This window comes from Phycomyces blakesleeanus, assembly GCF_001638985.1.
Source record: "Phycomyces blakesleeanus NRRL 1555(-) unplaced genomic scaffold PHYBLscaffold_16, whole genome shotgun sequence".
NCBI classification, from domain to species: domain Eukaryota; kingdom Fungi; phylum Mucoromycota; class Mucoromycetes; order Mucorales; family Phycomycetaceae; genus Phycomyces; species Phycomyces blakesleeanus.
In genome coordinates this window covers 754864-869660 of record NW_017265149.1, presented here as the reverse complement: position 1 = coordinate 869660, position 114797 = coordinate 754864, and the positions used below count along the sequence as shown (strand labels likewise).

Sequence of the window (114797 nt, the reverse complement as noted above, 5' to 3'; positions counted from 1 at the left end):
CACGCCATCAACCTTTGGAAGAAAATTCTCGGTGACAATGGCGATGTGCATATGTTAGAAAATTAAAAAAAAAAGGTAAAGATGGAGGTGAGGATATGACGTCCAATAGACGACCAAAAAAGAAGATAGAAAAAAGAAGGAGAAAAAGAAGAAGAGATAGAAGATGAGTATATGTTTATGTGTATGTGTACACCATTAAACCATCACTTCTGTGACCGGAAACAAAACACCCCAGCCAGGAAAGATTGAGTCTTTTTTTTTATTTTTTTATTTGATTTGATTTTTATTTTATTTTTCTTTCTCTTAAATATTTACATCCTTATTTCTAATAAGATTTGTGTATTTTTATTTTTATTTGTAAATAATAAGCTTATGTCCAATAAGAATCTAGTTCTAACAAGAAATTTGACTTTCTTATTTTTGTTAAGCATAATGTTTTGTGTATAAACAGTGATTTTGATTAGAAGGAATCAGTCTAGGTTCTTAAAGCTTATTTAGAATTATTTCTACATTTGATAGCCCTTTCTTTTATATATAGACTTCCTTATTGAATGAATAACATAATATAACTTGCTGCCGAGCATTTGACTTTTTATTATTATTCCCGATATTCACGAACATTTAAAATAAGGTAGAGCATTTTGGGGTAGAGGAAGCTTGTGACTTGCTAGATGAAGCGACATGCTCCTTGTACTCTGTCCTATTGGCAACCCCATCATTCAGTGCACAACAGTGGCACTAAATCGTTCTCTTATTGGATAACAAATCTATATATCCCTAAAGACCATTACGATATCAATATAGTGTGCTCAACACAGGGTCAGCATGATATAAAGTCCAGCCACCTATTTTGTCTTTGCCATGCTCCATGTATTTTAATATATAAAAATAATATCTGAGGCATAAGTCCATTTTTTCTTTCTTTTTTGAAAAATATAATAAGAGGCAATGCTTTACATGGTTACTAATTCTTATGATCACTCCTAGCAATATCCAATAATTTATTTTTTGAATATATATATCAAAAATCAATAAAACTATATAGGAGGACAGAGAGCTTAGCTTATCTGCAAAATATTATGCAAGACGAGTCTTATTTTTAACTTTCAAAAATATTCCGACTTGGATAAACTATAATTAGTATATATGTCTACAAATCATTGTAAGCCGCCTCTGCAAATTCTTATTTTTTATACACAAATATCTATTGAATTCAAAATATATCAATTTTAAGCAATATATTTTGAGTAATTGCATCTGAACAAAACAAAGCAAAAGGCCGATATACAAATAAACTATAGCAATGAAGCAGCTGCAATAACCAGCATGTATCAAAATTCCACTCCACTCCACCAAATTTAATATGAAAATGCGCTTCTTTTATGACATCCATTGCTTGCTACTCGATATACCCCATGTCTATCAGCTTATCTTTAAAGACTACAATATAAAAACTGCTTGTACATTTTAGCAAATTACTTTTATACAGAATAATGGAGAATGTATGTTGTAACTGTTAACAATTGTTCACTCTTCTTATTGGAGTTCAAACCATCTTTTGCACCGTAAATATAATTGCACACATGTGTATACAATAATAGATGGAGTACCCCAAGTATTCACTGATATTCAAAGTACAAAAAGGCTTATAGGTAAAGATGCTTGTTTCAAAAATACTTTCAAATTGAACTTTTTTGTACACACTGTAAATACAATGAGGACATTTACTTGTATATTCAATTCACTACGCCTTTTCTGTCTCTCTTTCAAACACACATTTCTTTAATCATTTTATCATTTTATTTTTTCCCATATCTCTCTTTCTTTCTCTCAATCCAATGCATGTCATTCACAATGCTCATCCAGATTAGCCCACTTAAATTATACATTTCACGCCATTGGCATTCTCAAGAACTATTCTGAGTTTTCTTAATGGACTTTATAGATAAAAATGACCTATATAATCAAACACGGTAATCAACACAATGATAAGAATACCCATATTATATTATATTAATCTTCAGACTTATTTAACTAGATTAATTTTTCTTATTAATGAGACTTCCTAATTACAACATTAACCTCTTCAATCAAGTAAAAAAAAAGTTTGAACGCGTATTTTTTTATTAGTCAACAACAGTTTAAAAATTATTTTATTTATTTATTAAAGATATACATAAAGAAGCTATTTTATTTTATATGATTTCACTTAATGTTTTTTTACTAATGTAAAAAAATAAAAAGCATGACACCAAGTTCTTTGTCCCCGCATTACGCGGCTCAATCTCCCTCAGGACGTAAACCTGACTTGGTAGCGAAGGAGGTGTGGGAATGGTGTTAATCCGTGGCGTAAGACAACAACCGGGTTCATCCCAACTACCCTATCTCATCACTGAGAAGGGCCTGCGAACGTACCAGAGAAACCTACCACAAAGTAGCAGGGTCCAGCGTGTTCGACTACCAAGCAACACCGTCAGTTCCAGAGAGCTTCGAACAAGGATTTCATGAAGAGTCGGCAGTAAACTCCACTTCCTCCCCGTCCTCCACTCAATAAACTTTCATGATGCTAACTCGGCGGCAGCTTTTTTTAAACATTGCTCGTCGCCATTGTTTCAGAAATTATACAATTAAATTCACAATTCAGAACAATGTTGATCTGCGCCTCTAAGAATTAACTAAGAAGCTAGAGACGACGCACTTCCGCTTTTTCCTGCACAGAATGGAAAAAGAATGTCTCCCAATCACCCATAGGTAGCGCGTCAAACTCAACTACAGGCAATCAGGGGGTACCCGTCTCCAGAGTATAAAAAAAGCTAAAGAGAAGAAAACCGTGTCGGTTGAATGGGCTTTATTTTGATATACCCGCAGTCTGCGACTAAAGTTTGGGTCTGCGCTTTTTTTTGCCAGGGGTGTTCTTTGTCTCCCACGTCAGAGCAGTGACATAGCTGTATACTCTTTTTAGTAGGATTGTATAACTGTTCTATGACAGTAGTAGCAGCTTATAGATTTAATCAAATAAATGTTGCAAAGTGAAGTAAATTAGAGCAAAGAAGCAAAGAAGTAAAAAGAGTAACGAAGGGTTTAGTTTTAATCGGTATAGAAATAACTCTTAAAGTGGAGTACAAGTTTCTATAACGGCGATTCGTAGGTTACTCTAAGCTGGTCTGTGCACTTTTTATTCGAGTGTACAAAGAGATTTGCTTTTCTTTTGCTTGTACAAGTAGACATAAATGAGACCCGCAAGTCACTAGGAGATAAACTTATAATATCTCAAAGTGCTATAAGGGTATTAGGTAGAAAAGCAAAAAACAAGATAAAAAGTATAAATGTATATTATCTGAATTATCACAATATGGTAGGTGGCGGAATTTTGAGTTCGAGATTGAGTTTTATTGAAATGAGGTTATATCAATAGTTGAATGTGTGGTATACACACCACAATTGAGTAAAGAACAGACTCCACAACTAAACATTGGTTCCTTCTTGCTAATGAACCTGGTAAGCTAACAATCTCCGGAACTGTTACACACCTGGCACATGTACACTACACACTCATACAGTGTAAACCAACCATTACACAACAGGAATTTTAATGATAACGGACATAATCAATATTATTTTGTCTCTTTAATAAATAGCACTCTCACAGTATCCACTTTTCCATATATTCAGATATTAACCATAAAAAATCTCGAATACTTCATTGTAAACTCTTCTGATAGCTTTGGCCCCTTTATCGTTACATTTGATTATGAATTGTGATGAATTGAGCTGAATTACACCCCTTCATTGACTCTTTGGCAAGGTTGGTTTATGATCTGGAATATGTGAGCCAAAGCCTAAACAGACAAGATATCTGATAATTGTCTCTCTACAGATGAATATTTTTATTTACTTTAAAGAGGCTCTTCGCCTAGAGTATGCGGCAAATCGGGTACTTTCGAACCACTTGCACAAATTATATTTCTGTCTTCTCACTAATCTTTCTAGGTCCTACAAGCCGCTTTCTTGGGTCTGAAGATTTTATTTTAACTATTCTCTTAATGATGTACTTGACATTAGACAGGCTCATGCCAACAGCCGATGAAATCTGAATTACTTTGACATCTGCTTAATGCATGTACACAATGCATTCGTCTTAGTAGGAATCCTATTTCTCAAAAGGAACATGTGTGTTTTCTGATGATGTGTCTTGCATGTTGGATTAGATTATTAAAATGAGCAAGAAAACAATGCTCATGCTTTTATTTTTTGCGGGTGTCAAAACGCTTTAGATTGTGAGTCTTTAATCTTTTGACAGAGTAATTCAAAACTAGAGTTGACTTTAATAGATAGATTTCCAAAACGCGTATAATAATATTATATACTATTTCACTTCATTTGTTTAAATAAAGTATATGTAACTTTGATTTTATTAAGGTCTTTTATATATTGATAAAAAAAATTAAAAAAAAAAAAACAATTAAAGTCGGTGAACACTCAAGCCTAGAGCTTTGCTGAGCTGGTTCAAGGTGGTACCTTGGCTTTACTTTATCTAAATATTCAAAAAAAAGTTAAGATTAGTATATTGTCAATGAATGTTTTTATTTATTTATTACATACCTGCTATAAATAAAAATATTGCTTATCTTGAGGTATGGTCAGCTCAAGATTCTCTCGCAAAAACGAGAGAGACCCGGTTGGAGATTATTATCACCTTAATAAGCCGCTAGGCAGATAGAGCCACTGGCTAGCACACAAAAGTGTAAGGTGTGTTCGCCACTACGTCCCACCAAGCGTTTAAGTCAGAAAACCCTCAGAGTTTCCCACGTTTTGTATAAGAGAAAAAAAGCAGCATCCGCCATCGACATTACAATCAGATTATGCAACAGGACCTCTTCCCAACCGAGGTTGAGAAATTAAGGCCGCTTACAAATGCCACGTCATGCGCAGAAGACTTGAGATGACTACAATCTAACATCGAACACGCATGGCAGAAAACCCTCAGATCCCTACGAAATACGCGAGGCATAGACTGACAAGCTCTATACCGCATCGATAATTAAGCATAATTACCGGGACCACAGCTTATTATTGACTTGCATCTTTGTACAAGATAGAATGATAATATCTGATTTTACTGTATCAATTAAAATGGAGAAGATACAAACCGCGAGTAAAGAAGAAAATTAAAAAATCCCATTCACTCCCCCGTTTTAAAAGAAAATTTTTTTTTCTTCAAAGCCATCTGGGCGTAAAAGTAAAAGTCACGGCGCATAAAATAAACATCGGGTTCTGAACAAAAAATGCGCCCATATTCTTTTATCAGCATGTGATATATATAAGCCTCTCAAATACCAGTGAAGAAGTACTATTTTGCAAAACGATTCTTATAAGTAATACGTTATATAATTGAGTCAAACATAATAGCAATTACAGTTATTGTATATTGATTGGTTTACTTGTAATAATGCATTTGAAAGTACATTTTAACTTTTTATTTCTTTTTTATTTTATTTTCATAAATATTCGAGTCGTAGAGATGTTTTAAATGGAGTTGTTAAATAAACCAATTATTTGGATTCCACATTGAAATTCCAAGTTACATGATTTAATAAGTATATATACGTTTTTTGAAAGTATATTTCTAGCAAGAAGTTGTATGCTACGTAAATATTAGTCTTCACATATAAACAGCTTAATATCTCTCACTCAGAAATAAACAAATCCTTTGAGAGGGTTATATATATCACATGCTGATAAAAGAATATGGGCGCATTTTTTGTTCAGAACCTGATGTTTATTTTATGCGCCGTGACTTTTACTTTTACGCCCAGATGGCTTTGAAGAAAAAAAAATTTTCTTTTAAAACGGGGGAGTGAATGGGATTTTTTAATTTTCTTCTTTACTCGCGGTTTGTATCTTCTCCATTTTAATTGATACAGTAAAATCAGATATTATCATTCTATCTTGTACAAAGATGCAAGTCAATAATAAGCTGTGGTCCCGGTAATTATGCTTAATTATCGATGCGGTATAGAGCTTGTCAGTCTATGCCTCGCGTATTTCGTAGGGATCTGAGGGTTTTCTGCCATGCGTGTTCGATGTTAGATTGTAGTCATCTCAAGTCTTCTGCGCATGACGTGGCATTTGTAAGCGGCCTTAATTTCTCAACCTCGGTTGGGAAGAGGTCCTGTTGCATAATCTGATTGTAATGTCGATGGCGGATGCTGCTTTTTTTCTCTTATACAAAACGTGGGAAACTCTGAGGGTTTTCTGACTTAAACGCTTGGTGGGACGTAGTGGCGAACACACCTTACACTTTTGTGTGCTAGCCAGTGGCTCTATCTGCCTAGCGGCTTATTAAGGTGATAATAATCTCCAACCGGGTCTCTCTCGTTTTTGCGAGAGAATCTTGAGCTGACCATACCTCAAGATAAGCAATATTTTTATTTATAGCAGGTATGTAATAAATAAATAAAAACATTCATTGACAATATACTAATCTTAACTTTTTTTTGAATATTTAGATAAAGTAAAGCCAAGGTACCACCTTGAACCAGCTCAGCAAAGCTCTAGGCTTGAGTGTTCACCGACTTTAATTGTTTTTTTTTTTTTAATTTTTTTTATCAATATATAAAAGACCTTAATAAAATCAAAGTTACATATACTTTATTTAAACAAATGAAGTGAAATAGTATATAATATTATTATACGCGTTTTGGAAATCTATCTATTAAAGTCAACTCTAGTTTTGAATTACTCTGTCAAAAGATTAAAGACTCACAATCTAAAGCGTTTTGACACCCGCAAAAAATAAAAGCATGAGCATTGTTTTCTTGCTCATTTTAATAATCTAATCCAACATGCAAGACACATCATCAGAAAACACACATGTTCCTTTTGAGAAATAGGATTCCTACTAAGACGAATGCATTGTGTACATGCATTAAGCAGATGTCAAAGTAATTCAGATTTCATCGGCTGTTGGCATGAGCCTGTCTAATGTCAAGTACATCATTAAGAGAATAGTTAAAATAAAATCTTCAGACCCAAGAAAGCGGCTTGTAGGACCTAGAAAGATTAGTGAGAAGACAGAAATATAATTTGTGCAAGTGGTTCGAAAGTACCCGATTTGCCGCATACTCTAGGCGAAGAGCCTCTTTAAAGTAAATAAAAATATTCATCTGTAGAGAGACAATTATCAGATATCTTGTCTGTTTAGGCTTTGGCTCACATATTCCAGATCATAAACCAACCTTGCCAAAGAGTCAATGAAGGGGTGTAATTCAGCTCAATTCATCACAATTCATAATCAAATGTAACGATAAAGGGGCCAAAGCTATCAGAAGAGTTTACAATGAAGTATTCGAGATTTTTTATGGTTAATATCTGAATATATGGAAAAGTGGATACTGTGAGAGTGCTATTTATTAAAGAGACAAAATAATATTGATTATGTCCGTTATCATTAAAATTCCTGTTGTGTAATGGTTGGTTTACACTGTATGAGTGTGTAGTGTACATGTGCCAGGTGTGTAACAGTTCCGGAGATTGTTAGCTTACCAGGTTCATTAGCAAGAAGGAACCAATGTTTAGTTGTGGAGTCTGTTCTTTACTCAATTGTGGTGTGTATACCACACATTCAACTATTGATATAACCTCATTTCAATAAAACTCAATCTCGAACTCAAAATTCCGCCACCTACCATATTGTGATAATTCAGATAATATACATTTATACTTTTTATCTTGTTTTTTGCTTTTCTACCTAATACCCTTATAGCACTTTGAGATATTATAAGTTTATCTCCTAGTGACTTGCGGGTCTCATTTATGTCTACTTGTACAAGCAAAAGAAAAGCAAATCTCTTTGTACACTCGAATAAAAAGTGCACAGACCAGCTTAGAGTAACCTACGAATCGCCGTTATAGAAACTTGTACTCCACTTTAAGAGTTATTTCTATACCGATTAAAACTAAACCCTTCGTTACTCTTTTTACTTCTTTGCTTCTTTGCTCTAATTTACTTCACTTTGCAACATTTATTTGATTAAATCTATAAGCTGCTACTACTGTCATAGAACAGTTATACAATCCTACTAAAAAGAGTATACAGCTATGTCACTGCTCTGACGTGGGAGACAAAGAACACCCCTGGCAAAAAAAAGCGCAGACCCAAACTTTAGTCGCAGACTGCGGGTATATCAAAATAAAGCCCATTCAACCGACACGGTTTTCTTCTCTTTAGCTTTTTTTATACTCTGGAGACGGGTACCCCCTGATTGCCTGTAGTTGAGTTTGACGCGCTACCTATGGGTGATTGGGAGACATTCTTTTTCCATTCTGTGCAGGAAAAAGCGGAAGTGCGTCGTCTCTAGCTTCTTAGTTAATTCTTAGAGGCGCAGATCAACATTGTTCTGAATTGTGAATTTAATTGTATAATTTCTGAAACAATGGCGACGAGCAATGTTTAAAAAAAGCTGCCGCCGAGTTAGCATCATGAAAGTTTATTGAGTGGAGGACGGGGAGGAAGTGGAGTTTACTGCCGACTCTTCATGAAATCCTTGTTCGAAGCTCTCTGGAACTGACGGTGTTGCTTGGTAGTCGAACACGCTGGACCCTGCTACTTTGTGGTAGGTTTCTCTGGTACGTTCGCAGGCCCTTCTCAGTGATGAGATAGGGTAGTTGGGATGAACCCGGTTGTTGTCTTACGCCACGGATTAACACCATTCCCACACCTCCTTCGCTACCAAGTCAGGTTTACGTCCTGAGGGAGATTGAGCCGCGTAATGCGGGGACAAAGAACTTGGTGTCATGCTTTTTATTTTTTTACATTAGTAAAAAAACATTAAGTGAAATCATATAAAATAAAATAGCTTCTTTATGTATATCTTTAATAAATAAATAAAATAATTTTTAAACTGTTGTTGACTAATAAAAAAATACGCGTTCAAACTTTTTTTTTACTTGATTGAAGAGGTTAATGTTGTAATTAGGAAGTCTCATTAATAAGAAAAATTAATCTAGTTAAATAAGTCTGAAGATTAATATAATATAATATGGGTATTCTTATCATTGTGTTGATTACCGTGTTTGATTATATAGGTCATTTTTATCTATAAAGTCCATTAAGAAAACTCAGAATAGTTCTTGAGAATGCCAATGGCGTGAAATGTATAATTTAAGTGGGCTAATCTGGATGAGCATTGTGAATGACATGCATTGGATTGAGAGAAAGAAAGAGAGATATGGGAAAAAATAAAATGATAAAATGATTAAAGAAATGTGTGTTTGAAAGAGAGACAGAAAAGGCGTAGTGAATTGAATATACAAGTAAATGTCCTCATTGTATTTACAGTGTGTACAAAAAAGTTCAATTTGAAAGTATTTTTGAAACAAGCATCTTTACCTATAAGCCTTTTTGTACTTTGAATATCAGTGAATACTTGGGGTACTCCATCTATTATTGTATACACATGTGTGCAATTATATTTACGGTGCAAAAGATGGTTTGAACTCCAATAAGAAGAGTGAACAATTGTTAACAGTTACAACATACATTCTCCATTATTCTGTATAAAAGTAATTTGCTAAAATGTACAAGCAGTTTTTATATTGTAGTCTTTAAAGATAAGCTGATAGACATGGGGTATATCGAGTAGCAAGCAATGGATGTCATAAAAGAAGCGCATTTTCATATTAAATTTGGTGGAGTGGAGTGGAATTTTGATACATGCTGGTTATTGCAGCTGCTTCATTGCTATAGTTTATTTGTATATCGGCCTTTTGCTTTGTTTTGTTCAGATGCAATTACTCAAAATATATTGCTTAAAATTGATATATTTTGAATTCAATAGATATTTGTGTATAAAAAATAAGAATTTGCAGAGGCGGCTTACAATGATTTGTAGACATATATACTAATTATAGTTTATCCAAGTCGGAATATTTTTGAAAGTTAAAAATAAGACTCGTCTTGCATAATATTTTGCAGATAAGCTAAGCTCTCTGTCCTCCTATATAGTTTTATTGATTTTTGATATATATATTCAAAAAATAAATTATTGGATATTGCTAGGAGTGATCATAAGAATTAGTAACCATGTAAAGCATTGCCTCTTATTATATTTTTCAAAAAAGAAAGAAAAAATGGACTTATGCCTCAGATATTATTTTTATATATTAAAATACATGGAGCATGGCAAAGACAAAATAGGTGGCTGGACTTTATATCATGCTGACCCTGTGTTGAGCACACTATATTGATATCGTAATGGTCTTTAGGGATATATAGATTTGTTATCCAATAAGAGAACGATTTAGTGCCACTGTTGTGCACTGAATGATGGGGTTGCCAATAGGACAGAGTACAAGGAGCATGTCGCTTCATCTAGCAAGTCACAAGCTTCCTCTACCCCAAAATGCTCTACCTTATTTTAAATGTTCGTGAATATCGGGAATAATAATAAAAAGTCAAATGCTCGGCAGCAAGTTATATTATGTTATTCATTCAATAAGGAAGTCTATATATAAAAGAAAGGGCTATCAAATGTAGAAATAATTCTAAATAAGCTTTAAGAACCTAGACTGATTCCTTCTAATCAAAATCACTGTTTATACACAAAACATTATGCTTAACAAAAATAAGAAAGTCAAATTTCTTGTTAGAACTAGATTCTTATTGGACATAAGCTTATTATTTACAAATAAAAATAAAAATACACAAATCTTATTAGAAATAAGGATGTAAATATTTAAGAGAAAGAAAAATAAAATAAAAATCAAATCAAATAAAAAAATAAAAAAAAAGACTCAATCTTTCCTGGCTGGGGTGTTTTGTTTCCGGTCACAGAAGTGATGGTTTAATGGTGTACACATACACATAAACATATACTCATCTTCTATCTCTTCTTCTTTTTCTCCTTCTTTTTTCTATCTTCTTTTTTGGTCGTCTATTGGACGTCATATCCTCACCTCCATCTTTACCTTTTTTTTTTAATTTTCTAACATATGCACATCGCCATTGTCACCGAGAATTTTCTTCCAAAGGTTGATGGCGTGACTCGTACATTAGCACGCCTGTTGGAGCATCTACAAGCAGGGGGTCATCGTGTTGCAGTATTTGGACCAGAGAGTGGAATGGAGACTTATGCAGGTGCTGAATTGTATGGGACAGCCGGGATCCCGTTCCTTCCGTATCCTGAACTAAAGTTGAATTTATGGAGACCTGAATTTACACGAAAACTTGTTGAATTCGAACCGCATGTCATTCATCTAGTTGATCCTGTGTGGCTGGGGGCTGCAGCTCTTGCAATCTGCCATACCAAACTTCAGGATATTCCCGTAGTGTCTTCGTACCACACAAATCTTGCTACTTACTGTGGCCACTTTGGCCTTGGTATTTTTACACCGTTGATGTGGCGTTGGAATTTGTTCTGCCATTCCCGATGTCGTTACACAGTCTGTCCTTCACCATCTACAAGAGATATGCTGGAATACCACGAATTTCAAAATGTGCGGCTCTGGCCTAGAGGCGTCGATACCACCCTGTTTTCACCTCGACATCGATCTTGTTCGCTGCGTGCCGAATGGACTGGTCAACCGGATACCCCAAAAACGATCCTTTTGTACGTAGGACGATTGTCGTACGAAAAGAACATCGGGCTGGTGGTGGATGCTTATAAGCAACTGGATCATGCACGCTGTCATCTCGTGCTTGTTGGTCACGGTCCTGCACACAATGATATCAAAGCAGAGTGCGAGCGATTAGAGATACCTGTTACTTTTACTGGATACCTACAAGGCACCGAGCTTGCCACAGCATTTTCGTCGGCAGATCTGTTTGTGTTCCCTTCTACAACAGAGACATTTGGTCAGGTTGTACTGGAAGCCATGTCATCGGGATTACCAGTGGTGGGCCTTGTGGCAGAAGGTGTACGAGACCTTGTTGATCACCGAAAGACCGGCTTGCTACTAGATACCACTGGGCTGACTGTTAAAGAACAGGCAAAACACTACAAAGCCAATATCATCACTCTGATCAACGATATTCCGCTCCGAACTGTCATGTCCAATAATGCGATAAAATCAGCTTCACGGTACTCTTGGTGGGAAGCTATGGAGTGCATGGTTCAGGTTTACAGGGATGCGACTGAGGAAGCACGTCTGAAACACACTATGCTCGATATTGATAACCAGCAAATCAACAAACATTCTGTTGACGAGAGAGGCGACAGTGGTGTTGAGGAAGGGTTTTCGGAAGAAGAACTTGATGATCTTGATCGTGCGGAGGCCGGAAAATCTAAACCCATTGAACCTTTACTTTAAACCATCTATACCACTTATATATCATTTACAACTGTGCAGGCACTTACTTCTTCATGTAGTTTTTTCTTTTTTCTACTTAATACATTATTCTCTAGTAAATCTACTACCATAATAATTATCATCTTTATTAGTACTAGTATTATACACATAATCTTTTTTTTTCTTATTTTTTCTTTTTTTTATTAATTTTATACACAATAGATTAACCTAATAATAATTGAATCTTCAAACCAATACATAATCTATCCTAAAGTCCATTAATATTTTTGTTAAAGTAAAACATGCAAATAAACCAAATGCTTTCTTCTTTCTTTAACCACTCTGATAAATACACACTTAAGGAATCATCTTATTTTCTCAACCCCTGAACATAAATTATCTATTTATGGAAAAATACCTTTTTTTGTTAGTTATTTGAAACATGAATTAGTGACTGCATGCATGATGGTAACAAGGAGTCTCTCGTACATTTCTTTCTTTTTTGGATCTTGAATAAATATTTGGACACAATTTTTTAGGGAGACAATTTTTGGAATAAGTTGAAACATGACTCCCTCTGTTACCATATACATTCTTCCTCAACAAGACATACATTATTCAAAAGAATTATAGAGGAAGAGAGTAGCTTACCAAAGCCAATGCCCTTTGGATCTCGTGTCGTTTCTTCAGAAAGAGTGTCGTTAACACATAACAGCCAACCAGCTCAGATTTCTGATAATTAACACCATTGTCATGATATCGTATGCTTTGCATAATAGCCGCTTACCAGACAATGTTAACTTTAATGACATTCACCATAAGCCGATTATCCAACTCTGGCGAGGAAATATGTGTCGTACATCGATTTGTTATTGATACTATTTTTTAAAATATATAATTATGTCTTCGGCGTGTATATATATAATAGTTATTTATTATAGAATTTACTTTTTACTATTACTATGATTATAATTATAATTATTATCTGCCCACCTTCTTTATTCTTTGTTCTTTGTTCTTTGGTACCATTTTCAATTAGGAAAAGGAGGGTTTTCTTTTTTCATCAATGATTTTTTTTTTACTGATCTCGCTAAAATTTTTGCCGTCCCCCAAGAGAGAGAGAAACAAAGAAAAAAAATTGTGTCCAATTATTTATTCAAAACCCAGAATTGTCATTGCAACATGTCCTGCATCTAGAGTCATGGCTACCCAAAAGGACACGATTGAGATTGGAATTATTGGTGCAGGTGGCATGGGCCGCTTCTACGCCAACAAACTGTCCCAGGCAGGATGGAAAAAGTACGCAGCAAAGAGAAGGCAGAAAGACAAGACAGACATTTAAAGTATAGAATGACCACCAAAGGAATCCTTTTATTATTATTATTATTGTTATTGTTATTTGATTATGAATTAATAACATACTTATTTTTGCAATGTCACTCTTTTTTTTCGTTACTGAATTTTTTCTTGTTATTCTCATTTCTACTATTTTGTTAGTATTAATATTTGTGATTTACCATCGAAATACGAATCCCTCAAGGAAGATTTTAAAGGTATTGTCAATATATATATAACTAAATTAGAAACAACATAAAGCTGACAGACAGGGACTTGTTTGTTTTATAGACACTAAAATCAACGTCCTTCCCGATGGATTTCATGTATCTCGTCGGTGCGATTGGATTATGTATGCTGTCGAAGCAGAGTATATTGACAGTGTTGTATCTACCTATGGACCTGGTAAGAAAAAGAAATATCGTTACATTTGAATATGTTATTAACGTTTGTATGTATATATGTATATATATATATATATATATGTGTGTGTGGGTGGGTTTGTTTGTAAATATCAGCTTCCAAAATTGGTGCTGTAGTTGGTGGACAGGTACGAGATATACGATATTAATTTTATTTGAAAAGGAGACAGAGTGTTTTATTTTTCTTCCTTGGTCTAATTTGATTTATATATTATTATAGACCTCTGTGAAGCAACCTGAGATCGACGCACTTGTCAAGTACCTTCCTAGTGATGTCCATATTGTGTCTTGTCACTCTATGCATGGTCCAGGTGTGGATCCTAAGAACCAGCCTTTGGTTGTCATCCGCCAGCGTGCTACAGATGAAAAATATCAATTGGTTCTCAATATTCTTGAATGCTTTGAATCAAATATTGTTCATCTGAGCGCTGAAGAACACGACCGTATTACTGCAGATACACAGGCTGTCACCCATGCAGCATTCTTGACGTAAGATATATATATGTATTAGTAGCAGACATGCATGTCATATAACCAAGAGACTTTTAAATGTTGGTGTGGGATTTTTTCTCTCTTTCTTTAGTATGGGAAGTGCATGGAGAGCAAATCACCAATTTCCTGTAAGTAAACTAGGAGCATTTACATTATTTATATGTAAGGCGAAAGAAAAAGAGAAAGAGACTTAGTGCGGTTGCTTTTCTTTAGTGGTTGTTGCCTCGTTTGGTTGGCGGTATTGAGAACGTCAAGGTCAATGTGGCTTTGCGCATTTACAGCAACAAATGGCACGTTTATGCTGGTAAGAAGACTATAACGATTTTTATTCAGATACAAAAAAAAAGAGAGAGAGAAAGTGAAATACTAAACACGCCATATAATTGTAAATCCATATAAAAAAATCAAAAGGTCTGGCCATTATGAATCCTACTGCTAAAATTCAAATTGCCCAGTACGCCAAGTCGGTTGCAGATCTCTTCAAGTTGATGATCCAAGAAAAAGAGACCGAGTTCCGCGCCAGGATCAAGGCTGTGAGTAACTTGATTTCTTGAAACAAGTAGTTAAAAAAAAAGAGAAGCTGCGGAATCTCACATGTGTGGTTGTACAGGCTGGAGATCATGTATTTGGTGGACTCCAGAAAGATCACGTACCTATTCTCCTGTCTGACCAAATTTTGGATGAGTTCTCTTTGTCCAACATTCCGTCTGATGTTAGAATCCCAAACTCTCATCTGTCACTCTTGGCTATGGTAAGCACTGAGATAATATTGATATTAATATAATAGTGTATAACTTATATTTCTTTATATAAATCGTCAACTCATTAAACTGAACCTCGATTTTTGCTGTGAAAATGCTGAGTACAGGTGGATTGTTGGTACGCATTGAAGCTTAACCCTTATGACCATATGGTGTGCCAAACTCCCCTATTCAGATTGTGGATGTAAGTTGTTTTGCTTTGTGTAGCTTTTTAAAAGAAAAGTAGAGCCAGATACATTATCTAGCTATACATATGGTATAGTGGAAAAATATAAAAGAAAAGTAGTCCAAATCACTGGAAATTAATATTAATAATGCTAATAAAAAAACAGGGGTATTACCGAGTATCTGTTCAGAAGTCCTATGATGTTGGAAGACACCATTCAAGCCGCACTATACCGTAAGGAGATTCGCTCTGATGATATGGAGTTCGTTACCTGCGCACGTGGATGGGCAGAATGTGTGGATCTCGGTAGTATGGAAGGCTACCAGAAGCGCTTTACTGCTACCGCTGACTTCTTTAGAGACCGGTTCTCAGATAGTAACATTGTCGGTAACAAGATGATTGCCATGATTTCAAAAAATATGCACAAGACAGGCGAAGAGAAGAAATAAAGCAGGGAAATTGCCCTTTTTTTTGCTTTACTTTCGATCATTCTCGCAACATTTATCTTTAGAATTTTTTATAGTAAAGCTGAAATTGATTACTAGGCAGAGATTGATTTGTGATTTGTAATCAAGATGTATATCTACTAAACTTATAGAAAAATAAAATTAACAAAAATGTTTATAAGCATGTCATTAATAAGTATAACATATTTGTACATTAATGAGTACATTATTTATAGTCTTAAGAAACGTATAAAATAATCAAGCTAGGCATCTTTATTAATATTACTATCATTAATCCTTAACTATCATTAGAACAAGCAAAACCATTGGTAGTTTATATAGATATAGATATCGCAAACCAAACATAGCTTATAAATGAATGTTTTATTTGACCAAGTCTGGATCCACTGATTGTTTTAAGTATCTAGTATCCAACAAAATTCCCAAACATAACATCATTAGTATTATTCTCCTTCGTCTTGGAGAGCTTGAAAGTTACTTTGAATATTATAAATAAAAGTAGAAACTGTTAACATTTTGCTTTGTTTCTTAATATTGTTTCCAAGCAAATGGTAGCTTTGGAGCTAACCCAATATTCACAGAAAGTAGGATCTTCTTTTTTTGTATAGAAGCTTACAATACAATTAACTAATTAAATGCAGTTTGTTTTGTAGATAATATAAGAGACTTTTCATATTAGCTTTAAAGTAAATTGCCTTTTTATGGTTATAAGAAAAGACGTCTCGGTAACCATAGATTCTCTCCCTATCAAAACTTATCTATACTTTCTGTAACAAAAACCAACAGTGTATTTGTTGATGAAATAAAGAGTCCTCGATTTAGTTGGAATGACTTTGGCAGTCTGCAGAAGAAATACTGGAAAAACTTTTTAGCAAAAAATATATAATTATAGAATTCTAATGATTATATGATTACAAACAGCTTTGGTTGCTTAAGTAATAAAATAGGAGATGATTGTTATAAATATTAATGATAGTAATGGTGTTGGTATTATCTATATTCAGATCTATTTTAATTACTTTTTTGTTTACTGACTAAAGCTTGCAATCAAATTAAATCAATAGAAATGATGTGCTTATAGTTTCACAAGTCGTATAATAATAGTATCAACTTATTGATCCTTATTCTTGCCAAAAAAAAAACAGAGCGCTTTATATATTGTTTCTTTCTTATTAATATCATAGGAGCATATACCACTATGCCACCCAAAAAAAGTATAGTAAGAAAGATATTCGTCTGTGTGTATAACTTTCTTTTAGTTTACATAAAAGATGTACGCAGATCTCCAAATATCGAATAGCTTTATTTTTATTTTATAAAAATAGCTCTTTTTTTTTTGTTCAATTTGAACAAAAAGTATATGGAATATTAATGTTACAAAATATTAATTGTATGAAATAAAGATGAGCTCTGGTTATTGGTATAACTTGTTGGAAATTGAAATTCACATGTAGAAAAGTGTGGAGAATATTTTATGGCGCTTGCGAAATCCACATGGAATAATTTCGATATTTTGATACCAAACGTATTTTTTTTGTGCTGCCGGAAATCTACCCAGCTTTGTATTCAACAGTCCAACAGAAGCCATGAAAATCATGCACTTCATTTGTTTGTACACTAGTCTTATTCTATGTTGGAAATATTGTACTACGCTGAAGCATTTTTCATGAACACCCACAAATGCCTTGAAAAGGAGAATTTATACATAGAGTACTGTTTATTATAAGAGAAATATTCAAACATTGTACTTTGTACAATGAACTCTACACATGTTAATATCGTGCTTCCATTTGACATCTATCGACAGTTATTATTGGCGTTGCATAACACTCAACCAAACACTTGAAAATACAGGGCTTTGCTTTTTTTTTAAAAAAAGAAATCCGGTTTTTATAATTTTCTAAGCAAGTAAATATGTTAATCAAGGGGAATAAAAGAGAGGATAATACAGTTGGACTTCTTTATCCAAAGTACGAAAGTAGCTTGTTGAAACTAAAGATGATTGTTGATACAGTGCTACTGGTAACTATTGTCACTGTGAAAAATAAATGTCGTTAAGCCAAAAAAAAAATTGCAGTTATTGAAATCGAATTGTCAGTTTGGACAAAAATTATGCTGTCCATTCCCAACAACCATAATACCCACTTAGACTATGATTGTCAATTTCAAAAAAAAAACACCTTGACAAGTCTTATTAAAAGTAAATAGCGACTTTTATAGTAGAATGTCAGTTATATTATGGAAGTTTATTTGAGTAAAAAAAAAACTAAGATGTAAGATGGCATAGTAATTTACTGTTTGTCGCTTGGAGTGATTGCAAAACCCATACAGATCACTAACCAGTACATTGAAAGGCTTCCAAAACTCCAGCACCCTGCACTACTAAATACTTAAAGAATAAAATTGAAATACGGCCAATCATAATGTGTATACACATTTATATTATTTGTGCGATTATTGTTACGGTTACGGTTACGGTTTATTTTTCTCGGGAAAAATTCAGAGGAGGTACAAAACCGCCTGTTTTTGATTGCAGATCCGCTTTTATTTGTCCTACTGTTTCTTTTTTACAGATGTGCCCATTGCTCCTCCATTTTCTAGCACATTCATTTTTTGTAGACTGGAGTGTTACACGCCCATATGCTTTTTTTATTTGACCTTATGTTCTATTCCATTGCTAAATAATATATCCTTTTTAGAAGAATTCTCCAAATGCCTACTTTTGGAAAACATAGAATAGAGTGTTGCATCAATAATAGACCCAAGTGGCTTTCCCATCATTTCTAACTTTACCAATCAAGCACATTCATTCGTCATTATCTATACATATACCCTGCTTTATTTTTTATAATATTTTCTCTATGTACTTCAGCAGCTTGGATTTTGTGACAGGATAAAGAGCCATTTTTGTAGAACATCAATTAACACAAGCTTACTTTTTATGTTACAAGATATGTGTTTATCGTTCAAGATCTTCATTGACAGGTGCGTGCAACAGTTTCAGTCTTTTGAAAGAATTGTATAAATAGGACATGCATTAACTATTTTTTTTGAGTATCATTCAAATCATTACCTTTCCTTTCTCAATCCCACTCTCTACTCTCTCTCTCTCTCTTTCTCTCTACTCGCTCACTCACTCACTTAACATGAAGTTCTCCATCGCCTCCACCTGTGCTGTTGTGTTCTCACTCTTTGCAATCACTGCCACCGCCCTCCCTACCTCCTACAACTCCGTCCAGAGTTCTGAGCTAATTGATGCTGCCGCCAATGCCCTTGTTTCCCGCTCCATTGAGCACGACTTGAACACATTCGCTGCTGCCATTGTTCCAAACTCACTTGAAAAGAGAACCACCTACCCCATCGTTACCACCAAGGTTTTCGCTGCCAAGGTTATTGCCCAAATCAAGGCTCAGCTTCACACCAAGCTCTTTGTGAAGTTGTCTACCTCAATCACCGAAAAGGTCAATGCTTCACTTGACATTGAGGCCAAGATCCTCGGTGGTCTCCTCAGCATCCACGATAAGCGTATCGTTTCTCTCAAGGCATCTACCTCTGCATCTGTCCAGGCCAAAATCGAAGCTACTCTTACTGCGTCTCTGAATGCGTCCATCTATGCCTCAATTGAAGCCGAGCTCAAGGGTAAGACCTGCAGAGGCCAGCTCACTCTCACCGAGGAGCAGTTCCTCGAACTCTTGGCTAAGCTTGAAGCCGAAATCATTGGCAAGTTCAAGGTAGAGCTTCCCAAGATTGAGGTCAAGTTGTCCAAGGAAATCGATGCCACCGTCAAGGCTGAGATCAAGAACGCCAGATTCCATATCCCTATTCTCCTTGATATCACCAGAAGCTACAGCGTCGATGTTGGAGTCACTGTCAAGAACTGTATCGAGGCAACCCTCAAGACCTGCGCTTCTCTTGATGCCAAGGTTTTGGCCAGCGCCATCATCAAGAATTTCTAATCCAACAAGCTACAAAAGAGCTGAAAAAAATAAATATAATTCGTTTAGTTTAGTTTAGACATTCCTTTTATGATTTTCATGTTGAAGAAATCTCTGGCTATTCGAAATGTTTCTTTCTTTATTTCCCTAGAGTAGTGGGATATACTTTCCTTACCTTTTTCAATAATCACTTTACACAAATCTAATTCATTATTTTTCTTTTAATTGCAAATCCTTATTAAAACCTAATAAATTGCATTAATACTAAAAAAAAATGTTTGGTTGAAATTGTTGAATTTGGCGGGGGTTTTTTTTTTGATCATTTTAGTCCAACTATTAATGTCAGTCAAATTATGGAACAGCTTATTTACGAGTTGATTTCTTTATTGTTTTTTGAGTCTTCCCGCAATTTATGGTGCTTGAAACAAAGCTGAAACTATTTTTCTTTACTTTCCCCTTGTTCATTTCAATTAATTTATTGGTTTCCTACTATACACCCTCACTCAAAAAATAAAAATAAAATATCAGCAGATTGAGATAATCTATTTTCCTAGATTCTCTGCCATATTCACCAGACCAAGAATATTGCCTAACCAAGCTTATAGTCTCTTGGCTTCATGCTTATCATCTTCTCTGCAGATTTACTCTTCTGATAAGTATGGCTGTTATATATATATATATATTGTGTTGATGTACTATATGTAATTCATAAATAAATAAAGAGAATAATTAAATAAGCAAAGTAAGAGAAATTGTCTACCATAGCTTAAAATGTATAATGTCAGAAAGTTGCATTTGGTGAATCTCTAAACATGAATTACAAGTCGTGTATCTAGATTAACCTAACCAGTCCTAATGTATGTCCCTTGACCAAGCTGTATACCTGTGTCTGGTTGACATAGAAACCGGACTTGCTTCTAAAATATATCTAGATACTGCTACGAGTTTAGCGAAAGAAGGAATTATGATAAAAATTATTTGATTATAATATATATGTATGAAAATCTAAAATGAAGTTCATTTAGAGAAAGTCAAGATAATTAAAATTACAGCAATAACTTTTGAAACCTTTTTTTGTTTGTTCGTTTTTTTTTTACTTTTATAGTGGATCTTGCGCATAAATGAATAAAGTTGTGTGCAAATGATATATCATCGCACTTAAAGTAATGCACACATATTTCGATTTTATGTACCTTTAAGATGTTGTGTAAATATACGGCTAATATTTTACTGTCTTTTCTTTTCTTTCTTTCTGCTTTAGCTCATAATAGAATATTCATTCAGTTAAATTTTGACTGTTGGCATATGATTTATAAATTAATTGAGTGTGTGCTTTTGTCTCGACACCTTATTTAAACTTAAAAATAAGAATAATAAATCCTTTGAAATACACAGCACCTTTCTCTTTTCAATACAATAACAAATCAGAATAATAATATTGTCATGAGTCATAGACTCTTGAAAATTAAAGACAGCAATCATATCATTCCAATTTTTGGAGTTGTTATGTTGGGCCTGGCTGCCAAGTATGTCTATCGCCTATACTCAAGTTCTAAACAGAAACAAAGATTAAATGACCCTTGGTACAAAGAGGGATTTAAAGACATACCCTCACCGTCCGAGAAGTATCCTTATATCGGTATTGAATACTACTAGATCGATTATTGAATTTGAGAAAGAGATAGAGGGGTGATCTAAAGGTAATATATGTATATATTTGAAAAAAAAATGCAATAGGACATATGCTGTCTTTGGGAGACAATCCTAGTTTTCAACTAGAAAAATTGCATCAAGAACTAGGTAATAAGTTCAAGAAAGCTGTGTGTAATTTTTGATATAGATCATAGGCGCCAAATAATATTTATTGATTTTACAGGACCAATATTCCGTCTCCAAATGGGTACTCAACGCTGGGTTCTTTTAAGCGATCCTTTACTTGCTCACGATCTGTTTGTTCGGAATGGAATCAACACTTCAGGCCGCCATCCACAGAAATTCTCGTACAAAATGTACAGCAAAGGTGGAAGGTAGGCCTTATATGCGTCCAAATGATGATATTCATTTCACACTTCTTTTCTATTTTTTGCTTTAGAGGTATTGTTTTTAGTCAACCCGACAAGAAATGGAAAAATAGTCGGACAGTTGGTAAGTTATTCAAAGATGTGTTTATTTATTTCTTTTAAAGAAATCGATTAAGCTTTAGAGCAACAAAATGTATATATCTATTTGTCTGCTTATTAAAGATATATATATATGATATTTATTTATTTTAAAAAAAAAGCTCTCATGGTTTTGTCGTCAAAATTTGTCGATCCACTGCAGAAATCTATTGAAGACATAGCCGAGAGCACGGTTCTGTCAACCCTCTACTTAGCCTGCAGATGACTACATTCAACACAATCCTCAGGGCCGTATTTGGAAAAACTACCCAATCTCCCGATGATCCTTTTATAAGGCAGATTATTCGAGACACAGAAAAGGGGAATCTTTTGGTTGGCTCTTCGGGTAATCTTACTTCTTTTTTACCTGGTCTATCGTGGATCGAAGATCTTTATCATGGAAATACAAGAGAGAAATTGATTGAACACCGGGATCAAGATTTGAAGAAATTGATTGCTGATGCAGTAGACGGGGATGTCGACTGCCTGGCCAAGCAAATGATGACTTTTAAAGATGAATACGGTTTAGATGATCAGGATATGCTTGTTATTTTGAGTAAGTCATTTGATGTGTACATTTTAATCAAATCTATTATACTCTATGTAGTAATGATAATCATTGAAATAACAGGCGATTTGATCAGTGCTGGTGAAGACACTACATCTCTATCAATGTCTTGGCTCTTTGGGATATTGCCTCATTATCCTGATATTCAAAGAAAAATGTGTGCTGAGATTGATGCAATTGTTACAAAATATGGTCGAATGCCCGTATTCTCGGATCGTGAGGAGATGCCATACATTGTTGCAGTTTTAAGAGAAAATCTTCGCTTTAGAAGTTCGGTCAACTTTAGTATTCCCCGATATTCAACCGATGATAGTAAGCTCTCTAAAAAGAAATATTAAATGGTAATAAAAACCTGTTTTTTTTTTTTGCTTAACACTCTTACAGTTGAATTTCACGAATACTTTATTCCAAAAGACACCGTACTTATAACGAGCATGTACACAATGCATATGAGACCAGAAAACTTTAGTGAGCCTGAAAAGTTTATTCCAGAACGTTTCTTGGATGATATGCGTACATGGTCTGCTTCTGCTAATGGTGCGATTGAAGATCGTGATATGTATGCTTTTGGATGGGGAAGGTCAGTCTTAAACTATTTATCTTTTGTAAGAAGTTATACAAGGTAGAATAAATCTTTATATATATATGGAATACTAATCTCACTTGAATTAAAGACGTGTCTGCCCTGGTATTTATTTGGTAAAGTGTATTTATATTAAAAAGACGTATATAGTAGCCTAAAGCTCACTTCACTATGTGTTTGATGTAGGCCGAGGTGGAAATATTTAATGTCATGGTACGCACTCTTTCTCGCCATACTATTGAACCCGGATTGGATTCTTTTGGAAACCTTGTTTACTGCAGTATGGATACTTTGGATACTCATGGCATTACCTTTGGGCCAAAAGATTTTACGATAAGACTTGTTGAAAGGAAGGATAGTTCTTTAAATTACAGCTCATAAGCATTTTACGTTTGGAGTGACTATATACACATTAGACTCTACATCTACATTTATATCTGTTTTAGTTTCTTTTATTTTCTATATTTTTAATAGCTTTTATAAGGTTACCAGAGTCATTAATGCACTAGTATTAAGCAAACCATTACATTACATTACATTGTTGTTAGAAATAAATGGTTTCTGTAAAGGCATTAATTTTACTGTTTACATTATTATTCATTGTTTTGTTTAGACTATTTGACATGCATTACAAGCTAAAGTTCCAAGAATAATAATAATAATAATTATGCTTGATTACTATGATTTCTACAAATCTAATTAATTTTCTATCTGTCTTGCCATGAACCAACAGTCGAGTGTTTTTCGTTCGTTAGTTAGTTAGTTAGGTAAACTTTTTCTGAGGCTATAGACATTCTTAAAAATAACCAATAAAACCAAGCTACTCCCTAAAGTAAACAACGCAAAAGACTCTATAAAGTATAAAGTTTGGGCGTTTGCTATTCAGTGCTCGAGCCAGTTGGAGCTTATTTGATATCAACTTTTTGTAATATTAAAGAAGGTTGGTAAAAACACAATTGAGCCCTTGACTTCTATTTTTCATCTTTTGTTTTCTACTTGAACCTATTTTCATATTTTGAGTCAAATTTAAAATAATTATATAATAAAGTAATAAATAAATAAATAAAAGGGCGCCTTTATACATTTAAAATGTCTAATTTTGAGTTACTTTTATAATATACTACTTTATTTATTTTTTATGCTTTTTACACTGCCATATTCAAGGGTATGGTATCTTGAGGGGAAAAAAAGGAGAATATTTCATTAAAGGTAAATTCGTGTGTCATTACAGTCTTTATACATTATATCGATCGATAAGAAGGATTATAACATATACTGTATGTATATAGCTCATTATGAACCGGATGCAGAAGCGATGTGAGCTTCAAATTCCTTTGGGTCATTAAAGAACAATGTAAATAGCTCTTTTTTATGTTCAAACCTAGTACTGAGCTCAAGCTCCTTTACATATTCAAAACAAAATGTCAGAACCTATAGAAATCATATATATATATGTGTGTGTGTGCTTGTATTTACCTCTTCCAATTCAGCTACATCATTCCCAAGTTCAATCGTACTCTTTTCCAACTCTTTTTGAGTCTCAGTGTATGTCTATTGTTTTTTTTTAATAGTGTATCAGATCACTTAATAAAATACATCTCCTTACCTGTGGAAGTAAGATCAGCTCATTTGTTGAGGCAGAATTGCTATAGAGAGTATCGGTCATACGCTTCTCAGCTTCATCCCTTGTTTTTTTTTTAAAAAAAAAAAAGAATCAATATGTATGTATATATTTTATACGTATTGTCTCTTACAATTTATCAACCACGTCCATATGCGCGTCAAGACTTTTCAGCCATTGGTTGTACCAAGTTTTATTTTCTTGTAAAAGAACCTTGACCTTCTCAACGATCGATTCATTTGAGAGTAACTTGTCGTCTTCAAATCCCAGTAAATCTTGTGCCCATGCCATTATATCTGTAGCATTTGTACGATCCTGTAATCCTGTGTTTGGCCAATCCAAGGCACCTGCTTTTTCCTGTTTTACATTCGATCACTTAAAGTTCTGTTGAAAAGTAGAAAGATATATAGACTCCTTGCTTTAAATACTTACCAAAAATGCGTGATGAGAAATGTATTCTTCCTCGAGTTCTTCCTTCAATGCCTGATATACGTATTGTTGTTGCTTTTGATGTTTATCGTCAGTTTCATAGCCAAAAGTCAGCAATTGTTGACAAGCCCTTTGATTAAGTAATGTTTGGCATATCTAACAAGTAAACGAGAGAGAGAGAAAGAGAGTGAGTGAGTAAGAAAATCAAATCAAATAAATTGCAGAGAACGGGTGTAAAGTTTTACTTTTTCAAGCTGCAAAGACAATTCCTCCATAGTTTCATAATCTTTACGGATATTAGTTTCTGTCAATGGTGATCGGATACTAAGGCTGCTGATTCTTTGTAATAACGGCTCCAGTTCATTCTCTTGAGTATTTACTGCTGCTTGATGACTCCGTCTAGTCTCTTCTTGGTATGAAGCTATAGATGAACTTATAAATAAGGAGTATTAGATACCACAATAGAAAAAAAAAGTATTATGTGATATTTTGAATTTACTTTAATATGGGTAGTAGTTGAGGTAGATGGTTGAGTTTTTGAAGCTCACGCTCGATTGTTTGAGTCTTTGCTTCATATCCTTTGCATGTAGCCTCAGCTTGGGCATTAAGACATTCGACTGTTTGAAAGCTAAAGGAGAAAGGAGAAATCAGAATGAAATTAAAAAAAAAAACTCCTTATTACTTACGCCTCTACAATAGTTTCGATTTCTATTGCTGGACATTGTCTTGCTTTAGAGGCGTCCTAGATAGTAGAAAATTTTATATAAAGTTAATTAGTTCTTAAAAAATAATAATAATAATAAACTATCAGATGTAATATATATATATAGATGCTTGCCTCTGTTTCTTCTGCCATTGGAAGTTGACGATGCCACAAATACAGGGCATGCTGAAGTTTTTCTGATAGAGCTGAATCTGCAGCAATATAAGTCTCCAGGCTGGTTCTATCAGTATCGAGAGATACAAGGGCTGAAGAAAGCCTCTTAGACAAATTACAGGCGCACATAATATTTTTATTTTAAAAGATATGTTTTATTTTATTTTTACCTGTTTTGTCTTTGGTAGAAACTTCAAAGATATCTTGTGCTAAATTAACTGTGCTATTCACAGACTCATCATACTAAATAGACATTGATTTAAAGACGAACAATATAGATATAGATATAGATATATATGTATGTATGTATATATAAGACAGGTATTTTCTTCTTCTTCTAATTGATAGAGGGGGGTGACTGTTCCTCTCACCTCGGCGCTAATTTGGCTCATTCGATTGTGCTCTTCCTCATACTCTTTTTCGAGTAGGGCCAATTCAGATTTGGCCTTATCTAATTGTTTCTGAAGCATATCACTTGTGATACTGTTTTGTGTTTTGTCAATCTAATTATTCCCTATAGATCTTTTTTATTTTTTATTATTTTTATTATTATTATTGATCTACTTACACTAGTTTGGCGTTTTGTGCCTCTAGAATTGTAGTTTGACGAGCATACAGGCTAGGAGGCTCATGTCTAATGTAGCAAGAGACTGTCGGTTTTTTTTCTTTTATTTTCTTTTCTTTTCTTTTGGTGGCAATCACCCTCCTACCGAAACGAATGGGCTGCACGTTCCCAAGAATCATCAGAATCAGACAGGCCATCCGATGAGCGTTTTTGGGTAAATGACATTTTTATTAATTTTTCTTTTTCTTAGGATTGCAGATTATGTCAATGATCTTGATCGATGAATAATGTAAAATGGTTAAACCTTGGTTAACTTGGACTTGTACTTATACTCCACCCGTCACAAAAAGTGACGTGGTCTTGAACATCATTAATGTGAATGAATGAATAAAAAGAAAAAGAAGATAACTACTAAATATAAATAAAAGGTCTTAAATAAGGCTTTTGAATTGAAAAGCGTACATACTTTTTCAAAAGAGGATTTTGCTGTATAAATATACTTTTTTTTTGGTGGTCAAGTTTGATGTTGTAGCTTGACTATAGATTCAGAATTACATATTTAATACCTCTCAATTAAAGCGACATTAAAGGACCAGCCAAAAGAGAATTATACGGTCCATATGGGCTATTTTTATTTCTTTCTTCCTGTTTTCATACTTTAGGTTAACGAGGTACCTATTGTACAATTAGCTTCTCTTTATTGACAAAGGATTCAAAATACAGTTAAAGAGTAAATCATTTTAATGTATGCCGCAACTATTATGCAAGACGCCCCCATAAAAAAATTACCCTCTATCAATTCTAGGGTCAGAGACTTTCGCAAGTAGATGACATTATCCATAATTATTTGCGTTTGATGGTAAGTCAAATGGCGTACACACAGAACAAGCTGTAGTATATACATATATATATATATATATATATATATATATATATATATATATATATATATATAAATGAAAAAAATGGCTTTATTTAGAGAGTAGCATCATTATTCTTTACTTCTCAACCTTATTTTATTTTATGTATTAACTTTATTTCTTTGTGAATCCTCGGATTTAACAGAAACAAGGTTTTTCTTTGACAGTTTATATATATATATTACATTAGACGTACCAGAAGTACCTATTGTGCTTTGATTTTCTCAATAGTCTGATAAAGCTGTTTAATACAAGGATTTTTGTGAAATAAGAAAAAGAAGAAGAAACTCAGGGAGAATTTAACAAAGATGGACACATTCATACTTTCAAGAAGTTTGATAAAATTTGGAAATATCGTCGGTTTTGTATGATATAAATCTTGCTCTCAACAAAGTAGCTTTGCAGTAGCTGACATACTCGAAAGAGTTTCAACCATTGAGGAACCCTAGTCTCGCATTGATCAATGTGCGTTGTAGAAGCATGTTTAGAAGCATTATTACCATCATTTTCATTTTGGTCATTAGCACCAATTAGTTAATCGATACATGTAGTGGCAGATTCATGGTTTCTTTTGTGATGTTACGTTGGTGATTAGACAATACTAGTATTAATAATTTGGAGCAAATATATACATATATGTATGAATAGTATATATGTGGATAAAGAGAAGATAATATAGCCCAATATATATATATATAAGAGGTCAGACGTGAGTGTAGGTATAACAATAGATTTGAAAAAGGTTATCTTGTACGACAGTTGAATTTGTTATACTTGCGAAAGGACTTTGATTTCCATTCCATCTGCTCTACTGAATTTTAGAAGAAGAAAAAAGGCATTAAATTGACGTCACCTCCAACTTCATTTTCCATTTTCCATTTCCATTTATTTATTTTTCTTTATTTCATTTTATTATTATTACCATATTCATTTTTTAATCAACCTTGATATTTATTGTTACGTTTTCAATATAAATAACCAAGGAAACTAATTAATCTAGACTCGATCAACCAATTCCCCTTTCCCCCCATCATCATCATCGAAACTTCAACTCCCAGATTCCTTCCTTATTTATTATTTTTATTATCTTATTTCTTATCCCGCCTTTTCACCATGAGAAATAAAGAAAGACAGATTGAAGTACTCAGAATCGAACAAAATGTTGTGTCCAAAGAACTCGGTAGATTCAGAGTTTGCAACATCGACACACGCTGTTATTATTGCCGTGAATGGGCGCATTATATCTACAAAAAGCACTTTGTGTGGAGTGCAAAAACACAAGAAGAAGTCTATGATAATACTCTCGAAAGCCTGAATGCAGGCCGATTCCAGATCAACATGCTCCAGACACCTTTACCCGGAAAACGCAAGGAAAGATCACCAAAACTTGCCGAACGATTCGAAAAATTACTAGAATCTAATGCCGACACAAGTACGGCGTTGATGACAGATATCATTGCTGCTTGCGAATTGTGGAAGACTTTGCCGAGCAGTCTTTCGGGTCTACCGACCATCTTTGAGCCCATTCAGTTCAACCCTTTTCCAGACGCAATCCCCCTCAGTGACGATCTATCAGACCCAGCCCTGATCCTGGACGAATTAATTATGGAAAGACAGGCACTCTGCTTGCCGTCCACAAGCTTTGAAGTCCTGAAGAACATGACAGGCGACATTTTGCTCTCCCAAACACAGGCAACATGCAAACACACGAGGCCAGAGTACAAATCGATAGCCGAACTAGAAATAGAGCGAGATATTTTGAATTCACAGATGGCCGAGGCAACAAAGACGGTATTAGAAGAACTGGCACCGGCGTTGGATTTGTCCTGGGCACCTTTGAGCGAATTCCTGCAGAGACTGCTGGTACTTGAAAAAGAGAGGAATGGGTTGATGGGCGAAGGTTGTCAGCAAACCGTAGATCAGTTTGCGGAACAACAAAAACTAGTGCCATTTTCGGCATATTGGACCGAGCGGGCTGTACGGTTCAAGAAGAAGCGGGCAAAGATAACAGAGGTCGAGGAAGCATTTGATGCACATGTAGATAGATGGGCGGCCGGATCAAGGGCATTCAGAGATGAGTTTGCCTTGCCGGGTTTGAGAGACATCTGTAAATTGATCGAGAAACTTTGGGATCTGGTGGTGCCGACTATCCAGCACATGGCGGATCGAATTGCTAGCCATGAAAAAAAGGAGGAAAGCCATACGGAGAACTGCCGTGCGGTCTCGGCATCCCTAAAAGGCCTGCACTCAACCAAAGAAGTAGATGATGCGGTGGAACGGATAGAACGCGAACTGATAGAGCGTGTGGCGGCGTATTGTGAGAGTCTAGAACAGCTCAAGGCATCATACCGCGAGGATTGCAAACCGGGGACGTCCGGACGACTGGAAAAGCTGGCAAACAAGGAATTTAGAAAGAAAATCAAAAAGGCAGAGAGCGGCTATCACTCGCTGCGACATTACTTTCAATACGAAGTCACCCAAAAGATTTTTCCTGAGGCGCTCTTTTGCAAGTTTAGTTTGGTGTGTCTGGAAGCACTTATGCAAGAGGGCGAGGTTATGGAAGCCATGACGATTGAGAGCGAAGTTCGAAGATTTATTGAGTCTAACAAAGACTTGGTACGCCAGCGGCAGGTTTTAATAGAACAATTTGAGAAGGGTGTCCACACTGGTAGACGAGAGCTTGCAGGAGTGCTTGGCAAACTTTTTTTAAAAGAGGGTATGCGTATTCAGGGCGAAAATCTTGCGCTCAAACGGCAAGACCAGCTTCTTAAATCAATAAGTGCCAATACAAAGTCGAGCAAAAAGAAGAAGAAGAAGGGCAAGACACCCTCGATTGACTTACCGTCGCCTCAGCAAAGTCCCAACAAGGGTCCAGATCGACAAGTTGATGTGAACCCAGAGGAAGTCCCGGAGGTTTTGTTGGAAGATCAGACTATGACGATTGAAGATAATGCTGTGGAACTGGCTGTAGAACCACCTGTGGAACTACATGCGGAAGTTCCCGCAAAAGTTCCTGTAGAACAAGTCGGTGAGAATGATTTTGAGTGTCATGAAGTGGAAAGTAATAGTCGCGAGGTTGTTGCGGAGAGCTTAGAGGCTGTAAAAGAGCCACGGACAGCTAAAGGGGAACTAGCCGTAAAAGTCGAGGTGCCAGTAAAAGCGGAACGATCTGTAGAAGTGGCACCACAACAAGAGATCGACACGAAAGAAACACTTTTAACGGGACGGCCAGCCGAGCCGGAAATGGATGAAAAAGAAAGCCAAGGATCTGAAGCTGGGAATAAAGAAAGCACGGACCAGGGGTATTGTGATGATAATAATGATAATAATAATAATAATGATAATGACGACGACGATGACAATGATGCTTTGGCGGGAGTAAAGCATATGAGCCAGGCAGATCTTTTGGTATTCTTAAGGACGCTTCATTCGGAAAACAGTCGGCTGGCAGAAAGTGTGCGGTCAAGCCAACAGGAGATGGCATTGCTCACGAACCAATACACGGAGATGATGTTAGTCGCACAGGCGCGCGAGACACAGATGCTGCAGTTGTACAAATCACAACAACAGGTTGAGATGGAAGAGGCCCGACGGTACACTCTCTCACTCGAGGCCAAGATAAGTGCACTTGAGAGCCAGCTACAATCAGGAAGACCTTTGGGTACTGCTGGTTTTGGCAGCCAGGATCTGTTTGCTTCATATCGCCATGAGATGGCATTCTTTCAGCCTGCAACGGCTTGGATGGCGGCCAGGTGCGGACATTGTGGCGGAGAGGGGCACACAAGTACAGAGTGCAAGGTAAAGAAAACCTTTTTTTAAAAAGAACAGAAATAAGGACAGACAAAGCAAAAAAAAGCAAAAAAAAAACAATACAAATACAAAGAAAAAAGAACTTTGTTTCGTAGGGTGCTTTTCTGTGCGGCACTTCACATTCGGAAGCGTGTCGGCTAACCTAATACTGCCTCACGATATTGTGGGCTTGACTTGGCATGGCTTGTGAGAAGTTGGATCAGCAGTAACACGCGCTGATCCATGCTGTCCCACCATTTTGCACCTTGGATCCATAACAATGAAGCAGTCCGATTAAAATATAGAAAGGAGGGGGAGGGGGTTATAGAAATATATATATATATACATATACATATACACAAAGAAGGGGGGGCTATATAAACATCTATTTATTTTGTATATTCTGCGGTAGTCCAAAAGCCGTTTCATCTGAGCTATAATAATATATATATATATAAAGGGGGGGATGAGATGGGATACTGTAGAATAAAAATACTCTCACAAAGCTTTCTTAATCCCTATTTCTCTTCCTCTTCTTCTTCTACTACTACTTCTTCTACTTCTTCTACTTCTTCTACTTCTTGTATTCTGTATATATATTTATATATATAAAAGGAAGAAAGGAAGAAAGAGAATACATAAAAAAATAGTATTATGACTTGTAACATGGACTTTGAAGACATTGTTGATATGGATTGGCTCAACTCACACACTTTACCCGGAAAACTTATTGGAGAAACACTGGTTGATTCGAGTTATCTGGAGCCCTTTAGAATCGAAACACGCGAGACAATGCCGACTCCAGATCAAATCAAACAACTCATTGAACTAGCAAAGCAGCAGCTGGCCCTGCGAGATCAGTCTCACTCCACCATTTCGCCTTCAAGCGTGTTTGGACCTTGTACGACACGCGAGACTCCGCGGATGCGACGAGCATTATCTGTGTCAAGTATTGAAGATAGTTCACTTGAAGCCATGGCTGAGGCCGATGGCATGGACATCAAGAAGCTGACTGCAAGAGAACGGAGGCAGCTGAGAAACAAGATATCTGCACGCAACTTTCGTGTACGGCGAAAGGGTATGTATATATATATATATATATATTATTATTATTATTTTATATAATGCACCCAAGATCCAAAAATGGCACAGATAATTAACCTCTATTTAAACAAATAAATAAATAAATAGAATATCTGGCTAGTCTAGAACAGCAAATCGATCATCATAAACAGCGTGCAGAAGATTTAACCGGAAGGTTGGAAGAGGCAGAGGATGAAAACGAAAGATTGAGGCATGAACTTGAACTGCTCAAACAACGAACACCTGAATCCACCAAACTGGACCACTGTATTGTGGTCTCTAATACACCCTCATGGGAAGATAATTTCACGCCTTCCCTCACACGCGAACTGGCCCATTATCTCGTCAATTGCTTTGTCCAGCCGGGGATGGAGTCTGTCTATCGAATCCAGCCTGACAAGGAGTTCTGGCCTTGAAAAAGAAAAGAAAAAAAATCAAATTTTTTGATTAGCTTGTTTTTTGTTGTTGTACATACATATAATTTTTGCTCTTTATCTTATTTTTTATTTTATTTTTTATTTCATTTTCATTGTCTTAATTTTTATTTGATTTGATTTGATTTGATTTGATTTTTAGTGGAAAATGAATCTTTCTTACAAGGCACAATATTTGTTCATTATTTTATTTAATGTGATTTGATTTAATGTGATTTGATTTGATTTAATTATTTATCTTATTTTATTTATTTATTGTTTTATACACGCTCATTGTTAGGAGTCCGGAGGGGGATTCGATGATCTTGATCGAGCGGAAAGGGTCGGGGTGGTGGTGGAATGAGATGCCCACGAACAGGGCGTGGAAGAACAGTGTAGAGAGGTGTGAGAGGCATGCCATAAGCTGGCAATGGCATATAACTAGTAGCATAGAGCATCATCTGATGTTTCATAAGCTGTTGTTGACGCTGTTCAGCAAGTCTGCGCTCTTTTTCACGCTCAAGCCGATCCCGGCCTAGCTCGGCTTGATGCTGATGCACCCGTTCAGTGACCCGGATGCCATGGCCTTCCCGGCGGTCCTTTTCTCGCTGGGATATCATACCAATGAGCCCGGCTTGGGGTGTGCGTGGCTTGGCTGGCATCTGAATGAAGGGCTGTCCAGTTGCACGTGCATATTCAATCTGTTCTTTGGCACTGAGCTGCTCGCCCAGATATGTGTCCAGCAAGCTGTTCTGAGGCGCAAAGTGGTCGCCCAGCGAAGGAATCAAAGGCCCGTCGCAATCAGAGTCGTACGAATCGTCATCGTAGGCATGCCGCTTGGCATACTCGCCTTCACTTTCGCTCTTTTCTTCCTCCCATTCACGATCATACGATACTAAGGGGTGGGGTTGGACTAGTTTGGAAGGAGTCTTGCGAGGAGTGTCCTTAACCAAAGGCTGGTCGAGATACTTTGTGAAATCAGTTGCCAATCTAAAATCCCCAAATAGCGAAGTTACTGCACTCGCACTCGATGCACAAGACGACGGCTTGGCTGATAATGACAGCTGTCGGCTGTGGGTTGTTGGTGGCTCTACATTGTCCGACGAGGGTAAGCTGATCTCGACCGTACTCTCGCTCTCTCTTCGGTGCTGCACATGTCGAGGAACATCAAATCCGTTTCCAAAGTCAAAGTCTGGGATGAGTCCTTCGACCATCGATTTTTTGGGAACAGGCGACACTGGTCTCGATAACTGCCGTGTCTTTCCAATCGGCTCATCGTCGCTGTCGTCGTCTTCTTCTTCTTCGTCGTTTCCATCATCGTCTTCGCTTTCATCGCTCGAGTCAGCGACCTGACGAGCAAATGTGTATGTTGTGCTGTCGTCGTCACTGGCACCGTCTGTCGTGCCTGGATGCGTCCAACTGGTATCATCTCTGGCCAGCACAACTTCTGCCGCACTTGTGGCCGTTGTTCGTCCATCGTCGCCGACAGTTATGAGCGGCAAGCTGTTGGCTCGTCCACTCGGCGGTCGTGGACTGGCTGTCAGGGCAAGCGATTTGCGGCGCATTACATCCAAAAATGTGTGTTCGATCGTGCGTGGGTCGATCCAGCTTACATCCATAGCCTGGATGGCGTCGTCTGTTTCCAAGAATAGGCGCTGGTTGCATTCAGGCTCGCCATAGTTGAGTGCCTTTTCGTCCGAAGGGTCGTCGGTAAGCTGGTCAGGCCGTCCGTGAAGCTTAAATGCATGGAGCATGGCGTCTAACCATAGGGCCATATGCTGACTAGAATCAGCCATCAGGAGCACGTTGTCCTGAGTTTGTTTGTGATGCTGCTGGTGAATGTCTCCTTCGAGGCGCATAAGAGTGCTTTTGTCGATTAGATGCCATGACTCTGGGTAGACAGCATAGACGCGCTGGACATCTGTTAGGGTCAGAAAAGGGGTCTTGGCTTTCTTGGTCTCGTACAACAAGAACTGACCCCTTGTTGCAACTGTCTTCTTGCCAAACAAGGTGCGTTCGTCTCGTTTGTCTGTGACGACTGCCCAGTATTTATGCCACTCGGTTGCACCTGGTAAGCGAACCTGGAGATAAGATTCCCAACGGGAGGTTGGATCATGTGGAAGTCCGGCCAGAATGCGGAGAGTAAAGAGTTGGTGCAATTTTTGGTGTTCAAAGCATGAGAGTCGGAGGGCACATACCCACCGCAAGAGGGTCATTTCGTCAGAGGTCTCAAACACCACGGTCTTCTTCATGAAGCAGATGGAGAAGACATGTTTTTTCTTTTTAGGTTCGTCAAGCGCAGGCTGTTCGATGGCCTGGACGGTGCAGTCGGAGATGGTCATATACTGAGGTGTGCACAGGCCTTGGCTTTCTGCATCCCAGAGGGTGAGCATGGGACCACAAAGTTCAGCAAAGCATTTGGTCCGTAGTTTTGTGTGACTAGGCTCGTTGTGTTTCATGAGATATCCTTCAAGGTAGACCTTGTGACTGTATGTGTCGAAGAGTCGGACAAAGGACTGCATTTCTTCGGACAGGGAAGTCGGATCGCCTTGGGGAGTTGGTGGTCCAGCCTTGATGAAGCGGGTTGGACGAATGCTCATCGTCCTTGTTTGAGCATGCCGGAAGGTGACTGGTCTGCGGATTCGGAGTGCAGAGTCAGACAGAGACGGGTGGGTGATCTTTGTGGGAGTGATTGGCTTGCGTTCGTCAGAGAGGTCGCCCGGAGACGAGGCGCGACGAAGGAATGGATTGGGTCTTGGCATCGCTCTTTGATAGCCGACAAGAAGTATAGAGGACAAAGAAGAAGAAGAAGGAAAGAAATGGGTTTGACTCCTGAAGAGCCAAAAGATGGTCTTTTTAAAAAATATACCAAGAAATAGGGGTCATCATCGTAAATTGTATATTGATGTATCTATATTTTTTATATACAATTTTTTCAAAGATTTTTTTTTTCTTTTCTTTTCTTCTCTGGCTCGCTTTCTTTTTCTTCAAGGGGAAGGAACGAATGTGAGGGGAGAGGAGCTTTGTTGGGGAGTCCCTATTAAGGCAGGGCCAATTCTTGTCTCTTGTGTTTTTCTTTGACTTTTTGTAATTTTAAAATTATTTTTTATTTTATTTTTTATATAATTATTATTTTCCCTTTTTCGTTTGGGTGACTTGGAATTCTGCCCAATGCTTTTCATGACTACAATTGTAGCAGGAGAGATGGTTCTCTGTGATTGGCTGTGGCGGACAATGCCAAAACTCGTTCTATAAAGCACGCCTCTTCTGCCTTACTGACGTTGTTATTCTTACATTCTTCTTTGATTAATAATAATGCCTGCCACTACTGACAAACTGATCATATTCGATACCACCCTCCGTGATGGAGAGCAGGTAATCAATCTTATATATTATAAACCAGCACTATATTTACATCTCTATAAACCATATTAGTCTCCAGGTGTCACTCTCAACACCGAGGAAAAGATTGACATTGCAAAGCAGCTGTCTCGTCTTGGTGTCGATGTTCTCGAGGCCGGTTTCCCCGTTGCATCGATTGGCGACTTTGAAGCAGTCCAGCGTATTGCCCGCGAAGTTGGTCCTTTGATGGTCGGACGTGAAGCCATTGGTGTGCCCATGGTAAATAATACTAATCATATCATATCAAATCAAATCATATCATATCATTATCAGCATTTTTGTTAAATTTCGATATTAATCTTTATTCTATTTTCAGACAATTTGCGGATTGGCTCGTTCGACTCCAAACGATATTAAGAGATGTGCAGAAGCTATTAAGGATGCACCCAGAAAGAGAATTCACATTTTCTTGGCTACCTCAGATCTCCACCTTAAATATAAGCTCAAGATCGACCGTGATGAATGCGTTAAGCGTGCAGTTGCAGCTGTCACTCTTGGACGCAGTCTGGTAGACGAGATTGAGTTCTCACCTGAGGATGCTGGCAGATCTGACCCCGATTTCCTTTGCAAGGTTTTGGGTAAGGTCATTGAGGCTGGTGCCACTACTCTCAATATCCCTGATACTGTTGGCTACAACACTCCCGAAGAGTATGGATCCTTGATTAAGTATCTGATCGCCAACACACCCGGTGCTGAAAAGGTATTTAACTTCAAAACAAATTACATAAGAAAGTTAAAGTTTTCTATACAAACACACAATTATTAATACTAGTATTATTATTATTATTATTATTATTATTTTTATTATTATTTTACTTAAAAATCCTTATTATAATTCTTACATTTTCTAACATCATAATTCACATGCAATCTCTTAAATTTTTTTTGTGTGTGTGTAATTTTTTATAGGCTATCTTCTCCACTCATTGCCATAACGATCTTGGTCTCGCCACTGCCAACACTTTGGCTGGTATCCAAAACGGTGCCCGTCAAGTCGAGGTCACAATCAACGGCATTGGTGAACGCGCTGGAAACACTGCTATGGAGGAGGTCGTCATGGCCATCCATACCCACCCTTCCTACTACCCTGTTCACCACACCATCACCACACAGCTCATCTTCCGTACTTCGCAGATGGTCTCCAACCTATCCGGCATGATGATCCAGCCTAACAAGGCAATCGTTGGCCGCAATGCATTCTTGCACGAGAGCGGTATTCACCAGGACGGCGTACTCAAGAACCGTCAGACCTACGAGATCATCACACCCGAGACAGTCGGCGTCACTGACATTTCTCTTGTCCTTGGCAAGCACTCTGGCAGAAATGCATTCAGAGAACGTTGCAAGGAGCTCGGTTTCTCCGACATTCCCGAAGATGAGTTCCAAAAGGCATTTGAAGACTTCAAGGCTCTGTGCGACAAGAAGAAGAATGTGAATGACGCAGATATCCTGGCTATCCTTAGCAGTCAGCTGCAGGAGTCTGCTGTGGCCTCCTCGGCTTTCTTTACTCTTGTCGGTCTCCAGGTCGTCTCAGGCACAGAAGGCCCTGCCACTGCCAATGTGCGTCTGTTTGACGTCCAGAAAAAGATTGAGAAGATGGATGCTGCAGTCGGAAAGGCTGGTTCGATCGAGGCTGTCTTTGAGGCAATCCAGCGTATTGTTGGCCGTCGTTTCCGTCTGACCAAGTTTGACATCAGCGCAGTTGGTGAGGGAAGTGATGCTCTTGGCAAGGCTGAAATCCAGGTCATGCCTGATATTGTTCCTGGAAATGCCTCTGAAGAGCGTATCTCCAAGGCCGCCTTCTCTTCTAGCATCGCCGATACTGACATTGTCAGTGCTGCTGCAAAGGCCTACGTTGCTGCCATCAACAAACAGCTCGTGTGGGAGAGTGAAGTTGCAGCAGGAACGGCTCGTAGTCTGCCTGAGGAACGCACTGTAGATGTCTAAAGGACCCGTTACTTTATATGATAATAGAGATTTCGAGATAGCAGAAGCTTTGACATGGCTGTAGCGCAGAGTAGTGTAGTGTACATAAAATATAAAATAAAAAACAATATATAATATAAATATATACATATATTAAAACACATTTAAACAATAACATGCATAGTGATGCACAGCTTATGTGATAAGACTATATTAAGTGAACTTTGGTGAGACGCATGCGTCATAAGATATATAGATATATTGTACTGAATAAGAGCAAAAATAAAAGTAAAAGTAAAAAAAGGAGGGTCCATGTGGCCACGATATGCACTTTATGCGTCTTGGTTGGTTGCTATTTAAACTGTGTCGTGTATGTATATATAAAATAAACACAATTTCAATCCAGGCTCAAATAAGATGTTGCCGCTGTTCTGCCTGCTGTTCTGCCATACACAACACACTCCAACAAGGAGTTACCCGCCAGTCGATTCTTTCCATGCACTCCCGCAGCTACCTCGCCTGCCGCATAGAGACCTGTTTTTTGTTTTTTTATACATGCATTTTGATAAACAGTTCAATTGATAGAAAAAGAAGAGTGGTAAATCAAAAAAAAAAATGTTAAAATATTCTGGTCTAGCACATCACGTTTCTGGTACGTTACCAGTAATCGGCTTTCCTGAAGACTCCAACACTCGAGCTTCACTGTCGATAGTTAGTCCTCCCATGGTGTAATGCACACAAGGAGTCACTAGAGCCACCCAATACAGGATGTCTTTGGATGGCATCAGATCGCATGGAAAAACCGTCTTTTCTGGATCCTGGTGGCTATCATATTGTCCCAACTCCTCTTCCAAAGCTTCTTGCGAAACAGCCAGCAATTTGGCGAGCCCAGCTGTACCAGCAGCCTTTACAAAGAATCCCTTTTGAAGGTAGAAGCCCAAAGTGCCCTCGCCAAAGTTCTCGACTGCCTGTTGAGGCATCACAAGGTACGCTACCGCAGATCTAGAATCAGATGTATATGTAGATGTAGAAGCAGATGTAGCTGTATCTGTAGCTGTAGCTGTAGAAGCAGATGTATGTTTGTCTGCATCGGTGGCCGCAGAAAGGGACTTGGACATCCAGCCTTCAGGTGTTGGGTGATTAGGGTGCTCAAAGAAAGCCTTACTGACCTCATCTCGTCTGCCGAGCTCGTCTACAAAACGATGACCTTCACCATCGAGAAGTATGGCACCATAGGCTCTTAGAGCCTCAGGAGCCAGGAATTTTGTGGGTGCGCTTGGGTTTGAAGGATCGATGAAACCTGTCGGGTGGATTTGCACTTGGTCCTACAGACAAGATCAGTTTACAATCTTTCTATACAAACTCTGATTACAAACCATATCTTTGAGCTTAGCGCCTGCGGCAAGACCAAGGCGGACACCATCACCATTAGCCCATGGCCCGTTAGTTGTTGCTAGGTTAACCAGCTGGGGTGCATAATGATGCAACAGGCTCTCCTTGCCATCCCCCTGCAACTCGCCCGTCTGACCGCCAAAACCACCACTCGCCAGGATAACTGCCTCCGCGTCTATCTCTTCCTCCTCTCCGTCTGTAATCACGCGTACACCGGTTACTCGACCCGATGCGTTTTTCAGGATCTCCAATACTCGTGTTCCTGTCTTGACTTCAACTCCATCCAGGCGTTTCTTGAGTGTCTCAATAATTGCCCATCCAACGGGTACCGGTCGTCCGTTCTCTCCAGGCTTACAGCGATGGGTTCTTCCGACTCGATGGCCGCCGCATCTTGACACCAACGAAAGATCAAGGCTATCTTTACTCTGTTCAATCAACCACTTCACAGCATCCTGGCTTTCGGTCACCAGCTTATGTACCAGCGTTGGGTCCGAAAGACCACCTCCAGATATTATGCTATCCTCTTCAAACAGCTCAACAGTGTCGTTGTTTAATGGCTCAACAGTATTGATACCAGATGATGCCTTGATCGAATTACCACTGTTGTTTATTTGTTATTTTTTATTTGTTATTTCGTTAGGCTCGTCAGTCAATCAATCTTTATGATTTTACTATGACTAAACTCACCCTATGCGAGCCTCTTTTTCGAGAAGTATGACACGCGCACCATTAGCATGGGCTTCAATAGCAGCCGAAAGCCCAGCTAATCCACCGCCAATGATAATCACAGTATTTGGAGTTGACATTTTATAATAAAGTAAGGCAATAATTACAACAATAACTGTAATAGCAATTCTCATCCAAGTTGTAAAGAGAGAGAGAGAGTAAAAGAGAGAAAAGGAAGAAGAACAAGCTTAAATGAGCTTGCCGGGTCCCAGTTTATTTTATTTTATTTTCTTATATCACAGAGTCGGTCCATAAATTCATTAAGCTTATTCTTTACGTGGGAGGGATTGGCCAGTAATGGCATGATTTTTTGTATTCCTCGAAAATAACACAGAAAAAAATAACGCTTATTCTAATATATCACTTTCTTTAATATGCTTCTTTTTCTCACTCTAAAGGAGTTAATTTAACCTCCTCCTTTCTTTTCTTTATTAAAGCACAAGAAAGAAAGAGAATCTGAAAGGAGGAAGGAGGGGAGGTGAGGCGACACATAAAGAGAAAAAGAGAAAACAAGGCATGAAGAAGATGCATTGCCTTTCAGGGATTTTTTTTTTTGCCTACGTAGGACCCACACTGAAAATGTGTGACTGTTGTCTTGGACACTGAGCGTACGAAAAAAAAATGAAAGAGGGGGGATTGACGATGGGAGGTCCTCTTTGAGTCTTTTTTTGGAATGGAACGTCGGATTAAAACGGAAGTGATTGAACATGGCCACGGTGACTCGAATGGTAATCCATAATCCATAGTGTAGAATTAGAAGTTAATCAGTAATGTTGTTACAGAGCGCAATGCAGCTCAACTCGCCAATTCCTTCTTGAGCTCTGTGAGCGAACAATTGGCTCATGAGTCGAAAGGAAATGAATATTATCAAGATCGCAAGGGTAAGTATAGTGATGATCGTAGTTCTACCAGACGCGTAGTGTTGATATTAGGTAATATAGCTCATTACGGTGGAAATGATGCCCTCTACCAGCGCACCAGTAGCCGAGGTGACGATGGTTATCACCGCAGTAGCCGTGACCATGGCGGTAATAGAGACAGATATCGTGAACATGAACGAGAAAACAGACATCGCCGTAGTGGAGGTTCACGAGAGCGAAGAGAGCGATCGCGCGACCGTTACCGAGGACGCACCCGAGATGACCGTCGCACCACCCGCCGTCGCACTCCAAGCCCACGCGTCAGTCGTCACAGCAGTCGCCACAGCCATAGCCAACCCACAAGTAGTAGTAACGACAGACCAGGGCGCGGTTCTGAAAGTACATCGTCAGTTGTACCGCTCCACATGCGCCCTCGTAAACTTAACAACTGGGATATGGCTCCCCAGGGTATGGAGGGTATGACAGCTGAGCAGGTTAAGCAAACCGGTCTGTTCCCTCTGCCTGGACAGATGCTCGGTACTAGAGCCCCCGAAGCCTTTGCCGCACCAGGATCATATGGAATGATGGCAACTGCACCCGATGGATCGCGAGTTAGACTGACCCAGGGTGCGGCTGGCCCCGTAGCGCTCAATGCCACTGTTGCAAGACAAGCACGCCGCGTGTATGTGGGCCAGATTCCACTTGGAATTGATGAACAGTCAATGTCTGACTTCTTTAATCAAACTATGCAAACAATGGGACTTGCCACAGCACCATCTGTACTTTCTGTTCACATCAACCGAGAGCGCAACTATGCGTTTGTTGAAGTAAGTTATTTTTTTTCTTTTGATAGGAAACAAGAAATAAAATAAATTGTGAGAGGGAGGTTTTTTTTTCTTCTTTGTTAGGATAATCTTGTGGAAATGAAATTATTGAAATTTCCATTTATGTTGACATTTACGCTTATCTTTCATTTCATTTCATTTTCCTTTATAGTTCTATGATCCAGATCAAGCCACTTCTGCAATGGCATTTGATGGTATTGTCTTCCAGGGCCAGGCTCTTCGTGTTCGCCGGCCAAAGGATTATCAGCCTGCGGGAGAACCAGCAGATATGATGCACATGCCAGGTAAAATACAACGACTATCATTTTATTGGGATCTAAGGAAATGTTGACACTGATATTAGTATTAGTTTCTACTGTTGTACCCGACACACCAAATAAGATTTTCATTGGCGGTCTGCCAATGTATCTCAACGAAGATCAAATTATGGAATTACTGCAGTCCTTTGGTGAACTGCGTGCCTTCCACCTTGTCAAAGAACCATCAGGCGCATCAAAGGTAAATATTTATAAATATTCTTATATATGTGTGTGTATTTCCATAGATGAGAAAACAATGGAAATGCTTATATATGAGAGAGATCGATAAACCAAAAAAAAAAAAAGTCGAGGAAAATTAAGATTAGTGTAAAATATGATCGTAATGGTAGCTGATACTATAAAACTCAACTTTTTTTTTTCTTTTTGTAGGGATTTGCATTCTGCGAATATGCTGATCCAAGTGTAACAGATCTTGCATGCCAGGGTTTGAATAATATGGAACTCGGTGAACGTAGACTTGTGGTGCAGCGCGCCAGTCAGGGTGCTAAACATGGTGGTGAAGTTGGTGGTGCTTTCCCAGCACTTGATATTCTTAGTGTTGGTACTGTTAAAGATGAAGATGCAACGCGCGTATTGCAGCTTATGAACATGGTTACACCCGAAGAACTTGAAAATGATGAAGAATACAGAGGTAATAAAAGAGAGAGAGAGAGAACGAAATATATGGGAGGAAATTATGGTGGATAGATGTTTCTTTTTTTTCCCTGGTATTAATGAATTTAAAATATTAGATATCTGGGAAGATATTGAGGAAGAGTGCGCCAAGTTTGGGGAAATTGTTGATATGAAGATTCCTCGTCCACATGCAAACCAAATTGTACCAGGTCTTGGCAAGGTAAAATAATATAGCTTTTGTGTGTGTGTGTGTGTGCTCTTGGGCATTAAAGTAGTGTGAGCTCACCCATTTCGTGTTCAAGATCTTTGTTCGTTTTAGTACAAACCAACAAACAATGGCCGCAGTACGGTCCCTAGCTGGCCGTAGATTTGCTGACAGAATCGTACTTGCTTCTTTTATTGATGAGGATAATTACTTGGCCGATAATTTCTAGGGCCCAATTAAAAAAAAATGCATCGCACGCTTCTTTAGTATGGATTTCGTTCCTCTTCTTTTTTTTTCTTCTTTTTTTTTGATAGATACGTTTGAATGAAAAAAAAATATGGATTTAGTATTATTTAAATCTAGTTAAAGGTAGGTCCGAGAGAAAAGGGCCCCCAAAAGGACTACTTGATACATAAATCTATTTCTTGTCCTTTCAACCAATCATCCTTCAGAGATGCTAAGAAACGATCCTTCTCGACGTAACGTTCCATTACCCAGCCTGACAATGCATCTTCTTCCTCTGGAAGTTCGTCAATCATGAATCGTTTGACGTGGACATGGAAATCGTACTCGGGTGATAAACGGCGTGTGTGTAGTCGGACCATTGATGGAGCCTCAAGGAACCCAGAAGAGGGGTTGTTCTTGATATTGTGGCGATAAGCAATTGTAAAATCTAGGTCAATGTGAAAGCATAAGATACTGTTATTATGTTTGTGTGTGGGTATGGGTATGGGTGTTGGTGAGGGTGTCTGTGTGTCTGTGTGTGTGTCTTGGTTTACCATAAACACACTTGACATGAGAATTCCTAAACTCTTGTACACAGGTTACAAAGCCTTTGGTGCGAGGTGTGAGGACATGTTGCAAAATTGGCAACCCACGTTCTTTCGAGAATGCTTGACACTAGAAAAAGAGAATACGGTTTACTGTCAATACAAATATTTTCTTTTATATATGTATATGCGTATGTACCTCGATCATCTTTTCGGTTGTGAAACGAGATCCTTCAAGATAACTTATAATCCAGACAGGCGTTTTCATACGTTTGATTTTGGAAAATGATTTTTTGATCTTTTTTTGATCTTTTGTCCAGTTGCGTCGGACAAATACGAATCCTGCAAGCTTGTTGGAAATGCCAATAATTCATATACACATCAGCTATTTACCTATTTATCTATCTATCTATTCCTGTACTTTTACTTACCCACATACCCCACCCAAAAAACGGTAACTATATGATTTATTAAAAAGACATGCTGTCAGCAACAATTCAAAGTATTTAAATACTCTATTGAGAGAACTAGAACAGAAATAAAGAAGGGGAAATAACTTGCTTACCCATTTAATCGAGTCTTTGACAAAGTACTACAATATATTCCATCAATTTTTTTTAACTTTTGAATGTCCACACAAAATATGCTTTAATTAAATTAAGAATAACAAGATACCTTGCAATTATGGAGCATATTGCGTCGACTTGCCACTGAATGAATCATGTAATAATCAATCCATGAACGGTGGTTACTGAATACCAACGCACTTTCTTCTCTAGGAATATGATCTCCAGAGAATGTGATGTGTGCCTTTTTCCTTTTCTAATGACAATATCGTAGGACAATTGAAATCTTAATAATCTTGTTCCTGAAAGTATATATATATATATGTGTGTGGAACACCTCTTTATTATAATATCAATTACCTCAAACACATACTGTAGAATTGAAAGTTGCCCGCAAAATATAAATATAGATAGATATACAGTCCATAAAACGCGAAAAACGTCAGCAAAAGAAGTGTTCCCTATATGTATGTGCATATAAAACACCAAGCAAGCAAAAAGGCAAATAAAATAATAAACCACCGGACTCGCCTGCATTGTTTTCCAGACCAATCCAACCAGGTGAGAATTCACTGCAACAACTATGTGTTCTGAAAAGGGAGTGCATATAAAGGAAGACACCTGTGCAATCTGAAGTGTGCCTGCCACTCTGTCTCATTGCAATCAGCATAAATGAAGAAGATCATACTCGATCTTTTATTTTGACAAACCCAAATAAAGCGACACCATAGAATGCTGCAGAAATGGCATCATGTACTTTATAGATGCATTCCATTTTACAAACAACAAAAAAGAGAAACAACTTCTAATGTTCATTACTAATGTCATTTTTTTTATTCCATTGTGTGGAATCCAAAAACTCTACTCAATATGTGTGTTTAAACCCCGACAGAAGAGGTGTGGTGGCTGGTGCCCGTATCAACCAAAGATTTCACTAAAGAGAGAGAAAGGATATATGTATGCATATATGTATAGGTATGTCTGCTACTAAGTTTTTAAGCGAGAAATAGATGCAAGGTTGGTGTGAGTGTGTTTGTATACTAGAAACTACACTTCTTGTATTAGATTATTTTTTATTATGATTGGTTAAACAGAAAATGAATATCGAATGAGAGATTAAGAGAAGGATTGGGGGACTGGGGGATTGGGGAGAAGGTGGGAGGGGTGTAAGGTGAGTGGACCTACTTTATTATTATGTAATGATGTAAATCGTAGATTTATATCTTATAAAAAGAGGTTTCTTTTAGCGACCTGGATAATTGGCTTTTTTTGATCGACTAGTTTCTGTAGAGCCTCCCGCTTAAAGTCCACCAGTCTGATATTAGTCTCCAGGATTGGTAATATTGACTTGAGTGGCGATTCAAAGTAATCAAGGTTCTCGATCTGTTCAATGTACTCTTCTGGATCGTCTGTGTTAGGTACTACCACCTCAAGCTCAGTCATCTTGTCTTCAACTATAAAAGCGCATAGTTCATTAATTATAGTGATATACATATTGCATTACCTCGCATAGCCATATAATGTATAAATCTATCTCCCTCATCAAGATTAAACTGCACGATAAACTAACACACACACACACATATATATATATATATATATATATATCTTACCGCAATTGGCTATGTGCTTTAGTGTAGTCGATGCTGCAATACTAAGATTCTGTATCTGTTCCCTTTTGTTTTGTGCTGACATGCACACTTGTTGCGTATGTTCCAAGAATGTATCAATACGAGAAACCGATGAGGGCATTTCTTGACAGGGATTAAAAAAGTCCATTGATTTGGTGGTTTGATCCTGCCTTCTGGAAAGCTATCATGACAAGTCGTCATGTCAAAAGATAACAGGGAGGTTATTAAGAAATACACATATATATACATATATATGTGTGTGTATTTGTATGTGTATTTGTATGTGTATGTACACACACACACACACATACGCGCGCACAAGGGGATCTTATATATTAAGGGCATTCTATCTTCATTCATATGCCATCAAGAGAAGAGGAGAAAATTGCATGGCATGGAAAACACAAGAATATAATTTACCTTTTCCATAGCTTCTCTGACCATAGACATTTGCATCTCCCATATCTCTTTGGGCTCATGTTCCTTAGTTAACATAATGTCTTTCTGAGGAGAACATTCCTTTGATTCAATACCCTTGTCCAAATCATCCTGAAGACAAGTCTCCTTGGGGGATCTATGTGTAGTCACTGGGGTTTGTTTGGTCTCCTTTGAAAACTCGGATGTCAATGACAGCTGATACTCCTCCTTCAGCGAGCCCTTGATCAACGTATTTTTATCTTTCTCTGTGGGGAGTGTAGAAGATGGCTCGGCTGTCGATAGATCGCCTTTCAAGGGCTTCGATTCTACTGGGCAAATATCCTTCGAAGACGTAGCTGTCGTCTGACATTTCTCCTTTGAGGGTGATTCTGTTTTTGCAACATGTTTCTGGTGTGTCATTAACTCGTGTGTCTGTACTAATTTGCTACTCGTAGTCGGCGTTTGGGTAGATGATGTGTTTTCTACCAAATCTGAAGCTTCATTTTGACGTCCAGTGTGTGTACATCCGACAAGAGCCTTCTTAGCTGCGTTTTTGTTTACTGCCGTTTCTGAAGGATAAAAGGCAGAATCTGTCTGACCAGTTTTTTTCTGGATGAGCGATACAGATGTGGTGCTTTCTTTCTCTGCGCTGATTCCCAATAAATTGGCTTCTTTTTGATTATTCAGCTTATTTACGGCTGGAACACAAGGTATAGACACCTTCGATATTGGTTGATTGGTTTCAGTAATTGTGGTACTGAGCAGTGGTGTTTTTTCTGGCTGTAAGACGTAATAGTTATATATGTATACATTAATTTGATTGAGCTAATATACAAACGATAAGTATGTTACTTTGCAAGTACTTTCCTTTTGATATGTAGTGTTTGGCGTAATGCCTATATTGATTTGTGCAAATGTTAAATTAGGTTTGTTAGAAATGATAGTTCAAAACTTTACCTGCAGAGTGCAAGAATTTCTTATCAGTTTCAGTAAGTGACAGTGCAGATGTATTAAATGTTAGCGCTGTGCTTTTTGACTTTGTGGAGGTTGACGGCGTTGCAGTACTCGACACATTTGTAGGTGGTTTATTTTGAGTTTTGCTTCCAAAGCTGAATTTTGGCTCAAAGAGTGTACTTGCTTGTTTGTCCCCAGTACTCAAGGTATTGATAGGTGGCTGTGGTGGTGGTGTGGATTTGGCTAGATTTGAAAAATTAAATAGTGGCCCAGAATACATTTTTGCTGACTGGTTGTCAGTGCTTGATACATTTGCAGATGACATGAGGTTTTCTGGAGCTTCAAATTTAAATACTGGCCCATAAGACATTTTTGCTGGTTGGCTGTCAGTGCTTGATACATTTGCAGTTGGTGTAAAGTTTTCTGGAACTGCAAATTTAAACGATGGCCCTGAAGACATTATTGGTGACTGGTTGTCAGTAGTCCATAAATTTGCAGGTGCCGTAGGTTTTAATGGAGCTGTGAATTTGAATCCTGATCCAAAAGAAATTTTCGCTGGCTGTTTGTCATTTTTTGTCACATTGCCAAATGGTGATGTAGGCTGGACTTTTCTTCCAAATAAAAATTCTACATTGGAAGAAATGTCTATTGATTTTCGAGCAGTTCTCGATTCACCAACACTTGATTTATCCGTCATTTGAAATGCAAAGGCTGCGTCCTTGGTCATCGGTTTCATTGGACTATTAGATGGACCAAAATTATTATTGATGGGTGTTGTAGGTTTTAGCACACTTGGAGAGCCAAAAAATGAGACAGGAGTTTTTGCCAATGGAAGATTCTTCGTTTCAAGGTTAGATTTGTGTGCTGATGCTGCATCTTTTCCGGCGTTATTGGCAGGAGTATTTAAAAATTCCATGCGTCTTGCCCACATTGTTTTCTCATCGCATGTTTTGTCATAAGTAATACAACTGAATGAACCTACTAAATCTTTCCCAAAGTCGATTTGTGGGAGAGCAGACTCGTATTGTTGTTTATCTTTCTGAAATTCACTGATATCATCAAGGTTATCTGGTAAAAGGATTAATTTGAAAGTGTGTGGTTAGGGTTTGGATAGGAGGTTATATGATATGTATTGTGGTGATTTACGTTTTGCTTCTATTGTTTTATCTGTTGTATCTTTTGTATTAGACAATGTTTCTTTGGTCTTACCGTCCAAAATATCTTTTTTCAAAGGACTGGTGGATATAGCCGTTGTTTTCAGTGAACAGTAGCATATGGCTGGAACTGATTTGAAATGTGGAGTTACGGTTACACCAGTTTTACCAGAGTATGGAGTAGTTTGTGGAACCGCAGTCGGTCTGGGGATTAATAAAGACTCTTTAATTTCGGTTTCTTTTTTCTCGTCCGTTGCGGTGTCTGCTTTGATTGCTATTTCTACAGGGCGTTTGATAGACACTGTATTAGTAAGCATGACAGGCCATCATGCCGGTGCACCAACAATATATCATATACCTTTGTTTGGTGTTGAGCTTTTGGCGGATAAAGACATCTGTTCTTTAACGACGTTTGCTGAAGGGTTCTTTTCATCTTCAGGTTTATTGGCTGCGATAGAATTTGTTGGGTTTTCATAATCTCCCCATTCTTGTTCATTTTCTTCATAGTTGACTTGATCTGGTTCACTTGGATGACAACCTAGATACGTGTTAGAGTTTAGTTTCATTATCACCTTTTATATGGAGCGTATAAAAAATCAGCCGCATCGTAACATTACTTTGGAAATCGTCGCTATTGTTGCTAACTATATCCCATGACTTTTCGGTCGAAGAAGACGATATTTTGTTTTTAGAGTTTTGTGTGGGACACAACATATCTCCATCTTTATCTTGACTTCCTATTGCCAGAAGACCATAACTAGTGATTTTCTCTATTTGGCTCGATTTTGACTGCATCTGGTCTTGAACTGTTGTTTTCTTAGAGCTTTGTTCAGAAGGCAATAACTGTGTTTCTTGGATATTGTGCACTGGAGTATTATTTAAAGAAGTGTTTTCTTCTGATTGAATGTGTGTTGACTGTGTGTCGCCTTGAGTTTTTATTTCCTCGGATATTTTCTTGGAAGTCAATAAATGTGTTTCTAGGATACTGAGTACTGGAGTGGTATTTAAAGAGGTATCTTCTTCTGATTGAATGTGTGTAGGTTGTTGATCGCCTTGAGCTGTTATTTCTTCAGATTTCTGTTCGGAAGATGGTAGTTGTGTGTTCTGGATACTGCGCGCTAGATTATTAGATAAAGAGGCGTTTTGTTCTGTTTGACTGTGTGTTGATTTTGTATCGTCTTGAGCTGTTGTTTCCTCCGAGCTTTGCTTAGAAGACAACAAGTGGCTATCTATGTTTCTGACTATCAAGTTATTATTATTAAAAGAGGAAGGAGAAGAAAGAGAAGAAAGAGAAGAAGAAGGCTGAGGATGAGTATTCAGACTGTTATGTGTATAAATATCATGTGACGTACTGAGATCTTCCGAACCTGAATTGAGGATGGCTTTGACTGTTCCAAAAAAGCCGGATATATCATTTTTCATTGCATTTAATATTGCGGAAGACAAAATTCCTGAATCCCCTGAATGCACAGTACTGAACTCCGAACTCTCTGCTTGTATGCTGCTGAGGGCAAAGTTAGCCCTATCAGTAAATGCGACGATTGCCTGGTCAATTTTTTTCATAATTCCTGATTGTATGAAAATTGCTCGTTTGTTTTCTTTCATAGAGAGTTTTAATTTTATTGGCTGTGCTGGTAATAGCAATCGCGATTGTGGCTCTGATTGTGATGGTGCTTGTGGGAACATATCTGATCGAAGTTCTTCTACCAAGAGTACGACATTTTGAATATCTGTCAAAATTTCTTGTAACTTAGCCGCAGGTGATAATTGCTGTTCTTTGCCCTTTGATGCGTCGTTTGGATCATCGGACCCTTCCCCTTTATCTTCCTTTGTTGGGGTCTTGTTGTAGAAATGCCGACCGTCGGCGGGAATCATTGACAGTTTATCAATTCCCGGATAGTTTTGTCTTACTCTCATATTACTGCAGACCTGCTGTTTGCTGACCATTTCTCGGTTAATGACGTAGTAGCCACGCAGTAGTCCAGCATCTGTGAGACCTATCATCATTGGCATGTAACTCCCATTCGGATCTTTGCCCTCTGAGTAGTCGGGCATAAAAGAACAGTCTACTGCCATGCCTCGTAGGAGAGGTTCAAATCCTCTAAATATACAAAAGTTGTGAGGAGAACGGCGAAACTTAGGCTGCGGTACATCAGACCATCCGGACCAATCGTTGTTGTGGTCATTTGCGAGGATACAGAATTTTGTTTCTTCTGCAGTAGTGGAAACAATGATCATCTTTGGAGTGTCTTTTGAAAAGTTGTCGATCACCTGTATGTGGATGGCTACTCTGTCGGATCGGTCCGTATAGAGTGTATGGCCAGTCAAGTTAAAACAACTTGACTTTGTTGATAGGTTGACGATGTACATGGGGAACTCAAACCGATTTTGTGACAAGCTCTCCTGAAAGACAATCAGCAAAGTATCGGTAGTTATCCAAACTAGTTTTTTTGCTGTGTGTATAATAATAAAAAAACAGTGACTCGGCATGTTAATTATCTATCTTTTCTCTGGATATTCGGATATCTTACGCCTTAAATACGTATCCCATCTGTAGATGTGTTTTTTGTTTTTAGCGTTTATGCCACACGCAAAGAGTCCTTCGAGGGTCGCAAACGCAATATTGAGATCATCGTCTTGGAAACAGGCAAACATCACATCTGAATGAAATTCGTAGACAGTACTAGTAGTGTACGACACAACTACGCATGCTTTTTTCTCCAGTACGACGAGAACATTATTATTGCCCTTTGCGTGTATCTCTTTGATTCCAGATTCAAACACTTGTACCAGTGTAGGATCAACTCGGTCTTCCTAAAATAATAATAAGAGTAAGAAGATCTTTCATTTCTTTTTCTTTTTCCTTTTTCCTTCTTTTTTTTTACGTTAGCAATCAAGTCGGATAAACTGTAGGTGTGTAGGCGCCCTCCGGATAGACCGAGTATGATGGTTTTTTCATCTTCAGAAAGTGCCAAGCATCGAACACGGTGTGGATAGGTAATCAGGGCGCGAGTGAAGGTTATTGGGAAGAGGTTGTTTCCGTTGTAGATACAATAGCGAAGACTGTCAAGCGTTCCAATTGAAAAGCCTAAATAATTAATTTGTTGTTATTTGATTATCATTATTATTATTTTAAAAGAAAAATTAAAATAAAAAAAAGAGGGTAGTCAATTCACACACACACACATATATATATATTAATTTATCTTTTCTTTTTTATATTATCCCTTTCTTATTGTTTGTTTTTATCTACCTTTGTTTGTCGAGACTACAAAATACCCCAGTTTTTTAGCAATGACAATCAATGAAGAAACGGCCACTTTTGAAATGTTGTAATCACTGTAAAGAAATGAAAGATCTGTGTTTGTGCATGTTGCAACAAATTCTACAGGCTAATTATTTGTGAGATTGTCTTTATACATTATACTTGTTTAGCTTTTTATTTTATTTTATTTTAAATTTTCTTACACATTTCTCTTTTGAATCACCCATTTTGAATCACAAAAAGAGGATTTATATATATATATATATATATATATGTATATGAAAAAAGAAAAAGAAGAAGAGAGTCACTCTGTAGTTCTGGTTAGGGTTTGGTATAGTGTGTATTTGTGCAAGTGTCTTTATCTGTATCTTTCTGTCTCTCTCTGTGTGCGTGTGGGTGTATATTCATGGCTATATCTGTAGGCGTATAGTCCGTATACCTCATCTGTTTCACTTTTGTTTAATATATTTATATTGAAGGTAAGAAAGGAATGAATGAAAAATAAAAATAAAAAGTAACTAAAATTGATTTGATTGATTCGGTATCTATAGCAACGTATTTTACATGATTACTATTATTTCAAAGTAGATAAAAGAGGAATTTCATGTGTTGATTATTATGATTTTATTTTTATTAATATATATATACAAGCATATTTTGATGATGAAAATGAAAAGAAAAGAAAAGAAAAAGCGTTACTCTTTTCAAGTGTCAAGTATTTATCCTTTGTGTCTAATGTAATGTAGAGACCATTTGAAACTTTTAAAAGTCTAAACATTTCCTGAGGCCAGTCTTTTTTTTTTCTCACTGTTTCTTTTTTTATATTAGCTTCGGAGGTTTAATACATTATTACTCCTAATGTCGTATTTTTAATAATCTTGGTTTTTGGTATTTCGGTGGTAATAATGCAAATTAAAGAAAATCCCAAAACTAAACAACCCAAATTCCTACAAACTTTAAATTTAAACACAGATAGTGCTTAATATTGTCGGTTATTTAAAATGAACAAATAAATAGTGAATTTGTTGCTAGGTAGTAAAAAGTTGATTTTTTTTTTTTTATTCCATTCTACACTATTGATATATATATATATCTATATATTTATGTGTGTATGTAATTGAAGCCTAAAATAACAATATAAGTATCAAGTACAAACGTATCTTTTGCGATTATAAATTCTTCTTCTTTGGATTGTTAGAAAAATACATTTTGTTCAATACTTCTTGGTGATCTTATGTGGCGTATGAAATGTGTGTGTGTATATAGTTTATGTACCGCTTTTATTTTATTTTTTTATTGTAGTCTATTTCTCCCTCTACTTTGACCTTCCTCCTTCTCTCGTATATATTATACAAAAAAAAATTGGGGCCCTTAATATATACACATACTATGATATGTTACTATTATTGTAGCTGCAACTTTATCCCGCAAGAACTAGTCTAAAAAGAAAGAAATGTATTTGTTTATTAAAGGAAGAAGAATAATAAAAGTAATATAAAAAAAAAGGGTCCTCTCATAATGAGATCAGAACAAGAAAAGAAAAATGTGTTGATAATGTTTCTAGTACATAAAAGAAATGACATATTCAAATATGATACTGGTCTGGGCCTTTGGTTCTATAATAAAACCAGATATTCCTGTTTTATTTATTTTTTTGTTTCAATAATCAGAATAGTGTATATGTAATATTCTGGGTAGAATACAAATACAAGTCAATGTGGGTTATTAGACTGTAAGAATATGTTGCGCTATCTCTATTGTGTATATATTTACATGATTTTATAATATCCAGGGGAACAAAAGAAATATAAAGGAGAGAAAGAGAGGGTTGGATCTGGGTCATTGTATTATGAATTGGTGATGAGGATGATGATTTATAAATACATTACACAAATTTGTATGTGTATATAATTTAGCTATATTTTTTCTTTTTCTTTTTAAAAGATAATTTGGTTTTCTACCTATTAACTTTTGACTGTTGGCTTGCTAGATTTTTGCTTCTAGAACATATACATGCCAACAATGTATATATCTATTTATGTATGTAAAGGGCCCTTTATATTTTATCTATAAATTGTTACCTATCTTCTTTAAAAATAGAATTTGACATTCTACAATATATTACAGTACATTATCTTACCTTTACCTACCCTTACTCTATACCAGAAAAAAAGTCATTAATAGAACAAGAGATATATATATAAAAGGCCTTTCGACCTTTCTGTCTTACAAGCCACTGTCATTCAAAAGCTTCTACTGGTTCATCATGCAGTTGAACTGGCAAAGAAAACAAGGTTTTTATTTTTTTATTTTATTTTTTGGTTCCCTTTTTTTTTTCTCTCTCTCTCTCTCTCTCTTTTCTTACCTTTTTATTCGCTTGTTCGCTTGTTCGCTTGCAAACCTTTTCTTTCTTTCTTTAAAAATAACTTTTGTATATATATATATATCTATCTTTCAAATATAATCTTGTTCATTTTGATCTACGCGATGTTCTCTAACTTGACAGCCTTTGTGCTTTGTATTCTGGTGATTATTGGTGGTCTGGTGAACCCTAGTGCAGGAGCACCGCATCTAGTAACAAGAGATACAGGCTGCCAAGGTTTATATTATATTATTTTATATTACTCTTCTTAACAAGGTTACTTACATTCATAATATACTATATATCGTATGACTTTTTTTTTTTTTTGGTTTGGTTTGGTTTGGTTTGTAGGCGTCGATGTTTTGTACCCAAGTGCGAGTACCGTCGTGCACCGGAGTGAAGAACAAACGATTTATCTCATCTTGGGTAAGGTTTTTTTTTTTTTTTTAAAGAAAATAATAATTAATTAAATATAAATATAAATAAATTATTATTATATAAATTAGGATTAGTTTGAAAGACATGTATATATTTTAAGGATGGGAGGAGATTGGTGAAAAAGAGCAAGAGGGGGAGGGGAAGGGAAGGAGGGGTGGTTAATTAGGATTGGTATCTATAAACTAAAAATAACCAACAACCACCAATCAAAATAAGTATATATATATATTGAATGACATGTAATGTAATGTGATTATTTTATTTATGTAGGTAGTAGGATAGAGAACGCAAGCCTGAGTGAGGTTTCGATTGTCCGTAAAGAGGATGAAAAGACGTTGAGTATGGTTGTATGGACTAGTGATGAAAAGGACCAGATGAGCAAAATCACTGCAATTCAGCAAGACCTCAATCGACTCAACACAACCTTACCAAATCATTTTTGGTTCCGGTAAGCTTAATATACATATTTTACCTATTTGATTTTTATACTTTACTGAACTTCAAAAATCTATAATTACTGTTGATAACCCGCATTACACTTCTTTCTTTTATATATTTATTCATTTGACTCCTTGGGCTTGAACTTCTTCTTCCTCTTCCTCTTCCTCTTCCTTCTCTTTTTGACTATATGATAATAATAATAATAAATTGACCATCTTGTATATCCTTTGTAGCGCTAATGTTGATCAGGGTGATCAATCCTGTCAATATGAATCCGAGATATTTGAAATCACTGAATAAATAAATAAATTTTAAAAAATAAAAAATAAAACAAGATTATGTGTGTATATATATATATATATATATATATGTGTGTGTGTATTGAGCAATTGACACCATACACTTCTTCTATTCTTCTATTCTTTGTGTATCTGTTCTTGATTTTAGGTATCGTATTTCTTTTCTTTTATTTCTATACCCCTTACTTACCTTTCTTTATTTCCCCCACCTTTCCTAATCCCACCCCCTTTTGACTTGTTCAATCTCCTCCAAGTTTTATTTTTATCTCTCTACTTATTTATTTTTATAATTTTTTTATTCTTTTTTTAGTTAGTTGGTTAAATATTTATTTTATTTATTTTATATAATTTTTTTTTCCTTTCTTTCTCTATTTCTTTCCCTCTCTTTTTCCCCCACCCCTTCTTCTTCTTCTTCTTCTTCTTCTTACCTTTTATACACAATATGAGATTCTCTCTTGCCACACTCTCTGCCGTCCTTCTTGCCAGCTGTGTTACCCTTACCAAGGCAGACGAGTACGCCGATGCAATTAAAGAGTGGTGCAAAGGTACATTATTTTATTTAATATATTCAAACCGATCCAGACATTAAATCAACTATCGATGATCCATAGGTCTGACTGTACCCTCTCCCGATGAGAACGCTGTATTCGTTGCTGGTTCAGAAGCAAAGGTCACAGTCAGTAAGTTATCGTCTAACAAACGATTCAACATACTAAAGATAGATGCCTTTTTATTTGTTTTATTTTATTATTAGACAGAGTACCTGATGCACACACAAAGACCGTCACAGGTCTTGATGTAAGAATACTACGCACTTTTACATATACATACATACAAATATTTTTTTTCTTGAATTAATATTTCATTTTTATTGTATTTGACAGCTTTACTCGGTATCGGCTACTGGACAGGCTCAGTATGTAAAGAACGTCTGGCACGGAAGCTATGAATTGAACCAGCAGGCATCGATCCCTGACACAATCCCCCAGAATGCCTCTGCAGGTCTTTACTACTACCGGTAAAATTCATTGTATTAGCTTAACTATTTTTGACTAATTAAACTTGATCATAAAATAACCAATAATGACTAAAAATAACTTGACTGGAATACTAAAACTGTAATTAAAATTTTTATTATTTTATATATATATAGTGTCTGGGTCACAAATCAGATCAATGGTCAACATGGTCCAGATTGCTTGGAAACAACCCACACATTCAAGGTCACCACTGGTCTGCACACCAATGATGATGGCTCGACTCAATACAGCCAGGCCTTGAACAATGCTGCATACTACCACCCTGAGCACTTTAAGGGCTGCTTTGGTCTGGAAGTCAAGTCTCCCAAGGAGGGTAAGGTCTACACAGAGGGTGAGCATGCAGCCATCATTGCCGAACGTGACTCGTCTTCCCAGACCGGCACTCTCAAGAAAGTTCTCCTCTACAAGGTCAAGGGCGACACTGAAGAAGACGAGCTGGTCGATACTGTCTGGACTGGCGACGAGAGCTTCACCAACATTGTGACCATCAAAGACCAGGTTGTCCTACCCCAGGCCAACCCTGTTGATGAGAGTGCAAGCTACTACTATGGACTTGTCGTCTCATCCAAGAAGTCTGATGAGGACTGTACCTTTGCCTCCAAGAACTTTAAGATCAAGAAGGCTACCTAAACGTATCTAACATAAACCCACTCACTCACTTGCTCATTTACTCACCACATTCCCTTTCTCTTTTATTTTTTTTTAACTTCATTATCATCATCATCATCACTACCACCACCACCACCACCATCATAACTACACTCCCCCTTTTCTCCAAAAAAAAAAAAAAAAAAAAAAAAAGAATCAAACCCAAACCCAAACCCCCTCAAAAAAAATATATATAATTATACAATTATAATTTGTTGTCCTTGATGCTATTCAATCAATATATATATTTTACTATTATTATTGTGTAAAATCTTGATTTGTTTTTTTTTTTGGTATTCATTCTCTTTATAAAGTATTTCAAATCAGTTTTTGCCTTTTGATTGTTATAATTATCATGTTATAAAAGGTACAAAAAACTAAGGAGGAGGATAATGAATAATTTTGAATGAGCACAAAAACCAAGCCAAATCAAGGTAATTAAGATCCGGATTACAACTTGTTTAAAGATAACACGATACATATAGATACATGCATATTTGTATGTAGATGTACCCCGAATCAAATCTAAATCCTAAAGCAAATGTCCAAATATTCCTTATTTAGTTTCTTTATTTCTCTATTGACTCTGTATGAGTGAAACAACAACAACAATAATTAAAAGCTTGCATGTTTCCCAGAACTCTCTTTCATTGTACGTCATTATGTATTATTGAACTGGGAGAACATACATGCATACACCAACACTAATGATATACCTTCTTCTTGGCTTTCAATAATGGTAATAACCAATTTCCCCTTTTCCTTTTACACATTTGAAACATTCCAAGCACTATTTCATATTGTTTATTGTTATTACAAAAATTCTATATCAATAAATACCCACTGAAAACAGATTGAAATTTAGAGTTTTCTTTTAAAAAAGGTATAATTGATCAACATCATCTAAAATAATTATATTGTACTATAGGTAAAAGTACTAGTTTGGCTCTATAGAAAGAAAGAGAAAAGAGATCCTCAAACACGTTTTCTTTCAAAAATATATATGTATATCAAAGACTAGTCCCTTGCAGAGAGAGAGAGAGAGAAAGAGCCGTGCGAGAAACTATACAAATGAAAATTGTGTTTTCTTGTGATGATTATCATTATTGCTAGCTAAGAAGATGGGACATTAATATCATCATCTTAATCCTTTTTCTTCTACTTCTTCTGCTTCTTTTTGCTCCTATTTCCCTTCGCCCCTTCTCTCTATCTTTTGTTTTATTATTCCTTTAAGGATATTATTATAATTTGGCTAGAACATGTAATAAGATTTGTGAGAAATGCATGATTAAGTATATTTTAGGGTGAAATATATATATATATATATATATATATTATACACACAATGAAAATAAAGATAAAGAATACAAGTAGTTGAAATGTCCTTTTGTTTCTGTGAAAACCCTAAAAACAGAAAATATTATCATTATTACTGCAATAGCCTGAACATATTAAATCTTTAATTATAGAAGAAGAAAAAAATAATGTCGACAGATACCAAAATCCAAGCATTTATATTTTAATTTTATTTATTTATTTTTGATTGAGTCCAATGTATTTAATCCTAAGGACAATCAAAAGAATCCTCTTTCTCGTCTCCGTATCCGTCTCCCCCCAAATTTTCTTTATTTCTTTGTGGTACCTGGAGTGCTTATCACACAGTCACGGAACGTGATATCGCGGGGTCTGTTAATACACCAGACAATAAATAGAGAGCAAAATAAAACTAAAGAGAACAGACGGCTTGTGGGGTTTACGGAAAATAAGCACGGACTTTGTCTTTCTTTTTCTTTTTCTTGATCGATTGATTGACTGATTAATAGATAAATCAGTAGATTGATAGATTTTATTTGTGTGCTGTGTACATGTTTAATTAGCTGTACCTGGATAAAATTAGATGAGTTTTATTATTATTTTAATGGTAAAAGAAAGAAAAAGTGTGCGTGCGCGAGTATGTGCGTGTGTGGATAGATCTAATGAATCTTATTGGACGATTCTACAATCTGTAAAAGAGCATGTGTATATTACATGTATATATGTATAATATAAACAACAAGAACCAGAAGGAAGATTATACACAGTTTTTGCAGTGTAATCTAAATTTCATTATATATATATATATATTATTATTATTATTATTATTTTTGCTTGTCCGAGACCTTCTTATCTAGCCAATCGTAACTTTCATTTAAAATTTAATATATAATACAGTATATTTTTATGGCTGTATGTTTGTATTTTATTCTGATACACTACAATATAATGTGCTGGCCAAAGAAAGTCTTTTAAGCATCAGGGCACGATTATTATTAAAATGAATGCTGTATTCTATTTGGTATTGGATAATTCAAATGAAATCATTGAACTTTCAAATTGAAACACAATGGACTTTACATTACCCTAAATCCCCAAAATAATAATAATGAAAGCAATCAATGCTTGCTTATATGCTTCTTTTTACTTTTCTTTATATCTATATCTTTAAATATATAAGAATATTGTAGTATAGCACTCTTCTTATTACAATACAATCAAATTTAGCTTGGTTTTTTATAAGCACAAAAAATAAGTATATCAATCAATAAAAGAAAGAAAGTCTGGATCCATGGCAACCATAAGTACAAAATAAACATTTAAGAATGTTGTATTCAACAAGACACGCTTTCTCACACGCACAAACATATATGTATATGTATATGCATAGATCTTATTTAATTGACACGTTGTTTGTAGTATTATAAGCAATTCATCATTTGTTGGTATTTCTAACAGTAAAATGAGTACATTATACATATCACTCCTACTACTATTAATCATAACATCGATATCCAATAGCAAGGTCACCTTTTCAGTATATATATGCGTGGGTTTTATTGAAACAACAACAGCAATAATGATATCTTGCTTTTGAAATTCCACTGGTTTTCCCTTTCATTTCCCTTTTCTCCCTTTTCTCCCTTTTCTTCTCCCCCCTTTTTTTTTTCTCATTAGATTCAAAAATAAAAAAGTTAGAGGTAAAACTGCCAATGGTCCGTTGTCAAGCTTCAACCCAGCAAGGCACTTTTAGATCTCAGGATAAACCTTATTGGCTGTGCCTCGATCATGACAAATGAGTCACAAATGACGTTGTCTTTTTATTTTATTTTGTGTTTGTTTGTGTGTGTTCGTAAAATAAATATATGTGTGTCCTTTGTAGATTTGAATTTGAATTTGAGTTTGAATTTGAATTTTGTTTCTTTGTTTCTTTTATGTAAACAAAGTTTAATCTCCGGTTAAATGTGTTTTTTTTGTGTGCTGCCAAAAAAAAAGTTGGTGTTACACCTTGCAGAAATATCTTATCAGATCTTTTTTATTTTATTTTTTATATACCAAAAAAAAAAAAAAAAGAAAGAATCAGCAATTACAACAATATTTGTGCCTGTGTATTGGATTTGTTTTTTTTGTTTGGCTGATTTGTAGAAAAAAGAAATTTAAATAGAAAAAAAAAATTATATGGACCCTGACTTAATTTTTATTTATTTTTTTAGTCTTGTTAAACGCAATTATTTTAACATTTTTATGAAAAAGTATACAGACAAACATGCCATTAGTTTGGATACCGATGACTGTTGCCATCGTTACTTATCAATTGTCAATTTATACATTCTTATTGTTTGTTGCCATCGTTTTACTGTTAGCTATAGAACAATCAATAAGAATGAAAATAATAGTAGCCAATGAATACCTAAAAGATCAAATCAACTCCACCATCTGATAAACCAAAAAAAAATAAAAATTTACGTGGTTCCTTTTTCTTTCTTTTTCTTTTTACACTCCCCCCCCCCCCCAAGATCTCTTCTATAGATCTAAAATTTATATATTATTACCATTCAAACCCCCCCTCCCCCCTCATTTTCCTTTTTATTTTATTATATATATACATAATATATATAAATATAAAGAACAAAAGAAAGAACGTTGAATCATTATATAGATCTGATTCGGATCAACAAGGATAATAATAACAATAACATCAGATACAGAAAATATATATTTTTCTATTGATTTTATTAAAGTGAATAAATTTTCTAAACTGAGCAGTTTTATCCTAAAGGCGTAAAGATTCAATTCAATCGAATTCCATTAAATTAGACTTTTTTATTTATTTATTATAGAAATTAGAATGTGAATATAGAAAGATTATACCATTTTCTTTTTTTTTTATATACAAAAAAAAAAGAGAAAGAGAAAGGAACAATAAATTAAATTAAATATATAATTATTATAGAAAAGAGATCAATAGATCAATAGATAGAGAGAAATCACAATCATGATTATATTCATATATAGATTTTCTTTTCTCTCTATTTAATCTTTTATAATAGATCAGTATCGGTGAAGGGGTTTTGCACTAGTGTTTGATGTCTGGATCGATCGTCCACTGTCACTGTCATTGTCGTAAGAAAGACTATCAATATGTGGCATGGGTGAAGAATTCTTGATGATCTTTTGAGACTTTGTTCCTGGCTCTCCAGTATCAAAGGTCATTATTTCCGTAGCTGTATTGTCAGCCCTATTGACAGCCTTTTGTCGAGGATCCTTGTTCTTACGAGAAGTAGATGTGGTTACCTATACATCAAGTAAACAATTAGACATTAGATATACAATCTTTTTTTTTTTAGTCTAAGCGACAAAACAAAACAAAATAAAATTGTACTTGCCCAATGTACTGTAACAACATTTACCTATATATATATATATATATATATATATTAAAAGAAAAAGAATGATAAGAATGGTAGATAGTATATAATAAATTCATATTCTTACAGTTACATCAACCGTGCACATGGTCAAACACACTAGTCCTCTTTCATGACCTTGAGTAATCACAACAACCAACACATTGGCAAAGGACACCAAGAGAGATACCAGAGAGGCTACAAGTGTACGACGGGCCAGTTTGTACAGTCTCGATCTTCGCCAGTCCATGCGCGAATTACGACCAACGTTCATCAACGGTCTCATAAACAGCCAGGTCAAATAAAGGTTAAATAACTATCAAACAATATTATTATTATTTTTTGAAATTCTTAGTTTAACAATAAAAAATAAAATAAAAAAAAATATGCTTGTGCACACAAACATATTTCAATTATGTTAATTACATACAAAATCGTAAACCTATCATATAAAATAGAAAGATAGGCATATTGGACATATTAGAAATGTTGCACGAATTGGTAGACCGATAGATACACAAACAGGCAAGTTCAACAGATCAAGTAGTCAGATAAAAGAAAAATATTAAGGATTAAAATAGAGAGATAGTGAGATATTTAATGATTTTTTTAAGTATCCTTGTTATGCGTTTAAAGTAGTATTTAATATATATATATATATATATCTGTATTTTTGCTAAAAATTACCAGTAATGGAACACTGGCAACCGGTTGTAATCCAATGGTACATTTACCATCTGGCTCAAGATAGATATTTCTGTATGCAAGCTAAAAAAAAAAAAAAAACCTCCAAAATACATATTTAGGATTTATTATAAGAATTTTATTCAAGGCTGCTATAAATATTAAAGTACATTGCTGTTATTATTGTAGAAATATAAACTTACCATAAGAGCAAAGATGATTATATATGGACACAGCAGTAATACATGGACTCTGTATTCACATGTCTTGAGACGTGTTGTCTTTACGGCTGTTACTAGATGAACTCTCTCTACTAACCTTTTGTAAAAAAATAAAATAAGAATCGACCAATATACATATACATATATACATAAAATTAATTAAAATTGATAAGAAATATATTAGATTCTATATTTACCATGCATAGATTGCCACTTTACTGCCAGCATAAAAGATATCGCATGTGAGCATAGCCAATGTACAAGAAATCATGTTATCTAGAGTATTGGTTAGTACATAAAGATATTATATGTTTATAAATATAGATAATTCATACATACTGTTGTTCGTAGATACCAGGACTACTGATGTGGTTGCAAATGCCCAGGAGAGGAAATACAACAGAATGACCAGGACTCGCCCATAGTTCACTGTCTTTATCTGCTCTCCATACGTTTTTGAGCCCATTGCGACACCGAGGACTGTGATACAAGTCAAGGATATGACTTCAGAAACTATCTCGAGTACGTCTGGCCCAACTACACCAGACGGAAGCTGCATTCTGACTGACATTGCATCTTCTGAACCATTAACTATCATTAATAAATTATATATATATGTCAATAATAAAGAAAGAGAAAAAGAGAGAGAGAAAAAAAATAAGAATAGGATTTATCTACTTTCTTGTGTAAGAATACCATGTTTCTTTATTTTGCTTTTAGTTTTACTTTCATTGTCTCCTTAAAAGCTTGTTTGTCTCTCTCTCTCTCTGTGTGTGTGTGTGATAAACCTTTTTGGTTGAACTTGTTTATGAGTAACACGACAAACGGCGAGGTTGTAAGATTTTCCTTTTTTAAAGAAAGTTTCTTTACACTTATAAATGTAGATATTGTGCTGTCTCCTATATATCATATACCTGGACCTACTCATCAATTCAGCCCTCTTTTGTTGGATTCATTTTCTTTTTCTATTCCTTGATTTACTTGTATGACTTTTTTTGCTTGTTTTCCCTCCAAATAAACATATCTACTTGTACTTTTGAATATGATATATATTCTGTAAACTATATTTCTTTAAGGGAAGCCGTGTCGTACAACCGCCTCTTTCTCTCTCTCTCTCTCTCTTATATGTATTCCTTTGTAGTACACACCAAAGAACAGTCTACAAGTATTCATAAATAATAATAAAAAAGAGAAAGAAGAAGAAGAAGATAAAAAGGGCTTTTATACTTACTCCTATATGTATTATTGACGCAAAAACAGCAGTAGCAACAAACATATCATTGACTGCAAGGGGATAATATTGAATGAAATAATATGTGTGTGTGTGTAGATAGATTTGTAAAAAGCCAATAGCTGTTAATTGATTTATATTTTATTTGATATAAATGAATTGACAATATAAAGCTTGTAACATTAGTGATATTCAATTCTCTAATTCAGGGAGTTTCCAAATAAAACATAATTCAGGAGGGTTTCAAGATCCACAAAAGAAAGAAGAGAATGTAAGCAAGAGAGAAACATTATATTTATTAAACAATTTGTGTGCTTTTTGTTGCTGTTGTTGCAGAACTTAATGCCCACACATACACTAAAGGAAAGAAGTAGGGTAACATTGCTATCTTTTTTTTTTCAAAAAAAAAAAGCAATACGAGCAGATCAATTGGACTAATTATTATTATTATTATTATTATATTAAAAATAAGAATAAGAATGTCAATGCTAATGATAATGATAATGCTAATGCTAATGGCAATGATAGCTAATAAATACTTCTCCCTCTTTTCTTGTTATTATTCTTTTTGGGGGGGAAAGGCCAGTTATAAGAAATCAAATGAAGAAAGAGAGAAATGGCCGCTTTGTTGTTAATACATATTTGATTTGAGGACCCTGATTGAGTTAGTATACAGAAAAGAATATACAGCATTAATAATTATAAATATATATATATATATATATATATAAAGAATAATGCTGTTGACTAATATTTTAATTATCTTTATTGAACAAGTAAACGAAATGAATTATTTACAAAATGACTTGTAATAAATATTACAGTCAAAGAACGAATGACCTTCTTGAATGAAATTGATCTGTATTTTCTTTCTTTTTTTTGGGGGGAAAAGAGAAATCATTTATCTATTTTTATATAAAAGAAGAACAAGAAGAAGTAGCATTGAATTGGTATTTGAAATTCATTTTTTTTCTTTTATTAGTAATACCATCATTATCATCATTATGCTTTATAGATTGATACTGTCATTGTGATTCCTGTAGAATATTGGACTCTACTAGTATTTTCTGCGGGTATTCTTGTTAATAGACCCTAAAATAATAACAGCAAGATATTTATATGTCTACAGTCAACCAATAGCAGGAAATATACCTAGAATACAGGAATAATACTATTTCTTCTCTCTATCTTTGTGCGCTTGTGTTACTATGGTGAATAATTTGGCTGGTCTCAAAGAGAAACAGTTTATTTTTGAATCTAAAGAAAGATCAAGATCCATATATTCATTTGGACAATAGACCTCCTAGCAAAAAAAAATGGATTCTCCTTTATCTTGATCTTAACCTTCATACTACCTCTCCTTTATATACATATATGTATATTTGTGATTATTGGGTTATTTTATAAAATAATAGCACTAATGATAGTGATAGTGATAGTGATTCTTGGTCTATTCATTTGTTGGATACATTAAAATATTACTATGCACACCTATACTCACTCACTAATGTATGTATGTATATATAATGGAATATTTGCGAGACATCTAGACCAATTTCTATAATGTGTTGGTAATCAAATATAGAAATATAGAAATGACAAATAGGTCTAAAATATATATGTATGTATACGTAGACACATATACATTTTCGTATATATATTTTTTTTTATTGGTTTGCTTGTTTTTTAAACATTCGATAAATAATCGGTGTACCTCAATTGTGGAGGGGAAAAGAAGTTGGGGGAGAGGTGAGGGAGGAGGAGGAGGGGGGGGGGGTTTCAATACCAATAAGTAGTAAAATGGAAAACAAAATATTGCAAGCACAGGAGCAAGAAGATATCCACACATACATTACATTACATAACATTACATTACATACAATGTATTCAATATTCAATATTCAATATTAATTCACAGATACATAAAGACATAAACATATTCTTACATATATATATAAAGGTACATTGTCGATTTCCCTGGAATTTCATAATATCTTTAGTTCTGTAGTGTTCTTCTTTGTGTATATATATATATATATATATATATATATTTTACTTTGATTTTTTGAAATACTGAAATTTTACATTATTATTGGGTTGGATTTTATTGGATTCTGTGGAATAAAAAATAATAATATAAGAAGATATTCAAGTAATACAGTGACGTACAAAGAATCCAAAGTTCCTTTTTCTTTTTTAAACATGACTTGTGTGCTTTTGGTATTTGCTACTATTAGTTGAGAGTTGACTTGACTTTATTTTAGTTCGCTGACGTCAAATAGGATAAATGATTTCAAGGTTCTTGGTAACCAAAAATATCTTCTCTCTCTCTCTTTGTGTGCAGTAGCGCAAAAAGAAAGTATAGTAGTGCAAAATTGTAAATAGTGTGTAAAATCTTGATTTTTGATTTTTTTTTTCTCTTTGTATATGATAATTATGTGATGAGTTTTAATACTCTAAAATAGAGGTACTTCTTCTATTTATCTATGCTTGATCTTTTTACTTTTGATTGATCCCAGTAAAAGAAACTTAAAGAAGTACATTTATATATATATACATATATATATTTAGAATATGTATAAATTAAGAAGAGTAACCATTGATGACGTATCTGTTACTGTTTTTATTGATTTAAACTTATAAATAATATTTTAAAACCCGGGTTCCATTTCAGACCCAGACATTTGCCCTTTTTTTTTAAAAAAAAAAAAAGACTTCTCTACTTTTATACTTCTTCCTACCTACATATTTACCACCAAACCCCCCCCCCCCCCCAAAAAAAAAAAAAAAAAAATGTATATTCCTCCTATTTTGTTTGGAATCTTTTTTATGCTTTATTTTATTTTATTTTTTATTTTCAAACGCACTGATACTATTTATTTATGATTATACAATTGTGTCAATAGTTTAAAGAATAGCATATTTTATATATATATTTGTCCCTAAATTTTATTATTTTTTTTGGAATTTTCTAGTGTGTAATATTTACAGTATTTGTCTTGTATTTTGTTTGTTTATTATTATCATTATTTGTTCTCGAGACATTTGATTTGAATGGCTAACATCTCTTATCAACACGTGGAAAATATGCAATCAAATCAAATCAAATTAGATCAGATTGAATCAATGAGCATCTTTTCATTTATTCATTGATATCGATGTACCTTGTCTGTACTTTAATCAAAGTGTGTTGAATTGAGGCTAAATATATACACATAGATAGGCAGATAGACAAATAGACAGACAGATTACATGTCATTCATTCCTTGATTACTCTTTTACTTTTTTTTTTTTATTTTGGAATCAAACAGAGAAAGTTATTTTGGACAGAAACCTAAAAACAGATACTCACTACCCACACACAGAGGTACATATTTATTTATATTTATGTCTGTATGCATGGATAAAGTGAACATTGAGACATTTAAACAAACAATGCTGGTCCTGTATCCTTCTTTTTTTTTTTTTGATTTATTGTGTAAGAATCGTAGCACTTGAAGCATATTTTTTTTTCTTCTTCTTCTTCTTCTTTTACTTGTGTGGGGACTCAGCAACCCCGGTCCAAAATAAATAAAATAAAATAAAATAAAATAAAAAAAGGAACCATGATCTTGGAATCACAAACAAACAAAAAAAAAAATACTTATACTTTACTGTCCTTCTTTGTTCTGTTACCTGTTACCTGTTGCTAGTTATTACTGTTGTTGTGTAATGAGTACATATGTATATTTAGATAAAGTAGTTGCCAAGGGTACATACAGTTTATTATGTTACCATGGTGACCGTTTAGAGTGTGATTGGTATCATTGTCCTGTTTAGATAAGCGGAATTTGCTAACCCTTTCTTCAATACTTTTATTTTATTTTATTTTATATATATATTTTTTTTGGAACGGAACAAACTTTTTGCCAAATTATTATTATTATTAATTGAAATATAAAATATATACAAGCTAGATATATAATAATAACAATAATATAATATGATGGTCATCATAGCCAACATAAATTAGACAAGACCAGACCAGACCAGACCGGACAGTACAGGACAGAACAAGATCAGACGAGAGTAAATCAAATCAAATCAAGCTAAACTAAACCAGACTAGAACTAGAACTAGAACTAGAGCTAGACTGTCTGACTGTCTGGTCTATCTCTATGTATAAATGTACATTCATATTACAATATGCTAGTGATCGTCGTAACAAATCCGAAATATATTTATATATATAAAAATCAACCAACGAACAAACAAAACGAAGGAGTCTGAGTATAAGAGATCAATTATGTATCTCTGTGTGTGTGTGTGTATGTTTATATCTGGAAATTATTTTTCGTTACCATTATCCTTTTTTTTTGTTCCTTTTTGTTCCTTCCGGTAACCGGCTCAACACTAAAGAAATAAATACATATAAAAGGTTATTTTATCTTCCAACCAATAATTTGTTTCAATTATCGGAAAGTAAGTAATTAGTAGCAGCAGCAAGTAATTATTTCACTTTTTTTTTTTTGATAGATCCATTCTTGGATATTATTTCACGGGTAAAAAAAGAAAAGGAAAGAAGTATAAACTTTATTATAAACGTTCTTGGAGTACCAACCCTAAGGGAACTTGAAATTATATAATATTTATATACATATATCTTAAAGACATCCGAAAATTTGTATACAAATTAATCTATACACTGATCTATCAAGTTACTTTTTCTTTTACATTGTATTATAGTATATATTGAGTAAGCAAGTAAGAAAGTCCATGGGTGTGAGAGTAAGTAAGTGTGTGTACATGTGTGCACATGTGCGCAGATAGGTAGATAGTTTTGTGCTTCCTATATATATATTGTATGGAGTTTGTTGCTAGAGCTTGTAGTTCCTGTAGCTTATAGTTTGTAGCTTACTGCTCTGTTGTACACAAGTCTAGAGAGTACAAAGAATTGTTTTCTTTTTATTATATATATATAAATACAAAATAAAAAATAAAAAGCAGTCTTCGCCGAATCATTCATCCTTTCTATGCAATCCAACCTTTTTCTCACGCCACCAAACCATTTTATATTCATTAGAAGGAGAGTAATTTTTGTTGAGATTATATAATGTATATTGATTTATTTATATTGTGTCTGTGTGTCTATAGGCAAAAGTATAGCAAAACAGTAATTCAACACGATCAAATGAAATGAAATGAAAAGATAATGCAGAATGAATATTTGATTTGAATTTTGGATTTTGGATTTTGATCCGATATTGATTTTATAGATACCTCTTCACAGTAATATACTAATACTATTATTTTATCAAGATCCTTTCTTTTTCTTTCTCTTTTTAATCAGTGCACTACATATATATATACATATCTACATATATATATATATATATATTTTAAAAAAAAAAAAGATAAAAGATAAGAAAGATGGTCAAAGGCAACACAAGAATAAAAAAGAAACTTTTTTTTATTTTACTTTATTTGTTAATCAAGATATTATAAAAATAAATAGAGTCTTATTATTTTCTCTCTTTTTTGTTATATATATATATATATATTATTGTCTGTGTGTCTGTGTGTCCGTGTGTCTTTTTATGTAATATAATATGTATATAATTTAAAAAAAAAATGGGGGGAGGGAGATGAGAGGAAGAAGAAGATTAAGAGGAGTAGTATGATAAGGCGGGAGAGAGAAAATAAAAACGGGCAGTAAGAGGAGGTAAAAGTGGAGGTGGAGAAAAAACCAAAAAAAAAAAAAAAAAAAAGTAACAAAAATTTTAGCCATGGTTACTTTTAACCATATAATTTTTTTTTTATATATATACATAATATATTTCAGTTTTTCCCTTTACTCCCCCCCCAATATATATTTTTTTGGAATACATAAATAGGTAAAATAGAAAAAAAAATTGTATTAAAATTGTTTATTTTGTTTAGAATGTAATGGAATAAGATCGAATAAAGATTTAACAAAACATGTATCCAATTGAACAATAAAAAAATAAAGTAAATCATTAATTGAAGTCAATTGAATTGAATCGGGTTGGGTTGGCTTTGATTACCAAAAGAAACTAATATCCATCGTTAAGTCGTAGCCAAAGTAACTAGTAGTAATAGTGGAATATCATTTGGCTTTACAAGTCCAGCTAGTCAATTTAAGCCAATTTAAGTCAGGTTTTGTTGGTTAGAATGTACGTGCGTTTTAGTCTACCACGTGCAACCTCTCCGCTTAGTACTCTTTTGTAACAAATCAATTTTTTTTTGTATCGCACGGTCAGGAAAGGTTTCACAATCGGAGAACTTACATCACAGAAAAAAAAAATACCAAAAAATAATATATAGCAACAAACAAGACCAAGGTTATGGAACTTTTTTTTTTTTTTTTTTAAAGAAAAAAAAGAAAAAGGAACGAATAGTAATCTTTTTTAAAGAACCAAAAACAGAAAAGACACAAAGAAGCCCTTTCTTTGTTGTTTTGCTGTTTGTTTGTTGTTAGGTTGTATATTTCTTTTTAAAAAGATAAATATTGAAACAAAATAAGAAACCTTTTTTTTTTGTTTTTGTTTTTAAGTTTTGGGTTTTGGGGGGATTTTTTGTTTTGGTTGCTATGATTCAATTTAATAAGTTCCTCTCTCTTTTTTGTACATTTAATGAACACTACAAATAAAACCCGATATTCAATTAAGAACGAACATATACAGACATACACATACATAAAAGCACAGACAGGCACAAAGACAGACATGCACTGAGATAAAAGAGGATGATATATGTGGATATGGAATCTTTCTTGTTGTTTATTCCGAACAGATATGATTGGCTTAAACAAGTGTCAAGTCTATAGTAGATTAGGAATGATGCTTTTTTTTTTAATAGCTTTTGAAATTACATGTAGGTATATTACAGAATACAAATGATTGTGCTCTTTAGTTGGACTGTTGTTAATGACCCTCAAAAATATGATCTGATGTATATTTCTATACTCTTTACAGGCTATCAGATTTTCTCTTTATACTGCTCTTTATGTGTACATATCTCTGTGTGCGTGTGTAAGTGTGTCATTGGAAATGATCAAATTTGGGTTTCTTGAAACTCTAATGTCCTATTGGCTGTTCTCCATCTTCTTTTAGATGCAGGTCCCGGGCGGGTTATTGGTTCAAAAACTCAAACCAAATAAATATTATAACCGACAACTTTTTTTTTTTTTTGATTCCAATCATATTTCATTACCAACAACCTTCTTTTTTTTTTAAAAAAAAAAAACATCTTGATGAAACCTTTGGTTAATTGTTTTAAAACAATTAACCAAAGAAAACCGACGATTATGATGAATTGTTGAATTCTAAAACACTTCTTCTTCTTTCCTTAATTAAAACCTATTATATCACTAGTAATTATTCTTGTATCAACTAATAGATAAAATTGATAAAAAAATAATATCAAAAGACTCCGAATGGTTACACACTCAACTCGGCCACGTCCGCAACAGCAAGAAAAAAAAAACCAAACCACGTTTTCCAATCAGATTATACACAAAACAACGATTGTGACAAAAAAAAAGAAAAGAAATCATGATCCTTGTACCAAAGAAAAAGAAAGTTCAGTAGCCCTATCACAAACGAACAAACAAACAAAAAAAAAGAAAAGAAAAGACACACAGAGAGAAGACTTAACAGTAACGATTAAACACAAGCTTTCCCTTTTTGTTTTGTTTTCAACAGAAAAGTATATGTATAATTACGATACCATCACTAATGATAATGGTAATGATAATGATACAGATGCATTACTTGCATGCATTTATGTATGTATGTATGTATGTATGTAGATAGATAGATACAAATAGACAGATTGATAGATAGATAGATAGATAGAGATTACAGAAGACTGGAATCAATTTTTATCTCATTTTACACTTTATCTTGTTGTGCAGAATTGGCCCTGCATTATCAACTCCTAAACTTTGATTTTATTTTCCCAGGACATAATCACAACCAACCAAACTACCAGAATAAAATTGTACCATTTTGATCTTTTTTTTTTATTTTTTTTATTTATTTATTTATTTCTGTTACCCTTTTAAAGAAAGAAAGAAAGAGAGAGTACAAAAAGAAAAGGGGGGACGGGGCCAGGGGGTGGGTGTAGGATGGGAAAGGAAGAAGAGAGGAGGACGGGGGGGGGGGGAATAAAGTAAAGTGGAGTGAGGTGGAGTGAGGTGGAGTGGAGCAGAGCAGAGCAGAGCAGAGCAGAGTAGAGCAGAGTAGAGCAGAGTAGAAGATAGAAAGGGTTGTGCGATGATTTCGAGGGGGGGTTTTTTTTAGGGTCAGATAACCAACAAATGAAATAGAGACAGCAAAGAGGAAAATTAGTCAGTGAAGTGGAGTGATTGAGTAGAAAGAGAGGGACGGTAACTCTAGGCCATTGGATTTCAGTCCGGCCAGGCCGTCCGATAGAACCGATCCGTAGGTGGGACCGATAAAACAAAATAAGACTTGCTAAATATTCATCCTTCTTTTGGGAGAGAGGGGAGAGGAATATAAAAATTATATAGTACAGTATAAAATAAAACATTAAAGTTGGAGGGTAAATTTAACACCGTACCAAATACACAAGCACAAAAAAAAAAAAAGATATATCAAATTATATAATTTAAAGGGAAAGTAAAAGGAAAGTAAGAAAAAAGAGAGAGACTAAAGTGTAGTAAAGCTATTTAGATATAGAACAACAACAATGCAGCCGATCTTCAAGTATATATATATATTTTAAAAAGACCAAAGAAAATTCAAGGAAAAATAGTCTTGCCACTCAAAAAAAAAAAAAGAGTCTTTGTCTAATTATTAGATATATAAATAGATAGCAATAAAGAGGGAATTCAAGTGAAGTGAAGTGAAGGAGTGGTGGAGGTGGGGTGGTGAGTGAAGGTGAAGGTGAAGGTGATGATGGTGGTGGAGGTGGTGGAGGTGGAAGGGGAATTGGGGGAGAAGGACATGTGAGATTAGAAAATAAAGACCTTTTGGAAGCCTAATGCTAATATAAAACAATATAAAATAAAATAAAGAAAGATGGAAGTAATAATGGACCAAGGGACAAAGACGAGGAGGACAAGAGGGAAAGGGGGGGTTATCTGTGTGCGTGTGTGTAGTGAATAGTATGTATAGTTGTGTGTGTGTATGGGGGGGGGAGGGGTGATGATAATTATGATGATGATGATGATGATGATGGCCTCTTTAAGTCTTTCTGTTCATGTTTAACTCTATATGTTTCTCAAAGGTCTGAAAAAAGGATAAAAGAAATAAAAAAGAAATTCAAGTCATGTTCAGATAAGAGATCTCTTACAGTTTTTATTTTTTTTATTTTTAAAAAAGATGAAAGATAAAGGGTCCCAAAAGTAGCAAAAATAATTTTGATTTTGATATATAATATTCTATACACACATGCACATATAAATAATATCTCTTGTATTTTTCAAGTTAGTGACTTCTTTGAAAATAAGTAAGTAAAAAAAGAAGACAGAAAAGAGAGAAAGCAAATGAGCATATTTTGCGAAAGGGAATAATACACGCGCACTCATGTGTGTAATGTGTATCTCTCTCTCTCTCTTTTTTTTTTTTATTTATACCTTAACTTCTTCCTTTTACTGTCGCGGCCCAAACGGCTGTGTTTCAAGGCAAAGCTTTGTTTTTCAGATCGACGTCAAATAAAAAATAAAATAAAATCAGATAGTGAATTGTTTTGATTTGCCCTGGCCAAATGATAATAATTATTCAACACACAGATATATAAAATAAAATAAAGTATATGTATAAAAACGTGAGAGAGTGGAGTGAATAAGCAAGTGAGAAAGAAGAGTGAAAGTGACGTCAGGTAAAAATGAAAATGAAGGGATAGGACCTTTTTTTTCTCTCACTCTCTCTTACATACACAGTGTCTGTCTGTCTGTCTGTATATATATTTTTCTTTGTGCTTCTAGTTTTAGAGTATGTGTGTGTGTGTATCTTCGTCTGTCTGTAAAAAAAAATTAAAAAAAGAGAGCTAAAGAAAAGGTACATATCTGTTATTCGTGGTTAAACGTGCCTGATTTCCCAAGATGACCATTTTTTATTTTATTTTATTTTTATTTTATTTTTATTTTTACTTACACACACTTTGTTACTTACTTTTTGTTCTCTATTACTGTGTATGTACACAAGTACAATATATGCACTCTGATATATAATCAGTTGCTAGGATACCTAAATTTGATTAGTTGCTATGATACTTGGTTGCTAAGTTACAAAATAATAAAATAAAATAAAATAAAATAAAAAAAAAACTGGTCTTTGATTTCCTGATTGATTTACGATTTTCGATTTTGATTTGATACATCCATTATTATTTTAAAACATAATAAAAATAAATAAAAATAAACGGGAAAGGTGACTGACATGGCGGGCAAATGCGGGGGATGGCTCTTCATGACGGCGATGGTACTCGGCAGGGTCAGTTGGTTACTATTGGTACTAGCTTTGGACGGCGATTAAACAAGCCGAAGACAGAAAGAGAAAGAGAGACAAAAAAAAAGTAAAAAAAAAAAAAAAGCATGGATAGAAGTTGTGTAAGTTGTGTAGCTGTGTATCATTTTTTGTTTTGTTTTGTGGAGAGAGAGAGAGTGCGTTTGTGTGAGTGGTGCAAGTTTAAGTGAGATTACGAGTGTGGGTGTGAATGTTTGTATTATATAAATAAATTATACACATACAAAAGCTGTGTAGTATAGATTAGCTTAACCGGGGTAGTGTAAAATAAATAAATAACAAAAAGTAAGACCGTAACTGCTGCCGTTTACCTATCCTAATCCAGTTTCGGAATCCTGTGGTCAATACAAATTATATTCTCCATCTAAAAACCCCCAAAATAATAATAATTGCAGACCATATTTCCCCTTTGCTATCTGTCCTGTAGGCCTAGCAGCTCTTCAGTATTGAATGAATGATTGACTCGATATGCATGGTGTAGTGTAGTGTAGTGTAGTGTAGTAAAATGTAAAGGGTAAATGAAGTGTGTAAATAAAGTGTGTAAGGTGTGATTTGACTGACTTGATTTGATTTGATTTGATTTGAATTGATTTGACCTGACCTGAATTGATCTGACTCGCTGATGTGCGAAATCTATCTCGCCCTTTTAGCTAAACTCCTCCCAATCAGTTTCTCAGTCGAAAAAAATTTCAATGAACTGAAATTTATACATACATCCCTAGTCTACACCCCCAAACTTCAGTCAAACTCAAGTCAACCCACATAACCAATTCAATTCACTTCAATTCACTTCAATTCGCTTCAATTCACTCGTCTAATATTGCCTCCTTCATCGAAACCAATCCCCTCTCAGCCGTTGTTTCTGTTTCTCATAATCTAAACATCTTTCACAGCCCATTTGTCTTTGATGTTCTTATTTCTCTCAGCCTGTTTCTGTTTCATTCATTTTTAACTTGATATCGTCTTCTTTCTGTTTTTCATTTGTCTCAGCCTGGCTAATAGTTTCTTATCCCTACAACTCACCCCCCACCCAATCCCTTTCTTTCTTTATAGCCCCCTCGCTCTTCTTATTCTTCATCTTCTATATAATTTGTATTTTATTTTAGTCCCCCCACAAAACTCAACTATTTTTTTTTCTATCTCCCCCACCGTCTTTCTCCTCCCCCCCCTCCCCTTTCTCCCTCCTCTTTTTTTCTCTCTCTCCCCCCCCCCCCCCCCCCTGCCCGTGTTTAAGTTTCAATTCCTTTTTTGTGTGTGTGAAACCAAATCATCAAATACGATTATAATTTTTTCTAAAATATTTTTATTTTATTTTATTTTACTTTTTTTTACTTTAATTTTCAATTGAAACCCCTACTTCAAATAAAAAATATAAAAAAAAAGAACTATAAAAGCCAACACCTAAACCCCCTTATCTTGTTTTTTTTCCTCTTTTTTCTCTTGTTCCTTTGACCATCGCCACCTCTCTCACTACCTTTTTTCTCACAAAAACCCTTTTCCCTCTCTCCCTCTCTCTCTTTAAAAAAGAAAGAAAAGAAAAAAATAAGAGCATTGCTTTCTCTCTCATAGAGATTTTTTTTTCTTTTCCACCTTCTTTTTCCTCTTTATCTCACCAACAAAACATAAAGACAACCTTGATAATACCAGCTATTACTCTATCCCAACATGTCTGAGAAAACGGAAAACGTCGAAGTGGTTGGCGATGCCCAAGTCTATCAAAAGACCAACATCAGCGGCAACCTGGCCTCGCTCACTGTCGAAGAACTCTACGACAAGGATAAATTCGATCTCTCCACCATGGAGCCCGGAGATGTATTCCAGTTGCTACAGTACGTTCATGTCACTTAATTTTCTTTTCTTTTATTTTCTTTTCATAATTGATCTCTCTTCTCCCTGTTTATATTTCATCCCCATATATATACATATATACATACTCCCTTCACATAATTATTATATTTATACCATTACTCCCTAATTTCAATCAAACTTCACAATTCTATTTATTGTGCCCTTTGTGCCCTTTGTCTGAGAGTGTGTACAAAGCTTCTTCTTTTTTTGGTGCTTGTGTGCCTGGAAAAAAATTCCCGGATTTTTTTTATAAAAAAAAGAAGTCCTTTGTGAACACACACTTTTTTATGTTACTATATTTTATTCTATTCTATTTTACTTTTACAAAACTTATTAGTATAATTTATCTCCTACTCAACCAACAATTCAACCAATAATCATTCCCCTTCTCCCCCTCTACCTATCAATCAATCAATCAAATCTTTCTCTCTCTATATCTGTCTTCCCCCCCTCCCCCTATAAATTTTTATTTTTATTTTTTTATTTTTTTTTGGTCATGACAAATTTTTTACTAAACGTCACATCTTCAATTTTTTTATTTTTTTTAAAAAATCAATAGGACAAACTCCGAAGGTTTGACTTCTGATGAGGCTGCCCGCCGTATGGAAAAGTTCGGTCCCAACAAGCTTGAGACCAAGGAAGTCAACCCCCTCCTCCAGTTCCTCGGTTTCATGTGGAACCCTCTCTCCTGGGTTATGGAGGCTGCCGCTTTGGTTTCTATTGCTCTGTCTAACGGTGAGCACCGTGCTCCCGATTACCCCGATTTCATTGGTATCGTACTCCTCCTGATTGGTAACTCTGTCATTGGTTTCATGGAAGAACGTCAGGCCGGTAACGCCGTCAAGGCTCTCATGGCTGCTCTCGCCCCCGAGTGCAAGGTTAAGCGTAACGGTGAATGGCACACTATGGAAGCCTCTGAGCTTGTTCCCGGTGATGTTATCTCTATCAAGCTCGGTGATGTCATCCCTGCCGATGGTCGTCTTATTACTGTAAGTATACTTTATTAGATATTTTTAAAAAATAATAATAATACTAATAAATCTTATATAGGCTCACGGTCAAGTCTCTATCGATCAAGCTGCTCTTACTGGTGAATCTTTGCCCGTCGGCAAGGAAGCCGGTGACGAAGTATTCTCTGGTTCTACTGTCAAGCAGGGTGAGGCTGAAGCCATCATTATCGGTACTGGTCTCAACACTTTCTTCGGTCGTGCTGCCAAGCTTGTCGGTGAGGCTGGTGAGGATGTTGGTCACTTGCAGACCATTCTTGCCAAGATTGGTAACTTCTGTCTCTGCACCATCGGTATCTTCTTGGTCATTGTCATCATTGTCCAGTACGCTGCTTTCCACTACACCTACCGTCGTGGTGTTGATAACATGCTTGTCTTGCTCATTGGTGGTATCCCCATTGCCATGCCTACCGTCTTGTCTGTCACTCTTGCCATTGGTGCCAAGCAGCTTGCCGAGCACAAGGCTATCGTTACCCGTATCACTGCCATTGAGGAGATGGCTGCCGTCACCATCTTGTGCTCTGACAAGACCGGTACCTTGACCCTCAACAAGCTCATCGTCGATAAGCCCACCATCAAGACCTACGCCGAGTTCAACGGTGACGATATCATCCGCCTCTCTGCCTACGCTTCCCGTACCGAGAACCAGGACGCCATCGATTTCTGTATCGTCAACTCTCTTCCTGACCCCAAGCTCTCCCGTGATGGCATGACCGAACTCGAGTTCAAGCCCTTCAACCCCGTCAACAAGCGTACCGAGATCACCTACCGCCGCAATGCCGACGGTGCCGTCCTCCGTTGCACCAAGGGTATGTCCCACACCATTCTCGATCTCTGCACCCGTGACAAGACCGAAGAACAGATCAAGGCTCTCAACGACGATGTCGACGAGTTTGCCCGCCGTGGTCTCCGTGCTCTTGCTGTTGCTGTTGATGAAGTCCCTAGCGGTGAAGTCGAAGGCGAAGGTCTTGGTATGCGTCTCATCGGTCTCTTGCCCATTTACGATCCCCCACGTTCTGATACCAAGGAAACCATCGATCGTGCTATTGCTCTTGGTGTCCAGGTTAAGATGATCACTGGTGATCAGCTCGCTATCGCAAAGGAAACCGGTCGTCGTCTCGGCATGGGTGACAACATGTTCTTGTCCAAGACTCTTAAGGAAGGCCCCCCCGCCGGCTCTGGTTATAGCAACGTTGACGAATTGGTCCTCCAGGCCGATGGCTTTGCCGGTGTGTACCCCGAACACAAGTACGAGATTGTCGAACGTCTGCAGGCTCTTGGTCACATGACCGCCATGACTGGTGATGGTGTCAACGATGCCCCTGCTCTGTCCAAGGCCAACGTCGGTATTGCTGTCGACGATGCTTCTGATGCTGCCCGCTCTGCTGCCGATATTGTGCTTACCAGCCCCGGTCTGTCTGTCATTATTGAGGCCATTATCGGTTCCCGCCAGATTTTCCAGCGTATGCGCAACTACTCTATCTACACCTGCTCTGTTACCATTCGTGTTGTCGTCGGTTTCTCTATCTTGTGCTGGGCCTTCCAGTTTGATTTCCCTCCCTTCATGGTCTTGATTCTCGCCATTCTTAACGACGGTACCATCATGACTATCTCGACTGATCGCGTCAAGCCCTCTCCATACCCAGATGCCTGGAACTTGCGTGAGATCTTTACCTATGCTATCATCTACGGTCTTTACCTCACTGCCTCCACTGTCGTTTTCTTTGCTGTCATCTTCAAGACCACCTTCTTCCAGGACAAGTTTGGCGTCCACAGCTCTGATGATGCCAACGACTACGTTTTCCACTCTGTTATCTACCTCCAGGTTTCTACCATTTCCCAGGGTTTGATTTTCGTCACCCGTTCGCGCGGTTTCTTCTTCATGGAGCGCCCCTCAATCATGTTGATGTGCGCTTTCGTTGTTGCCCAGTTGGTCGCTACCTTCATTGCTGTCTATGCTGACTGGCCCTTCACTTCCATCCAGGGTTGCGGTTGGTCATGGGCCGGTATTGTCTGGATCTGGAACTTCATCTGGTTCTTGCCCATGGACTTCCTCAAGTTCGGTATGCGTTATCTCTTCGAGCCCAAGAACACCCTCCAGGAGTCCAAGACCCCCATGGCTGGCCAGTCCCGCCGCGCCTCTGCCATGTCTGGAACCTCTTCGGCCCGCTACTACGCCAACCGCACCCGTTCCCTCAAGTCCCTCGAGCGTCCCCAGAACTTTGCCAAGAACCTCTTGGGCAAGAACAAGCGCTCCATGGATGCCAAGGAGATGCGTCGCTTCTCTTCTGTTCAGACCAACCACGCCGCTCAGGTCTTGAACTCTTCCAACTCTCACTCATAAACTACTACAACAACCCCCCTAAAAAATGGAATCGTATAAGTAAAAAAAAAAAGTATTATTATATCTATATAGATCTTTTATACTTATATGTTTCTTGTTGTTGTTGTGTGTATGTGTAAATTTTCTCTCTCTCTCTCTCTCTATCTACTTATCTCTCTACTTATCTCTCTCTCTACTTACCTCTTTACTATCACACTCTATCTATCTCTTTTAACCTCTTCCTTAACTATTCTTTTTTTTATTTTATTCCTTACTTTTATTTGTTTTCTTTTTTTTTTATTTACAAGATTTTTCTCTCTTACACACACTTACATAAAATAAATCTTTCGCTACATATATAAAAAAATATATATATTATATATATATATATATAATTGAATTAAAAAATAATTTGACTCTCTCTCTCTATAATTCTATTTTTTTGTTGTTGTTGTTGTTGGCTGTTTGTATTAATGATTTTATTATTATAAGCAATATATATATATATATCTTTACACCAAAAGAGAAAAAAAAAATCGGATAGTCAAAATTGGATAGTTAATATGTAAGGCAGTAGAAAGAAGAAGTATAATTTAGTATTAAATAACAACAACAATGAGTATTTTTAATATGTATCTATGTATGTGTTTTGTGTTTTGTACATTGTGAGAATTTTGACTTGCATATTTGTATTTGTATTAATATTAGTGATGTGCGTTTGTTTGTAAAGAAAATCTAAAATTCAAAATTCAAAATCCAAAAGGAAAATAAAATAAAGTACAAGGAATAAAGGAAATTTATCATTTAACCATTAGGAAAATTGTTTCTTTATCTATCTATATGTTCAAAAAAATGTACACAGTGCTTCTCAATATCCAATATAGCAACCAATTAAAGATCAATTAAAGATCAATTAGTATCCATGTCATTTCATAATTCCAAAAAAAAAGAGAGAGAAAGAGAGAATAGGTATATTATTTTTCCCCTTTTTTTCTTTCTTTCTTTCTTTTCAAATTTAACAGTTTAACAAGAGTACAGTATTATGTAATGACGGCAATTGCAAATGATGATCTGGATGAATTTTATTGTTGAAGCAATTTCCGTTCATCCCGAACAATTCTTTTTTAACAAAAATATATATATACAGTTTATTAGAAGCCACAAACACAAGAGCACATACTTATTTACATTTGGTGGTGGGAAGTAAAGGGTTGGGGCTTTTGTGTGAGCGACATGATCGTCATAATATTCTTGAGATACTTTAGTGCCTCGTCTCTATCAAATTTCATTACCGTAATAATAGTATATAAAATTACCATTGTAGTTTCAAACAATCGCCATAGGTATCTCATTCAAAGTTGGCCCAACAGAAACTTTGTTGCATTTGACTGATATAATGAAAATAAAAAATAAACGCCTTTTTTTTTTGTTTTTTTTTTTTTTTTTTTGGTTTGGAGTATATTAGCAAAGAAAGCTTTATGGTTAATTACACTCTCTGTGCTATTATTATTATTATTATTATTATTTTGTTGCTTAGAAATGGCTGTTGGATGGGATAGGGTTTTGTTTTTGCTTATCGTGTGTATAGACAGGGATCAAGATCCATTTCTTATTTTCTTATTTTCATGTGCTTCATTGCCAAGTTATGGTTTTGCCGATATTTTTGAATCACATAGTCCAGTATTAGATTGCCCTTCTTTCCTTCTCCTTATTCTTTATCACTAGACTGATAGCATTTATGTTGAAGTTATCAAGGTCATTATTACATGTGGCGCCTAACCTTACTTCTTTTTTTTTGCCACTGCCCAGAATTGGTCAATTAGGGTTTAGAGTTCAGGAGAGCAACTGAAGAAAATAAATACATTTTGTTAGAGATTTTCATTAATCTGAATGCGTGAATGGGGTGCATTGTCCATAATTATAATTTTGTGGCTATGTTTTCTACATTTCACCAAGACTAATGTATATTTATATACACATGTTGACTGTAATCAACCCTGCAGTAGAAGAAAGCGGCTAAGATGGACATTATGTTTGCTTCTCGTAGTAAGCCTGGTTAAAAAAAAATTGCATGAATACCGTTTCTGAACCAAGCTTCGTTAGGAAAGTTCATACCAGTTGTTTTATGCTCTTCAGTAGAGGACAGATAATTTACAACCTACCTTATTTTTATAGCTTTCTTTCTTTCAAAAGAAGAAGAAGAAGAAAAACCCCCCCTATAGCTTTATCATGCACAATATAACGTACATAATCATATTTTGTTTTTTTTATTCTTGTCTCCTTTCCATTCATACGGATATCTTTATCTCTTGACTTTATTCTTTTTCTTTCTATTTCTATCAGCAGTGGACATGCCAGGGACCATTCATTAGAAGTCACGGTCGAGTGTTTAGAATGAGTAACAATTATCTCGGGAATACATAAATTTTGCCATTGTTATGGTCCCCTTTAATACCAAAATATTGTACGTGTTGAATCGTAAATTCGAATAAAAAGACAAATTTTAATTTTTGGAGTGTAATGAACCGACTTGGATACTAATGAATTTTTTTTTAATTGGTTATTGAAAAGGACTGTAAAACATTATGTGATTTGGTGGAATTTGTTCAAGAACCTAGGACAAGTATTAGAATATTAAGCTAGTATAAATAAATACACTGGTTTTCTTTTAGTAAAGTCTATTTATTGTTGATAAGGACTGACATATGTCACTCTGGTCTTTTAGTATTGTCTGTGTTATAGAGAAACCCTTACTGTTATTATTATTATTTTTATTGTATCCCCATGACAATCCTTATTCCGCCTTTTTTTTTTTATTATATATATATTTTTTATATTACTTTTCACCACCTCTACCACCTCTACCACTATTGATATTGCTACTCGGTGGGCTACTAGCTCACATTGCCTCTACCTAGTATACATATATATATATATATATATATATAAAAGGTATATGTGCGGAAGGAGAAAACCAAAACCTTTTTTTGTTTTTTTTTTTGTTTTTTCTTTGTTACTATATTTTTCTATACTATATTTCTTTTCCTGTCACAAAGTTCTGTGTATCTTATCTCTATCTCTGTCTTTATCTTTCTCTCTTTGCCTATATATATAATTTTTCAAGAGATTAGATTAGGCTGACTAGGAAAAAATAAAATAAAAAATAAAAAAGAATGTTTCACCAGAGTTGTTTATTTTGCACATGAAATATACATCGATCTATATGTTGGATACTTTGATAACCATATGAATTTATGGCTATAGAGTATGTCTTTGAGTTTCTTAAATAATAAAAATAGATGAATAAATTTTTATTTTATTTTATTTTATTTTATTTTATTTTATTTTATTTTGTGTGTAAGTGTGAATGCGAGTGTATGAATGCGAATGTGTAATATTGCATTGCTTTGTATTTAATATGTAAAGAAAATAAAGAAGAAATCAAGGCTATAGGACACGAAAGAATTGAAACAAAGGAAAATTTGAAACAAAAACAAAAACAAAAATAATATTAATATTAATAATAAGAGCGATGGGTTTTTGTGTGCAAAGTGTGCAAAATGTGCAAAGTGTGCAAAATGCACAAGTATATATGAAAAAAAAAATTGTGTACAAAATTTTATGTGTAAATAGAGTAAAAAAAAAATGGGGAAAAAAGTAAAATAAAGAAGAAAGGTGACATGGAACATAAAGCAACGTTCTTTTCTTTTTTTTTTGGGGTCTATTTTTTTTTTGGTTGGGATTTTTTTTTCTGCTTCTTCTTCTCCCGGTCGACAGGAGAGCAAGAAGATGTGTATAGTAAGGACACCAAAAGGAAAGGGGAATATGAGTTATAGACATAAAAGGAGTTTGTAAAAAAGAAAAAAAAATAGAATAAAATAAAATAAAATATATATATAAAATAATAATATTAGTGGTAATAAGAAAGGGCATGCAGATAGATAGATAGATAGATAGATAGATAGACAGAAAGACATATAGAAAGAGAAAGAGAGAAAGAATATATAGATATATGGTAAGAACTCAAGGTTGATCTTGGTGTTGTTCTTGTGTGTAAAGAATCGATCGAAGGATTTCGCATCGTCGTTCAAGCATACCCAGAAACCCATGCATCTGCCCAAGGTTCATCCGACTGAGGAGAGATGTGAACCGGCTGTCATCAAACTCGTTCCAGGTCTTGCCAGTCGAAACAAGAGGCGAAATGGCAGGAGTAAAGAGGAGGGGTGGTGTTGGCAAGGGTTCGGTCACAAATGTAACAGGATATCCTAGTGGGAGTGTCAAGGGAATAGTATTCTGGTTCTGGTTCTGGTTCTGGTTCTGGTTCTGGTTCTGATTCTGGTTGTTGTTTTCATGGTTTTCTTTAATATTGATATTGTTGATATTGTTGATATTGATCATAGTGTTGCTGTTGTTGTTGCTGCTGTTAATGTGAAGATCTTCAGAACTCTGAAGGCTTGGTCGCTTGGCTGGTCGTTGTTGGATCTGGTCATCGGATCTCTGCTGGAAAGTCTCGACTGAACAGCCTCGCCGACGCTTCTGGATGGTTGGCTTGCGCATAGCAGCAGGTCTGTCTCGGTGATGAAGTTTGGCGTATAATCCACAGGCATTGCAAACCGATTCCCCCCGGTCATTCTTACGCCAGAGTGGGGTGTTTGTCTGAAGACAGTTGGCACATTGCTGGGAAGGAGAGTCGGCTACTGATGCTGTTGTTGCTGTTGTTACTGTTGTTGCTGTGTTTGTTTGTTGTGGAAGCTGTGGTAAAAGCACCTCCTGTGAATCACATGTTTGTTCGAGATTATTGATGGTAGACAGGGGTGGAGAATTGTCTGGGTTGAATGAGTGAATGTTATGGTTATGAAAGTCATGTTCATGTTCATGTTCATGGGTTTGGTGATGTGGGTGAGTAGAAGCAAAATCGAGGGTCGGGGAGTGAGAGATATGGATTGCGGTAGGTGGTGGGGATGATAGAGGGGAAGTAGGGCCAGCTACTTTAAGGACAGAAAGTGGAGGTGAAAGTGGTTGAATCGTGGTTGAATTATTATTGTTAGTATTATTGGCAGCAGTAACAGTGACAGCAATTGCAGCTGCAGCTTTGATGGCAGCAACAGTAATGGGATGAGATTGTTGTTTGTTGGATTGAGATGCTTGCTTTTGTCTGACATGAAGGGGACGGTGGTTGCCATATTGCTTGTAGTAGAGGCCACATGCGTTGCAGAGAGAGTGGGCGCGGTCAGGGGTGCGTCGCCAGAGAGGAGTCTTGGTAACATGGCAATTGAAGCATTCTTGCTGGCGCACGGTTGGGTCTGGAGTAGCTGGATCAGAGCGGCAAAATTGGTTGGTCTCTTTTGGGGATACAGACTGTGAGTCATTATTATTACTAGTATTGTTGTTGGTATTATTCGTGGTTGTGGTTGTGGTTGAGGAGGCCATTGAATCGTCTTCGAATTGAACATATTGGTCGAGTGATTCGGTTGGCTGAACTTGGTTTGGCTGGTGGTGGTAAATGTTTGGAAAGGTGTCGAGAAAGGAGTTTGAGGCGTGAAGATGGATTGGGTTGATGGTTGAGAGAGTTGGACTGTTATTGAGAGAACCGGCACCAGCGCCGGCTGTTGATGATATTGGAGAAGGGAAGCTGCTGAAGACAGTCTGTGCATCAGAGGAGGGTGAGGGTGAGGGGTGGTTGGATCTGCAGGCATCACTCAACATTTGTACAAGATGTTCCTTGTCAAAGAATCTCTCTGAAGGGTAACCAAGCATATAATTTCCAGATTCTGTCATGATGATATAATTCTTCTCTTATAAAAATAATAAAAGAAGTAGGTAGATGATGTTGATAGTCGAAAGAAAAGAGAAAAGAAGAAGAAGAAGAAGTATATTTTGTTTTTTAATAATGTAAGAAGCTCTCTCTTTTTTTTTCTTTTTTTTCTCTCTTTTTTTTTTTTTTTTTTTTGCCAAAGAAAAGAAAAGAAGAGAAACCAGAAAAAATGAGGATCTTTTTATGTTGTTTGACCCGAGATTTGACTAGCGAAAGGAAACACACGCACAAACAAAATAAATAATAATAAAAAAGTATTTTGACTGCCACACTTTTTGCTGGCTTTTTATTTTTTATTTTTTTATATTCAATGTTCAAAATAACCTCAGAGTAAGATCTATACCTATATAGTGTCCTGCTTATATTTCATTTTATTTTAATAGTGCAGCTGTTTGGTGTTGACTAGATGTGATCTGTGGTTGCCTGTACCTGAGTGTTCAGGTTAATTGTTTTTGCTTTTTTTTTTTATTTTCTGTCGTGACTCGGAACTTAAAGGTTAATAATAATAATATATATAAAAAAGAAAGAGAATGAGGAGAGAGGCAAGAAAAGAAAATAGAAAGGGTAGTGCAAAGATGGCACAATATCGTCTTGTACTATGATTTCACAAGCTTTGTTCTTTTTTAGATCACTTTATAATTCAACAATAATAATTTTACTTTCTATTCCACTCAACCAGCCAACTTTCTTTTTATTTGCTTTTTTGGCTTATCCTACCAATCACTCACTTTAAAGCAATCAATCAACCTCTAGCGGTGTTTGTCTATTTCATCCGATCAAAGCTGTTGTTCACTTGATTGGTCCAAGATTACAAGGCCTCTTGTCTTGTGAGCACAAGATATAGTGATAACAAGGAACAGGAACATCATAGCTGATGCCAGATTCGTACTCTCTTGTTTATTCTTCATATTCATATTCACCGAAATCACGGTCCATAATATACACACTCTATTCCAGCCCTTGACATTCAATACAATACCCAGAGGTCTTTATCATCTACCTATTGTTAAAAGTAGAATATGAGTGCTTTATGTGTTTCATAAAATATATTTTTATTTTTATTTTTATTTTTATTTTTATACATTTTATATTTCTTTACTGGGTGTAGTAAGATAGATCGTGACTAGCCAATGATATGCTCCGAATCCTTGATAAGATACATAAACGAGCTCTTTATATAAATATATAAATATATAAAAGGTGTACAGTGCGCCGACTGTACGATCAGCCAATCATTCGGCGGTTACTCATAGATAAGCCTATTTGAGGAATCACTAGTTGTGAAGGTGCACCTGATGGAGGATCTCTCTCTCTCTCTCTCTCTTGCTTACTTTTATTTATATACTTTATAATACACTCTCAATTTTCTTCACCACTATTATCACTAATTACATACTACTTACCCAGTACTTAGTGCTCAGTGCTTAGCGCTCAGTACTTGGTACCAACATTATTATTATTCATCTTTGTTTGATAAAACAGAATTCGTTTTTTTTTATTTATTTTTTTACCCATGATAAACAGGTACATATAGCAATAATAGCAATAATGAAAAAAGTAACACCTGGTTACATAATAGGAACCTTCTGATAATCCAAAGAGTACACACCATGGCTGAATGCCATAATAGCCTTTGACTCCATGGCATCCAAGCATATATATATTCTATCTGGTTTTTGATCCAAGTACAAAAAAACTGACCAGAAAGCTGGTCAAGTCATTCTGTCTTTTATTCTATATAATTTTTTTTTTGAAAACAAAAAATAAATAAGGATCCGACTATCATACACGCGAGAGATAATCATTATTTTTTAATATAACATTTTAATTTATACTTTTATATATATATATATATATATATATATTCTTGAATGAACAAAGCACAAACACACGCACACGCACACGCACACACACATGCACGCGCATGTATACATGTAATATAAGCATATTCAATACAAGCACGGTCCCTGTCTATTAGCCTTATTACTGTCTTTATAATAATAATAGTTACTTAAAAAAAAGAGATCAATTTAACTCTTTCTTTTCAATAGTATGATGGATAGATTCCATTTATAGGCTATATAGAATACATTGTTCTAATAGAAAGAAAGAAGGAAGGAAAGAAAGAAAGAACACTATAATATATATATATATCATTATTCAATTATTCAATTTTTGCCAAACATTCGGATTGAAAATAATAATAATAATATTTATACAATAATTATAATATAATATAAAAAAAATAGCTCAAGGTAGCACCCGTACATCGTACAAACAATGACCATCACCAGAATTAAATATTGTAGCAAGAATTGAAACACACACACACACACACATATATATATATATATATATAAAAGATAAGCAAAATAAAATAAAATAAGGATATAGTATGTAAATCAAGACAAAACCAAATATAAATTAGTCAAGCCAATCAATCAAAAGAATAAAGAAAGGAAAGCAAGAGAATGACTTGGCTTGGACGGATTCTTTTGACTATCTAATCTTTACTATTACTATATCTTGAGAAAGATAGAAATGCTATTGGCTTTTGGTATCTTTTATTATTATATATATATATAAATATAAATATAAATATAAAATTGATTAATAAAATAAAAAATAAGGCCACCAGTTTATCCAATTGCAATGCAATGTAATGTAATGTAATTTGTATATAAAAAGAAAAGTAAACATTATTATCAGCAGATTGTATTTTAGATGTAGATTTTTATATGATTTGATTTCGATATGATATGATTATCTATAGTTGCTCTATTTGTGTACTGTGTTGAGAATAAAGTCAATGCCTATTACAAGTATCAAAACAAGAGATAAACCTGCAACACCAGAGCACACGATTAGTCAATCAAGTTTGTTTAACATATTCTTTTGTTTCATTTAGACTCTATTCAACCATCTCTGTAATCACACACAAAAAGGAAATACAATACTAACCCAATTCATATTCGTAACATCAAAGCCATGTTAATGTAGTGTAAAGATGTCAAGGTAAAGAACAAAAAAGGGCTCAATACATCATACAAGTGTCTTTAAAAGAATAGTCAAAATAAATAAAGTATATATACGTGCGTGTAACTCAATTGAGTCATGTACAACCTTCTTCTTATTCTTTTTACTTGCTCTCTTTGTTCTTCTTCATTTACATCATATATACCTGATTAAGGAAACAAACAGGAAATTGTGCCATTACTGTACTCTCATTGTCCTACAAGAACCGACATATAGCTCCAAATGCTAAGCCTACACACAATTCTATTCTATTCTACCTTTATTTATTTAGCTTTGTGTAAACAAGTCAAACATAAAAATAAAAATAAGCATGTTCTTTACAAGCAATCAACCATGCAACATCCTTTTTGTATAATTGTTAAACAAAAACAAAAGCCAAATAGACAAGCAAATATATACATATGGCTACACACTAAATTCCATAAAATCATACTCACCAACAAAGAAACCCAACCTTTGTATTGCTTGACCTTATTACTCTATTGCGCACATTCCACTATACACGTGCATTGATATTCTCTATTTTGAGATAAAATAACAAGAATATATGTAGATGTATACAAGAAAACTGACACACAGTTCTGTACGCGGAAAACAGCTCAAAGTGGCGTTGCATTTTTCTATTACACTACATTACATTATAATTTTTACTAGAACTACTAAAACAATCATCAGTATCAGTATCAGTATCGGTATCGGTACCATTATTTATATTTATTAACAGCAGCCTACCCAGTACTGTTCTAGCGTGTGTTATCAACTAATCTCACTAGAATTCAGGTAATTAGAACCATTAGCCAAAATAATCATAATAAAAATATTATTATTCCATATTAAATATTTCCCCGCAAATAAAATATACAATATATATATATATATATATAAGTTGGTGACCCAGGAAATACAAACAACAATTGCGTACAAGTGCGCAAGAATATGTTTTTTTTTCTTTGTGTTTGTATCTTTTTTTTTGTACGCTTTAATTTTGGTGCTCACTTTTGAGTCTGAACGTGTATCATTCATTCATTTTTGGTGTTTTTAAAAGATAAGCTATTTTATATATATATTTATTATACTTTACACTAAACTACAGTACAGTACACTATAATTTGTACATGATCGATTTCTTTTGGAAGTATCAGTGTTTCTATTCTGTATACACTTTACACCTTTAAAACATTTTTATATCATTAAACGGCGTAACCCCAAATATAGTGTACGTGAATTTGCACATATATTGTACACTTGTTCTTTTTCATTCATATTCTTTTGATTTTTCTGTGCAACTCAATTGAAACAGTCAAAATAAGGCAAAGATATATATATATATATATATATACATAATTTTTCTTTCTTCTTTAATTACTTTATTAATTTATTCAACTTATCTTTGGCTGTTGAATTAAACAACAAAGATAAGGGTTACTTTATGTAACATCATTTACATTACATTACTGTTTGTTATATATATACATTCACGCGCAATGATATTCAGGAACACGATCGGGTGTAGCCGTCAATTACAGAAAGAACCCAATAACGATAGTTTCTATTATACCAAAGAAGCAATAAAATACAATATGTCTCTTATTTCTCTATATGTGTATTAAGCTAATACTGTAATTGGTAGCAGCAATATACCTACATACATATATGCATGTATCTTAACCAAACAAAAGAACCCTGAACCAAATATCTCTCTCTCTCTTTTTTATATATATATATAGTTTATATTACACACATACACAAGGATATATATGTATATGTATAAGACTCGTTTGGCATTTTATCTACACGAGCATGATGCCGATTCTACCTTTAATCAATTAAGAAGAAAGTCAGTCTCACAACAGAGCCACACAGTACTTTTTATGGCTAAAATAGACATGCAATTGATCCACGCAATATTGCCTCATCCTCATTCTCAATCGTATTCGCATTATTTTTTGGCTCTAATTTGCTCTTAGTACACCAGAAGATTATCATTATCATTATCATTATCATTATCATTATCATTATCAATATCATTGTCATTACAATTACAATTACTAGTATAGCTGCCCTGTCTAAAATACATATTTATATTATATTTCTAACATGTATTTTTAGTATGAACACAAAGAAATCAAAGGGGGTTGACTGTTGCAATTGATATTCTATATTGTCATTAATAAGTAATAAAAAAAAACAGAAAAGAGAAAGTTTTTTGGATCTATTCTTTATTGTCAAATATCTTTGGGACATTTATAGATCAAGAGTCTATTGAACCACAAAAGTCTTTAACAGTAACTGACCTTGGACTAATATATTAGTCCTTGTTGCTCAGAATTATAAGAAATTATTACTGTCATTATTATCATTTCAGTAAAAAGAATAACATTAGTAACAATATCAATCATTTCAATATTAAGATGAAAGAAAGAACGAAAAAAAAAGTTTCAATTTGATCCAAAATCGCTAATCTCTTCATCTTTTTTTTTACATGGCTCTCTAAATATATTCGCATATCTGTATATCTATATACAAACAGACCGTATACACAAGAAATCAAATCAAATTCAGGGCTTGATTTCTTATTTGTTTGTATTTTTTGCTTTCTTTTTGTTTTGTTTTCTATAGTGTAGACAGTATGCACTGAATAATGCCTGTAGTAAGAATAAAAACAAGGGATATATAAACCAAGAAAGTCATGGCAATAATCGCATTTGTATAGAACTGAGCTTTTGCGTGTTAGAAACCTAAATTTGCATAAAGAAATTCGTTTACATTTGCATTCCAAGGACATCGCTCCCTATAAAATGAAATATATCAAATAATAAATAACGATATTGCCTTGTATTAGGAGTATTATCAACTGCTCATCTTTAACATAATCTCCTATTCTACTCTTTATTTATTTATTTATTTATTTATTTATTTCGTTTTATCTAACAAGTACTCATTAATACACCATTATAATCAATAGAAGCTAATATTAAACAGTATCTACTTTTCCAATTATTGAAATACTAACCCAATAACAATACCGAATACCTCACACACCACCATTCCCCCAAACTTGGTTCCCTCGATTATATTCTCTTTTTTATACATCTCGTCAACTCTTCTGATAGCTTTGGCCCCTTTATCGTTACATTTGATTATGAATTGTGATGAATTGAGCTGAATTACACCCCTTCATTGACTCTTTGGCAAGGTTGGCTTATGATCTGGAATATGTGAGCCAAAGCCTAAACAGACGAGATATCTGATAATTGTCTCTCTACAGATGAATATTTCTATTTTCTTTAAAGAGGCTCTTCGCCTAGAGTATGCGGCAAATTGGGTCCTTTCGAACCACTTGCACAAATTATATTACTGTCTTCTCACTAATCTTTCTAGGTCCTACAAGCCGCTTTCTTGGGTCTGAAGATTTTATTTTAACTATTCTCTTAATGATGTACTTGACATTAGGCAGGCTCATGCCAACAGCCCATGAAATCTGAATTACTTTGACATCTGCTTAATGCATGTATACAATGCATTCGTCTTAGTAGGAATCCTATTTTTCAAAAGGAACATGTGTGTTTTCTGATGATGTGTCTTGCATGTTGGATTAGATTATTAAAATGAGCAAGAAAACAATGCTCATGTTTTTATTTTTTGTGGGTGTCAAAACGATTTAGATTGTGAGTCTTTAATCTTTTGACAGAGTAATTCAAAACTAGAGTTGACTTTAATAGATAGATTTCAAAAACGCGTATAATAATATTATATACTATTTCACTTCATTTGTTTAAATAAAGTATATGTAACTTTGATTTTATTAAGGTCTTTTATATATTGATAAAAAAAATTAAAAAAAAAAAACAAAAACAATTAAAGTCGGTGAACACTCAAGCCTAGAGCTTTGCTGAGCGGGTTCAAGGTGGTACCTTGGCTTTACTTTATCTAAATATTCAAAAAAAAGTTGAGATTAGTATATTGTCAATGAATGTTTTTATTTATTTATTACATACCTGCTATAAATAAAAATATTGCTTATCTTGAGGTATGGTCAGCTCAAGATTCTCTCGCAAAAACGAGAGAGACCCGGTTGGAGATTATTATCACCTTAATAAGCCGCTGGGCAGATAGAGCCACTGGCTAGCACACAAAAGTGTAAGGTGTGTTCGCCACTACGTCCCACCAAGCGTTTAAGTCAGAAAACCCTCAGAGTTTCCCACGTTTTGTATAAGAGAAAAAAAGCAGCATCCGCCATCAACATTACAATCAGATTATGCAACAGGACCTCTTCCCAACCGAGGTTGAGAAATTAAGGCCGCTTACAAATGCCACGTCATGCGCAGAAGACTTGAGATGACTACAATCTAACATCGAACACGCATGGCAGAAAACCCTCAGATCCCTACGAAATACGCGAGGCATAGACTGACAAGCTCTATACCGCATCGATAATTAAGCATAGTTACCGGGACCACAGCTTATTATTGACTTGCATCTTTGTACAAGATAGAATGATAATATCTGATTTTACTGTATCAATTAAAATGGAGAAGATACAAACCGCGAGTAAAGAAGAAAATTAAAAAATCCCATTCACTCCCCCGTTTTAAAAGAAAAAAAAATTTTCTTCAAAGCCATCTGGGCGTAAAAGTAAAAGTCACGGCGCATAAAATAAACATCGGGTTCTGAACAAAAAATGCGCCCATATTCTTTTATTAACATGTGATATATAAGCCTCCCAAAGGATTTGTTTATTTATGAGTGAGAGATATTAAGCTGTCTATATGTAAAGACTAATATTTACGTAGCATACAACTTCTTCTTGCTAGAAATATACTTTCAAAAAACGTATATATATTTATTAAATCATGTAACTTGGAATTTCAATGTGGAATCCAAATAATTGGTTTATTTAACAACTCCATTTAAAACATCTCTACGACTCGAATATTTATGAAAATAAAATAAAAAAGAAATAAAAAGTTAAAATGTACTTTCAATTGCATTATTACAAGTAAACCAATCAATATACAATAACTGTAATTGCTATTACGATTGACTCAATTATATAATGTATCACTTATAAGAATCGTTTTGCAAAATAGTACTTCTTCACTGGTATTTGAGAGGCTTATATATATCACATGCTGATAAAAGAATATGGGCGCATTTTTTGTTCAGAACCCGATGTTTATTTTATGCGCCGTGACTTTTACTTTTACGCCCAGATGGCTTTGAAGAAAAATTTTTTTTCTTTTAAAACGGGGGAGTGAATGGGATTTTTTAATTTTCTTCTTTACTCGCGGTTTGTATCTTCTCCATTTTAATTGATACAGTAAAATCAGATATTATCATTCTATCTTGTACAAAGATGCAAGTCAATAATAAGCTGTGGTCCCGGTAATTATGCTTAATTATCGATGCGGTATAGAGCTTGTCAGTCTATGCCTCGCGTATTTTGTAGGGATCTGAGGGTTTTCTGCCATGCGTGTTCGATGTTAGATTGTAGTCATCTCAAGTCTTCTGCGCATGACGTGGCATTTGTAAGCGGCCTTAATTTCTCAACCTCGGTTGGGAAGAGGTCCTGTTGCATAATCTGATTGTAATGTTGATGGCGGATGCTGCTTTTTTTCTCTTATACAAAACGTGGGAAACTCTGAGGGTTTTCTGACTTAAACGCTTGGTGGGACGTAGTGGCGAACACACCTTACACTTTTGTGTGCTAGCCAGTGGCTCTATCTGCCTAGCGGCTTATTAAGGTGATAATAATCTCCAACCGGGTCTCTCTCGTTTTTGCGAGAGAATCTTGAGCTGACCATACCTCAAGATAAGCAATATTTTTATTTATAGCAGGTATGTAATAAATAAATAAAAACATTCATTGACAATATACTAATCTTAACTTTTTTTGAATATTTAGATAAAGTAAAGCCAAGGTACCACCTTGAACCCGCTCAGCAAAGCTCTAGGCTTGAGTGTTCACCGACTTTAATTGTTTTTTTTTTTTAATTTTTTTTATCAATATATAAAAGACCTTAATAAAATCAAAGTTACATATACTTTATTTAAACAAATGAAGTGAAATAGTATATAATATTATTATACGCGTTTTTGAAATCTATCTATTAAAGTCAACTCTAGTTTTGAATTACTCTGTCAAAAGATTAAAGACTCACAATCTAAATCGTTTTGACACCCGCAAAAAATAAAAACATGAGCATTGTTTTCTTGCTCATTTTAATAATCTAATCCAACATGCAAGACACATCATCAGAAAACACACATGTTCCTTTTGAGAAATAGGATTCCTACTAAGACGAATGCATTGTATACATGCATTAAGCAGATGTCAAAGTAATTCAGATTTCATGGGCTGTTGGCATGAGCCTGCCTAATGTCAAGTACATCATTAAGAGAATAGTTAAAATAAAATCTTCAGACCCAAGAAAGCGGCTTGTAGGACCTAGAAAGATTAGTGAGAAGACAGTAATATAATTTGTGCAAGTGGTTCGAAAGAACCCAATTTGCCGCATACTCTAGGCGAAGAGCCTCTTTAAAGAAAATAGAAATATTCATCTGTAGAGAGACAATTATCAGATATCTCGTCTGTTTAGGCTTTGGCTCACATATTCCAGATCATAAGCCAACCTTGCCAAAGAGTCAATGAAGGGGTGTAATTCAGCTCAATTCATCACAATTCATAATCAAATGTAACGATAAAGGGGCCAAAGTTATCAGAAGAGTTGACAATGAAGTATTCGGGATTGTTTAGGAGTTAATATCTCAATATTGGTAAAAGTAAATACTATAAAGTGTTATTTATTTAAGACATAAAATAATATTGTTTTTATCTGTTACTGTTAAAATTCTTGTTGTGTAATGGTTGGTTTACACTGTATGAGTGTGTAGTGTACATGTGCCAGGTGTATAACAGTTCCGAATATAGTTAACTTGTCAGGTTCATTAGCAATAAGGAACCAATGTTTGGCTGTGAAGTCTGTTCTTCACTCAATTGTGGTGTGTATACCACAACTCTAAAAACGACTTTTAAACAGAAAATCCGCTATAAATATAAATTGACTAAGCAAAGCTCTTTTGTATGCGTAATAAAGCTGGTAGGGCATGTTACGATCCACAATTTAAAAGTTGTTTGGTACTAATTACTCAAATATTGATCAAAATGTCAATTTATTTCACTTTAAAAATGACTTTTAAACAGAAAATTCGCTATACACATAAATTGACTAAGCAAAGTCTTTTTGTATGCATAAGTAGCCTGGTGAGACATGGTAAGATCCACAGTGTTAAAGTTGTTTGGTATTAATTGCTCTAATATTGATCAAAATGTCAATTTACTTCGCTCGGAATGACTTTTGTGGTATACACACCACAATTGAGTGAAGAACAGACTTCACAGCCAAACATTGGTTCCTTCTTGCTAATAAACCTGGCAAGTTAACAATCTCCGGAACTGTTACACACCAGGAACACGTACACTACACACTCATACATTGTAAATCAACCATTACACAACAGGAATTTTTATTACGAGGATTTTAATAGTAGCAGATATAAACAATATTATTTTGTCTTTTTAATAAATAAAACTCTCACAGTATCTAATTTTTTTATTATTGAGATACTAACCCAATAACAATCCCGAGTACCTCACCAAGAACATACGCCAGGTTTATTAGCAAGAAGGAGCCAATATTTGGTTTCGGTATGTATATAATGCCAAATAACCTTAACGCTGTGGATCTTACCATGTCTCACCAGGCTACTTATGCATAAAAAAAGACTTTTCTTAGTCGATTTATGTATATTGCGGATTTTCTGTTTAAAAATCATTTTTAGAGTGAAATAAATTGACATTTCGATCAATATTAGAGCAATTAGCACCAAATAACTTCTATACTGTGGATCTCACTGTGCCGCACCAGGTTACTTATACATACAACAGACCGTTGCTTAGCCGATGTATATGTATGGCGGATTTTCGGTATTTAATTTGTCGTTTTGCTCGAAATTCATTTTTTTCATAAAACACAACCAGCGCACAGGGCACTCGCTATTTAAATATTATTTTTTTTTTTTCAAAGTGGAGATTAAGTATAGAAAGCCAGATAAAGATGTGTCTTCCCTAGCCAATACAGTGATTTTTTTTCAGAATCTTTTGCGAGTAAATGTGTGTTTAAACATATTCTTTGTTGCTTTTTGTAACTGTTTAATAGAGTCGGTGCAGAAACCCACAAGTGTCTTATAAAATGACATATCCTGATTGGCCTAATTTATAATGCCTAGTATATATGTTCGTCGTACACATCTTTTTTTCTCTTTATCGCACTCCTCTCAAAATATTTTTAAACGGAATGCTTCTTTTGTAAGATCGGTAGTACTTTGGTCACAGAAAAGTGAATATGGAATGCGGGGAGACTGGAGGACTTTACCACTTTTTTTTTTCAACACTTCTTTAATACCTTTTCTTCATACAAGGCAAAAAGCCATCTTGTAAAGCTTCTATGGGGCTCCATCTTATCACTATCACATGAAAATAGATGTGACTGTCCATCTCATCTAGAAAAAAAGAAAAAAAAACTGGCCAAAAAACTATAAAAGAAGGGCCAATCCGTCCAAATTTTCAGATTTTTTTCTTCACATAAAGGGCTAAGCGGGAAAGAGGGGCGCTAAGATTGCGTCTACTCGCCTAATACTGCACTTCTGACCCATTAAGACTGCAAAGTTTTTCTGGCAGATAAATAAGCGCGAGTAGCGCCGGCACGACTGTGGCATTGGCAGTTCATCGCATTCTTCGCAGGTGGAGGTGTGGTGGATAAAGGCTGATACGTGGATCAGGCCATAAATTGGACTATCTTTTTAGTCCACCCATTTATAAAATAAATGAAAATTAATCCTTTCAATTAACGAATGGTGAAAATCAATTCACTAATTAATAGAATCATTATTATTATTTTTCCTTTTGATCATTAAATAATAATTATTCCTTTCATTAATGATTAGTGACTTTTGTTTATTTATTTTTCATGAAATTATTATACATATTATTATTATTATTCATATGAATATTAATGCTGCTAATCCTTCATTACATTTCAATACAAAAAAATTACCATTCACTTCATTGTTCATTCTCTTTTGCATGTCAGTGACACCAACCAAGTAAGAGGCGCTTTATTTTTATTTGAATTTACGCGACACCAAGATGCACAGGCCACATCATCATACTATCTTTTCATTACAATCCAAATTACATTTGGTACTATTCAATGAACATTAACCTGCAGAGATTACCATCAAGAGACAAATAGGTTTGACACAGCTTAAATAACAGATTCTTAATGCAGTCAAATTACGCACTCACATAAATATGTTGTATAATGTATTTATCTATAGACTAATTACACGGATTATAATTAACAAAAGTAATAAATCACTTTTGACACTGACAAATGATAAACTCTCATCCCATTCAAACACACACATACACACACATTTAAGTTTATTTCTGCCTTTGTTTGTGAGCTGATTAATTAAAAAGTTTACCTGATAAACACGGTAAAGTCTAACTAACAGTCTGCCAAGTTTGGAGAAGATTCACTGTATTATACTAATCACAAACACACAATGTACTTGTGCTTGTTTTTTTTTTAAAAATAAGCAGCTTCTTTAAAAAGGGATTTTTGTTAACATTAGTAGCTAATTGTAAAATAATGTGCAAACAATGTGTCCCATTTCATTAATTCATTTAATGATGTTTGAAAGCAAAGCAGAAAACAAAACAAAAATGAGTCTTTTCACAACAAAACGAGATAAAAGTGATGATTATGAAAGGTCGTGTCATTGCCTTTGTAAAACAGCCAGGATACAGTTTGTTTCTTTTTTGTGCTTATACGTGGGTCTGTGTGTGTGTGTGCGTGCCTTTATTTCATTTCTTCTTTAAGAAGAGTAAGCTGTAGTATTCTGGTTACTTTATGTTGGCAGAACATATAGTGTAGAGATGTTCTTTTAAATTTGTAGGCTGTGTATAAGCGCCAATTTGAAACATATTTCTCGAAGCCGGACAGGCGTAAATAGCAACGGTCGAGCCACATACACAATGAGACATTTTCAAAATTAACTTAAAGGTGATAGCTATCCCACATGATAGAAGCTATTCAAACAGAGTTGAATCTGCTCTATAGTCGCTGGAAAGACAGTATCTCGTTATTAGTCTAATAACTACATAAAGGTTTTATCAAAGTGGTTACCAGGGCGACTTTTTCTTTATACAAATGCTACTTTCGTTTTAACCCACGTAGCCACTCTTTTCGCCGTCAAGGTTCCAACAGGTTGTCAATGAAAATACAGTTCAGAGATTCACGACTACCATAAAATCTTCAATTAATGATATGATTAAGTTATTTCCTCCGTGAAGAGCATCTTAAAGTACTTGGGGTTGTTTATAGGTTAGTGTCCCAATATTAAGGAAAGTCGATGCGTTATGCACACCACAATTGAGTGAAGTACAAGCTTTATAACCAAGCACTGGTTCCTTCTTGCTAACGAACCTGGTAAGCTAACAATCTCCGGAACTGTTACACACCTGGCACATGTACACTACACACTCATACAGTGTAAACCAACCATTACACAACAAGAATTTTAACAGTAACAGATAAAAACAATATTATCTTATGTCTTAAATAAATAACACTTTATAGTATTTACTTTTACCAATATTGAGATATTAAGCCCTAAACAATCCCAAATACCTCACTAAGAACATACAACTGGCTCATTAGCAAGAAGGAACCAATGTTTGGTTATGGAGTCTGTTCTTCACTCAATTGTGGTGTGTATACCACAGCTACTAAAAAATAACCATTAATAAGGTGCACAAAATTCCAGGTCACTAATACTGAATTTTTCAAAAGGTATTTGCGCTTTGAATTAGTTTGTGTATGTGCTGCAAGATTTATCTTTTTAGTACAATATATGTTTTTTTGTAAGGACGCTGAACCCCAAGGGTTTTTATTGAGATATCAATTCTAAGGTGAAAAGGAGTGCCCAATCCTGCTTTTGAAATATATTCTCTATTGTTGTTAGGATATTTTGAGTTATATGTGGTATGAGTGAGTGTACGTGGGAAAAAAGAGGCAAATAAAGTTCCTAGTAAAGATGGGCGACAAGAGAAGCTGCAGAGGCAAAAATAAAGGTACCCGGGAATGGAATATCTTAAAACACAACGGTTTAGGGATGGTGTCAGGCTGTTAAGAGTGTATAGCTGATGAGAGGAACGACGGGAGTGTTTGGATCGACAACTGGTGGGAAATAGAAGGGTAAAAATGGAATGAATGTCTTGTATGGAGGGCATGTTTCCAAAATGCAATAAGCAAAAATTAGCTTACACAGAGAGTCTTAGAGAAAAAATGAACAGAAAATCGGAACTCGTTTCGTTTTATTCACCATAAATGGGGTATGACCCGTCAGAAAAGATGGTAGGAATCTGTGTGACACGCTAGGGGAGGAATGAGACCGCAGGATATCATTGAACAGGAATGGCGGGAGAAAATAGCAAAAGAAAAAGGTTTCAGAGGGATGCAATGGTTGATGATTTGATGGAAGAGCTTGTTAATAATAAGAGGGCTGTGAGACCACCCTTAGTGCAATATAATGCGATTTTTTAGGAATTATTACCAAAATTAGAGGATTTTTAAACAGGTTGAAACACTATCAGAAAGGACTTTTGTCAGATAGTTCGAATATAACAAGATTCACAGGGAGTTTTATCTATCAATCAAGATTAGTAGTTTTCCTTTCTTGATAGAAAATATCTTTCTCAATCTCTTTAAAATTAGGTAAGAAAGTAGATAGATTCTGGTGGACGTTTAAAGAAAATTAAAAATATTAAAATAGCAAAAGCAGAGTATCTTTTGAGCACCAGGACCTAAACAAAACAAAAAAAACCGACATACAAATCAACTATATCAATGAATCAGCTGTAATAACCAGCATGTAACAACACTCTACTCTACTCTATGAAATCCAATATGAAAATGTGCCTATTTTATGACTTCTACATATTAGTACTTTATACTTTATGTCTGTCAAATTATCTTTAAAGCCTGTAATATAAAAATGCTTGTAGGTAATGATGCTTATTTAAATACACCCAAATCGATTTTTTTTGTGCACAGTCTGTGTAAATACAATGAGCACGTTTACTTGTGTATACACCTCACCACGCCTTTTCTGTCTTTCTTTCAAACACGCATTTTTTATACCTTTTCATCTCTCTTCTTTTCTATTTTATTTTTTCTCTCGCTCATTCCGATGCATCTCCTTTACAATCTCCATGCAGATTAGCCGAATTCAGTTATAGGTTTCACGCCATTGCTATTCTCAAAAATTATTTTGATTTTTCTTAATGGACTTTATAGATAAAAACGGCCCCATACAATCAAACACAGTAATCAACACAATGATAAGAATACACATATTATATTATATTATATTATATTATATTATATTATATTAATCTTTAGATTTATTTAACTAAATTAATTTTTCTTATTAATGAGACTTCCTAATTACAACATTAACCTCTTCAATCAAGTAAAAAAAAAAGTTTGAACGCGTATTTTTTTTATTAGTCAACAACAGTTTAAAAATTATTTTATTTATTTATTAAAGATATACATAAAGAAGCTATTTTATTTTATATGATTTCACTTAATGTTTTTTTACTAATGTAAAAAAATAAAAAGCATGACACCAAGTTCTTTGTCCCCGCATTACGCGGCTCAATCTCCCTCAGGACGTAAACCTGACTTGGTAGCGAAGGAGGTGTGGGAATGGTGTTAATCCGTGGCGTAAGATAACAACCGGGTTCATCCCAACTACCCTATCTCATCACTGAGAAGGGCCTGCGAACGTACCAGAGAAACCTACCACAAAGTAGCAGGGTCCAGCGTGTTCGACTACCAAGCAACACCGTCAGTTCCAGAGAGCTTCGAACAAGGATTTCATGAAGAGTCGGCAGTAAACTCCACTTCCTCCCCGTCCTCCACTCAATAAACTTTCATGATGCTAACTCGGCGGCAGCTTTTTTTAAACATTGCTCGTCGCCATTGTTTCAGAAATTATACAATTAAATTCACAATTCAGAACAATGTTGATCTGCGCCTCTAAGAATTAACCAAGAAGCTAGAGACGACGCACTTCCGCTTTTTCCTGCACAGAATAGAAAAAGAATGTCTCCCAATCACCCATAGGTAGCGCGTCAAACTCAACTACAGGCAATCAGGGGGTACCCGTCTCCAGAGTATAAAAAAAGCTAAAGAGAAGAAAACCGTGTCGGTTGAATGGGCTTTATTTTGATATAGCCGCAGTCTGCGACTAAAGTTTGGGTCTGCGCTTTTTTTTGCCAGGGGTGTTCTTTGTCTCCCACGTCAGAGCAGTGACATAGCTGTATACTCTTTTTAGTAGGATTGTGTAACTGTTCTATGACAGTAGTAGCAGCTTATAGATTTAATCAAATAAATGTTGCAAAGTGAAGTAAATTAGAGCAAAGAAGCAAAGAAGTAAAAAGAGTAACGAAGGGTTTAGTTTTAATCGGTATAGAAATAACTCTTAAAGTGGAGTACAAGTTTCTATAACGGCGATTCGTAGGTTACTCTAAGCTGGTCTGTGCACTTTTTATTCGAGTGTACAAAGAGATTTGCTTTTCTTTTGCTTGTACAAGTAGACATAAATGAGACCCGCAAGTCATTAGGAGATAAACTTATAATATCTCAAAGTGCTATAAGGGTATTAGGTAGAAAAGCAAAAAACAAGACAAAAAGTATAAATGTATATTATCTGAATTATTACAATATGGTAGGTGGCGGAATTTTGAGTTCGAGATTGAGTTTTATTGAAATGAGGTTATACCAATAATTGGAGGTATCAAGGTGATTTTCCAAGTGAATACGAAGTGAGGTATTCGGGATTGTTTATGGGTTAGTATCTCAATAATGGGAAAAGTAGATATTGTGAGAGTGTTATTTATAAAGAGACAAAATAATATTGTTTATATCTGCTACTATTCAAATCCCTGTAATTCAAATCCCTGTTGTGTAATGGTTGGTTTACACTGTATGAGTGTGTAGTGTACGTGTGCCTGGTGTGTAACAGTTCCGGAGATTGTTAACTTGCCAGGTTCATTAGCAAGAAGGAACCAGTGTTTGGTTGTGGGGTCTGTTCTTCACTCAATTGTGGTGTGTATACCACACGAAGGATTGCCATAAGTTACGTTGTGTCGATGATGCAAAACATAACAGACCTACCCAGCTTTTTTTTAATTTTTTTAATAACTCTAGATACTAACTGTAGTTATATATTAATAAAAGTGAAAACAATTAGCAAATGAATACTACTGAAGAGGTCAAAGTCTATCATTTTATTATGAGGTTTAATTGGCACTGACAAACCAATTATTTCAAGCTATGTAACATACATTAAATACCGAGAGTTATGTTAGATATAGAATAAAAACAAACAGTCTAATTGTGCTTTCAGTTTACTCAAGACCAATATCAAGTTGCTTATTACAAAGGTTGATTAATTGACAATTGTAATACCAATTTTACAGCAGCAATAACTTAGGTGCTTTATCAGAATGTACATTTAAGACTGTATTGGCTATTCTACTTACAAAAAAGCAAATAATTTACTTTTGCAAAATTTATGTTTTACAAAGAGAAATACCGTAAGATGATAATATTATTTTTATAGAAAAAAAAAGGGTCATTTTGTTTTAATATTTCTCTCTCTTTATGAAATAATACAGTATTGCTTTCTCTCTAAGTTTGTTCCTTTTGGATTGATTTTTAATCTATTGGTGTTTTAATACTTGAATAATGACAGAGTTTTGAATTTGGATATTGAAATGAATTCTAAAAAAGAATACTTGACTTGTATTGTACAAAACTGTTTTTTCTGTCATTTCATCCAAAAAAGGTAAGCTGGACATTTGAAAATTAATTTTGATTCGCCCAAAAAAAAAGTTAACATCACCCGAATTTAAAGGTAGAAAAATACTTATAGGAAATCTCGCAGCTTAAATGCGATTACCTTATATTACCACACTTTTAATTAATCATGGTCTGTACGAAATGTGAAAAGAAGTTGGTTAGCATGGCTGCTCCCGACAAGTGGAAGGAAGGATCCACTAATTCTGTTGGTAAAGATTAACTTGATTTGCAAGAGTACAATTTCATCTGGCTTGACATTACGATCGCCAAAACAAAAGCATAAGCTAATCTTTAATCGCTCTTTTTTTTTTTTAAAAAAAACACACGTACATTTGTTTTCTTTTGTAATGCACAGCTGGATCATCCGGACGCAAGTTGAATCAAAACAAGTTATTATCGAGTTCAGCAAAATTGAGGCAAGACGATCTCGGTTGAAAAAAAAAGATTGATTGATTGTGTATTAACATTACTTGATTTAGATACAATCCCTATGAAAGTAAATGCAAGATATGCAAGGCAAAACTCCACCAGGTCAAAGCCCATTATTGTCAAGGCATGTCTATAATCTATATTTAAGAAAACGATGTTTATTGTATTGACAATTTCTAATTTATTTATCTTTTTTATTTATTTCATCTTTCTTTTGATCTATGTAGCTTGTTCTTACAAAAAGGGTATTTGCGCTATGTGTGGCAAGCAAGTGCTGGATACGACCAGTTATAAGCAATCTTCAAAGTAGAGAAATAATTCCTGGGGGCTCAACTATACTACCACCATTACCGCCACTACTGCTACTACTACTACTACTACTACTGCTACTGCTACTGCTACTACAATTACTGCGGCTTTAACGGTGATAACAGCCACATCATTTTCAAATACACATATATCAATAACATGTTCTTGCCTTGAATCCTCTAGACTGGTACTTATGTTTTTTTTTCACCGTCTTGATATATCGTGGTTATACACATTTTGTTTTGTTTCGCTTAGCACATAATTCAACGCGATCTTTTCGATAAATATAAATGTAATTCAGATGTTAAACAAGTCTATCTCATGTAATTGCATTTGTTGGACTGCTCTTTGTTGAAAAGATATCAAATTTGGCTATTAAATTACGCTAATGGGATCGAGAATCCTGATTCTTGTCTAATTATAACATAAAGCAACCCTGTCTGGTTTGTGATGTATTTTGTTTTTAGTGCCGATATACTAGAATGAATGTATTTATATTGTGCAGTATTGCAGTATAATTATTGAATCCATCTTGTGCAACAATTCAAAACAAGTATATAATTTATTTAAATACATAAAATAACCAAAAAGAGAAAGCTCTAGTTTTTGTTTTAGTAAACGTTTACATGTATATGTATATATATAACTCTGTATTTTGTTTATTTATCGCATGTTACCATCGGCTTTTAGCCAATCGATAGCTTCTTTTTCAGAAACAAGAGTAGGAAATCCAAATCCATTTGAATTTGGAGAAAATAGCTGTGCAAAGTTAATCTGGTGGAATGGAGGATTGGTGTACATAGGAATTGGAGGAGGTGCTTGAGAAACAACAGTGGCATTCCTTGATGCCATTACATGCGATGCCTGTAACTCTTGCAAAAGCAACTTTTATTCCACAATACAAAAAAAAAGAACAGAGAAAAACAATGGTGCGTCAGTGTTTAATAAGTAAATCAGTTGATATACTTTCACTAGAAAAAAAAAGCGCACACACACACACAGAGAGAGATACACAGAATGCTTTATTCTTAAGAGAATTACCTGTCTTTCAACCTCTAGTCTTTGTTCATCTTCAAGCCGTCTTTGTTCTTCTTTAACTTTAGCTTCTTCTTGCTCTACTTCTCTTCGAATCTAGAATATTTCCTTTTTCTTTTAAGAAAATAATAAAACGAAAGAAAGAAATAAAGTATATTTACAATTCCAGAAATTATATCTACACTGCCCTTACAGCCACAGAATTTCGACTTTTGAATCGTTCAAGGCGATCATGCATTTCTTTTAAATGATTTCGTCGATTATGAAGTGGTTGAGCTGGATTCGAAGAAACTGTTGATGTAGCTGTTTCAAAATGTGGCTTCTGTGAGCCATTTATCTCAACATTGGAAGGTAATGGACTTGAATTCTCCATAGGATCTAAAACAAAATGTATGTATGTGTGTATGTATTAAATATATATAAAAGAGTCAAAATGAATATCAATTTTCAATTTATTTTTTAGACTGGAGTTAAAAAAAATTAGAAAAAATGAATTTTGTAAACCCAGAAAACACATTTGGTCTTGTTTAGTAGGGAATTCTTCCACAAAGCGAGATACTTGCCCTCTTTATCCTTCATCCATTCCCATTAATTCACACCAAGACTTGAACCTCCTAGGCCTATGATCAGGTTTGTAAAAGTTAAAGAGAAATAGCGGTAATATTGGCCTAAAGAAGTGAGCAAAAAGATGAACAGGCTTTAAAATAAGTTCTAACGGAATTGATCGACGCACTCAAACAAAAACTAAGAAATATGATTGCTAATCCAGAGGAAAATATGAACATACACTAGCATACTTTTTGGGAGCATATCTCCATCTCCCCGTAAGCTTTATGTATTCATTAATATGGATTGGTGGGTTGAGCAGTTTATTAAATGGATATTAGACTCTCAGTAATGTGATTTGTAAAATGACAAGCAGATTTGGAGAGAATTGAAAGACAGAGTCTAGGATACGTGCTTGTATTCCAACTTTTTAAAGATATAGAAAAGAAGAAGAAGAATATTTAACCGAGTATACAAATCCACGAAGCACAAAATTTACATGCATTTGAATAGATAGACAAATGATTTTAAAGCTATTGACGTTAAACAGTACTTCTTTGTGATTTTGTAATTTATGATTGTGATATATGTATATGTATAAATACACTAAAGAAATATTACAGAAATGATAATAATAAACAAGAGAGGTAGAAACAATACAATACAATACAATACAATACAATACAATACAATACAATACAATATAAAAGCAAACAACCTCTTCTTCTTCTTTTTTCAGGCCAGCTGAGAGGAGTAAAGGGAACCCCCCCTCACCCCTACTCCTTCACCTTTTTGCTTAATCGAATAAATGAATTACTGTTATTATTATTGTTATTATTAATAATATTATTATATATATATAAGTGTGTGTGTATATTTTTTAATAAAGAGAGATAGAGAGAGAAAATGATAAGAGTTGTTAGGCTCTTTTTTTTTTAACCCATCATCATGTTCTCAGCACCAGCGCCACCAGCCTCCATCTGCTCCTTGACAAACATTTCAAAGTACTAAGGATTATAGTAAATAAATAAACAAACAAAAGGAATATTAGAATCATTCTGAAATGTTGTACATTCCACCCATAGTCTCTTTCCCTGTCACCATTATCAAGTTTCTTTAAATATATTTCTTTCTTTACCTGGAAGATGATTGTGACACACAAGAGAATACCAGTACCGGAGCCAACAGCGCCCAACATATCAGCCAAGACAGATACAGCTCCGAGACAGGCACCACCGAAAGAGGCGGCGACGGGAATAACACGCTTGAGTTCCTTGTACATCGAAGTATCACGGTAACCAGCAATAACAAGTTGCTGGTCCTTGAGCTGACGAGCAACATCACGGGGAGAAGATCCAGAGACCTCAATCCATGTCTTGGACAACAAGGCACATGCGGTGAGCATGATACCAATGTAGATAACGGTGTGGATGGGGTTCACGATGGCATCGGTGATGCTGCGAGGGGCCGAGAGGTAGTAAGAGATACCTCCGGTGGCGTAGAGCTGCGAAGATCCCTCAAAGGGTTCCCAGACACCGAGAATACGGACAAGAATGTTGGTCTCGAAACGCTTGTAGAGCATCTGGGAGATCATGAACACATTGGAGGCCATGGTGGACTGGAGCATGATGGGCATGTTGGAAGTGTAGAAGAGCTTGATGGGGTAAGATCCACGCTGGCCACGGGCACGGTTAGACTTGACAGGCAATTCGACACGGAAACCCTGGAGATAGATAACAAGACCAAAGATAAGAGCGGTCGAGAGCAAGCTCATGACATTGGGAAGGTTTGTGCGGTAGAAAGCTTCCTTCAAAGCACGGCTCTTGTCCTTGCGGCTTGCGAGGAGGTATACAAGCGAGACAATGGCACCCTCAAACTCGTCACCACGACCGGTGTTGATGGTTGTGGGAGAAAGGGCCTTCCAGACGATAGTCTCACACACATTGGTGGCAATGAACAGGTTGATACCTGAACCAAGACCGTAACCCTTTTGAAGCAACTCATCCAAAAGCATAGTGATCAAAGAGGCTACAACCAATTGAATGACGAGCAAAACACAGACACCAGCACCAATCTCCTTAGGGCTACCATAGAGACCAGTCAAGACCGAGACGGATGCCTGTCCGAAAGCAATCAACATGGCAAACACTAATTGTTGATATTAAATATATGTTAGATTTGTTTTTTACAGAAAGAAAATAAATTCGTGTATATATATATAATTTCTTCTATTCCATGCACAATTCTTACATTTCTGGGCTCCACTGAACAGAGCTCTGTCTTCCTTCAAGCTGTAGTCAACCTCGATGATGTTAGCACCTGAAAGGAGCTGCATGATCATACCAGATGTGACGATGGGGGTGATTCCGAGTTCCATCAGAGTACCACGGTTGGATGCAAGGATGACTCTCATCCAGAAAAGAGGATCAGATGAATCAGATGACATGATGCCATACAGGGGTACCTGCGACATGACCAAGAATACAAACAATGTCACGCCAGTCCACATCACCTTTTGGTTAAAAGGAACCTACAATTCACACAGATCAGCTTACGAGTTCCCTCTTCTTGGACGCGTTTATTGTTCTCTAGACTTTACTAACCTTGCGATCTGGTGCGGCAATCTCGGGAAGTACGGCCATAAAGGGCCTTACGAGGTGTAAAATCCGGACTAATGAATAAGTTGGTTAAATTAGTATGATATTATTATTATTGAGGGGAAGTCCCTTTTGTATTGACAGCTTATTGTTTTTTTTTTAGTTTTCGATTTTTTCTTTCTTTCTTTTGTTGGTTTCTTTTATTAGCTTGTGTGTACGTATATTATACTTACATCCCATTATTTCTTTATTTATTCTTCTAGTATTTCTATGTATATAGATTCACTACTGGAATAAAGGTAGAAAAAAAACAAAAAAATACAAAAAAGGGTTTAAAGAGAACGGAAAATCTACAAGATGTGACAAAGAGTAGACCAATCACCACAAAGTGAAGTTTTCCTGCCAATCATAGAGACCCACCTTGATCTGGATTCCAAAGTAATATGTGGGACAAGTGATACCAAGCTGTTAAAGAAAGAAATAATTGGATATGTACAAATGTACGTGATTTTCTTTTGGGAGAGTGTGTGTAATGTAATGTGGTGTGGTGCGTGTGGTGCGTGTGGTGCGTGTGGTGCGTGTGGTGCGTGTGGTGCGTGTGGTGCGTGTGGTGAATGGTATGTGGTGGTATGTGCACCGTACGTGTCAACTATAGGTGTTGTCTTGACACCTTCAAGTAGACAACAGGGATAATTCAATTATAATTATAATAATTATAATAATTATAATAATAGTAATAATAGTAATAATAGTAATAATAGCAATAGCAATAGCAATAGTTATAATGGAAAGACGAAGAAGAATGCCAAAGGAGGGGGTATGGATCATTGTGTAGAAGCTGTTCCAGACAACTTCTTGTGAGTGTATTTTTTTTTTAAAAAAAAAGAGAACATCTTACTGTTCCCCTTTTTGTGTATTACACATGCTCTTTAACCTTGAACTCTTGATTCTCCTATAGACTCCTCAATTTATTCTTCTTTATCTTATTGACTAACTTTTTTATTTATTTATAAAATCCTTAAATAAAAACTTACATAAATATATATATATCTATATGCAATACTCCACAGGATATATAAAAGAAAGGAAGAAGATGTCCTATAGTCTCCTGTAAATAATAACCAAAAGAACTCTTTATTGCTCTACATGTATGTATATGATCATATCATTTAATTAAATAATATATATATATATATCTTTACATACTTATATATACATATATATGTACTGAATATTCAGTGTTTTCTCATCCCTTTTTTTTATTGTCATTTTACACGTTCTTTTTCTTACCAATCTTCTTCTTCTTCTTTACAAGATAAATGTATTTCTCTGTAGACAAAGAATATAAACTTTTTGATAAGCTGTTTAAAGAATAATATTTTCTACCCCCAAAAAAAATCAAAAAAAAAATCGAAGAAGCAGAAGCAGAAGCAGAAGCAGAAGCAGAAGCAGAAGAAGAAGAAGAAGAAGAAAAAGAAAAAGAAAACGATTTCATTGCTTGAAAGTCCATTAACATTTTACACAATCTTTATTGTTGGTGTTGTATTTTATGTTGTTGAAAATATTTGGTTGTGCTCGACAACACTATGTAGTATATATAGATAGAAATCTACTGTTATTTTGATCTTCTCATTAATAATAATAAAAATAAAAAAAAGAAAACCGTTCATCATGATCCGGTCTTTTTTTTGTGTACAGATGAAAGAAGGGAAGATAATAAGAAAATGAAAAAAAGAAGGGATTTTGTAACAGATGAAAGAAGAAGAAATGAAGAAATGAAGATTAAGAAATCTTGAATGTTTGTGAGTAAGTAAGTGTTTGTGTAAGTTGAGTTGAAGGGGAGGGGAAAGGGAGGGGGATAGATGGGGGATATTCTTTTGTGTAGTTGTGGGTAAGTTAATCTCTAGACTAGGCCAGGCTATACTGGTCTAAACTAGTGCCAAGAGACCAAAGAGAGCTGCGATGAAGAGTGGGCCGTTCAAGAGTGAACGGACAGAGGCTCCAGCATTGGTGCTGGTTGTACCAGACGCACCAGGTACGACTCCCGATCCTGTAGCAGTGCTTGCATTTTGGTTTACACTTTGGTCAAATGTAGGGAAAGTGATTGTGCTCTCAACGTAGGGGTGTGTGATGTTCATGCAGGTGGCAGCGTCTACGACGTGTTTGTAGGCCTTTTTGATCTCTGGGTAATGCTTGACGAAGAAGTCCATTGTCATGTTGTTGATTTCATGGGTCAAGACAATGTTTCCGCTGGTAGCAAAAGTTCCGTTGGTACCCATCTGGATGTAAGATTCATACTTTTGGTTGACAGTATCGACGGTTACTCCCGGAGTAGAGCCGGCTGCCCAGTCGTTTGTGTCCAAATTCCATAGCATGGCAGTCATGTTGAGCTGAGTGGCGATCCATCGAACGCGGTCATCCAAATCACCCAGAGCCTATTAAAATAATTTATGAGTATGAGTAATGTGTATGTGTATGTGTGAGTATGAGTATGAGTGTGAATAGGTGTGTGTGTGTGTGTAAGAGAGAGAGAAAAAAAAAGAGAGTATATGCATATTGTGTAATTATGGTTGATCCCCATTATGAATTTGATATTGGGTAGTTCAAGTCTATAAAATCTTATGCACAACTTACGGGGCGCCAATACAAAGGAGTTACGCCAGTGACAAATTTTATTGCCTTTGAAGTATAATAGAGTTCGGCCAAGACTTCTTGGTTGGTTAGCGTAGTCATCATCTTGTGAGACCAGGTGTGGCTAGCAAGATGGTGTCCGTCCTTCAGACCACGCAATGCACCATAAGGCCAGTTCATAACGTTTGATCCAACGTAAAACATGGATGCTCTTTGCTTGTTCTCTTCGAGGTAGTCGTAAAAAGCGTTGTGGGAACAGTTTGGACCATCATCGAATGTCTTGTTAAAAAAAACAATTTAAATAAATAAAGGGTCGTTATTATTATTAGTATTATTTTTCACAAGGGTGAATAATTATGGAAATTATAATTACAGTTATGATAATAAAGGGGATAAAAGTTTATATATGTACATATACATATACATATACATATACATATACATATACATATATGTAGATGTAGATGTATGATTTTGATACTTACAAGACCCCAGGTTTCTGGCTCTGGGCAATTGCGAATGTCAGGATTGATACCCTCAGTCTTTGGTGTGACACACTGGGTGGCCGACCACCAACAGTAAGGGTCGTTGGTAGTATCATAGCCGACAAGATCGAGTCCACCGTTTGCACCGATGGTTCTGATTGGGACGTTGGGTACTTTGGACCAATCAATGGAATTGTAAAGATTTTGGAATTCTTGTGATGTATTCATGCCGTTGGAGGTTGCAATACCCCAGATAGTAGGCCATTCATCTTGCTTGACGACAAACTTGGATTGATAGTATTGACATTGTGTGGCCGTGTCAAGAGAAGTTGTCTGGGGGATATCAGGCATTTCAACTGTGGTTGGATCAACGCTGCTGGTGTAGTTTGTAACTGCAGAAGCATTTACACCAAGCATAGCAGAGAGAGCTAACAAGATGGCTGTAGGATATTGTTTAATCATCGTTCGTCAGCAAAGAGAGAGAGATAAAGAGAGAGAGTGTGTGTAGGTTTAAAGAGTTGAAGTGAGAGTAGAGAAATGGCTTGTGTGCAAGAGTGAGAGAGAGCAAAGAGAGCAAAGAGAGAAAAAGAGAATTAATAACCAAGAGACAGAAAGGACCAGATCTCGATAGGCTTGGTGTTTATATATAGTTTTGAGACTAATATATAGGATGCGGATCAAAGCAAATAGAAAAGGAGGAAAGCATTACTGGCTAATTACTCAAGCTAAGATGGGATATAGCTAAAATGTGGGCCGAATAGTCAGACAGACTGAGCTGAGGGTCGACAGTCAGACACAGACAGGGAGGTTTTCTGGGGGATAAGAGATGAGTTTAAAAACGTGCTCGTTGGAACTTCCTTTTTTAGGTTTAAATAAAGAATCGAATAAAAAAAAATTCATTCGTGCTCAAGAGGCGTTAAAGCAGTGTATATATAAGATATTATATTATATTATATTATATTATATTATATTATACATTATATTATATTATTTATAGTAATGGTAATGGCAATGGTAATGGTAATGGTAATGGTAATAATATACAAGTGTCTAGACATGTATGGCATGAATCATTATTAATTATATGGTTAATAGATTATATACTATAGGCAGACGTATAAATTTATATATATATCTGTATGTATGTATGTATGTATAGTTGTAGGTTATTATATTGCATTTCATTGTCTAGAAATAATTGTGTTTTTGATGTGTCTTGTCTAGTAACCAAATGCTATTGTTTAAATAAAAACCCTTGTTAAATAAATTATACCCATTAAAAATAGGCTGCTTATTAGAAAGTAAACCTGTAACCCCCTTCAACTTCCTTTATTTATTTTTTTTATTTTTTTTATCTCTTATACATCTTCACCAGATTATATTATATTGACTTTTGATCACCCCTCTTTTTTGACATTTACACCCGGTCTTAGTACGACACTTGGCATTTTCTATACAGTAGAAATCATAGGCAAATTGGTAACACCCTTCTTCAAAATAAGAAAAGCTCTTGTTTTTCTTTTTTTTTTTCTTCTTTACTTCTTTTACCTCTATCTGTGAAACATTCTCCGCCAAAAATAAATACACAAATATAGATCACCTTGTAGACTATACAGATATATCCTTTGATTAGCCTACAAGGGATCGACAATTTCATTGAAATAAAGAAAAAATGAATTAGAGTGGCATCCTTCTTTAAAGGGATAAGCCATGTGGGAACTCTCTTTTATTTATATATGTGGGTTTGTAAAAGGATTTTATATAGCAAGACTTGTTTTATTATTATTATTATTATTATTATTCATGTTGTTGTAGCTGGGCTTCTGTACTTGTAATTGCATAATTTTTTTTTATTTTTTTTTGCTGCACAGAACAACCCTTGTAAGCTATGATTTAAGTTGTAGCTGAGGTGCATATATCAATACAATCACACAACCAGACAAACAGAAACAGTACAAAATAAGGATCATCGAAAACAACGCGTTAAGATTAGATTAGCTTGTTGCTGATGTGAGCCAAAAAAAAAAGAAAAGTCAAATGTGATTACCACTCTATTCATAAACATATGTTTACATTTTAGTCTTGACTTCATAGATCTTTACTTGTGATTCATATCTTGATTTTTTTATTTATTTTTTTATTTTCAGTCAAAATTTAATATGTTTTAGCTGACATTATATAGTCTAGCTTCTTCTTTTTCTTCTTTTTTTTTTGTAGTCTAAAGTTTATGGATTTATGGGTTTATTGGTATTTATAGAAATCACAAACTTGGTAATTGACGCTAGACAATCTTTAAGATTCCAAACAAAAAAAAACAAACAAAAAAAATCCAAACAAATGACCAAGAAGCTAAATTCATACATACAACCAAAATGAATAAGCGCATAAGAGCAAGTATCAAGCAGATCGCGCCATTGAATAGGTTTTAAAACCATGGATACAGTCGGGTAAGTCAGTCGACCAACCAGTTAACCAGTTAACCAATTGGTGTCAGTCAGTTAGTCATTCAATTAGTTGGCTAGTTAACCAGTTAGTCAGTTGGTAAATGACCTCATTGATTTGCAAAAAAAAAGTTCAATATGAATCTCCGATTGTGGTTTCTATGACAATACCGATTGGATCAATTTCAAGTACTACAGTAAAGTGTTCTGTTCTTCAAGAACACGTACCTAAAATAAATAAAAAAAGATAAAGACAACGTTACAGATATATATTAATAAAACTAGACTATTATCGTAAAAGCTATTTCTGTCGAATATGGTTCCAGGAACCAAAATAATAATAAAGAGTAAGAATAGAAACAAACTACTGTGAATCTCAGCAAATCGTGTAAATGTAACATTTGATTTATTTTTAATTATTATGTGTATGTGTATGTATGTAAGTGTGTATGTAAGTGTATATGCGTATGTGTGTATGTGAATGCTTTTGTATGTATGTTTTTTGTATGTGCGTTTTTGTATATATAACTTTGTAAAAAAATAATAAAAAACAACGAAGAAAATAGAAATGGACAGATTGTGATAATGGAAAAATGGAAAATTACATGTAAATTGTATAATGTGTAGTGTATAGAGTGTATATAATGTATACTTATTCAGGACGATAGTTGAGATTTTCTTGAATGACTCTCAATGCATCCTGGAGATAGCTGATCACATCAGGCTCCCCAAAATTCTCTATGTAAGATAACGAGAATCGTCGAAGAACCTTTGTTCTATCAATCAAGATGATTTTT

General features: G+C 35.1%; 26 protein-coding genes across 26 annotated transcripts; 14 read left to right on the top strand and 12 right to left on the bottom strand.

The window, feature by feature from the left end:
• Window positions 1-1900: 1900 nt before the first annotated feature.
• Window positions 1901-2589, top strand: PHYBLDRAFT_159402 (basic-leucine zipper transcription factor). The gene is made up of 2 exons (XM_018433982.1): window positions 1901-1973; window positions 2039-2589. Exon 2 carries the CDS (start codon window positions 2332-2334, stop codon window positions 2506-2508), a length of 177 nt encoding a protein of 58 aa, XP_018289378.1. The 5' UTR covers window positions 1901-1973; window positions 2039-2331; the 3' UTR covers window positions 2509-2589.
• A 5865-nt stretch (window positions 2590-8454) lies between these two features.
• On the bottom strand, window positions 8455-9143 carry PHYBLDRAFT_159401 (basic-leucine zipper transcription factor). The gene is made up of 2 exons (XM_018433981.1): window positions 9071-9143; window positions 8455-9005 (listed from the first exon to the last, which is right to left on the bottom strand). The coding sequence occupies exon 2, from the start codon at window positions 8710-8712 to the stop codon at window positions 8536-8538; it is 177 nt and encodes a 58-aa protein (XP_018289377.1). The 5' UTR covers window positions 8713-9005; window positions 9071-9143; the 3' UTR covers window positions 8455-8535.
• Window positions 9144-10992: 1849 nt separating this feature from the next.
• Window positions 10993-12309, top strand: PHYBLDRAFT_147831 (glycosyltransferase family 4 protein; the record flags this gene model as incomplete). The annotated part of the gene is made up of 1 exon (XM_018431961.1): window positions 10993-12309. The coding sequence occupies one exon, from the start codon at window positions 10993-10995 to the stop codon at window positions 12307-12309; it is 1317 nt and encodes a 438-aa protein (XP_018289376.1).
• A 1180-nt stretch (window positions 12310-13489) lies between these two features.
• Window positions 13490-15913, top strand: PHYBLDRAFT_114613 (hypothetical protein; the record flags this gene model as incomplete). Its single annotated transcript, XM_018428404.1, has 11 exons — window positions 13490-13587; window positions 13786-13841; window positions 13915-14028; window positions 14142-14173; window positions 14266-14534; window positions 14629-14665; window positions 14751-14841; window positions 14949-15070; window positions 15148-15288; window positions 15406-15482; window positions 15631-15913. 11 exons carry the CDS (start codon window positions 13490-13492, stop codon window positions 15911-15913), a joined length of 1320 nt encoding a protein of 439 aa, XP_018289375.1.
• A 3164-nt stretch (window positions 15914-19077) lies between these two features.
• Window positions 19078-19887, top strand: PHYBLDRAFT_66404 (hypothetical protein; the record flags this gene model as incomplete). The annotated part of the gene is made up of 1 exon (XM_018441638.1): window positions 19078-19887. The coding sequence occupies one exon, from the start codon at window positions 19078-19080 to the stop codon at window positions 19885-19887; it is 810 nt and encodes a 269-aa protein (XP_018289374.1).
• Window positions 19888-21309: 1422 nt separating this feature from the next.
• On the top strand, window positions 21310-23557 carry PHYBLDRAFT_147828 (CYP5206 protein; the record flags this gene model as incomplete). The annotated part of the gene is made up of 10 exons (XM_018431960.1): window positions 21310-21505; window positions 21604-21666; window positions 21743-21893; window positions 21959-22011; window positions 22148-22223; window positions 22274-22581; window positions 22657-22905; window positions 22978-23173; window positions 23268-23292; window positions 23363-23557. 10 exons carry the CDS (start codon window positions 21310-21312, stop codon window positions 23555-23557), a joined length of 1512 nt encoding a protein of 503 aa, XP_018289373.1.
• Window positions 23558-24469: 912 nt separating this feature from the next.
• PHYBLDRAFT_147827 (hypothetical protein) lies at window positions 24470-26893 on the bottom strand (the record flags this gene model as incomplete). Its single annotated transcript, XM_018431959.1, has 13 exons — window positions 24470-24577; window positions 24653-24727; window positions 24783-24861; window positions 24931-25154; window positions 25230-25382; window positions 25472-25658; window positions 25726-25854; window positions 25913-25968; window positions 26032-26195; window positions 26274-26346; window positions 26475-26586; window positions 26672-26737; window positions 26814-26893. 13 exons carry the CDS (start codon window positions 26891-26893, stop codon window positions 24470-24472), a joined length of 1506 nt encoding a protein of 501 aa, XP_018289372.1.
• Window positions 26894-28701: 1808 nt separating this feature from the next.
• On the top strand, window positions 28702-31544 carry PHYBLDRAFT_147826 (CCHC-type zinc finger transcription factor; the record flags this gene model as incomplete). Its single annotated transcript, XM_018431958.1, has 2 exons — window positions 28702-31386; window positions 31494-31544. The coding sequence occupies 2 exons, from the start codon at window positions 28702-28704 to the stop codon at window positions 31542-31544; spliced, it is 2736 nt and encodes a 911-aa protein (XP_018289371.1).
• A 487-nt stretch (window positions 31545-32031) lies between these two features.
• PHYBLDRAFT_170697 (basic-leucine zipper transcription factor) lies at window positions 32032-32876 on the top strand (the record flags this gene model as incomplete). Its single annotated transcript, XM_018436411.1, has 2 exons — window positions 32032-32455; window positions 32569-32876. 2 exons carry the CDS (start codon window positions 32032-32034, stop codon window positions 32874-32876), a joined length of 732 nt encoding a protein of 243 aa, XP_018289370.1.
• A 278-nt stretch (window positions 32877-33154) lies between these two features.
• On the bottom strand, window positions 33155-35635 carry PHYBLDRAFT_147824 (hypothetical protein; the record flags this gene model as incomplete). Its single annotated transcript, XM_018431957.1, has 1 exon — window positions 33155-35635. One exon carries the CDS (start codon window positions 35633-35635, stop codon window positions 33155-33157), a length of 2481 nt encoding a protein of 826 aa, XP_018289369.1.
• A 538-nt stretch (window positions 35636-36173) lies between these two features.
• Window positions 36174-38397, top strand: leuA (alpha-isopropylmalate synthase). Its single transcript, XM_018429079.1, has 4 exons — window positions 36174-36248; window positions 36309-36494; window positions 36592-36975; window positions 37185-38397. The coding sequence occupies exons 1-4, from the start codon at window positions 36189-36191 to the stop codon at window positions 38220-38222; spliced, it is 1668 nt and encodes a 555-aa protein (XP_018289368.1). The 5' UTR covers window positions 36174-36188; the 3' UTR covers window positions 38223-38397.
• Window positions 38398-38598: 201 nt separating this feature from the next.
• On the bottom strand, window positions 38599-40399 carry PHYBLDRAFT_155813 (hypothetical protein; the record flags this gene model as incomplete). Its single annotated transcript, XM_018433442.1, has 4 exons — window positions 38599-38735; window positions 38863-39526; window positions 39578-40193; window positions 40281-40399. 4 exons carry the CDS (start codon window positions 40397-40399, stop codon window positions 38599-38601), a joined length of 1536 nt encoding a protein of 511 aa, XP_018289367.1.
• A 1430-nt stretch (window positions 40400-41829) lies between these two features.
• PHYBLDRAFT_99686 (hypothetical protein) lies at window positions 41830-43372 on the top strand (the record flags this gene model as incomplete). Its single annotated transcript, XM_018444104.1, has 6 exons — window positions 41830-42006; window positions 42176-42308; window positions 42368-42522; window positions 42714-42975; window positions 43076-43179; window positions 43262-43372. Coding segments are annotated over 6 exons (942 nt in total), but the record flags the coding sequence as incomplete, so codon positions are not given.
• A 193-nt stretch (window positions 43373-43565) lies between these two features.
• Window positions 43566-45275, bottom strand: PHYBLDRAFT_170692 (hypothetical protein; the record flags this gene model as incomplete). The annotated part of the gene is made up of 8 exons (XM_018436410.1): window positions 43566-43837; window positions 43944-44064; window positions 44134-44283; window positions 44366-44392; window positions 44500-44526; window positions 44610-44756; window positions 44861-44872; window positions 45189-45275. The coding sequence occupies 8 exons, from the start codon at window positions 45273-45275 to the stop codon at window positions 43566-43568; spliced, it is 843 nt and encodes a 280-aa protein (XP_018289365.1).
• Window positions 45276-54408: 9133 nt separating this feature from the next.
• On the top strand, window positions 54409-55462 carry PHYBLDRAFT_66416 (hypothetical protein; the record flags this gene model as incomplete). Its single annotated transcript, XM_018441639.1, has 4 exons — window positions 54409-54520; window positions 54635-54709; window positions 54992-55169; window positions 55396-55462. The coding sequence occupies 4 exons, from the start codon at window positions 54409-54411 to the stop codon at window positions 55460-55462; spliced, it is 432 nt and encodes a 143-aa protein (XP_018289364.1).
• Window positions 55463-55847: 385 nt separating this feature from the next.
• Window positions 55848-57408, top strand: PHYBLDRAFT_78412 (hypothetical protein). The gene is made up of 5 exons (XM_018443364.1): window positions 55848-56006; window positions 56073-56141; window positions 56216-56259; window positions 56346-56479; window positions 56615-57408. The coding sequence occupies exons 1-5, from the start codon at window positions 55904-55906 to the stop codon at window positions 57129-57131; spliced, it is 867 nt and encodes a 288-aa protein (XP_018289363.1). The 5' UTR covers window positions 55848-55903; the 3' UTR covers window positions 57132-57408.
• Window positions 57409-61390: 3982 nt separating this feature from the next.
• On the bottom strand, window positions 61391-63346 carry PHYBLDRAFT_182214 (hypothetical protein; the record flags this gene model as incomplete). Its single annotated transcript, XM_018438591.1, has 7 exons — window positions 61391-61757; window positions 61850-61873; window positions 61959-62186; window positions 62558-62638; window positions 62758-62872; window positions 62973-63051; window positions 63115-63346. 7 exons carry the CDS (start codon window positions 63344-63346, stop codon window positions 61515-61517), a joined length of 1002 nt encoding a protein of 333 aa, XP_018289362.1. The 3' UTR covers window positions 61391-61514.
• A 20855-nt stretch (window positions 63347-84201) lies between these two features.
• On the bottom strand, window positions 84202-85602 carry PHYBLDRAFT_126072 (GATA-type zinc finger transcription factor; the record flags this gene model as incomplete). The annotated part of the gene is made up of 2 exons (XM_018429078.1): window positions 84838-85602; window positions 84202-84429 (listed from the first exon to the last, which is right to left on the bottom strand). Coding segments are annotated over exons 1-2 (846 nt in total), but the record flags the coding sequence as incomplete, so codon positions are not given.
• Window positions 85603-90403: 4801 nt separating this feature from the next.
• PHYBLDRAFT_170685 (hypothetical protein) lies at window positions 90404-91991 on the bottom strand (the record flags this gene model as incomplete). The annotated part of the gene is made up of 5 exons (XM_018436409.1): window positions 90404-90594; window positions 91011-91044; window positions 91295-91319; window positions 91542-91650; window positions 91898-91991. The coding sequence occupies 5 exons, from the start codon at window positions 91989-91991 to the stop codon at window positions 90404-90406; spliced, it is 453 nt and encodes a 150-aa protein (XP_018289360.1).
• A 5189-nt stretch (window positions 91992-97180) lies between these two features.
• Window positions 97181-97663, bottom strand: PHYBLDRAFT_147812 (hypothetical protein; the record flags this gene model as incomplete). The annotated part of the gene is made up of 2 exons (XM_018431956.1): window positions 97181-97386; window positions 97645-97663. 2 exons carry the CDS (start codon window positions 97661-97663, stop codon window positions 97181-97183), a joined length of 225 nt encoding a protein of 74 aa, XP_018289359.1.
• Window positions 97664-101281: 3618 nt separating this feature from the next.
• On the top strand, window positions 101282-101590 carry PHYBLDRAFT_147811 (hypothetical protein; the record flags this gene model as incomplete). The annotated part of the gene is made up of 2 exons (XM_018431955.1): window positions 101282-101333; window positions 101391-101590. The coding sequence occupies 2 exons, from the start codon at window positions 101282-101284 to the stop codon at window positions 101588-101590; spliced, it is 252 nt and encodes an 83-aa protein (XP_018289358.1).
• Window positions 101591-103654: 2064 nt separating this feature from the next.
• Window positions 103655-103962, top strand: PHYBLDRAFT_147810 (hypothetical protein; the record flags this gene model as incomplete). The annotated part of the gene is made up of 2 exons (XM_018431954.1): window positions 103655-103736; window positions 103883-103962. 2 exons carry the CDS (start codon window positions 103655-103657, stop codon window positions 103960-103962), a joined length of 162 nt encoding a protein of 53 aa, XP_018289357.1.
• Window positions 103963-104004: 42 nt separating this feature from the next.
• On the top strand, window positions 104005-104266 carry PHYBLDRAFT_114593 (hypothetical protein; the record flags this gene model as incomplete). The annotated part of the gene is made up of 2 exons (XM_018428401.1): window positions 104005-104074; window positions 104184-104266. Coding segments are annotated over 2 exons (153 nt in total), but the record flags the coding sequence as incomplete, so codon positions are not given.
• Window positions 104267-104928: 662 nt separating this feature from the next.
• PHYBLDRAFT_74012 (hypothetical protein) lies at window positions 104929-106110 on the bottom strand (the record flags this gene model as incomplete). The annotated part of the gene is made up of 5 exons (XM_018442963.1): window positions 104929-105150; window positions 105307-105396; window positions 105494-105678; window positions 105900-105968; window positions 106098-106110. The coding sequence occupies 5 exons, from the start codon at window positions 106108-106110 to the stop codon at window positions 104929-104931; spliced, it is 579 nt and encodes a 192-aa protein (XP_018289355.1).
• A 295-nt stretch (window positions 106111-106405) lies between these two features.
• Window positions 106406-108730, bottom strand: PHYBLDRAFT_126070 (hypothetical protein). Its single transcript, XM_018429077.1, has 5 exons — window positions 108677-108730; window positions 108450-108517; window positions 108097-108376; window positions 106985-107994; window positions 106406-106853 (listed from the first exon to the last, which is right to left on the bottom strand). Exons 1-5 carry the CDS (start codon window positions 108681-108683, stop codon window positions 106782-106784), a joined length of 1437 nt encoding a protein of 478 aa, XP_018289354.1. The 5' UTR covers window positions 108684-108730; the 3' UTR covers window positions 106406-106781.
• A 1469-nt stretch (window positions 108731-110199) lies between these two features.
• PHYBLDRAFT_126066 (carbohydrate esterase family 4 protein) lies at window positions 110200-112009 on the bottom strand. Its single transcript, XM_018429076.1, has 3 exons — window positions 111560-112009; window positions 111078-111353; window positions 110200-110878 (listed from the first exon to the last, which is right to left on the bottom strand). The coding sequence occupies exons 1-3, from the start codon at window positions 111974-111976 to the stop codon at window positions 110372-110374; spliced, it is 1200 nt and encodes a 399-aa protein (XP_018289353.1). The 5' UTR covers window positions 111977-112009; the 3' UTR covers window positions 110200-110371.
• Window positions 112010-114797: the final 2788 nt, after the last annotated feature.

Excerpts from the sequence above, each read along its gene's own strand:
- leuA (XM_018429079.1), top strand. The coding sequence starts at position 36,189 with ATGCCTGCCACTACTGACAAACTGATCATATTCGATACCACCCTCCGT. Across the intron at positions 36,249-36,308 it reads CCCTCCGTGATGGAGAGCAG|TCTCCAGGTGTCACTCTCAA; the intron begins GTAATCAATCTT and ends AAACCATATTAG. Across the intron at positions 36,495-36,591 it reads AAGCCATTGGTGTGCCCATG|ACAATTTGCGGATTGGCTCG; the intron begins GTAAATAATACT and ends TTCTATTTTCAG.
- PHYBLDRAFT_126066 (XM_018429076.1), bottom strand. The coding sequence starts at position 111,976 with ATGCTTGGTGTAAATGCTTCTGCAGTTACAAACTACACCAGCAGCGTT. Across the intron at positions 111,354-111,559 it reads AGCCAGAAACCTGGGGTCTT|ACATTCGATGATGGTCCAAA; the intron begins GTAAGTATCAAA and ends TTTTTTAACAAG. Across the intron at positions 110,879-111,077 it reads CTCCTTTGTATTGGCGCCCC|GCTCTGGGTGATTTGGATGA; the intron begins GTAAGTTGTGCA and ends TTATTTTAATAG.
- PHYBLDRAFT_159401 (XM_018433981.1), bottom strand. The coding sequence starts at position 8,712 with ATGGTGTTAATCCGTGGCGTAAGACAACAACCGGGTTCATCCCAACTA.
- PHYBLDRAFT_159402 (XM_018433982.1), top strand. The coding sequence starts at position 2,332 with ATGGTGTTAATCCGTGGCGTAAGACAACAACCGGGTTCATCCCAACTA.
- PHYBLDRAFT_126070 (XM_018429077.1), bottom strand. Across the intron at positions 108,377-108,449 it reads TTGCCGCACCAGATCGCAAG|GTTCCTTTTAACCAAAAGGT; the intron begins GTTAGTAAAGTC and ends TGTGAATTGTAG. Across the intron at positions 107,995-108,096 it reads GTTCAGTGGAGCCCAGAAAT|TGTTTGCCATGTTGATTGCT; the intron begins GTAAGAATTGTG and ends ATCAACAATTAG.
- PHYBLDRAFT_78412 (XM_018443364.1), top strand. The coding sequence starts at position 55,904 with ATGAGATTCTCTCTTGCCACACTCTCTGCCGTCCTTCTTGCCAGCTGT. Across the intron at positions 56,007-56,072 it reads AATTAAAGAGTGGTGCAAAG|GTCTGACTGTACCCTCTCCC; the intron begins GTACATTATTTT and ends GATGATCCATAG. Across the intron at positions 56,142-56,215 it reads AGAAGCAAAGGTCACAGTCA|ACAGAGTACCTGATGCACAC; the intron begins GTAAGTTATCGT and ends TTTTATTATTAG.